The sequence below is a fragment of the Podarcis filfolensis genome, assembly GCF_964270895.1.
Source record: "Podarcis filfolensis genome assembly, chromosome: 2".
Taxonomy (NCBI): domain Eukaryota; kingdom Metazoa; phylum Chordata; class Lepidosauria; order Squamata; family Lacertidae; genus Podarcis; species Podarcis filfolensis.
This window is the reverse complement of record NC_139605.1, coordinates 78,937,333-79,081,511: the sequence shown is the minus strand read 5'-3', so window position 1 is coordinate 79,081,511 and position 144,179 is coordinate 78,937,333. Positions and strand designations below refer to the sequence as shown.

Genomic DNA, 144,179 nt, shown 5'->3' with positions numbered 1-144,179 from the left:
AATCATTCTTGTGGGAGTTTCAATTTAAATACTTTTCATTTTTTTAAACCTGACTTCCTTCACATTCTTTTCTGGTACATCTTAGCCCTGGAATTACATGTAGAAATAATTTTGCAGCTCTCTGAAATGCTTAGTATAAATTTGCTGAAACGCACAATCTTTAATGAGCATTATATTAAATAGGGGGAAAGGCAACATAAATCATGTATCAACAGCTCCCCCCGTTGGAAAGCAAAAATTATACCTACAGTTTCATGCCGCATTTTGCAGTATTCACTTCAATATTGCATATTAAATAGCTTACAGGATATACCTGTGTTGCAGTTATGTCTTACTCTTGTAGGTTGCTGAGTATACTGTGGTAACATTAATATTACCAGTAAAAACTAAGTTATACATTCCAATAGCAAAACATAGAATTGAAAAAAGCAAGACAATATTTGTCAGGCTGCTTCCCTACCTCCTTCACATGACTATTGAATGTAAGATGCTTAGCTGCTCTACATTAGCAGATAAGTTTTCAAATGTGAAATCTACCTGTATTCCTCTGGCTTTCTGAAGGTGCAGAATTGTATATTTTCCACCCTCCACACCTTCTAAAAACATGGATGGATTTAAGGCTTTTTCAAAGCTAAAAATACAATAATGGAACGACCCATATCAGGAATTAATCCTTCTGCAAAACAAAGCATTTTCCTGACTATGAAACTCAGAACTCTTTCTGATAATTCAACATAGGCTTTTACAAAACACCCAATTGCTTGAAAATTCTACAGGGCATTTTCCTTCAAATTTCTGAGATCTCAGTTCAACTCCTAATCCTTTCTAGCTCTCTGAACCTGGGACGTTTTAAGCAGTTTAATACAGATGTTCCCTTAGATTTTGCCTTCCTGAAGGTTCCCACAAGACCAGCAAAAAAACTGTCTCTCTCTGACCTTTGCAGCTCTGCTGAGCAGGGGCTGACAGCTTTGGCCAGTTGCACTTATGCATTAGCAAGTTGTAGGGTATCTTCGATACCATGTAATTAACAAGTGCTTCTGCAGTTATTTATACCTAAATAAAGCGATAGCAAAGAGGCTGATGACAAGAAAACTCCCAAAATGCACAATACTGTAATTTTAGGAAATTGTGCCAAAAATAAAAGGGAAACATACATATGGCTGAAGAAAGGGAGATTTTTCTTTTTTAAAAAGATATATATATATACTTCTGCTTGCAGATTGAAACAGGTGATGTTACTTTCCCCTCTAAAATAAATGAAACCCAGGATTCAGGTATCATTCCTCTTCAACATCTCAACCGTAATTACGGAGCACACATACAGACTACGTGACAAGGCTGCAGGACTGCATAGTCGCCTAGGTTCCAACTGCCTGACCTTTTCTATTCTCACACCAAGCAATGACTATTTCTGGACTACAAAATGCTTGCTGAAGGACAGATAGATTATATGCTGTGCATTCTAAAGTGGAAGGTTGCTATGGTTTCCCACTGCTAGCACAAGACTATCTTTGCCATGGATCCAGGGACTGGTCTGCTTTGGTCAGCTTGCCTTTCAGACCCTTATCACACATGATCAAAGGCTAACCAGCTTTAGCACCAACACCTCAATCAGAGACTAGTAGCTGCAGTTCCCTGCCCCCACCCCATCTCCAGAGAAGAAGGAAAAGTACCTGTCTGGCACAAATAGGAGCTGAAGTGATATAGACTCTGTACATACATTTCTTGTTTAATCTATGAGCTTTCCACTTTCTTAAGCAATGCTATCAAATAGCATAGGTTAGATCAGGCATAGGCAAACTCAGCTCTCCAGATGTTTTGAGACTACAATTACCATCATCCCTGACCACTAGTCCTGTTAGCTAGGGATGATGGGAGTTGTAGTCCCAAAACATCTGGAGGGCCGAGTTTGCCTATGCCTGGGTTAGATCCTATCAGGCTGAGATATATATGAGTCAAGGCAAGAGCATCTGAGTTCCCAAGGCAAAACTTGTGAATATTCTTAAACAAGCGAAAGGGTTACTGATGAAAGTCTCATTCATACACACACACACACACACACACACACACACACACACATATTGGTTTTCTAACTTAGCTATGTGCTATTTCAGGTTTAGAGATAGAAAATGCCAGATTTCCAGGTTTTACTTAATTCAAATGTTACTTAATGTTGCAGGAAGTTGGATTATTACCAACAAGTTTCAAGTTCCCTATGAATTAAAATATTTCAAGAGCTCTTTTTAATTATGCAGACATATACTCCATGTCAAAAGTCATTGTCACTCAGCTATGCAAAACTGAAGATAAAAAAAGTAGCCAGAGGTTTGCCTCGTCAGGAAATGTGGCCTGTGAGATTTGAGAGTCCTAACATGGTTTACAGAGCAATCCTATACCCACATTATGCCAGATCTGCACCAGTGGAGCAGTCATCACATTTGACATATGCTCAGCCCTAGGAGAGGAAAATCATGTAGCCAGAAATGCTTAATATAGCCAGGGGATCTTCAGAATAGGGTTGTACCCTTTGAATCATTTTTTAAAAATGCACACACATTTTGGTTTCTATTCCAAAATAGGTAAAGACTTATGGATGAGACATTTTGAGGGAAGAAGGTCAATTGTCCAACACCAGGATGATTAACACTTAGCAGGGATCATCTGAATGAAATGTCTGCCGAAAAGAGGAAGCGAATAAATGCAGAATCAATACAGCACATACATAGACAGCCAGGTCTGACAGAATGAAAGCTTAACCTTTGCCTCTTGCAAACCTGACTTGACCAAAAAAGGGTGGGGGAGCTTGGGCTCTGATAAGGGGGAACATGAACAGAGAGACAGAGTGAGTGAGTGTGCATATATCCAGAACCAGGATATCAGTTTTCTTGCTCAAAAGGCTGTATTTTAATTTTACTTGTATCTAGTAACAAACACATCCTATAGGAAGCAATGTTTTCCCTATCAGAACAGAAATTCGAAATAGATCAAGATACAGCTCAGTAGGAGCTGGTTAGTTAATGGACTGAGACATTTTCAATACTTTCATGTCACATTGTATACCTCTGCCTGGTTTCCTCTGACGGTTATGAAAGTAACTGCTTTACAGACCACAGTTCTCAAAGCACGGTGCTCAAAAGTGGCTTCTTGTTTTGTGAGAGAACACGGGTCACACACAACCTCATACTACTCTCATAAAAAAAGGAAAAAATACCACTTTTCTGCACTTCTTCAAGCAAAAAATAAAAAAATGAAACATTTCAGCATTATCTAACATTTCCTAACATGAAACTGTACAGACCAATATGAACTAGTACCTGGAAACACAATAGCAACACAGATCCAAGCAACAATTTCAGAGATGGTAACTATGCAATCTGCAAATGTTAGAGTGAAACGAGGTTTTTTCCCCAGATGTATAGCATGCAGCTACACATCTGCTTTTTTTTCTTACTTGATTGCAGGTGGGGACGGCAGCATAAAAGGCAGGGAGTTTTGTCTCCATCAAGTTTAATAAAAATCTGGAAGGTCAAAGCCTCTTCCCCACCACCCCAGCTGACTTATGAGATGATCCACAGGAAAACACTTCCAGCAGATAGAACCACACTGGTGACACCCTGCTATCTCAAGCACTTTTGCTTTTTTTATGATGCCTTTGAACTTTGTTTCTACCTAAACCAATTCCTTGCTGGTCTTTGTTCCCAGATTGATTTTGTTCAGTCTGGGCCCCATTTCTGCCAACATTTTCACTTCCTAAGTCAAGGCTAGCCCTAGACCCAGTGGCACCGCCAGCAAATGTCACTGGTGCCCCCTCCATGTGGTCATGTTTTGAATATGCTGTTTTTTTTATTAAAAAAAACTTGCATTTGTATCCTATTTGTGAGCATTATCTTTCCCTGTCATATAAGAGGACACGTCTTAGGAGCTGTAAATCACAATTTATTCACATCCAGTGAGTGAACTGCTTACCATTTGTTCCAGGTGGATAGTCAATGAGATAGCTGGGGAGAGGTATCTAGGTGGCCAGTTCCTACTAAATTCAGCCCTGACCTGACTTCTCCAAATCTCAGTCTATTCACCACAATACAAAGTGTTTGCAGGAAGGTATCAGCTGGTCTGAGCTCTGGCAAGTCACCTTGTGATGGTGTGATTACATGCATGCTCTCAGGTACTAAGCTCACAGTCTGAAGCATAGCTATTGCACAAAGGATGTGAAACTATGGGCCACGAGAGGACTGCTACTTAATTTAAAAAATTAAAGACTCCTGTGGGACAGAAATACTCATACCTGCTGCAACTGCAACTCTGCATGATTCATGAATTTAGGTTGACCTGGTCTCCTTGCAATCAGCCTCCTCTGTCAGAGTGGTGCTGTTACGTAGTTTTGGGGCACATCCAGAAGGGGGTTTAATCTGCAGATGGGTCATTTCAAACAATGCAAATAAATTGATGGGAAATGTTGTGAGGGGGAGGTTTGCTTAAAAAAAAACACAACTTTGGAGCTTTTCCCAAATTCAGTGGGGTGGGGACAGGTTGACAATGTTTATTCCAACGACATTGTATAGACACTGAAAAAGAAACTGGCATGCATGAGGAACCCTGATACCACAATAAATGTCCATCTGGAAACATTCAAGACTCTGGACTTACTGTTTTAAGTCCTGCCCAATCCACTTTAGATGGTAATGTATATTGCTTCAATTCAGATGACCTTGCAAGGAAAGGCCAGCTTTATAGGGCAATATGTATTATTTACTTACTTCAAAATGTAGTGATTCAGCTGCATTTGTTACACACACACACACACAAGTTCTTGGTAAATTATCTGAATTCCCTTCACTTTGGGCATGTTCCTTAAGTGCATCTGGTTCTATAGAGTGCCAGAAAGCTCCAAACCCCCAAATCAATCACTGTTCTCTTTAAACTGTTACAAAAGTTTTGGGCTGAAATGTAATTGAATTCTAAGGGAAGTGGGGTGGGGGGAAGAATGTTAATGTAGTACTTTAAATTAAGTAGGGCTGGGAGGAACTGTCATGCCAATCAGCAACAGTAAGAGCTTACCACTGATAACTTCATTTTTAAAAAAATGTAGTGTAAATGTAATAAAAAGCTTCGGTCTTGTCCTAGCTTGGTGAGTGCTGACAGACTGCAAGTCATCAGAAGGCAAGGAGGGAGAAATGAGAATCTTAAGTGCAAGCTCCTGGCACTGAGGAAGACAGAGAGGGGAAAGGGGTCAAGTGGAGCAGCCTTGAAATAGAGCTATTTGGCAACAATCAGGGGAATCTCTGACAATTTCACTGTCATCTTGCTTCCACCATAATTGGTACCATTAGAATTTTCATCAGCTTTGTTTGTTACTTGCTAAGTCTGGCCTAACATCACACTGCATCACCCTGCTCCTTTGTAATATAAACCCAGCATATCTTGGCTTTATTTTAACTGATTCTTCTTTAAATATATTCTGATAACCAACAGTCTTCAATGCAGGTCAAGTCCCATAACTATTCTACTTGGGTTCACTCACTTCTCCTCCCAGCTGCAACCACCAGCAAGTGGGGATCTGATGTTGTCATGTGTGACCTGTGCTTGCCCAGCAATTTTGTCTGACCACGCTTAAAGGCAAGGAGCCCCTACACACCCAAAATATAAATATATATGCCAGCTTACTGACAGCCCTCAAAAAGGTTTCCTGGCAGCCCAATTGAGTAACACCATTTTCTGCCATTTCATACAAACCTCTCAAAAAGGATTCCACTGACTGCCTATGCCTCTGAGCTCTCTAACTGAAACAGGCCTTCCCATAAGCTACACTGTGCTTGGTAGTAAAATGCCCATCAAATCTGTCCAGGATTCTTCTGTAGTCATCCATATGATTCCCCCAGTTTGTTAAAAGTTAGTTCTGAAAAGTGTGGTCCCAGACAATACAGTAAAAAACAGGCACAGCCTACTGTTGATCATCACCACTTCTCTTCAGCACTATGTATTGGTGTGTCATATAAAGGCTGCAGACAGTCAACTGCCTGTAGTTACATGTCACAGACCTTCCCACCCACTGAATGATCTCTGCAGACTTCCAGACATATCCCCAATCCTACTTCAGCTCTCCCACTAACTGGCTTCCCTCTGGCAATCTTGGCCTCCTTTGAACTCATCTGCTATTCATTTCCCAACATACCTGCAACTCCTCATCCACTCACTGCTGTTCTTAAGCTACCGTTTCCCCTTTCAACTGCCTCCTCTAGTGGGGTAGGAGAGCTGAAAATAATGCCAATATATTTCACACTTGGCAACCAAGGCGTGCCTTTTGTTTCAGATAGTACATGGGTTTGTTGTTGTTGTTTAGTCATGTCCAACTCTTCGTGACCCCATGGACCAGAGCACGCCAGGCACTCCTGTCTTCCACTGCCTCCCGCAGTTTGGTCAAACTCATGTTGGTAGCTTTGAGAACACTGTCCAACCATCTCATCCTCTGTCGTCCCCTTCTCCTTGTGCCCTCCATCTTTCCCAACATCAGGGTCTTTTCCAGGGAGTCTTCTCTTCTCACGAGGTGGCCAAAGTATTGGAGCCTCAGCTTCACGATCTGTCCTTCCAGTGAGCACTCAGCACTCAGGGCTGATTTCCTTAAGCATGGATAGGTTTGATCTTCTTGTAGTCCATGGGACTCTCAAGAGTCTCCTCCAGCACCACAATTCAAAAGCATCAATTCTTCGGCGACCAGCCTTCTTTATGGTCCAGCTCTCACTTCCATACATCACTACTGGGAAAACCATAGCTTTAACTATACGGACCTTTGTTGGCAAGGTGATGTCTCTGCTTTTTAAGATGCTGTCAAGGTTTGTCATTGCTTTTCTCCCAAGAAGCAGGCGTCTTTTAATTTCGTGACTGCTGTACATGGTAGTACATGGGTAGATGAGTCTAAAAAGCCTGGGACACAAATGTTGACAGCCCTCTGGCAGTTATAGAATCATAGAATCATAGAGTTGGAAGAGACCACAAGGGCCATCGAGTCCAACCCCCTGCCAAGCAGGAAACACCATCAGAGCACTCCTGACATATGGTTGTCAAGCCTCTGCTTAAAGACCTCCAAAGAAGGAGACTCCACCACACTCCTTGGCAGCAAATTCCACTGTCGAACAGCTCTTACTGTCAGAAAGTTCTTCCTAATGTTTAGGTGGAATCTTCTTTCTTGTAGTTTGGAACCATTGCTCCGTGTCCGCTTCTCTGGAGCAGCAGAAAACAACCTTTCTCCCTCCTCTATGTGACATCCTTTTATATATTTGAACATGGCTATCATATCACCCCTTAACCTCCTCTTCTCCAGGCTAAACATGCCCAGCTCCCTTAGCCGTTCCTCATAAGGCATTGTTTCCAGGCCTTTGACCATTTTGGTTGCCCTCCTCTGGACACGTTCCAGTTTGTCAGTGTCCTTCTTGAACTGTGGTGCCCAGAACTGGACACAGTACTCCAGGTGAGGTCTGACCAGAGCAGAATACAGTGGCACTATTACTTCCCTTGATCTAGATGCTATACTCCTATTGATGCCGCCCAGAATTGCATTGGCTTTTTTAGCTGCTCATTATGGTGGCTCATTTACCAGAAGTAATGTATTTAATGTTAACTCTGGAAGTATATGCTTGCCTCTGACCAAACTAAGCCTCCTGATGTATATTTTGCTCTAGGATACATGGTGGTGGGGATTAAATGGCTTGGGAGTTTGTGGTATGGAAGACCAACATTCACTCCAGGTTTCAGGAGTGACACAGGAGCGTGTGGCACATCTGAGCAGAAAGAGCCATAACTTGGCTATGATACAGTGTCTGGGGGTAGATTATTTTAAGAAGGAGCATAGCTCAGAGATAGACCACATCTGTTGTATGCAGCAGTGCTCAGGGTCAGTCCTCAGGTGCTGCAAATTTGATGGAAGGATCTTATCAAGGAGCAAGTTGCAAGGGAATTAAGAAATAACAGCAGCCACCCCAGAGCAATTGAGGTGTCAGAGAGAGTAGCAATGTGTTAGTGCTGCATAGTACAACAAAACAAATCCAATTTACCTCATTTTCCCTCACATAGTTACCCATCACTCAATTATTTCACATTCCAATCTAATTAGTGTTCCGATTAATTATACCTCTTCATGTTGAGAAGCAATGTTCGTGTCACTTGATTGCAAGATATTTCCCCTTTCCTGGTGTGGGAGGGAGAAGAAATATTAAGGGAATCCAAGGACATGGTTTAATGAGATAAAATTAGTCAGGTAAAGAGATTATCTGAAGTACCAGGAGAAAATGGGTCTAAGTAAAATGGTTGCTGAATATCAAAATATGAAATTGCTAATAATTGCTGGCCCATTGTTACGAGACTGGAGCAGGGCTGCCTTTAAAAGGTTTCAGAATTCCAGTATCATTAGGCATCCAGCACAATTGAAAGCCTTGTTGCTGACTGAAGTGTGCAGGTTGTCAAAATTATTTAATTCCACTTGAAACAATTTTTGACCTCTAACGTCGATAGACTACTTATAGCTGTTCCACATAGGGTTTTTCAGCAATACCAGAGGAAAGGGAGGAAAGACCTTTGCACCATTCCCATCAAGGGAATGGAATCAGAACATGGTGTTGAAGTCACATGGCAATGAGCTGGTGCACTGGCCCATGGGGGGGGGGAGACTGAAGAGAATGCTGATAATCTTTCCATCCCCCCCCCCATGCCTTGCCGAATGTTCATGATGTAAAGTGATCTTATGAAAGTGCTGCCACTTGGCAAAAATTGCAAATCACCGTTACCTGAGAGACACTTTAAAAAATTGTGTTTCTCAAGCATGCTAACTTCTGGCCACAGGACCATTTTACCATGTGAATATTGAGCGGAGTCAATTTGTGGTGACTCTTCCAACCAAAAACTTAACACGAGAATTATTTATTTACTTTTATATTTCAGAACATATAAACCGCTCCACATTCAGTGAATAACCAAGCAGTGTACAGAAAGAGAACAGAAAACATAATACAGGTGATAAAGAGATATTAAAGCACAAAGCCCAATAACAATTTAAAACTGGAGAAATAAAATAGACTAACTCAGGAATGCCTGGGAGAAAAACAAAGTTTTCAGCAAATGTCAAACACTTAACAATGCTGGGACTTGCTTCAGTTCTAAGGGAACAGAATTAGCACATAGCCTTAGGGGGCTACATCCTTCAATTTCTGTGGGCTGTTGGTAGAACACACCAGGAACCATGTGTCTAAGGAAAGATGCCTGGGAATAAGAGGTTAAAGCTGTCACTCCTTCCACACTTACCTGGGAATAAGCTTCACTGAACTCAATGGATTGGGCTATCACCAATGGGAACAGGTGACAATCTGTGCTTCCTGGGATTCCTAGTTGCTTTGGCCAAGTTGACTAATAGCTATTGAGGGGATATTTTTTATTTTAATAGTGAGGGGATTTCTGGCATTTCAAATACAGTAAAATGCTGAGGTTAAAACACTCTATCTTCCTTCATTATCATGTGGTAAGTATATGCTGATGTTATCCACAGAAGCTATGCTCTGATCTCAGTCACCGTGGCCTAACAATGATAGTGTTATGTGATAAGGTGATTTGAAGTAAACTGAAGAAGCTATAACTAACATTCAACCTGGTGAATTTCATGTGGGCTGTATCCATGTACATATACTGCCACTCCTTGAGATATTCAAGAAGACTCTCCTAAACAAAAGGCAGGACGTGCAAGTGTGACAGAATTGTGAAGGAGTAGGATGGGGATAATTCCATGCACAGTAAAAGGATAACATTGTGCTTCCTGGGAAGCTTAGATCTTTAAGGCTTGGAGGGACTTTTTCATATTCAACAGCCTGACAAAGTGACCTTTGTAAGGACTGATTTAAAGCAAGGAATGCAGATCACATTGTTTTAATGCTGGCCTGTAGCTAGAAAGAGCTCTCTTGCTTTTACAAGCTGAAGGACGTAATGCGGAAGGAAAGTCACGGAGGAACCCAGTGATGGATTCTTAAGCCCTGCTTCAGTCAGTAAACCACTCAATTAGTAAGAACCAGGATTGAGGTTGCTCATTTCTGGTTGAACTTGAAACTGCAGAGGGTGGGAAGAGCACTAGTCACTCTGAATGCTATTATGAATGTCAAGTTAAACCTGCAATTCTATACTCCAGTGATAGGGAACCCATGACCTTCCAACTCCTGTCTTCGCTAGACAGCCAGCATTCCCTGGGAAGAGGGACTGACTGTTAAACCACTCTGGGAACTGTAGCTCTGAGAGGGGAGTAGGGGTCTCCTAACAACTCTCAGAGGAGAGTTAACAAACTACAGCTCCTGGAATTCTTTGGGGGAAGCCATGACTATTTAAAGTTGTGTCATCGTGCTTCATATGCATGGTGTGATGGCCTGGGAATCCGATTCAGAGGCTGAACCAGAGGAACCCCAGCCTGCACAGGAGTCCCCACCTCCAGGGCCGGCTGAGCTGGGGCAGGGCCTTGGATTTGAAGTGCCTGCACCTGTGCCGGATCCTCAGGAGCAGGCACCAGGTGATTCCACTCTGGCTCCGGAGGTGATTGAGGACACAGTGCCTACAGGTGCGCCTCTCCCAGCCCTGTCAGGGGAAGGTGAGTCTCCCCCTGGGTCCAGTAACCCTCCAGCCTCTCCTGAACTGCAGAGGCTCAGGGCAGAGAGGCGAAGGGAACTGGTTTCTCCCAGGAGGAGTGCTCGCCTTAAGGCCAGGAGAGGTGGGTCTCCTGGGGGGCAGGGCTGCCCCTGGCCTCAGAGAAGATAAAGGCCAGTCAGCCCGGTCCCAGGTTGCGGGAGCAACGTCGTTGAATACCTGCTTCTGCCCGGACCCAGACCTGTCCTTCCAGAGTTCCCGTCCCCGCCCGGCTTCCTGCTTCGGACCCCGCCTCGCTCTTTGTGAACTGTTTCCAGACTCGTGACCCAGGACCGGACTTTGACCACGCCAACGGTAACCTTCCCCCCGGGACCAGCACACATGGTATAAATGTAGCCTAGGCATAGAATGGCCCAGGCCCAGACCCAGGAGGACACTAGCAAGGCTCGGGGCTTCAATTGCTCCTGTGTGCTGGATCAGGGAAGATGTACAGTGGTGCCTCGCAAGACGAAATTAATTCATTCCATGAATTTTTCGTCTTGCGAATTTTTCGTCTTGCGAAGCACGAAATCCCATAGGAATGCATTGAAAATCAATTAATGTGTTCCTATGGTCAAAAAAAGTCCAAACAAAGCCAAATTTGGTACAACAAGAGTTTATTAAGTGCTCTTTAAAGTCACACATACTGTAAAGAGCATTTCAAAATTCAAACCCAGAATTTTTTTAAAAAAACAGCAGAGTGGCCCAATGGTCACAGAAAATCATAAAAATGCAGAAAAAAACAAGCTTCCAGATTCTTGCAAACCCCTCCCCAACACCAAGTCCTTGAATTCCAAACACCCCAACCCAAAATCCAAAACCCCCCAAAAAAGTTTTAAAAGCTTAACTTACCAAATGGCTGCAAAAGAAGTTTTGGAAAAGCTTCAAAAATCACCAAAGTCTTTAAAAACCTCAAAAAAGGCTACTATGTACACTGCGTTCTATGAGTTGCTCCTCGAAGTCAAATCGCAACTGTATTAACTGAATTCCCATAGGGAAATTCGTCTTGCGAAGCAGCTCAAAAAACGGAAAACCCTTTTGTCTAGCGAGTTTTCCATCTTGCAAGGCATTCGTCTTGTGGGGCACCACTGTACGTGGTTGTTCCTACAGTTCCTGATGTGTTTCAGCCTGTGTGTAAAGACATACACCATGCCTGTTCACTTGCACTTTGCAAAGGCTGTGTCACTGTCACTGTAATCCCCAAGGACCATTGTGTGATAGAATAGAGTGTGAGATGGTGTGAAGAACCAACCATAAACCTGTCACAGCATGTACATGTACATGTCAAAGGAAAGCTGTATAAATGCTGATATCTCCATACCTGGAACAGTGTTTATACGAATGCTGGTTCTTTCCCTTTACTCAGTATCCAAGGGCAGATAGCAGCCCATCTAAGGGAAGGAAAACTCTGTATTCTATACTCATTTGTCTATACTGTGTCTATACTGCATCTATACTCATTTGTGATCAATGCTTCAAGAGTAAATTCTAAGGGAAAATCCGTACCTGCTGCCTTACGTTGACATCTTTGGGAGAAGAAAAGGCTAAGGAGGAAGCCCTACACAAATCTGGAGTGGAGTCTTTAAGATGGTTGGATGGCATCTTGTACACATCTTTCTGGCAACTCCTGTGGCCACACTAGTGCGAAATGTATTGCTCTGCTTTCCTTTGGACCACACTAGCAAGTCGGGTGGGGGCCTTCTGGGCAAACTTGGACCTCCATACTGCCCAGGCTTGTGCCCCCGGAAGGCCACTTCAGTGCTGCTCATGCATAAAAAAACAGTGCAGGAGGCAGGAGTTATGAGTTGCCAGTCTTCAGCCATAGCAGGCATTCTGATTCTCCAGCATTTTGACTGAGGCACACTCCACCATCTCTTGAGACAGAAGGGTGCCGACAACTCAATATCCCAGAAAGAAAGCAAAAAACAGACAAACAATATGTGGATCTATGTATATACAGCAGGAGCTTGGTTGATCCTGGTCAACCTTCAGGGACCCAATCTCCTTGCCACTTGAGGCAGTTGTCTGAATGGTATAGATTTTTAAGCAACCATTATTGGGTGCTAGTGAACTGTGCGTTTAAAGCAGCTCTTACCCATGACAACATAGCGAGTTTTCCTGACACCTTGTTGTATAACACAACACATTTAGTTGCATCAGTCATGTTTCATTATATCCACTACCCATCCGCTGCTAGGAGGAAATTGCTTATCCTTGTTGTGTTCTCACACTAAAGAGCAGCACATTGGGGTCCACTTCCAATTATAAGCTGAAGCTCAGGCTAAATATAGACAGATAGACAGATAGTGAGATACAGATGTAGCTATATCTGTCAGCTGTTTTTTCTTTCCTTGGGTATCAAGAAAAGAGAAGCGTATGATTGCAATTGTTGTTCCAGATTTTGGAAATAGCAGCATTTATGCAAGACCGTCGTCTGAAATAGTATTTCAGACAAAGGCCCTGCTTTTTTGTATTGGAAAAAAAGTTAAAGCAAAGGCTTTTAAGCAGCTTTAAAACATTTTAATACAATATGAATATATATTATTGTATTAACTTTTTAAGATGCAATCCACCCTGGGATCTTATGGTGAAAGGCAAGTAATAATTTCTTAATTAATTAAAAGGGTGTTAATTTGATCTTCAGTCTTCATTTACAGTAACAGCTAATGCCTACATTTTCATGAAAATATTGTCAGTAATACAGTGGTACCTTGGGTTACAGACACTTCAGGTTACAGACTCCGCTAACCCAGAAATAGTACCTCGGGTTAAGAACTTTGCTTCAGGATGAGAACAGAAATTGCGCAGTGGCGGCGCAGCGGCAGCGAGAGGCCCCCATTAGCTAAAGTGGTACCTCAGGTTAAAATCAATTTCAGGTTAAGAACGGACCTCCAGAACGAATTAAGTTCTTAACCAGAGGTACCACTGTACATCTAACTTATGCTGATTTTAATAAACAAGAGAATTAAATACCAGAAATATATAAGATAGAACGTAAATATAATATAATGGCAAAATACCACTGAATACTGATTTATTATTATTATTATTATTATTATTATTATTATTATTATTATTTACAGAAACTGAAAGAAATTAGTAACAGTAATAAAGCTAAACATCCTGGGACAATATCCCTACAAGGCTCCACTCACCCCAGGCATGTGGCCCCTGGGAGGTTACTCTGAATGGAATGTGGCCCTCAAGTTGATAAAAGTCCCATACCCCTGATGTTTTATTATTATCTATTCAATTTATATACCAGTCTTTATCAAAAATCCCAGGGCAGCATACAACATTAAGAACACATTTTATGGATCACAATAATAAAAACATAATAAAAAGCATAATAATAGACAGCATAATAATAAAATAATAAAACACACACATCCCCACTTCAACAGGCCATAGATTATTTAATGGCCAAAGGCCTGGGTAAGGAGGAATGTTTTTGCCTGGTGCCTAAACACATGTAATGAGAGTGCCAGGTGAGCCTCTCTAGGGAGAGCATTGCACAAATGGGGAGCCACCACTGAAAAGGCCCTTTCTCATGTTGCTATTCTCCAAACCTTTCTGGGAAGGGGGCATAAGAAAGGGCCTCTGATGACAAGTGCAGAATGCCTGTAGAGAACACCTGAACAGGGCTGATAAAGCATCTATCATTTGCCTGCTCATTGCTGCTCTGTGACATTCAGAAAGTAATTTGGAACTGCAATTCCAGTTTACTACACCTAAGTTCAAGCATCCTCCTCATAAGAGACCAGAGGGAATATTTGTTTAATTATCAGTGCTTTAAAATCTTTCTCTTGGAATGATGGAAGTTAAAGTATATTTTACTGCAAGGTGGAGGAGGGAGTATTATGAGTCAAATCTGCGGATGACAACTTCATTTTTGTTTTGCTATGTTATACCTAGGGCTGGGTCCATTGCAGAGAGAAAGGATGGGATCTATTTTTTAACAGCGAGTTAATCTGAAAGCTATTTAAGACACACTGAAAAAAGAGCAAGTCCTTTTTGATCCAGAGGCTGATTATACGCACAGTAATTTCAGGAAGACTGTCACAAAGGATGTTCTCTTTTTAAAAATAAAATAGAAGAACACTTCCTTCATGATATGTAATTTGGTACTTTAATTTAGATAACTCAGATTATTTACTGGCAAGTGTTCTAACCAGAAATATACTGCATATTCATGAAGCCTGATTTACTGTAATCATTTTTTGTTAATGTTCTGCATCTGCAAATACTTTAAGTACTTGAGTTCTGATTCATGGGTAATTATGTGGGCATATCTTATAAGGAACCATGAGGTTGACATTGTGCAGAAAGCTTTTCCAATATGCAGGATTTCTCTAGGGGATAACTTCAGATTTGGGTGGCTTGACATTCAGCAAGGTCAAAAGACCTTCTGCATGCAAAGATACATTATGGAGAAACTGTAACTTTTAAGAGCATTTGCCATAGATCGAAAAGCATGATATCATTGGGTATTGGCTTTCCCCCTTTGCTATACAAACATGTTATTTGACTAAAGGAGGGGGAAATCAAAGATTTAATGCTGCTTCATTAACCTGTTAAGTGAAATAATAATATTTGTAGTTAGCGGATGTGCAAACCTAGAAAAGAGGCCATCGTAGGAGGGAAAAAAAGAAATCTACATGATAGATCGTAAGGAAAGATTGTAAGAGAAGAAGTTTTGTTATAGGGAAATCAAGAGGGCACCCACATAATATTTATTTCTTAAAACATTTGCACTGCAGCCTTTTTGTGGGTTTGGTCAACCTGTTTATTGAGCACTCACCCTGATTTGTTTGCACAAAGTTAGACACCATCAGCTGCTCATTGAGCATTTATGATTATTTGTTTGCAGGGAGGGTATATGTTGTTGCATTAGGCCATTGTTATTCCACAGTTCGCACTGCATTTCCCCCATCACTTTTCTTATCACCAAAAGTTTGATTTTGCAGGTCAGCAGGTTGGTTGCCCCAAACCTCCCACTGAGCTTTAATTACCCAAGCTGCATTTTCTGGTATATGATTGAATCCCACTGGAAAATAGTGACAATCTGGTAGTGTCCTTTCCCTCTTAAACTGCATCTGAGCTTTTAGGTGAGTAAAATTGGTGCAGACTCTCAGGAGAGATTAATGTGCCAGGGAGTTGGGTGGCTTCTTGGCAATGATTTTATTAGACAGGCTCCTAGAGGGTAGGTTGTTAAAAAGTCTTGCTCCACTATTCAGACATACATCTTGCAGCACTGCTTAGGCACAATCTCTCTCTCCCTCATTGCACCACCTGAAGTTGGTCACTTCATTGTGCTGTATGGCAGGACCAGCTCTGATGTGAGTTAGAGCAGTTGTGCATGTAGCTGCACCTCCCCTTACTTCTCCCCACTTTCCCTCTTTCCTTTCCCTGTTTATTCCTTTCTCTTTTCCACTCTCTGTCTTTCCCTGGAGATATTATGCACACAAACATTAAGAGAAAAGGTGAAGGGATCTAACTCAGTGGGTTAGAGCTTCGTACCTGATAGATTCTAGGTTCAATTCCTGACTGAGCTGCGAAAGACACCTGCCCTAAGCCCTAGAGGGCTGTTCCCAGCCAGTGTAGATCAGGGTTGAGGAACATCTGCTCCCTGGGACTAACTAGACCTGGCAAGCCTTCACATTTGGGCTATGAAGCCATTTTGGCCAAGCCACACCTAGCTGCTGCAAGGCAGCTTAAGAGCACAGCAGGGCTGAAAGGTTCTTTATTTTCAGGCTAATCACTGGGCCTTGCTTGCACATTGCACAGGACATTGCAAGTCCTGACAAGCAGCTGGTCTTTAGGGCTTGCAAAGTGCAGTGCCTTTGCCTGCACAGCTGTGGGGGCAATAATGAGTTGCCTGATGTCATTGCAAGTGATGTCTCATCACCACTGTCAGAGACAGCTCGCCCTGGGAATGAGAGGTAGGCAGAGTGTTTTTGCATTCAGGGCCTCTTGCGTGCTTCCTACAGACATCTGGTTAGCCACTGTGAGAGCAGAATGCAGGCCTAGGTGGGCCATTGTCCTGATCCAGTTGGGTCATCCTATATTAAAAGGGTGGATGGGTCTATCAGACTTGGCCCACAGGCAATATGTAAAGATGAGCCAGTGTTATGACTCATTATAAGGTAGTTTCCTATGTTCCAATGTTCTGGCTAAAAATGGTTTGGTGCCTGGCCCTCCAAAACTGTGCCATTTTACACAGGAATTTTATTTTATTTTTTATTTTTTTTGTCCTGCTGTTGCCTCTGGTTAAACAAGTTCTGTAGGTTTTTGAAACAATACAGATTACAGATTATTTGCTAAACCTGTTCACTGGAAATGGAAGTAATGTTACTGCAAGCAACAACCACTCTTTCAAAGTGCCCAGAACTTTCCAAAAAGAAGGCCATTGTAACTGATGATATGACTAACTTAAGTCCATTATTTTCAATGGGTTTGCTTTGAGTAGGCATATAGAATTAGTCCACACAATGCAGGTTTCTCAACCCTGCTTTAAGAGGAGGGGTGTTGAGTGAGTTGTCCCAATGATCGCTGCATTCAGATAGCACTTTATTCCACCTTACTGATATTTTCTTACTTGATAATTTTCATGTTTCATATTGTTATGTACTGAAGTTCTCACCCTGGGCCAGCAGGGGGATACTGTAGATAGTTCAGGTCCACATATACAAATAAGGGATCAAAAGTGACGTTCAGTGATTGGATAGTTACAGAAAGTTGTTACAGTTACGTTGTACTGGAGCTCTATATAAGCAGGCTGGCTGAACCCTTCAGTTCAGTTCTGTTCTGACCTGTGAATAAACAAGATCTGTTTGGAGAATCGCTGTGTCGTCTGATATGTTCATCCACAACTTAACACATATGATCTTTCACATGATCCACTTCCAGAAATTTAGTAGACTCTAGTGTAAGTTTACTCCTCATTTCCATGTTAATTGTTTCTGGTGTGTGAATGTGTGTGGTATCACTTCCCTGGAAAGCCATAATATTGCAGGAATTTTGCTCACGTAACAAAAATTTTGGACAGTATTTTGACATATGTCACAGTGAATCACAGGGGAACCAAAGCATGCATGCCCACAAAGTGTGGGAGAGTAGCAACATGTTCAGTAAGATTTGAAAACACCCCCCCCCCAAGATGAACAACCCTATCTGGAAACTGGATTCCCCCTTTACCCAGGGATGCTATTTTTATATGTGATCCACCAAGACATCGCCACCTAAGTTGCAGCTCATTTCTTGTGCAGTGTCTTCATTACAAAGAAATAGCAGGTTGATTTCATATCATTATTACTTAAGACAGCTTCCCCCAAGCTCTCATTTTGATAACAAATGGAGAAGCAAGGCTGACAACCCCATTACGGCAGTTCAATATCGACTGAAGAAAAACTGCTTCATGCTAGTTTAATAGTGTCCAAGGAACAAATGAATTCTGCTGTTTTGTATTTTTTTATTATTATTATTATCTCTGCTCACCATCTAAAGGTCTGTTAACCGTGCATCGTTAGACTGGCACTCGTTTGCTAGAGTCTTGGGAAATCAGGGTAAATGGGGTGAAGGCAAGGAGCCAAGTAAAAACCTGGAAAACTTTTTCTAGGTTTGTGGCCAGGCTTGAAACTGAGACATCTGTGGAGCAATCTAGTGGACTACTGCTTGTGCTGGAAAAGCAGCAACTGATAGTCCCCTCTCGCACCAGAAATTTGCCTTTCTTCTTCAACACTGCCCCACCCCACCCAAAAAAGTTGTTATTTGCCCTGTGTGGGAAATCTGACATGTAGGTTTTCTCCAGCTTACAGAGTTCAAGTTCATACAACATATTAGTGCACTGTGGGCAAGATTTTGGTCTAAAGTTTCTACTCACATGAACGTGATCCTACAAACTTCCAAATGGGCAAGGACCCTGGACCAGATGGTATTCACTTCTGAACAATTAAAATGTAATCTAGGCTGGTGAGCCCCTTTATGGTCCACCCATTTCTCTTCAATAAACAAACACGCTATAATACCCACAGTTTAGTTCAAAACTTTTATTATTCCAGTTTTTCAGCAAGGTACTCAATATTCTCCAAAGAATTACTGACCCATATGTTTACTATCTGTAACAGGGAAAGTCTATCATAGTTATTTGTGTCTGAAGCTGAAAGCTTGGATTAGTGAGCATAACATCATTGAACAGTATCCTGGCTTGGATATATTGATATTCCTTTTACTTTTGGCTGCATAATGATATTTTGCTTACTTCCATCTCCTTTCTGTTCCAGATAATGATGGGTTTTCTAAGTCTGCTGGGATGAAACAATTGTTCTAAAAAGTTGTTTCAGCTAGGCTATCTTTTCTTCATCTGTTATCTACAAACTGTGAGCAAGTCAATATATTATTAAACAGAGACTAATAGATACTGACCCATAATAGCTGTGTGGGGCTCCCATGTCTTAATAGTAAGAATGGGGTATCTTATTTAAACTGGCTATATATTGTGAAATACAGGAATGTTTGTTGTTGGTTTTTTTGAAATTTTCCAATGCCCTATCCTCTCAGCTTTCGGATTACAGATACAATAAAGTTCCTATAAATAACAGATACTGTCCTTGTAATAATGAAGAGGTGGTATCAGTTTTACACATTAAGAGGTGTTAGAGAAACTCCGATATACCCTATAACACACTCCTTCCCATCTCAATCTTCAAAGTCTCTTTTAATTGTTTTTTTTTTGAAAGGCTCGGTTTTTTAAAATAATAGAACAAGTTGAAAAATCCCTATACAGTGGTACCTCGGGTTACATACGCTTCAGATTACACACTCCACTAAGCCAGAAATAGTGCTTCAGGTTAAGAACTTTGCTTCAGGATAAGAACAGAAATCGGGCTCCGGCGGTGCGGCAGCAGCAGGAGGCCCCATTAGCTAAAGTGGTGCTTCAGGTTAAGAACAGCTTCAGGTTAAGTACAGACCTCCGGAACAAATTAAGTACTTAACCTGAGGTACCACTGTATGTGGCAATTTCACTCGGACAATCTATGATGGCTTTCTGAACCTGCCTCCCCCAATATGGTATTTTATGTTCCATAACTTTTTTATTTATACTCAATCTCTCAGACCAGTGCAGCGATGAAAATCTCTGACTAGGACCTGGGAGACCAGAGTTCAGATCCCCACTTGACTATGAAGCTCACTAGTAACCTTGGGTCAGGCACTCAGTCTGACTGGTGTCACAGGAATATAAATCCATGGATCAATAAAAATAAATGAGAGTGGACATTCTTTTTTTAAAAAAATGAAAAAACAAAAGTAAAATGAATGTGAAGAACAAATGTGGGTACATTTACTCGCATTTTCACATTTTTTTCTCAGTCTGTCTGTAATTTTTCAGGTACTGAAATGCTTGGAAATTTCATTCCACTTCTATGGAAGACATCAAAGGTACATGTATCACAAGACAGGGTGGGTCTCTATTGAAAGTAATAAGATGCTTATAGGATGGCCTTTTTAAAAAAAAAATTAAAAAGCCTTTAAAATTTGTCCAATATGCCTACATTTCGGCAGGTAGCATACATGCACATTTCATGTCCTTTGGATATGAAAGACAAAGTCACAGGCATCAGAGCAAATCTCCACTGACATCACTGGAAAACCAAACATAAATGCCATTCAAATGAAGATAAAATGCATTTGAAAGGAATTAACAAAATGCTAGAGGAGGGGGGAAATGTTTCCCAAAAAATGAAAATGAAAGGTGTTTTATTTTGTTTATTTAACATTGCATATGCTTAATCCTGAATCTATATTTTAGCTGTGGTGTGTTGGGAAACCTTTTGCCCTCCAGGTGTTGCTGAACTGCAACTGTTGTAGCAACTGTAATGCACTGTGCAGGGTGCTAGATTATTTTAACCAGGTTTTTTTATTGCTTCTCTTATTTCTTATATTGTATTCTATTGTATTACAATAAGTTAGAACATAAGACATAAAGGACAGCAATAAAAATGCAATTGAAAACCAATGTGGATATTTAATGAGGACATGCCACAGCCCACATGGATGAAGCTTGAGGACCAATGGCGATCCACAGACCACCTTTAGGAAACCCCTGCTCTGTGACACAGATGCTCATGCATGCTGCATCTAAAACCTTCGCACACTCGCCCACCAAATGCATGGAAAGTGTGAGGAGTCCCACAAAGTTAAGATGTTGGGCCCGAACTGAAGAACTTTGAGAAACAGTTTACTCAAATCAGTTTTAGGGAAGTGCTACCTGTTTTTTATTTGAACAATTAATAACTTAATGAGTTAATCAGATACAGTGGCGTAGCGTGGGGGGTGCAGGGGGGGCCGGCTGCACCGGGCGCAACATTTGGGGTTAGGGCAAATCCACGGGTTAGGGGGCGCAAATCCACGGGTTAGGGGGCGCAAATCCACGGGTTAGGGGGCGCAAATTACTTGCCTTGCCCCGGGTGCTGACAACCCACGCTACGCCACTGATCAGATACACAAATTCCTGCAGCAACAAACCTTTGCCAGCTCTTTGTCTCATCCACAGTGATGATGCACCAGCCATGCAAGGCCCTCTTGGTGGTGTTATCCTAAAAGACATCATTTAAAGAAATTGCATCTTTTTTATCTTCAGCACAAATATTGATTGACCTGCTTCTTGCTTGGTACTGCAGGCCTCAGGGCTTTCACAGAAAATGAAGCTCTCCAAGAAGATGATGGAGAAGCGAAAGCAGTGTGATAAGTCTGGGGATACAGGGAGGAAGTTGGCTGTATGTGAGATCCTTCTAACCCCTGGATCCAGCAGGTGTTAAAATATAAGACAGACTAGCTCCCTGTGTTGAGGTGATCACCTGGGTGATGGGCCATTAGGAGAACAAAGGAGAGGGGGCTCTGTGGAAGATGACAAATGGGTAGGGACCCTCGGGACCCTCCCTCAACTCGGAGATAGATCGAAGGACAAAGCCTGAGCTTAGAGGGGGGAGTTTGCGGTAATGTGAAAGGAAACCAGCAAGCAGGAGAGAGAGTCAGAGCAACATTTGATTTCTGTTTGAATCCAAGGCTAAAGCTATGGGAGAAACAAGACCCCTTTGGGGTGTGGTTGCTGTGAACCCCTCTACCATAGGCTCACCCTACTTTACAGGGTGGTTGTGATGACAAAGGGGTCATTAGTCTATTGAAGAAAGTGGGAGATACAAACGTTTCTGGGGTTTTTTATTTAAAAAAATACTATTCCCCCATGATGTTTTACAGTGCATTACACTGGGCACAAACCGAATGCACACAAAAATAAATCTTGTGGTTAACTGTTAGCTCATATTCTACACCCCCTGTCTTATTTCTTTCATCTTTCTCCCTCAGTGTCAAGAAAACCTGTTCCTGAGGTTCAGGCTGTGGGAACTATAATTCTTTGAAATAGAGAGCCTTCACAATGGCCATTTTCTGCTCTTCTGGATAACTGCAATGGATGTAAGAGACACCATTGGGGTTCTCTTTATTTCCAGTTGTTAGTAGCCTCTTTTTTTTCTTTTTTCTTTTTGTAAGAGCCACTGTTCTCCTTCCTTGCCCTGCTTCCTAACCAAAACGCTTGCGGGGCCCTCTCGAATTGTTCCTACTGTCACAACAATCCATTAATAATAATGGAAACACCTTTCAGATCCATGTACTCCCAGAGCTGAACGTGAGATGTCAGTGAGCTTAATTAAAGCTCGTGCCTTTCGTGTGCCTTTCAGAGCCTGTTTTGAAAGCATCGGGGACATTTATTGTCACGATTTATGGGAAGACTCCAAAGAGGTGGATGTCAAGACTGTGTGGGATAGAGAAGAACAAGAGTGCAATGTTTATTGAACTCTTCTGGAGAGTGCTTTTTTCCACCTAAATTTAGATTGATCGTTCCCAGCGCTAGGGGAAAAAATTCCGATGCTAGAACGACACTGCCATCTGCAGGGAAGAGCGAGGAAAGGCAAGGACTCGAGAAATGAGTCAGGCCAAAAGCAAATGCTGTCGCAATGCAATATATTGTTTTGTAACCAGGGACAAAAAGAGGGCAAGAAGCTTGTACCCTTGATACGGTTGCATGGGAACATCCCCAAATGCATCATGGCAGGCATGGGTGAGGAAAAGGTCCACACTCTGAAACTTATTCCTTGAGACAGCTGTCCAGGCTGCAAACTTAGATACACTTATCTAGAAGCGTGTCCCACTGAACTCAATGAGACTGCCTTCTGAATAGGCATGTCTAGGATTCTCTAAACCCACCTCCTTGTATGGGTCACCCTATCGCCATATGTCAAAGGTGGGGAATTGCCAGTCTCTGATCCAGATCCACTTCTTCCTCCCAAAGCCAATGCACAGCTATAACTTCCATAAATACCTATGTGCTGTGCTGCAGTCCTTGCAGGCTGCAATCTGAAGCACATTTTCTGACTGAATATTTTGTGGGAGGTGGGTGAGGAACAATCATATAGAGAAAGAGCTGATATTGTAATTGGCAACTCTAAAGTTAAATGTTGTCTCCAGTTATTAGGGGCTGGAGGTAAGGCTCCACCCATTAGCTTGTTCTTGTGGTTACTTTCATTTTTCTATTTAGCTGTGTGTGAGCCTCTTCCTCAATAAATAGCCTCTTGTTCTGAGCCTACAAAACAAGGAATGTTGCTTTGCATTAAATAAATAAGAACTTTAAAGACAGTGTTTGTTTGTTTGTGTGTGAATGATTGAATTTAAAACATAACCAAACACCATCCCAAATATATTTTATGTTATGTGTAAGTGGTTTCATTGCCATGTCCTCAAGCATATCTAGCCTCCTACAGTCCCTTCCAACTTCCGTTCCTCAACAAATCTAAAAATGTAGTGGTGGTTCAGATATTCAGTTTTGCCTGTTGTACGGTCCTGCGTTGCACTGAACTGCATCAGAAAGCAAATGGGGAAGAGCCATTTCCATCCTTTGGCAGCTCCAGCCAGCGGCTGCTGGAATTTTGTCGTTGGCCCACTGTGCGATCACATCTCCTCAAATCTGCCCCTTTGCAGTTGAAAAGCAAAAGCGAGTGTCAGCCTGGTGTCAGCGTCCAGATGACCAACTCTTGCCCATGGCAGCAGGGCAGGAAGACAGCATGGGCTGTCTAAATGACACAACTGCGGAGGCTTGAAGTGGCGGTCCAACATCTTGAGTCCCTCTCCTCATCTCTCTGTTAACGTTGCACATGCAGTCCAGCAAATGCAATGTTAACACTAGCTTAGCCAGTTGAGAAAAGCCTGATAAAGCTTTGTTTTTCTTCAAGAGAATCGGCAGAAGCTTTTGTGGAGGCAGCTGCCATTCTAGAAAGACTCAGGACCAATTACATGTTGGTTAGTTCATTTATACACTGTCAATTAATTGAAGTTCTCAAGCAGGCTAATGATATAATACAGACGCTCACACAACAAACACACACACACACACACACTATATGTTTCCCCACTCTCCAAAAGATGCTCCTGACCTGTTCCTGAGGTTCAGACTGTGAGAACTATAATTCTTTGAAATAGAGAGCAGACAGATATTAGTTCCTTACAGGCCAGGCCTTCTTCACTGGACTATGGCTGCTTATATCTCTCACGGCTTCTGTCTTGGGTAGCAGATGCAGGGACTGCTAGGGGAACAAGGGTATGAGAAGTTGGAAGTGATTGACTTTAGAATCATGTTGGGCTGTACTGCCAGGAACCCGTTTCTCACGACACCCCTGTTGGGAGGTGCTTGTGACCATGCAACACAGCCAAACCCTGAGTGCCTGAATCCATTGGACCAGCTGGCTCAATTTTGTCTACAAAGAGTGGCAGTAGCCCTCCAGGGTTTTCAGACAGGAAGTCTTTCCAGTCTTACCTAGCAATGCCAGGAACCCTTCTGCACGCAAATCAGATTCTCCACCATTGAACTACAGCCATGGTGAGGCAGTTTTAACAGCCGCCAGCAGGGGTGGCCCACGGCATTTCCGCACCTGACGTGAAGCACCCCTACATACCCATGATGGGGGACAGAGAGTCCCCCACTGGGTAGGAGGGGGAGATCCTTTCCAGATCCTCTCTCTCACTGACTCAGCAAGAAGAGCTGGTCTCTCTTCTCCTTGAGGCTGGGAAGACTGGCGTCAAAGCTGGGTGGCAGAACAGAGGAGCTGCCCATTAGGGGGCGCTGCTTGAGGCAGCTGCTTCATCCCACCTTATGGGCTGGCTGGCTCTGGCTACTGTCAGGCCAATAGAAAAAAAATTAAAAGCACTTATTAGGGTGGCAAACACACCACATTTGCAGCATGGCATCTGCTTGTAAACAGACCATATGCAACTACGTGCAGCCTTGTGCGTGTGATGTCGCATGTCTGTGTTGCAGTGATAGGTGCCCACAACCCTGAGGGTGAGTTGGCACCCGTGAAAGACTGTACTCTGTACCCACTAATCCGAGATTAAGCCCCATTGAACTTGGTGGGATTTACTTTTGAGTAGACATGTCCAGGGTTGCACTGGGTGTGAAGCAAAGAGTTTTGGCGTTTGGACACAAGGCCATACTGTTTGTTTGTTTTTAAAGTGTATTCTTTACAAAATGTAAGATCTATTTCCAGCAGTGGCCAGACACAACCCCATAGGAAACTCACAAGCAGGGCATGACTGTTAGAAGTCAGCCACCCAAGATACACTGCATCTAATCATGGATGTTTCTTTTGACTTGCCACAGCTAAAAATCTCATGACATGGGAATCTATTTTTTTGCCCCTCTGGTGTTCTACAATAGAAGCTATTTTTAAATATGCCATCTGGAAACCTTTCCTGAGGTTCCAGAATTAACTGCAGTTTTATTCCATGATAAATATTCATAAGTAAATGACGGTGAAGAGAAACGCTAAAAATAACCTTTTCTTATGAGGTGGCCTATGCCATTGAGCATTAGCCTATGAAGAAAACCTTTATTAGCAACATACGCTGGAAATAGAACCTGTTATGCTTGCTAACGGAGGCTATGTGATTTGTGGCTTCAAGAGGCCCTCTGAAAAATTTACTCAAAGAAGCCAGTGCCTTTTCTCCTAATCCCCACATGGAGGTTGATTATGCATATGACTCTCCTTTGCTGGCAAGATGAGTCATGAGAAAGCAGCCCTGCAATACAGTCAGAGTTGAAGGCTGATTCCTAGTTTTTTCACATACACATTCCTCTCTCGCTCTCGCTTGCTTGCTCACTCGCTCTCCCTCTCTCTGAAACAACGGAGGCTCCTGTCATATGCAGCTTATGAAACAGCAGAAGTATGCATTGTCCATTAGAACAGGCTCTTCTCTTGACAGGAATAAGAAAGAAAGAACATGCTGCAAAAGATTTCCTTTCCAAAGAGCAGGTTGGGGGGTCAGGTAGAGGAGCATAGCTGGTTTTAGACATCCTATGCCCTTTTCAGGAGACAGGATGTGCACTCCTGACAGGAAGACAGGAGTGCCTGGCGTGCTCTGGTCCATGGGGTCACGAAGCGTTGGACATGACTAAACGACTAAACAACAACAACAACAAATGCCCTTTTCAAATGTGGGGTGTTTTGGGGGGGTTATTGGGTTGTTGTTTTTTATTTTGATTATATATTTTGTGGTTTTATATTTTGATTTTGTTCTGTGAACCACCCTGAGACCTCTGGGTATAGTGTGGTATATAAATTAATTAAATAAATAGATAAATAGAAGAAGGAGACCATTTCAGATTCCAGACCAGGCATAGGCAACCTCAGCCCTCCAGATGTTTTGGGACTACAACTCTCATGATCCCTAGCTAACAGGACCAGTGGTCAGGGATGATGGGAATTGTAGTCCCAAAACATCTGGAGGGCCGAGGTTTCCTGTGCCTGTTCCAGACCTTCTGATCCCCTCAAAACCCCAAACAGACACTTGCTTACAAATATTGGGGGGGCGGTAAAGGTAAAGGGGACCCCTGACCGTTAGGTCCAGTCACAGATGACTCTGAGGTTGCGGCGCTCATCTCACTTTACTGGCCGAGGGAGCCGGCATAGAGCTTCCAGGTCATGTGGCCAGCATGACTAAGTAGCTTCTGGCAAACCACAGCAGCGCACGGAAATGCCGTTTACCTTCCTGCCAGAGCGGTACCTATTTATCTACAGTGGTACCATGGACTAAGTACTTAATTCATTCCGGAGGTCCGTTCTTAATCTGAAACTGTTCTTAACCTGAAGCACCACTTTAACTAATGGGGCCTCCTGATGCTGCCACGCTGCCGGAGCACGATTTCTGTTCTCATCCTGAAGCAAAGTTCTTAACCCGAGGTACTATTTCTGGGTTAGCGGAGTCCGTAACCTGAAGCGTATATAACCTGCAGCATATGTAACCCGAGGTACCACTGTACTTGCACTCTGACGTATTTTCGAACTGCTAGGTGGGCAGTAGCTGGGACAGAGCAACGGGAGCTCACCCTGTCGCGGGGATTCGAACTGCCAATCTTCTGACTGGCAAGCCTTAGGCTTTGTGGTTTAACCCACAGTGCCAAGGAAGCATGCTAAGAGCACATTTTTATTGTAAAAAATGTAAGCAATATTTGGGCTGCGTACACAGCAGGGTGTTAATGTGCACATAGATGTAACAGGTCTGATTTTTCCATGTGCACTTTTGTGCATGTTCATCCACACATGAGCACTTTCAGTTGAACTCTATCTGAGAGTTTCCCATGCCATGGGCAGTGCTTGGTGGGATATATTCAAGCTGTGTGTTGTTGTCCCCTCTCCTGAGTTAGTGCTTCCCCACCTTCCCTCAGTTCCAGAAATCTGAGAACCATTATAGGCATGCACAGAGAAGATTGCTTACCTGCACCCCCCTTTTAAATTATTTTTGAGATACAGGATTTGCAATGTACCAGATTTCACAAAATAGTGGGTTAAAAATAATTTTTAAACATATGTGCTTGAATGTGCATGGGCATTTGATGAAATCTGAGGCCAGAGGAGTTGCTGGATAAGATTTCAAGTGTCCATCACAACTCCTCCTGCCTTTCCAGAAGCAGACTATTTAAAAAAGAATAAGTTACACAAATATGTGAAATTGTACCAATTAGCTTAATTTACATTACTTGCACAGATTGTGGAATTGTTGCATAAGCTGTTGGAGGTTTTTTGTTTGTTTGTTCTTTTAGGTACAGAGTACACAGCACCCTTACAGCAGCGTTGGGTCCCCCACCCTCCTTCCTAGTGTTCACTTGACCTTTTGTAGGAAATGTCCCCCATGCAGAGTCATTGACTGATATTTATAGGCAAGCATGGAAGAGAAGAAACATATGATCCTGACCTCATTACCTGCAACTGACCTGGAAGGAAAGAGAATCACATCTTCCTCAGTTTTCACTCACAGTGTATATCTGGCAATATAGTTCATCAGTTTCCTGCTAAACATCAGTTTAGGAGACATTAGGAGATGAATAGCAAAGAGCAAGAATTTGCATGGATTTGGTTATTAGGATATAATACCCATTGGTTTATCAAGAAGGCAGATTATTACTGAGAAACTCAGTCTTGATACCATTTTAAGTACACCCCTATGCACTTTGATGGGACGCGGGTGGCGCTGTGGGTTAAACCACAGAGCCTAGGACTTGCCGATCAGAAGGTTGGCGGTTCACATCCCCACGACAGGGTGAGCTCCCGTTGCTCGGTCCCTGCTCCTGCCCACCTAGCAGTTCGAAAGCACGTCAAAGTGCAAGTAGATAAATAGGTACCGCTCCGGCAGGAAGGTAAACAGTGTTTCTGTGCGCTGCTCTGGTTCACCAGAAGTGTCTTAGTCATGCTGGCCACATGACCCGGAACAACTGTCTGTGGACAAACGTCGGCTCCCTCGGCCAATAAAGTGAGATGAGCGCCGCAATCCCAGAGTCGGCCATGACTGGACCTAATGGTCAGGGGTCCCTTTACCTTTAATGCACTTTGACTCTAAGAAGCATTGTTCAATAAGGGCTTTTTCTAGAGGAAGTAGTACCCTTAAACAGGAAGTGTGTTTGCTTACCCTCAATGCTATATGTCAACCCCAGTCCACATCTGATTATGATAGCTGTAACCCCCATTCCGACCTACTGTATTGGTATAGTTAACACTGCCCATCTGAAGCACATGTTCTGCACATGCAACAATCCTGCCCTAAGTCTTTACCTGGTGTAACACTGAAAGCCTCTGTTCTCTCATCATTACCCTCCAAGCCTGTCTCTCTGGAGGGACCCAGAAAAAGGCCTTGGATGGACACCCAAGTGTCCAGGAAGGTTCATATTAGAAGAAGCATTCCAGAAGATATTGGGATCCCCAAGCCATAAAGAGCTCTTTAAGTCAAGACCAGTACCTTGAACTGGAAGCATCCAGGCAGGCAGCAGCCATTAATTAGGTGAATTGCTATCCTGTAGCGTTTTTAATAGACACACACAGAGGCACACACATTCAGTTCAGGAAGCGGAACAGATAATGTATGCATAACTTTTAACTTAATTGTGCTCGATTCTAAACTTCTTCGGTGCAAATAGCACTCTCTCCAACGTAAGAAAAGAAAGCCATAAATGGTGGTTAACAGCTGAAAGACAAAATTATATGCAATCAACAGCTGCTCGTTACAGAATTGCTACTTTAGGAGTGCAGCTGTTTCATTGTGTCTACTTTCAGCATTAGTCGACTCTTCTTCCCTGAGGCCTTCTAAGATACTGTCGTTCTCCTACAAAGAAGAGAATGAGGGCTTAACCCTACACAACTGTAGCCTGTAAAAGACTATGCACTGTCAGCAATCTTTGCAGTCTCAGTCAGATCGTATCATTTTCCACTGCAGGGCCAAATGCCTTCACAGGATACCAGTGATAACCAGAAAAAGAAGTGCTATTTGTAGTTACCGTATTTTTCGCTCTATAAGACACACTTTTCCCCTCCTAAAAAGTAAGGGGAAATGTGTGTGCGTCTTATGGAGCGAATGCAGGCTGCGCAGCTTTCACTGAAGCCAGGAGAGCAAGAGGGATCGGTATGCACCGATCCATCTCTCTCTCCTGGCTTCAGTGAAAGCAACACGAAGCCTGTTGCTCTCCTGGCTTCGCTTCGCTTCGCTAGAGAGGCGCTGCGCAGCTTTCCCTCTATGTGCAGCACCCCTTCAGCGAAGCGGGAGGAGAAATGGAAGGGGCTCAGCTTCTCCTGCCACTTCGCTGAAGGGGCACTGCACAAAGAGGGAGAGCTGTGCAGAGCCCCTTCAGCAAAGCAGGAGGAGAAACAGAGCCCCTTCTGTTTCTCTTCCCGCTTTGCTGGAGAGGCACTGAGCAGAGAGGGAGAGATTTTTTTTCCTCTTGTTCTCCTCCTCTAAAACTAGGTGCGTCTTATGGTCGGGTGCATCTTATAGAGCGAAAAATACGGTATTTCCATCCTTAACATGTTTTGTTCTGCATCAAGGGGACGTTATCTAACCTCTCTACAAACTTTGTGAAAATGAATCAGGATGAATGTTCAATGAACTTTTGCTTTTAAAATCAGTGCCAGAGTCAGAGAGAATGCTTTAACAGTTTTATTATTCTGGTCCTTTATTCCCCACATAATAAACAGAATAAATAATAATACACTTTCCCCTTTGTACTGGGGAGACTGTGGGAGCAGATATTCCCCCCCCCCCCGTGTGGTGGTCATGTGAGGGAATTGTAACATTTTGGAATACTGTATAATATTTCAAGAAATTAATAAAAATAATAAATTGTTACAATCAGACCCACAACTGGATTTGCTACTTATTTTTTATTATCATACCAAAACTACAATACATAAAGACTTGAGATAAACTTTTTTTATTAATTGCTGTGATATTTAATATTGCCAAAATTTAGACGGTCCCAAAACCTAAACTGCTATGGTATCAAGCCTTGATGGTAAAAATGTACACATAAGCATAAAGTATTATGAAAAGGAACAGAGACAGACAACTTTCAAATGATTTGATTTTGTTTTATTATATATGCAGGCAGGATGGAAAACACATGCAGACCACCATTGACCAATAGTTAACTCCAGTTGGGAAACTTGGGTTGTGCCCTCAGAAATACAGATATAAAACATGGGCATAGCCAGGATTTATGGGGGGGGGGGAGAGGACATCCCCATGTTATCATCATCTTTCTGTCTCACAGATTCGGAATGAAATGTCTCAACAACAGTTGTTTAAATTACAGTGGTACCTCGGGTTACATATGCTTCAGGTTACAGACTCCGCTAACCCAGAAATAGTACCTCGGGTTAAGAACTTTGCTTCAGGATGAGAACAGAAATCGTGCTTTGGCGGTGCGGCGGCAGCAGGAGGCCCCATTAGCTAAAGTCGTGCTTCAGGTTAAGAACAGTTTCAGGTTAAGAACAGACCTCCGGAACGAATTAAGTACTTAACCCGAGGAACCACTTTACTTTCTTTTGACCCCAAGTGCTCAGAACAATCTGTCAAAAGCTTCAGTTATTTGAAAACTAGAAAGTTAAATTTTTTAAAAAAAATTAACATGCCTTTTTCATATTATTTTTACAAAAACTAAACTAAAACAAGTTTTAAAACAATCTAAACTAAAACTTTTTCAGCACTTCCTTCTCAAATTCCTCCTTTTTCCAATGCAATTTTCCATGCACACTCTGTAAATATAGCCCATTGAGATCCCCCCCCTCACTGTGGACCTTAGCCAAGTCTTTACTCTCTGCAAGGTACTGAATAACCACTCTTCTGTACAAGTGGTGCGTGGCTGAGCAAGAGAGATAGCCAGCCAGAAACCACTGCTGTAGTATTCTAAATTCTGATGTTCTGCAGAGAATAGCTCACAAAGTGCAAGGAAGGATGAAATGATATGTTACATGCATAAGCGTAACAAAAGCAGACCCTAACTCTTTTCCTAGGAAAATGCTCGCTAGGGAGGGAGGTCGTGGTATCTCAGTGAGCATTTCAATTTCAAATATTCTGACGATTTCTACTTTTAGTTATGTATTTTTATTTATTTACTTGATATAATGGGGAGCAGCTGCCCCTCTCCAACCCCCTGGCAACACGCATGCTGCCAGGAAAGAAGGGGGAAGTGAATATCTACATCAGGAACAAGGGGTTGGGCGATAAAGATCTACATTGGGATCTGTTGTCCTTATGGATCCTACCAGTAGAGGTGGTTGTCTCACCTGTGCCGGTCTTGTCTATTAGCCTAAAGGCTGAAACACCCAGCCTTTCCTTGCTGCATTTGCTAGAGACAAACCTCTCTTGCCTAATACGAACTCCCCTACTTTGCAAACCCAAACCGTTTTTCAAACTTCAGTGCGTGCAAACATTACATTACATATTTAACAATCGTCATATGAGATAGCGACTAGGCTTACAGCCTCTTACAAGTTTCTTCCAGAGGTTTTGATCCTCTGTCCTTAATGCAGAAATCCATTTAGTAGTCAGATTTATTGAAGGAATGATTGTGCAGTGGGGTTTTTTTTTGCCTCACTCTCTGTGGCCTGTCTGCAGTCCTGGTTAACCTACGCAAAGTCAGGCGAGCCAACTAAGTTTCGACCAGCGGTAACCGAGATGGTGAAACGGGATACCGGAGCTCGTGCACGACTCTACACCTTTCTCTCTATGGGCTTTCTCTCGCTCTGCCAGGGGGCGGGGCTGAACGAGAAGCTTTGATTCGCCCATCAGGTCAAAGTAGCGACCAATCGAAAGAGAGCGACCCTTTTATACATATGCGGAGGGGCGGAGCTTCGTGGAAGGTATTTGCAACAGCAGGAGGAAAAGGCTGAGCTGGAAAAGAAATGGAAGAACTTATTTAAGCCTGTTCTTTGATTTTTTTAATATAATGCTATTTAAAATAAACGGCTGCTTTTAGAAAGAGTAAGTTCTGTAGAATGTTTACAAGTTTATTTGTTTTTAGTGCAAATCTTTTATTTCCGCGTACTTCGCCTGGAGTTAGGAGGACGGGTAAGAGCAGCAGCAGCAGCCGCCGCGCTTCCCAATCGTCTGGTTTTCATTTCTCCTGGGGCACAAGGTAGGTGACAGGCGAGGGGTTTCAATGGGTAGGTGGGTTTCTGATGCATAAGCTCAGCATTTGAGGGGAGGAAAGAGATTGAGAGGAAAAGGGCAAGCCCGGGCATGCAAAGCCCAGAGCAGGAAGGTGCTGCCGCAGGCGCAAGAGGCGGGCGGACCTCAGGCTTTTGCAAGGTTTTCTTTGCTTTTTCACTATGAAGATCCGTAAGGGCCGCAAATAGAACCGAAACGAAAATAAGGGCGGGGGGGGTGGAAGGGGGGAAGACCCAGATTTAGATTTCCATATAAAAGTGCAGATTTCATTTTTCATTTCATGGGTCCCCTACTCAGTTCTGAAATTAGGGAGTATAATCGCAGAAGGAGCAGGTCCCAGGCGGCCCATTGATGGTCATGTTTTACACGCAGGGAGCCCAAAGTCTCAGCATAAGGCCAGCCCTTGCAACTTCACTTAAATGTTGTTTGCTTATTTTAAACTTTGCATACCGCTCTTCACCATGTAGGTTTCAAAGCGGCATACAACAATAGGACAGAAATATATGCAACATTTAAAACTTTTAAAAATCTCATAAAAGGGATGTGCAAGCTTATGTCTAAATTCAGTGGGTATGACAAAAGCCATTAGATGTACTGCTGGATAACGGTTTTAGTTCTTGTTTTTGTATTTGCCATTGTTTAAAAACCAATCAAAAAATACTGTTAAAAAAGAAAAATAAGGAAAATATCTGGGAAGCATTCAGAGTGCAAAGTCCCCCAGAAATGAAACAGTTTTGGCCAAGCGTCTGACACTCAGTAAGGGCCAGTTCCTGCCCCAACTTCTTATGGGACAGAGTTCCCCAGAGTTGGCCTATAACACTTGAAGGTACTCCTGACTTGATTGATGCTTCTGGCCTTACTAGTACTCACCCAAGGAGCACTACAGGGCAAGGTGGTCCTTAAAGCATCTAGGGCTTAAATGATTAAGGGCTTTGCACACTAGTACAGGGACCTTAAACTTGGCTTGGTAGCATTTTGGAAGCCAGAGCAGGTCTTTCAACACCTACCTGTGCCATGATCCTGTCAACAGTCTAGTTGAGCATTCAGCACTAGCTGAAGCTTCCCAGACCAGATCCAAGGGCAGCTTCACATGGAGCATGTTGCAATAATCTAATATCGCTAACTCATTGGGGGTTGGCAACACATGCCCATGCATTAAGAGGTCCACCAGTAAATCCTTAAGTCTTCGCTAGAAAGGATGCCCTTCATTCAGTTAGCTGTTAGCAACTCCTCCTTGCTGATCTTCAGTCCAGATGTGGCCCCTGCTGCCTGTTTAAAAGGGAGTGATGTGGCCTAAACGTCATGTCTGCACAGTGTAGCTGGGAGCATTAGTCTGCCAATTGTCTTGCTTTTGTTTATATCAAGCAACAATCCCTTGGGCTTTGAGACTCACACAGTACCCTCTAATTGCTGTGGCTCCAATGTGGAGTTGAGTCTGTGGACTTGACAAAGATTGTCTTAACCCTGGGGATTTGATCTTTTTAGGCCTGTTTTGAGAGAGCGCCCACACATTCTCATGTGAATATGCATAGTGTTCGCGTATAATGTCTGTAACCTTTTAAACTTCAGCCCATTTTTAGCAGAATGCAACACCTGCCACTGTGACTGTTCCCTTCTGACTATGTCCACATGGGTTGTTGGCACTACTGTCCACCTGTTCCCTCTCTACCCCTGTATTTTGCAGTATCTCATCAAAGGTGGCTGTGGGAGCTTTCATTTAAGATGAGGCAATGCATCATGCCACTATAGCATCCAATGATCTACCTTGGCAGTTTTAAATGTGCTCCTTTTGTGAATTTGCAGACAAATGCTATGCTGTAAGCAGTTGCTCTGACCCAAGTCTTGTATTTCAGATGATTGAAATGTTGGCAGCAAGTGAGACTCTGGAATTGCTGCGGCAGCTGAGTGTGTTACTGGATCAAGAGTTAAGATGTCAGCCAAAGTTATCTGGCCTGAGAATAATTGAATCTGCTCACGATAATGGGCTCCGGATGACGGCAAGGTTGCGAGACTTTGAAGTGAAGGACCTGCTTAGTTTAATTCAGTTCTTTGGCTTTGGTACAGAGACGTTTTCTCTCACAGTGAATTACTTAGACAGGTTTCTGTCAAAAATGAAGGTAAGTCTTGGAACAACAAAGCTGTAGGCTCATTCATCTCTTCGTAACCATATGGACTTTAAAGTCTTTGACTGCAAAAGAGTGTTGCATTCAATTCAACATGCATGCATGCAGTTATGCTATGTAAATCCTCGACTGGAATTCAGATTTTGAGGTCTCAGTGGTTCAGAGCATCAGAAACTTCTCCTTGTCTCGTTGATTCAAGCAATTCTGAATGCATCCAAAGACTAAACACTATCAAAGCACATGTCTGAGAGGCTTCATTTGCTCCTGCCTCTTGAGCCAGGAGTAGAGATTGGGTTTCAACATGAAATGCATAACTGTATCTTGAACATGCATGCCAAGTTTAATGTCACCTCTCTTTCACCAGTTGTATAGTCTCTTTTGTATATTTGCTAGCTGCCTTGAAAAGAGATGTGAGGCTGTGACTGTGCTTGCCCTTAAAATGTAGAATGCATATAATTCTGAGGTCTCAGTATTCGAGGCTGATGCTGTGTATCACAAGTAGACAACTTACACAATACCTTGTTTTTGAGTGGTTTGAACAATGTTGTGGGTGAAAGTGTATCCCACACAGGACCTTCTGTTTCTGGTGTGTTTGTTGGCTTGTTGGAGCTATGTGGGATTGTCCCAAACTGCTGGTAGTGGTTGCTCCATCCACCGCAAAAAGAAAATGTGTTCATCTAGCACAGGGGTTTTCTACCGTTTTTGGGCCAAGCACCAAATTGATCATGACCAACTCATCCAAGCTGCATTCTCTATCCTATTTTAAATCATGTCTATCATGTCAGTATTCATTATTAAATTCCGGTTTGTGGTTTGTTGAAAACTATTTTTAAAGGACATTTCCAGGTGGGGTGGAGGATGTTACAAACCTTGTAGAATTGCAGCAGGGGACATTTAGGAGCAGTCAGTCAGTCAGTCAAACAAACAAACAAATAGTACCTTTTTGAAAGAAATAAAAAGTATTTAAGCAACTAACTGCTGTGTGCCAGGCATACACAGTCTTTCTCGACTGCCCTTTCTGCAAGAGGGCAGGGGTTATCTGTACTGAACTTGAATAGCCTTAAAACATTTGAGACACGTATATGACAGTGGGTGCTTGGAGGCGAGAAATAGTTGCTTTGCTTCCCCAAGCCTAGAGCTAACTGAGCATGCATTTCTATTTAAGGGATGACTGTAGGCTTATGCAAGGATATTTGGAATGAACTTTCCACTCAAGGAAGTTAAGATGATTAATTGCGGGTGGTGGGAAGAGAACTTTTGGAAGTTCTACAGGGAAGCACAGCTTAATGGCAGAACATCTGCCTTTCATGTGTAAGGTTCCAGCTCAATTCCCAGCTAGATCCTGAAACGGTTCCCATCTGGAACCCCTGGTGGTTGTTACCGGTCAATCCTGAAGCTTGATAGATCTGACCCAGGAGTGCAGAAGGCTGTCCTAAACCACCTAGCTGCCTATTAATCTTACACATATAAAAATATACTGTTGGACTTGTATCTCATTAATCCTGTGATGTGGAGTCTTAACTCCCATTAAGTACAGTGGTATTTACTTCCTGATTAGCTGTTTGTTAGCAGCCTAAAACAAATGAAATTGCATATTAGAAAGAAAAACCCTGAATCTCTGACTTTCTTTCCTCTTCTAGGTGCAGCCAAAACACTTGGGCTGTGTTGGGCTAAGCTGCTTCTACCTAGCAGTGAAAGCGACGGAAGAAGAGAGGAATGTTCCATTAGCCACCGACTTAATTAGAATAAGCCAGTACCGATTCACAGTTTCCGACTTGATGAGAATGGAGGAGATTATTCTAGAGAAGCTGTGTGGTAAAGTGAAAGCAACGACGGCCTTCCAGTTTCTGCAACTTTATCACTCGGTCTTACATGGCAGCCTAACCTATGAGAGGTAGAGAGTTTTCCTTTCAGAACATGTTTGGAATGGGCAGTTCCATTTAGGCAGAGTGGAAGTCTTTGCTTGGATGGAATTTGAGAACAGTGGAGAGTGAAATCTGAGGCACCTGCATTTTGATATTTTGTCACCTGCTGAAAATGATTCTGGTTTGAAAACTGGTTTTAGATAATTTGATTCGGTGTTGTTCATTTCTTCTGTATTTTATGGTTTCATAGTTTTATAATGTGTTAAATATATATATATTTAATGAGTTGGTGGTTTAGAAATAATAAAAAATGAATATTACTAAACTGATGTAAAATTTCTGTAGCTGTTCAAAGCTTAGTAAGGTTAGCTTTGCCATGTAAACTTTGTGCGCAAAGACGAGACTCTACTAAACTAGGTCTCACTTTCTTACAGGAAGAAACATCTTAATTTTGAGAGACTTGAAGCCCAGCTGAAGGCATGTCACTGCAGGATTGTTCTTTCGAAAGCAAAGGTAAGGATCTTGATTGATCGGTGCTTGCAGATATTCTGCAGGACCTGGAGAAGATTGATTGTCATCTTAATTGCTTTGTCTGTTCCTCAGCCATCTGTCTTGGCTCTCTCAATATTGGTCCTGGAAGCTGAAGAAGAAAAACTGCCAGAATTGGAAGGCACCATAGAACACCTTCAAATACATTCCAAGGTAGGCAGTAGATAAATGCTTAGTCCAGAAGATTGGATCTCTTTGTTTCCAGCAGCCTTGAGTTAATGTATAGAGCCTCTTGCCTAATAAGAGACTATGTACAATGAAGGATTTTGTCTACGTCGGTTTTCAGCGTGATTAGATCTTATAGAATCCTAGATGTTTTCAACCTTTTGGGGACCACAGCTCCGTTGACCAACTAAATTCTTTCTGCGGCTGCCCTGTGGGGTCAGGAGCCCAGTTATGTCACCCCTTGCCTGCAGAGCTGGCAGCCCCTCACCCTTTTTCAAACACCTTCCCTTGTGGAGTGTTCCCTCAGCCTCCTCTCCTTGGTAGTCCTCCAGGCAGCTGCTGCTGTCCCTGGTCTCTGAGCTGTCCCCCCTCTGCCCCAAGGAGAGGTGCCTCCTCCCACTGCCCCACAGGGGCCTGGAAAGCACCCCCTGGCCAACCCCAGAGGCACCATTCATCTGGGGAGCTTGTAGTCAGATCTGCTGCAAGAAACAGCTGTGCAATCCTTTGGGAGGCAGAGACGCAAGAAGGCATCAGAGGAGGGAGAGAAGGAAAGAAGGACAGAGGCCGGTGTTGCCCATGGCACCCCTGGCCACCATTCAAGGCACCCCAGGGTGCCACGGCACACTGGTTGAAAACCACTGGGTTAGAGGGGATCTCAAAGATCTGCTAGCCCAACCCCCTATTGATATACAAAGTGGAATTTTTGAGACAGATCTTTCCCTGGGGAAGCAGGATATAGTACTAGCTGGTTTGGACAGTTGTCAGGTGGCAGAGTGTAGACTTAAGTGAATAAGAATGTCAAAACTTGTCGGGGCTTGATACACAGGGTGGTGTTGAAACCTTGCTTAAGGGTATTATTAGTAGTAGTACAGGCGGTGACCATTTTGCACGCGTCCAGTTGATGTGCAACTGCTGATGAATGGATCCTTTTGGACCCAGAAGAGGCTAGAATGGGTGTGCTGGCAAGTGTAACAGGGCAGAGTAGCTTCCACGGACTCTGCCTGTGTGGGGGGGGGGGTCAGGAACGGAAACCCCGCTCAGAATGGTCACCACCTGCAGTAGTGTTGTTTGTTAGCTGCTTTATACAAAAAAACACCCTCAATTCAATTTAGCGAGTTAGACTACAGATAAAATCGATTTAAAGCCTGAAATTTAACAATTTATTATACATAATTCCTAAAATGAACCTCCCAGCAACACAGAAAGAATAAGTCCTACCCTACCCTACTAAAATATGAGCATCACAGTAAAATCTAACTTAACTACCAAAGGCCTGGGTAAATAAAAAATCTCTTAGCCTGGCACCTAAAAACCGACAGTGATGGTGTCAGACATCTTGTCCCTATGGAGAGCGTTCATCAGGTGGCAGATCAAATTGTATGTTATTGTCTGGCAATCGCAACAGCTTACTTGGTTCCTAGTGTTTATCCTGAAAGCCAAGTGCACACCTGACTTTCAAACAAAGCTTTGCTATTTTCTCAGTGGCACTGATTAGTTTTTATTTTCCAACTTGCTTCTGGCAGATCAATGACAGAGAGCTGTCTTTTTGGAAAGAGCTTGTGTCCAAGTGCCTTTTGGAATACTCCTCAGGCAAGTGCTCCAAACCAAATGTTCAGAAGCTGAAATGGATTGTGTCCGGCCGTACGGCACGGCAGCTAAAGCACAGTTACTACAGAATCTCCCATCTTCCCACGATCCCGGAAAGTGGTTTCCTGAAAGGTGAGTAAATTTGAAATAAGATTCTGTAAAACTGTAACGTAATCACTTTTAAATAAGTTGTCTATATGGCATGTGGGTTTTTTTCTTTTGATTTGTTTAGAAGAATTTTAAAAATACTTTCTGACCCTCCCCCACTCTGTCAGTGTGTGGCTAGGTGAGCAGTGCTAGTTAAACATCAAAGCTTCATATCTACTCTACTCCTGATCTTTTCAAGGAGGAAGAGAAGAAGGTTCTTTATATTGACAGCACTCACGAGCGGCACTAAAAGTGGGCGAATGAGTAGCCAGTAGGAAAGCAGTCTGCCTCTGAAGTACTAACCAGTGTAACATTAGGATGGTAACCTGTGGCCTTCCAGAGGTTGTACTCCCAACTCCCATGAGCCTCAGCCAGCACTGTCAATGGTCAGGAATGACCACAGATTCCTATTCCCCAGTGGTGAAAGTACTGACCTAGGTTTTCAAAATGATCATGGTTGTGCACAGTGCTATTTTTCTCGAAAAAGAAGTGCCAGAACTGCCAATGAATGCCTCCCTTGTTCTTTTAGAATGGCAATGGTGCCCACCTCAGAGGTGCCAGAGTTCTGGTGGGGGGAAAAGCAGTGCTTGTGCACATTAATGTACTTCTGCCATCTTTCCATTAGTAATGTCTTTATGGTAGGCTAAGTTGTGGTTTTGAAATAGATCAAAACTCGCTCCTCCTGAAAGCAGAAAGATGAAAGGGTGGGGAAATTCTTGTAAATCTTCCCGCTGCATAACTTGCTTATTTACTGAGAACTGAATGTTGTAGGGACCTTGTTTAGTGGACTGGCAGAACTATTGGACTATGCAGAGATGGTGAGAATGACTGGGAAAATCAGAAACCAGGAGGATCAAAACTTCAAGAAAGAATGGGAGAAATTTATATTATATTTGACAGACCACTGTAAACATTTGAACTCTTTGGCAGGTCTTAAATAAGTCTTACTATGTTACATAAACTTTGGATACAATGGAGGACTAAAAAATTAGGATTTATAATATGCAGTTGAAAACGTTAACCAAAGAACCCATGGAGAGGAGAAGTCTAGAGATTCAGAAGAATCTTGTTTATTTTTTATTTCTGATATTGAGTGATATTTTTTAAAAAAAAACATACCAGAACTGAATGTTGTACAGTACTGATTAAATCAATTTATACTATTTTACTTTCACCTTGCAATAACATTTTTTTATTATTCATTTAACTAGAGAATCCATGAGAAGATGGGAGTGCAGATCTCCTTTTGTATTGGAGCAGAGAATCAGCTGGATATATCTTGAACCCTACTGAAAACCAATATCCATCCTCATTTTAAAATGTTGCTACTCGTTATATCAATAGTGTTTGTTTTTAACCCCTCATGATGAAGAATGAGGATACTCTTACAGAATGATCCCTGGGCCTAAAGCATACACAAATGGCAGCTATTCGAGTGTTTCATTCTGACTTCTGGAGGAAAATGAAATTCATACTACCATTAGTGTTTGGTCCTAAACATTTCTACACAAACCTTTTAACATGTTCAGACCACGTTTAAGGAAGTGAAACTTTAATGTCCCAACTGAATCCAGGATTCTGAAACTTCTTGAAATAATGATGCACTTTACAAGTATGGAACTGGATTATATGTCTGTGCCTAGACTGAATCAGATGGGTATTGCAAGTGTTTGAGTTAAGCTATGATGTTTTTAATGTGTTTTAAACACCAGGGTATTAGAAGTACAGCATTTAAACATATAATGTGACTAGCACCACTTCACTGCACATTCTAGCAAAGTGTAAATGCTGCTTAATGTCTGCTTTTTTAAAAACACTGTTTGAAACTTCACAATGTTCACTGACACTTAAGCTGAGGTAAGAATGTAGGTCAAGCATTGGGACATTAGCACTACCTAAAAATAGAAAGGCTGTCTGAGACGCTTCGTCCAAAGTCTGTACTGAGTTAAACAGTTTTAAAATGTGCGGAAGTAGAAAGTGTGAAAGGTAGTCCTGGAGTACATCTTGGGGAACACAATAGTGACTGGTCAAAGCGTGTGAGGGGTGGATTGCTGTAGAACATTGTGTTAGGTTGGTTTTATAAACCTCATACACAGGCTTGTTTTATTTTAAGCTGGAAAGTGTTTCTAGAGGAAGATGTGGCAATGATTGGGTTTTACCACAAAAGGTCCCCTTGATGCCAGTGTGAGCCAGTTAGGACTAGCTACCATTGATGAGTATTGGAAGGTTGAAATGGACAGCTGAGGTGGGGAAGAAAACATGAGCTAACTTTTTAGCATCATGACCACTTGAATGTGGACATAGCAGCCTTTGGGAGTGAGGACTTGGGAGCACAATGCCTCTTGAAGTACGCAGCCAAGTAATGCTTAGGGCAGTTTTGCCATGTGGCTGTGAATGATGTACTGAAGCCCTGTGCCACTGTACATCAGAAGTGGCTTTCCTAGCTTGGCTGAATCAGCACCTCTCCATTACTTACTCTGAATGGCATCCACTTCTAGTCTAGGTGTCTTCCAGCTGTTAACTGGGTTAGTAACTTATTCTGTAATGAATGTAGCTCCTCGTCTAAATGCATATATGGTCATTTCTACCTGTGTTAAAGCTGCTGGCTGAAACTCTGTGTGAGGAAGTATTCTAGAACTTCAGTACCAACTTCTACCTCAATACAAGCTACTCAAAATGAAGTGATAGACTGTTTCCTTAAGCCATTGGTTTCCAAGTGACCATACTGTGATACTTACTGATGCATTGATATCTCCTAACATGTGCCTTTTGCCATCTGGATGTAGAGAGAATTTATAAATCTATTCCGTGTGAGTCAGGGAATGCTGCAGCTAGTTAACAAGTGCCGTTATGCCTTGTAAGAAATGGTGTACCTTTCAATAAAGCATACTGAAACAGGAGTTGTGTAAGTGAATTTCTTTGCCTTACATCCTGCAGGTAATTAGCTTTAAGCAAACGAACAAAACGCCTCTAATACTACGGAACCATGTGCACAATTTGAAGCCGAAGAGTAGAGACTAGGTGAAGAGCTCCCTGTCCTTTTTTTCTGCACCAGGGCATATAGAAGTCCTGCAGAGGGCAATGTGTAAATGAGAAATTGCATAAGCCAAAAGCTCTAAGCCTCTTCCCCATATTGTGTTTCAAATCGCAAATGGATTGTGTAAAACAGTAATAATGGAATTACACAATGTGTACTGAGAAGTTAAGCTCTGAAATGTTTTTTTCCCCTGGGGGGAGGGGAATGAAAGCATTGATTTAAAAATGCTTTAAAAACTATAGGGAGTTAAAATCAAAACTAGTCATTGAGTGGTTAGCATCTGTCTAGGTTACATGTGCACCAGACAAAAAGTGGTCTATTTGTGTGGAGTGCCACTGCATAAATAGAAGGTATTTCCTTTGTGGAAATAAACTTTGCAGGGGGACCGCTCTTCAGTCATTCCTACACATCCTAAAAGTGCTAGTTTTCACTTTTTGCAGATGCGTCTGGCACAGTTTCTGCTGCCCTAGGCAAATTAAAATTCTCAGTTTGCTATACAGCAACATCATAGCTCAATGAATGATCAAGACACGGGCTGCATAAAACCAAGTTGTCTCATTGGTACAAGGACTTCTGCTCCCCATGTAACATCTGTCCTGGTACTTTACTCCAACCCCCCGAGCAGAAAGGGTGCACAAGCAAAGAGGAAGTCCTGTTGCACAGACAAGCTCTTTTGCTTACAAGACAACTTTGTTCAACACTGTACTGTAACCCTTTTAGCAAAGGCTTCCCACCCACCCCAGCCACACGGAAGCTAAGTGTATGTTTAGACACAATATAAACAAAATAAAGCTGCTCTGAGGTTTGATGAATTTGTTCACAAATACAGTTCATGTGGCAACTGAATAGCTAAAACAATAGCTTTGAGTGTTTGGAGTAGGCTTCAGCAAAGAGATTTTAACTTGGAAATTATAAACAAATCCCAGTTTCTGCATATTGTATAAACTAATTCATGGAAAGGTTTGACTTTCTCAAACATGAAAATTACTACCCCCGCAGGGAACTTAAAGATGCAGGGCCTACACTATTAAGGAGGTAACCAGACAACTACAATTAAGTGTACAGTCATACCTCCGGTTGCGAACATGATCCGAGCGGGAGGCATGTTCGCAACCCGCAGCGTTCGCAGCCTGAAGCACTGAGTCTGCACACGCGCGTGACAAGATTTAGCACTTCTGTGCATGATGTCATTTTGTGCTTCTGCGCATGAGCTGAAACTCGGAAGTAACCCGTTCCAGTACTTCCAGGTTCGGCATGGTCCACAACCCGAAAATGCGTAACCCACAGCGTTCATAACCCAAGGTATGACTGTATTCATTTCACTGTGTATATACAGTTGTAACTTGGTTCTCAAACAATGCGTTCCTGCAATCAATTGAAAACCAAGCCACGGCTTCAGATTGGCTGCAGGAGCGTACTGCAGCCAATCGGAAGCCGCGCTGGACATTTGGCTTCCGAAAATCGTTCAAAACCTGGAACACTCACTTCCAGGTTTTGATCATTTGGGAGCCGATTTGTTCGGGAACCAAGGCATTTGAGACCAAGGTATGACTACAGGAAACGAAAGGACATTGCACTTACTGTCTATTAGGGTGGGGGACCTATGACTCTCCAGTTGATGGTGGACCAGTTCCCATAATCTTTGACAATTAGCAATATTGGCTGATAGGAGCTAGAGTCCAGCAGTATCTATCTGAAGAACCACAGGTTCTTCACGGCTGTTCTAGAATGGGGTGCAACTTTATAACATACCATTTCTTGACTGCATAAGAAGTACATTTTATGTTCTTATTAAAAAAGATGTTTACAAACATTTAAAGCTTTATGTGCAGTACTGTACAGACAAGAGCTGAAGAGCAACAGAATATTGCAATGACATCTGCATGCCCAATGACATTTTGGGCCGGAGTTTCTCAAATGGCAAGAGGGGAAGCTGCAGGGCAAACCCTGTTGAAACTCTTCCTGTGTTCTAAAGCAGTTACAGCACCAGACCCTCATCAAATACCAAAAGTCAAAAACCCAACTGGGAATGCCACAATTCTTGATTGTATGTGAGGCAGTCATTTGATTCAAAGTCAGAACCACCACCAACCTTGTGGAGAGACCATTGGAATGATGACTGGCTTGGTCTGAGTAGAGGCCCAGGAAGAATATTACTGCGAGGTTGCTCTGCCCAAGATTGCAGCTGACTGGCTGGTTCAAGGTTTATCTTACAAATGAACTTGGCACAAAAGTATGGGAGACTCTAATTACAGGTAACTCACATCTTACGCTTATTTCACTTACGCAATTGCAGCTTTGTGTGGGTGGGGTGGAGAATAAAGACCAGAGGAAACCCGCTCACCATTTATTTATTTCCCCACAACCACCCACACAAAGTTGCAATCATGGGCTGACTTGGCTTTGGGAAGGCGATGCAAGAGCCCTTGCAGCATCCCAGAGCCCTTGCGCTGCCTTCTCAAAGTCAGGTAAGCAGTGCTCCACCTTGCACGGGGGTCGGTTCTGGGGTTTCCTGGCTTTATGCATGTTTGCGCCTACGCATGAAGCCCTGGAACTGAACCCTCACGTAAGATATGAGCTACCTGTACACCACAATTTAGCATACACAGCTGGGTCTACAGGCACTTCCATATAATCCAAATTGTGCTTGGGTCAACTGAGTGGATGCCACACAGAATTGCAACAGCATGCCACATCTGCTTTTAATTACCCAGCCTTCAAAAGAACGTGCTTTTATATATCACAACATAGAACATCACTTCAAAATTCATTTTACTAACTTGCCATGTTGGCAGTTTTCTGTCAAAATTAAAGCCAGGAGCACATGGGGAGTGGTATTCTTATTCTAAAGAATGATGCACCCTATAGTTTTTCAACATAACTTTCAGCTGGCAGGGTTTTTAAAATAATAATGATAATGATAATAATAATAATAGCATTATTATAGGTTTTTTATTGCTGATATACATATAGTACTGACTTGTGAACTATGTATATGCCATAGCATTACCGTGTTAGCACAATTTAAATAAAAGCCTATTGTCGTTAAGTGATCTAAAAGCTATCGAGAAAAAGCAGTGAACTATTTTTAAGCCTAGTTCTCACAGGTGAGTTCTTTGGCCAATTTATATTTCACAACATTTTTGCTTGAGTTCAAGGGAATACATTTGAAAAAAAAAAAAAAAGACAGCTATCTTCCAAGACTAGAGAAATCTGGCCCTCCTTTGCTGTAGTTTCCAGAAATTTCTGCTCCACTGAAGTCAAATCCAGGGTTCTGGGAAGGAAAATAAAAACACACATGGAAAAAAGCATTATTTCATTTATACCCATTCATCAGATTAACTTGCAGCATTTGCTAACTGCTTTGCAAATTAAAAGAAGCATTTAGTCTAAAGGCCTAACCCAGGGGTGGCCAACCTGCAGTTGTTGATGAATTGCAGTTTCCATTATCCCTGAGGACCATAGACCATACTGGCTGTGGATTCATGGGAGTCACACCATCCAAAGGGCCATCTCTTCCCTAAACTGTGTAGGAAGCACACCCCACCCCAACATCCCTATGCGCACTGCCTCTCTGCCACCCGCTCTCCCCCAGTCCAGACCACTGCACACTCAGCTCCTATGTCAGGAGTAGAGAGGATAGAACTGGCACAACTTAGGGACACTGGGAATATGGTCCGTGGGATCACTACCGCTAGTTTGTTTATTTAGATAATTGATATACCACTGCGGCTATATTCAGGATACGTCTCAATACCCTGCTTCCGTAATGTACAAATCTTGGTTCAAATACATAGCCACAAACATTAACTGATGTCCCCGGACTTGCCTCTCTTTGGAACCTTTCTAGCGTCAGCTTCCTCTGCATCTGGTCCTGGACCCAAGGATCAGCAGCATACTCGTTCTCAAGCAAAGAACTCCAGCAATTTCCGGCATCACGGTTGGTTTTCGTCAAGACGATTCGTATCAGTTTCTGGTCCTCTGTTTTTTAAAGAAGTGTGCTTTTCAAGAGAGGAAGATGACACACAACAGCTGGAAACTTGCGTGCATTTAGACCAGCTCCTTTTTTTTGACCAGCAAGCAAAGGCACGTGCTCTCTCTAAACTATTACACACAGTGTTTGTGGAGCCAACACCAAATGAATGAGCTTTCCTTTTGTGACTAAGTTTTTTTTTGTCTTCATATATTCATCCTCAGACTGCTGCAGGGGTCAGCAACCTTCAGATATCAATGGACATCCTGCTTGGGAGGGGCAGTGGTTCTCCAACCCCTGTGTAGTGCACTTAGATCGATGGAAGGTGACCAATTATTAACAGCAGCAATCATATGACAGACAGCTTGGCTGTGCAAAATTGCTGTCAGAGATTCTGAGATTTATTATCACATTAACACATTCCCAGGTGACTGAAGCTTGTAAGGTGGTACGCAAATCGTTTAATAAGAACAAACATCATGCCTCTGCAGGAGTATTGTGGACTGACAAACATTTACTGAACTGGGAGAGGAAGAAGAAAGATAGTTCTTTTTCTCTAGCTTCACTACACCTGCCATTCCTCTAAGCATAATTCTTTAGGCATACATAGAAGGAGGTAAGAGTTCTTTCTGTTTTCGTGCTTGTACCAGAGCAAAATAAAAATAAAATGTTCTCCCCAGCAACAAGCTGTTGAGTGCCTTTATGGACCTCTGCATAAAAGACAAACGTCACAGAAACAAACCCTCCACATGCAGATGCAGTAACAGCCCCACATGCTCCGCTTTAGCCCCAATGCATGAGTGATGAGCACAACAGGCCTTAATGAGGAATTGGAGGTCTGTGCCCGCCTATCATGACCTCATCCAACTATCTCTATGCTCAGCCAAATGAGGCAGTAACTGGAACTCACATAACATAATAGGGAGGCTGTATGGGTGTATGGGAGGCATGCACAGTCTTTATTTATTTGTCGAATTTATATCCCACTCTTCCTCCTGAAGGGCAGCAAACACAACCACAATTTATAACAAGCATGCTAAAACAGTGGAACGATTCTGGAAACAGTTTCGGTATGAAACTTCATTTCATCCATTACTTCCACTCCCCAGGCAGTTCAGGAGAAGGGAGGGAGAAACAGGGCTCTGCCAATCCACGTGTGAATCTTTCTGTGCCCTTGCAAGGAAGGATGAAAACCCCATGCAAATTCCACGAATAAAACATTAACTTTACCGGGGAAGAAAACTCAACAAAGAAGCTAAATTGCTTCCCAAAAGTTCACTTAAACAAAGGTTTTACCTAGTGTCCATGTTGCTTCATCCGCTATTGTAGAATCAAAGAGTTTACCCTGAAAGAAATATTAACTGTTTTAAAAAGTGTGTTGTATCATGCATTTGTAAACAAACAAGATTTGCTTAAATCTTCAAACTTCTTAAGGTGGTTCCAGAAATATCATTTGTTTTGTGTTGCATGTAAGTAAATGATAATTGTTGGATTCGGTCTATTTTTTGAAAAAAACTACTTGTTAACTAGTTTAGTAAATTTGTTTAATTACAGGGACTCAATCTCCTTGTCTGGTATTGCCATTTTAATTATACAGTTTGGATTCTATTATGTGTGCAACATCCCAATAGTGCAATATAAGCTGAATATAAACTCCTTTATTTCTCATGAATTTGTATTCCATTAATCTACAAAGGCAGAATCATACAACTTTCCACATGTGATGAAGCAGGCAAATGCTTGCTCACACAAAAGGAATGCAGAAATCTAATGATGTGCACAGATCTGCAAGTACAAGGCTCAGACCACATTAATGGCTGACCCCATTTACCTAGGAGAAAGGCCTATTGAATTCAACAGCATTTAGTTCTGAGTACGTATGGTGAGACCTGCGCTTTTAAGAGAGTGTAGGGGGCAGCAAGGAAAGAGATCAAGGATACTACCAAACTCCCACACTCACTTTCCTCTTGGATAGACAGCTCTTTTTTCAAAGACTCAGGTCTTTAGAGACAGTTTATGTTTGTTTGTTTTGAGGGTGCATTCTGCAACATGTCATCGATGCAATAACAGTGTATTGTGGTGGATTTAAAACTGGACCCTCCACAGATCATTCCAGTTTATGAGGTGTTGTGCAATGTTGTCCCAATGTTATCACATTATTGCTGTCAGCATGTACACTCATGAACGAGACTATAGCGCAACAAGAGCAGGACTAAAGTCTACTTGGGGCACCAGTAGTATGAAAAGTTACAGGATTTCAGAAGGAAGTGGCAGACATGCACTGATTGGAAACAAAGAAGTATCTCTGCCCCAAACCATTTTGCAGGTGCAAACAGTACTGAGAGTGGGATCACATATAACCACTCCGATACCACTGGGAGCACAAATAATCACGAATGCCCAATAAAATGGGCAGAGGCCCCGTTTGACACATGCATATTCATCACCTGAAGACTCTTATCATCAAGTGAGACCCCCGGGTATAGGGCGGCATATAAATTCAATAAATAATAATAAAATAATAAGTGATGGCTCACATGTACAACAATGTCACGGAATAGTTTGTTTGTTTGTTTGTTTGATTTCATTTATATACCACCCTTCATCACAAAATCTCAGGGCGGTTCACAATATAACACCATTGCCAGAAACTCTTCTTCCCAGCATATCAACTGATCACTTTTCCACTGAGTCAAGACAGATGGACCTTTTGCCTTGATGCAGAATGTCTCCTCTTACACCAGAGGAACTGAGGCAGTTACAGGTTTAGTATGCAGCCAGACTAGCTTTGGGAGGTAGGCTATGGAGCTAGAGAAAGAAGAATCATAGAACTGTAGAGTTGGAAAGTACCACAAGGATCATCTAGTCCCGTGCTTCCCAACGTGGGGCACACGCCCCATAGGGTGGCAATTTGATTTTTAAGGGGGGCAATCCGAGAATGAGTTATTAACAGTTAATGGCCTTTCAGGCTTCCTCCACGTGAATAGGAGTTCACATTTTGAATAATAATCATAATATGTCGGGGGGGGGGGTGGCACTAGGATTTTAGAGATGCTTAAGTGGGGCATGGCCAAAAAAAGGTTGGGAACCAATGATCTAGTCAGAGCCACATTTAGATTTGATGAGACCCTAAGCTACTGAAGGTTATGGGGCTCATTTATTTGTCCAGCTGTCTTTGTCAACAACAAATTGTTGCAGTTTTTTGTGTTGAATATATGCTATATGGTAATTTATGGACCTAATAGGTATCTAATGCCATTTACACATAAAATGTGTATTTTATCAAAGTAATTGATATAGAAATGAGCAAACCAGTGATATTTTAGGGAGCAGGCAAGCAGGTGGGGCCCATTACTTACAACATAGGAGCCTACACAACACAAAACACTGTTGCTGTATGTAGGTTTTATATTATTTGCTTTTTATCTTCTATTTTGGAAATGTACATCCAGTTTTTTCCTTTATTTTTTTGGGGGGGGGGCAAGAGAGTGGGACCCTAAGCTATGGCTTGTTTAGCTTATATGTAAACCCTGCACCAGATCTAGTCCAAGGCATGGTTATGACTCAGCAGGCCTAACTACAAGAGACTAAGAAAGGAAATATGTGCAACCATGCACTTTAAAAAAGCACTCCCAACGCGCATGGCTTCCTCCCAAGAACCCGCAGAGCCACAGGACTGAAGAGTTGGAAGGGGCGGCGCGGGCCATCTAGCCCAACCCACTTGCAGTCATAGAGGGCGCTGGGAACTCAAGCTCTGCAGTTGCCAGATTCCTTTGGGGGAAGCCGTGCGCTTGGGCGCGGAGTCGCCGCCCCTGGTTCCTGCCTCCTCCTCCTCCCCGCACCTTGAGAACTTCCTCGCCGGCCACGGAGAGAGACAGGTGGCGGCTCTTGAGGCTGCACTCGACGCTCTTGGCGCGGGTCCCCTGCGGCACGTCCACCTCGATGAACACCTCTTCCATGGTCTGGTACCAGCGGCCCCAGGGTGTGGCGCACGGCACCAGCCCGCTGCGCTCTTCGAACGGCGCCGACATCCACTCAGCGGGCGCGTAGCCTCATTCCCCCCACCACGACCCCAGCGCCGGGGAAAGGGCGCATGCGCCCTCGTCCCTCCGCCTCGCAACCCGTCCCCGGAAGTGGTCCTCGAAGTGCCCCACTTCCGCCAGCTTTTCACTGCCCATAGAGCTAGAAAAAACAAGAGCAGTCTCCGTTTAAAAAAATGTTCTACAAATAAGGAAAGGCGGACATCTTGGAGAATATAAAGTTGTACCTAACCCCACCCAGTCAAACTCATGTTTGGAAAGGCTTCTTGTTGATTTGAAATGCAAACTGTGTTTGCTTGTGGAATGCGCTCGCTACTCAGGATGCGTCCCCGGACTATGCGCAGATGCATTCTGCTGGAGGCGCGCAGAAGGAAAGGCGCTTTGTATACCCGCAACTGGATCAGTAAACTACACCTGTCGCCTAAGAGGAGCACCCGCGTTAAAATCAGACTATTACAACGAAAACGGGTGGAATATAGGAAGAGTTTTCGCCGTGCATGGAGAAACAATGCAATGAATTCGTTTGCTGACGCCTCCCAGACCGTTTATTGATTTCCACGTCAGAGCCCTCCCTATACATTTAGGCAGAGCGGGGCCGTTAAACGAGACTACGTCGCTCTTGGCCCGCCTTCCTGGGAGGAAGCCCAGGGGACTGGCTTCTGAGCCGTCCCGCCGCAGGACTGCTCTGAGGCTTCTCTTCCCCTTTCTATCTCTGCGTTGCCCCCTCTCCTGCCCCGCCTCCCTCCCGCTAACACCTCCCAGTGGAAGCCTCTTGGCCGGCGGCGCGCGTTCCTGATTGGCTGCGTTGAGTTCATATGACGCGAGAGGCGGGGCGCCGCGGTTTTTTGAATTCGTTCTGCTCGCTGCAGGCTGGGCAGACGCTGCTTTTCGCCATGTCGTTCCCGAAGGCTCCTCTCAGGCGCTTCAATGAGGCACCAAGTGAGTAAAGGGCCGGGAGGTGGGGAAGGGGCGCTCGGTTGCATCTCCAAAGGGCGCAGGGGGTGAATAAGCAGCGGGGAGTATCTACCCAGGGCTTTGCTGAGAGCCCGTCTAGTCCACCACCCAGTCCTCCCCCCCCACACCTATTTTTGTCCCCGTTTCTCTAAGGCACACATGGAAGCTCCACTTAATTCTGTGCCCCTTCCCCACTGAAGGCGATGTTTGGCCTTCTCTTGTCCAAAGTCCAATCTCACTTGGGTACCAGCCTGTTTGTAGTCTAGTATGACTGGCTCAAGATGGTTTGCTGCCCGAGGTAAAGGGCAAGACACTTCTGCCTCCCATTCCATGTATAAATGTTCTTAATCTTAAACATTGGTGATGGTAAGTAGGAGAACAGAAGCATAACCACCCGACGACACCCCACTTACCATTCCCCTCCCCCTCTTTTCTTCCTAGTTATTTAAATTCAGGTAGGTAGCCGTGTTGGTCTGATGCAGTCGAAATATATATATATAATTGTCCAGTAGCACCTTAGAGACCAACTAAGTTTGTTCTTGGTATAAGCTTTCGTGCGCATACACACGAAAGATAACAAGAACAAACTTAGTTGGTCTCTAAGGTGCTACTGGAATTTTTTTATTTTATTTTTTTAGTTATTTAAAGCAATTCATGAACCAAGAACTCATACACTGACCACTAATAATGAACCATATGTTGTAGATATCACTCCACATTTATTATGCCATTTTTGTGATATACTGTACAAATGAGATGAGAAAACTTGGTATACTTATTTGTACATTATTTTCGTTTTTAAACCCTAATAATAATAATAATAATAATAATAATAATAAAACATTGGTGATGGTACAGGGTCATTCACTGCACCTGAAGGCACCGGCTGGCTTACGTGGTGCCAGACAGGCCTTGTGCACATAGAGTTTAGTCCTCCAACACATCGCTACTGCTCCCTTCCTTTGTTTTTCTTTAGCTGATAGTAGGACTGGCCCTAAGTTTTGCCCCCTTCATTTTAAAATTGACTTTTAAAGCAATTCTTAAGGCACCAGGAAATGGCTGGAGCTTTTTTTTCTTTTCAAGTTATAAAAATATTGCAAATGATTACATTGTATAATATTTGTATTATTTCTCAATGGGCCCTGATAATGCATTCACGATCATTGTCATTGATTTAGTTGGTGCAGACTAAAGTTTGTAGTGTCCCTTGAATTGGGTCATTTCTACCCTTTCATCTTGTGACTATTTTATCAGGAATTCAGAGATTATCAAAATATATTCCCTTCCTCAACAGAAATATGAAAAGGAGGTGAAAGAACCCCAGTGCACAATGTAATGAATGCAAACACTGCAGTAAGGATTAATTCAGCTTTTTCTGCAACAGTTGGCTATCCAAAATGTATATATTTTTTTAAATAGGTTTTTTTTAATCAGGGCTTTGATTTTTGCTGAATGTTCATCCTTCTTCCTACCTTATCTAGCTTGTGCCCCATCACCAGGTGCTTATGATGTCAAAGCTTCAGATCCATCAAAAGGACCTGTGTCTTTTGACAAGTCCCAACGATTCAAAGAGCATATGGGTAATGAAATCGTGAAAAAGCTGGATTGGCAAATGCTTGCTTGATGCTTCTTTAACAAGCTTCAGATCTGCGCTTCATGCATGAAGAGTCTGTTCTCATCTTCCATTCTTAACCATGTTCCATGTTTGTCAATGACATCCAGTAGTGTTATGTGTGTGTACCTGGACTCACATGTGCGCAGTCAGCAGTTTTTATGGAGCAGTCAAGTAATTTCGTTGTCCCTGAGAGGGGGCAATGACAATAAAGATATTATTATTATTATTATTATTATATACACATTACTGAGAGGTTTAGGAGCTTTTGCTGGAGTTATGACTTGCGCTTGTTATGGATGTGCATTAACACTTACTGTCCTTCTGCTTTAGAGCTCCTGTTTGTTGGATTCCTACTTGTTTAGTTATAAATTTGTTCATTTTGCTGTCTTGTCTAAACACACAAAGAATAATGGAAGGTAAAATAATGCTAAGAGGTCGACTTGTGCTTGTGTGCATGTTAGCTTACTTACAGGTAGTCATTCCAACTTTCTCCTTTCTCTCATGCTGTGGCACTTATCCATGCCCCAAAGTAGATTTGCTTATAGTCGGTGTTTGTTTTGTGATGTCTAGACAATGTGGGAATGGTGGTATAAAGTTTTCTGTGAGACACCCGGGAAACAGAAGTACATCTGCTTAGTCCTTTTTTTAAAAATGGCTGAAACATAAACCTTTTTCAGATGGTTCTGCAAGATGGAAATTCTACATGTGGGAACACAGACAAATGCAATAGTGCAAAACTTTTCCACCCTCTTCTAATTCAAGGGGGATAGGCTTATACTTGTGCAAGTGGAACCTTGATCTGCCAGGGTTCTATGTTGCATTGAATGCATAATGCACTTGGTTCTCCATTTCATTTTGTCCACCAGCATCATTTCATGGATTGTTCTTGTGTTTCCTATCTATGGATGCCAAACATCTAAGGATGTTGAACAAATAATTTGGAAATGGAATCTGGTGAAAATTCTCTTATTTTTTTTCTTTTCGTAGAGGATGCAGGAATTCAGCAGAATGTTACCAGTATGAAATCTTCATCAACTGCTGCAAGAAAACTTGACTCGAAAGTAGGATTCATATTCTATTTTGCGTCTCCCTTGGCATTTTTCTAGTGCTGTGTCAAAATCTGCCCTTTAACTTTTCATGATTATTTTTTCTCCCCGGGGAATGGCTTCCATGTTTCTGCTTTGTTCTTGGAACTCAATAGAACTTCTCTATACTTTTTATGGATGTAGGTTTTGAGCTTACCTTATTGTTGCAAGATGGCATAGGGTGGAGCGTTATATATGCACACTTTATAGCAAACATTTTCCAGTCCTTTGCAGCCTCCCTGGCTGTCTGAGCTTCCTGGCTTGAGAAAGTCCTGTGGGAAGAGTTGCCTCCTCATGACTTCCTCCCCTGGACTTTAATTGAAATATGGGCACCCATGAAGGCTGTAGAGGGCAGACAATTGGTGAGATAATTTCTAGAATGAAAGGAAAAGCACGCACCCATTACTTATCATAAAAGTAAGGTAAGCACCACAAAACTCTGCACCCCACCCAGGATAATTTTGCTAAAGTTTTCTCTTTTCTTTATAACTGTCAAACTGAGATAGACCGAAAGATCACTTGTCTTTAGGAGTTTCTTCATGCACAGAAATCTGGGGAAATGTTTTTTTCCAGCAACTGGGAACGTGCATGTGTATATTTCTCAACTGCCTGCTGGATAAGTTGCATTTGTACTTCTGAAAAGCTGTGCTCATAAAGTGTGGGTGAAAGCAAAAGGAAATTGATTTTTTGGGTTTCAGCCCTTTTATGAAACAAACTGTTTTTCTTGGCCTCTAGAATTTAAAGCCAAACAGCTCGGGAATGAAAGCAGGAAAGGATTTGGCCAGCAAAAAAGACCTGAAAACATGCAAGGAGTTGGAAAAAGAGGTATAAACACCTACATCTCTTTTAGTAGCTTATTTAAATAAATCTATTGCATTTCTGGTGTGAACATCTATGGTTCTTTTAGAATAGGTTTGCAGAACCTGAAAGTTTTTAATGTTTGATGTTTTACTGTGCTTAATGCATTTAATTTGTTGGAAGCTGCCCAGAGTGGCTGGGGAAACCCAGTCAGATGGGCAGCATATAAATAATATCTTCTTCTTCTTCTTTGTCTCAATTAATTCTTAAACCTATTCAGGTTTGTTGGAGAGCCAAAGATTTGTTACTATATAATTTGACCGAAGACACTGGATATATTGGAGTGCAGCATTTTCCCTCAGTGTCACTACTGTCCCCCCAAATTCCCCAGTGATGATTAAATAAGTGGGTGGCCAAATCAATTTGTGTATTAGTCAGCACAATAGGAAACTCCCCTTGGAAGTACCCAAGGCCCTTTAAGTCGCCTGGCTATCATCAAACTCAACATCATAAACCATTTTGACATTGATGTTACAGGTGTCTGGAGTGTTTCAGTGATAGTTCTTTGTTTATATGCAATGTTGGATTTATGGTTGGCTTACTTGTAAACTACTTTGAAATCATTTATAAAAGCTGACATGTGAATTACTGCTCTGGTGGGTGACTTGGGGTTCCATTCAGACAGCTTGCTTTACTGAGCATTCATTCGTATGTATTTGTAGGGAGCTTTGATGACATTGCATCAGTTCCACTGCATTTCCCCACCACTTCCTTATATCACAAAAATTCTGATCATTCAGGGAAGTGGGTTTGTGACACAAACCTTCCCAAACAGCTGTAATTGTGGCAAACTGAATTTGCTGGCATTGCAACTGAATCACTGTTCGAAACTCCCATTGTTCAAGGGGCATTTTGTGACCGGGAATTTCATTAGCAATTTCTGAGCTCTGGGCGCAGTACTGTGCCTAAGATTTCAGATTAAAACTGCAGAGTGGAAGGAAAGGATGACCTTTTTCTGCCTCCTCACTTCTACCTACTCTCTGAAGACTGGAGAAGAGACCCTCTTAAGAATATTAGGGGGGTGGGCAGGGGAAGGACTAGACCAAGTGAAAAATGAACATAATATTTTAGCTGCAGTTCATTCATTTTCAGCTTTGTATTCTTGTTATAAAAAAGCGTGCCCAGACATTCTGTTGTTGTGCCCACAACCTAGTTTTAAGTTTCCATTTAGGTCCTAGCTTTCATTTCTCAGTTTCTAACACTAGACTGAAACCCACCCCAAAATAATGACAGTCTGCAAGTGCCCTGGGACAATTAATTCAATTGTGTTACTTATAACGAGAACATTTCGGAATTTCAACTAGTAATGAAACAATATTGTGGGGGAGGGGGGACTTGCTTCCTGGAACTATTTCTCATCTAATTTCATGCGTATTACTGTAGATTCGGGTGCTAATTGGAGAACGTGGCCAGCAGGATAAAAGGCTGCAAGCTCTGGAGGAAGATCTTGCAAAGTCTGAGTCAAAGCTGTCTGCTGCAATTAGGGAGAAAACCTCACTTTTGGCGAATATTGCTTCTCTGGAAAAGCAGCAGCTGGAGTTGATCAGGACCAATGAATTACTGAAATCAAAGGTACATATCATTATGGTTTATGTAGCTGCTGTGGTGTTTGGCCGCTCTTTAAGAGGCAGGATGAGCACCTATCTTCTGGTGGCAGTTTCCTCCTGCAAAGCTTTGTGCTTGAATGGGTCTGTCCTTAAGGCACAATGGGTGAACAGTAATTTCACAAACATGTTATAATCTGTGTAGTTAAAAAAAATAGAGATGGTGTCCATCCTTTCTCCACCTTTCTTGGTGGCCCTGCTAAGTTGTTACAATTATGCCTTTATTTTACCAAGTAAATACTAATTTGGGGGTTTATACAGTTAAACCTCTGCTCCCGAATGCCTCCGTTTTGGAACGTTTCGGCTCCCGAATGCCGAAAACCTGGAAATAAATGCTCCGGTTTTCGGAAGCTGAATGTCCACCGTGGCATCTGCTCGAGTGCAGGAGGCTCTTGCAGCCAACCGGAAGCTGCGCCTCGATTGCCGAACATTTCAGAAGCTGGACAGGCTTCCAGAACAGATTATGTTCAACAACTGAGGTTTGACTATTGTCTCGCTATCTACTTAATGTGACTTTGGACAGTAACAAACTTAAGCATGGGACATTCTTCCCTTTAACCACTTTAAAATGTGAGGGTTTTGTGCAGCAAGTTCCCTTTCATCAGGACACCCTACACTGGCATTGAAAATATGAACACAGAAGTAACTATGTATTGTGTGCACTTCCAAGCACTGATTTCCAATGGACGGGTTTATGCACGTGCTGGAGGCAGTAATGCCCTGCAATAGTCTTCTGCAATTTGATGCTCTCCAGATGTGTTGGACTGCAGTCTCCATCGGCCCCAGGCAGCCCAGCCAATGATCATGGATGCTGGGAGTGTGGAGGGCATCAGGTTGGGCAGGGCTGCTGAACACACAAGGCATGGGAATAAGTTTCATTGACTGCAAGGGGACTTCTCTTTATTTAAATTAACCTTTTGAGGCATTCTACATTAGATGATCCTGCTAGATCAGACCAAAGACCCATCTCACAGTGGCCAACCAGATGCCTGTGGGAAGCCTGCAAGCAGGACATGAGCGCAACTGCACTCTGCCCACCTGCAGTTCTCAGCACCTGGTATTCAGAGACAGTGGCAGAGCCACTGTGGCTAGTAGCCATTGATAGCCTTGTCCTCCATGAATTCTTCTAATCCTCTTTTAAAGCCAACTTGGTGGCCTTTTCCCACAGCTGCCACACACTGGGTCAACATCTTCTGCAAACTATCCACTATGACCCCAAGGTCTCATTCCTGGCCAGCCACTGCCATTTCAGAACCCAAGAGTAAACATGTGAAATTGAGGATATTTTTGTCCTGGTATGCATCACTTTTTACATGTTTACATTGAATTTCATTTGCTGTTTTACCACCGATTCAGCTTGGAGAGGTCCTTTTGGAGCTCTTCACACACTCCTTTTGTTTTAACAACCTTGAACAGTTCTGTAGGCTCACACTCCAATTTGTTCCCACTGGAATCTAGAATGGCAGAGGGTAATTTTGGCCAGATAGGATTTGTTCTAGCTAGGTTGCTCCTGAAGATTCCTAAAGATCAGAACTAAAATTGAGAAGAAAACTTTCCTTCTCTCCTGCTTTCTCCCCTTAAGTTCCTTGAAGATGGAACACGGAAGAATACAAGGCTATGGATAGAGGTAATGAAGCTGCGGAATCTTAGGAATGCAAAGAAGGTGAGTTACAGTACTCAGACTGGGATTAAAACCATATCTATCACAGTATAACTAAGACTTTAAACTTCTTGGCTTATGGGGAGAGGGAGGGTGAAATCTAATGTAATGCTAAGTCTCATTCCATTAGTGCAAAGATTTCTCCTTGCACAAAAGGACGTTCTTCCCTTCACCACCACCACATCCCAGAAAAATTGTTCTGGTGTTCCCTCAACACAAGCAAATTTGGCGGGGGGCAGTATTCTTATTGTGCAAGCAGAAGCCCTGATGGGATGCAGTAGTTGAAAACCACCCTCAATGTTGATCTGCTAGGACTACAGATTTTCTTTATGAATCCATCAGTGAGGGAGAGTTCAAAATTGCTAATGTAGACATTGAACAGTGGGAGAGTTCACATTGCTCAGGTTAGGTTCCTTTTATTGGTTGACTTATTGCTGCTAAACTTGAAAAAAATTGAATAAGGGAAGGTTTGATTATATTTTAAGGTTTTAATCTTTTGTGTAATGCCTATGTGTGTGGTTTTTAGACAGGCCCCGTTAAAAAGGAAGACACAGAAACGAAACTGCACAAAGTTCAAAAAGACTTGGTGCAGTCACAGGAAAAAGTAGCACAGCTGGAAGAGCAACTGTAAGTTACTGCATGAAATGTCAAACAGTAGCCCTTTTTGTTAACTTTGTGGTACTTGAGTAGGCTAACCTTTTAAGTGTAATGGGTCTTGAAAGGTAAGAGGTAAGAGTCTGTAACCATCTTCTATGGCAAACTGCTTTTTGAAACACCAAAATGTTACTTTTTAAGGCTTTTTTAAAAAAAGAAAAAAGAGGCATTACTTAACATAAATATTTCAGACTTGGTGCAGGTGAGTGGCCAGTGAAATACATTTGCAAGCTAAAGTATGTTTCCTTCAGTTAGTCCATTCAACTTCAGTTACTTTGCTCCTTAGTTAGCAATAATGCTCTGTTGGAATCTTTTAGAGCGGCCAAGCAATTTGAGCCATAACATGTTTTTTTGACTAGCGTGTCCTAGTTGGACATCTTAAGTGACAGGAAGCAGTACCATCTGCTCACTGGAGAGCCATTTAATCAATAGTAATTGAAATCAGATGTTGGACAGTAAACTTCCCCACTTTTCTATCCAAATGGATTTCTGTTCAAAATCAGCACCTCTGTTTATAACAATGGCTTAGCTGGGAGTGGAGAGAAAGAGGGGTGTTGTCCTTGTATTTAGCGTTGCTTTCTCCTGTGACTCCTGAACTCTTAAGTGCCTTTGCCTTTAAGAGAAATAGCTAAGAAAAGAGCTGGAACATGATGACTGTAGGGATATCAATGGTCCAGAAGTATCCAACACAGAGTGATTGTTTTCAGGTCTTAACCTGTAGTGGTTGAGGATGGAGTCTCTACTGAGTGGCCTCTATTGCTTGTTGTAAACATTATGTGATAACATGAGCAGCACCACGCTGCTGCTTTCCACAGTTCAGTTGGTCTGTAGGTTTTATTTGCTATGGCTTTGCGTACCCTTGGATACTGATAAAATAATGCTTAGATAGAAATAGAGATTGTATGTCCAAATTGTCAGTGAACATTTGACAACGTAGGCCATGATTTTGAACATATATCCATAGAATTTTTTTAATGGAAAAGCACATTTCAGAAAGGTGACATTGATGCCTTTATGCACCTAGTTAAACAAAAACTGCCAAGCAAGCTTGACTTCTGGGACATTAAGATAAGAGGGGATTGTAGTTATTCTTGGTCATATTTGATGCTAGTCCTACTCAGAGTAGACCCATTAAAGTTAATGGACATGACTAAATTAGGTTCATTAATTCCAGTGGGGGTCCTTTCAGCAGGAGTTAGTTGAATATGGTCCTCTGTATCTTTTCCCAATGGTTTTCAACTTTGTAAAGCTCAGCTGCTACCTGGGCTGTGGTAAGGATTCTAAGTAACTGATCTTCTGTATACCCTAGGAAAGAAACTGCTTCTTTCCATTTCTTGGTTATTTTGTACTTTCCAGTTGAAAACTTAACTACATATTTTAGGCCCCTACATGGCTGGAACGTTCCTTTTGGAAAACTTAACACTCACTTTTTTCTGATCGAGTTTTTAAAGACCCTATTCCATGCTCCCCTACATTTTCATTCTGTTTTAGGACAGCAAGTGAAAAGCAAGCTGAAGAGACATGTGACTTAGAGAATCTCCTGGAATACATTGCAGAACTTGCGTAAGTCAAGTATACTTAGTCTTAATTTCACATCTTTGACACAAGCACTGTCTGGTAAAGGAACCTTGGGACTTGGCCTTGTACATTTTATTTCTACAAAAAGCCTAAGATTTGAATTTGCCTAATTGTGCATTTGTCTGCACTTGTTAAACTGAAGTGTGAAGCTAGTGGTTCCGAAAGCCATAACTGCCACAAGCTACATTTTTAGAGGTGACGAGTCCATTGCTAGTTCTCAGAGCGGGTGTCACAAATGTTTACTGAGATAAAAGCTGGGTTTTTGCCTAGGCTGCTGCTGTTCTATGGAAGTGAAGGCAGGGTGTGGAGAAGTTGGCATTTGTGGATGGGATGGACCACAAGTGTCCATGTTGGCTTACTGATGACTCTTGAGTTAGCATTGATGGTAATGTTGAGAAAAGAAGAGACTACCAGCAGGCAGCTGTTCTGAGCCAAGATGCTGGTGCATCCATCATTTATAAGGGTAGAGATTATGGTTAATTAGGATTGTCTTCTCCAGCCAGGTGTCATCAAGATGTTGCTATACTACAGCATCTGTTTATCTCAGACCAGTGGCATTGCTAGCTAAATTGGATGGGATTTGGATTCTATCTGGAGGGTACCAGTTTGAAAAGGCTAGACTAGAAAATGCAGTTTGCTAATATTCCTATATCTTTGGCTAACATACCAGCTTATGTTTATTTGGGAAGGCATTTAGACACTGGAGTGTTTAGGTTGTGGATATCTGCTACTCTTATTCCCCTTGAAGGAATAATATACATTGATGAGTCATCAGCCAGAAGCTTCTAAAACTGCAAGAGAACCAGTACCTCTCCTAAATGCATCTTTGGGCATTTTAGGAACAGCAACGAAATCATAAGGGCCTGTTGGGGTAACTTTTTGGCATATTTCAGTCCCAGCAATTGTTTCAAGCATTGTGATTTCTAAAGGACTTTGGGTGACCTCTGTTTCTGGTCTGGAGAGTTTGAGGATGTTAATGGGATCCAAGTCCTTACCTGAAGATGAAATGAAGATCCGATCAAGGAGCAGCATGCTAAATATAACCTTTAAATGAACAAAACAAAAGTAACTAGGGCAGGCTTACCAAGATATTCTTGTGATCTCTTCTTCAAGCAGTAGTAAAATGTGACTACTTCAGAATATTTCTCAGAAGAGACTGCTGGCAGGACAGAGGCCTAAAATAAGACTCGCTACATTGCAAAGCTAGGGGAAGTTGCTGAGCTGAGATCTAACTTTTGCCAGAGTAAACCTACTGTAAACTAAGAACATCGTGTGTTTCTTTTTTTCTCCCCAACAGCAATGTTTCAGAACAAGTTGATAAATACAAGCTGGATGTCATCCAGTTAGAGGCAATAATAGAAGCCAAGAATAAGGACATTGACACATTGCAAAGTACTCTTGAAACGAAAGAAGCAACGCTGTCTACAGAAATTGAAGAACTGCATGAAAGATGCAAGTTGCTTGAACAGCAAAAAGGTGACCATAAAGTTACGGTGTGTTTTTGGCAAATATGCCTACGTTACTTTCAAAACAGACCTCATTTTCTCAACGACAGCTCCAAGTTTAATCTTGACTGATGTGCACAGTATTATGAGGCAATTTATTTTTATTGGTGGTGGAAATCATTGTGCCAAGCAAACCTCTTCCTGTATGTTACTTTTACTTTGGGAGACACAAATGCAGGAATCTAGGAATGAACTGGGAATGGCAGAAAAGTTAGAATTTTAAAAGTTCTATCTATATCCAAGCAGTTTTTTTGTGTAACTTTTTATTTTTTTTTTTATTTTTTTTTAGAGAAATGCTTAATTGAATATGGAGAAAAGGAGAAAACGGCAAATGCGGAAATAGATCTTCTGAAAGAAAAACTGATTCAAGAAGAACAGGAGCGCCAAAAGCAGAAGGAAGCCTATAATGTAAATAAAGCTGAGCAGGAGTCTAGAAAGCTGAAGAGTTTTATCCTGCTAGTCACCATTTGCAGACAAAGAACAACTACTGTTGGAGATTTTGTGCTGCTATTTCACATTATCTGAAGCTTCCTAACCTATTTCACTCTTAGCAGTATTGGAGAATAATGGGCATAGTTTTGGGTTATGTCTCAGATTATTGAATCAGCCACCCCAATTTGCCATGGAGAGATTGGGCTGCGTTATATCTACCCAGAAATTTAATATGTGGTGGGGTACTGTCTCAAAATTCCATCAAAATAGTTTCAAAAAACAACATCTGTGTCTAGAATACTTTCTCAAATTAGGAAGCAGTGGCAGAGAATGTTGGGTTGAAGCAGAACATGATCAGAAGGAAGGTTAACTTGGCAGATTGTTCTAATTAATGGGTTCACTCGAGCGACATGCTATTTGTTGAATCTACTTCAGGTGGCTTCTGCTAATTTGCGTCAGGGATTGGAAAGAGAATTGAGAGAAACCATGGCTGAGTTGGAGAGACTGCACGCTAAAGAAGACCAAGTTGAGATGGTGGTGAAACACTTGGAAAATGTGAAGGAATCCCAAGCTGAGAAGCTAGCAGCACTGGAAGCAGAACTGAGAGGGTGTGTAGAGAAACAGTGATTTGCATACTTACATTTAGACACAGTTCTCACAAATGGCAGGTGATGTGAGCAAACCTGTACCTGAGCTGTAGTCTTTCAAGCTGCAGGTGAAAAAGATCAGATGACATATATTGACAAAACTCTCTCTAACTCTCTCTCTCTCTCTCTCTCTCTCTCTCTCTCTGTGTGTGTGTGTGTGTGTGTGTGTGTGTGTGAGAGAGAGAGAGAGAGAGAGAGAGAGAGAGCACTAAGCCATTTTGTGCACATTGCTTTTAACTCAAAAGGACTAGGGTACTTTAAAGGAAAGGTTGCATTGGACTCAGAAACATGCACTTGGAGGCACTGGCTCATAAAATTTTGGCTAGCTTTGGGGGGCTGTTCTTAAAAAATACTGCTGTTCACTTTTTGACTCACCACTCCCCACCCCAGGAAAACTGAAGAGTTGGAGAAATTAGGTTCATTGCGCAGAAGTACCGTTGTGAAGATGCAAGAAGAGCATAGCAATACTCTGTGTAGGCTTGGGGAGACTGTTGCTGAATTTGAAACGTACGTAAGTCTTTGGGTAGTAAGCGGATGCTTTCATTTCTTCTCTGCTCTTGTGTAAATGGGGTGTCCCCCTCTGTCTCCTTCTTTCCCCCTTTCACAGTTGACTTATTTTGGTTGATGCTGGTCTTAAGAACTGTAGAACACTGGCCTTTCCCCTTTTCCTTTGGCCCATGAAAACATCCAAATCAGGACATGGTGATGGGATGGGCAAAGCAAATTGTGGGCATTGGATAGCTCTCTGTGTCCGCCCCCCCCCCCCAATGATTCTTATTTATTTCAGCTTTCATCTCCCATTAACACAAATCTGAACACTTGCAGAGGGTTTCAGGTCCCTCACTCCAGTTCCAGAGTTTTATCAAGGCAAACTGCTGCAGACACATTCATCTTGCATGTGCATTGACTTGCTTCTGCAACAAAGGATTTTGTGTTGTTAAACAGTAGTAGACACACTCTCTCTTTGGGATCCTTCCCAAAAGGCAGGTGGTGCTGGGGAGGAAGGAAAGCATCTAGGAGTAGCAGAAGCAGGGCAGTCCCTTTCCCCTGCCCTCATCTACCCCCTGGTATTGCTGCTTCTTATATGCCATAAAATGAGTATGGACTACCTTGTTGCCGTGTTACAAGGTTCAATATATTTAACTAACTTTGCTGAAATGAGGGTGGGTGGGTAATTTAATAGCTGTCTATGACACCAACCTTGCTAGTCTCCCTTTTGGAAGGAGGCAGGAGTGGATAAATGGTTGCTCACTCCAGATGCTGTTGGGACTCCAATGCCCATCATCATATCCCAGTAGCATGCCCAGTGATTGGGTATGATGGGAGTTGGAGTCTGACAACATCTGGAAGGCTATAGGCTTCCCATCCCTGATGCAGGAGGGATAGAAAAATGGAAGGCATTATTTGACTAGCAGCATGATGGGGTTTTGCGTGGCACATGAGGAAATTGGCATTAAGCCCTTGATAAAATCTTAATTCCCACGAGTGACTTGAATTCTGCTGTGCAGAGCTCTGAAGCAGCGTGACCCTTGTCCAGATAGTTTGCACCGGTGAAGGAAGTTTATCCTCCCCCCCCAACTCGATCTAAGCTGTTGGCATGTAGGCAAGGAGGAATGGGAAGAGTGAGTTGACCAATGCCAGAGGTGGGGGTGGGGCAAAGCATGGAGTGTAAGGCATGGCAAAGGAGAGCTTGAGCGCAGTGTTCAAGTCAAGCAGGAATGTAAATATTGTAACCCTTCTTAGTTACAAAGCTTTTGTGGTCCAAGAAATCACATCCCTCAAACAAGAGAAAACAGCCCTGCAGGACAGATTACTTGAGATGAGCAAAACTGTGCAGCACGTGACCCAAAAGATGGAAGATGCGCAGCTTGCAAAAGACATGGCGCAGGAAGAAAATGCAAGGTAAGGGTGATGATAAGAAATTTCACCCGATAGACCTGATGGTGAAGTGGGATGATATTTACATGTGTTTGCTCAGCCAGATTTCTACCTGTCTAGGCTAAAGAGTTGTCCGTCACTAGCACAGATCATAAATTATAACATCTCCCCCCCCATCAAAAGGTTTAGACAGAATAAGCTACATATTCATCTCCAAAGGCCCAAATAACAGCTGAGGGGAGCAGTCTTGTCTCTTGGTCCTATCAAAGAAAAGCATGCATACAGGATAGGATTTCTATAATAATAATTGCAAATCCTTCGCATTGTACCAGTGTGTAAATTGCGTAACAGATTTGATCCTACAAAGTGAGGATCTAGTCAAATGATCCTCTGACTTTTAGTACTTGACTCTCATGGCAATTTGTGCCATTTATCTATATGTTCATTCTATTTTTTTGCCAACCATCCATCAGGCGGAGAATTTAAAAAGCTCTCCTCCCTCCCTTTACCCACTCCCCACTTAGGATGATTCTGGATGCCCAGACAAAAGTAGCATTAAAAGATGCAGAAATAAAAAGAATCAAAGAATCGAATATTGTGGAAATTGCTAATCTGCAAGCAAAACTTGAAGAACAAAGTGAATATTTTAAAAAGCAACTTGAAATAGAAAGGTAAGTTTCACAAGTTTGAGTTTATTTCTGTGCTGTGTTCTGGCCAAAAAGGTGGCTCACAAAGGTTAAGAAGTATATGAAATTCGAGCAATAACCTTGGTTTACAAAAATTATGACAAAATCCCCACACACACAAACCAACAAGTGTGTGTGTGTGTGTGTGTGTGTGTGTGTGTGTGTGTATGTGTATGAAAAATATACATGTCCCCCCACCTACCTAGAGACAAGAATGTCCAGAATGCCAGAGAGCAGAAATAAAGTTTTGGGCAGCCACCTTCCCACCACAGCTCCTCTTTTATAAGGATCCCAGGAAGGAGACTAGGGTGAAGCAGGTGTAAAAGCATGCTCCTTGATGCCCCAAATGCAGGCTCCCCTGGGTCTTGCATCAGGTAATTGGATCTCTGAAATGAGGAATGAATTGCACGGCTTCTGTTTCCTTAGGAGAACTGTTGCTGAGAAAGTAGAAGCTGATTGCAGAGAGAGCCTGGAAACATGGCGTACCCAGTACGAAGACCTGCTTAATAAAGTCAAACCCTTTCAGGTTAGTCTGATTAAAGCCATTAAGAGTCTAGATACTGCAAAAAATACCAAAATAAACTCTGGAATTTTCACTACTCTCCAGGTGCTCCCGCTGCCTTAAACCAGGGGTAGTCAACCTTTTTATACCTACCGCCCACTAATGCATCTTTCTTGATGGTAAAAGTTCCTTACCGCCCACCAGAGCTCAATGAAAGGAGGATTCAGCTTGTGCCATAGAACCCCCTACCGCCCACCTAGAATCCTGAAACGCCCACTAGTGGGTGGTAGGGACCAGGTTGACTACCCCTGCCTTAAACACTATTAGCTGTGGGTAAAATTCAGTGATGACCATACATGTGCAGTTCCCTTTCCCCTCTACAACCCTCTATGCCTTCCAGAAACTTCTCTGGAGGGTTGGGGACCCTCAAGCACATGAGGGGTTGATGTTGGATTTGATCCGGGGTGTGTGTGGGGGGGGTAATGGGCAGTTTCTTTATTGAATTGGTTATACAGTAAGGACACAGCATCTGAAAGCAACTCGAGTTTTGCTGATCGTTTGCAGTTCAGCCTATATTAAATGTTACATTTCAGAAACAACTTGATGCATACGAGGCGGAGAAGAATGCCCTTTTGAATGAGAATGGAGCAGCCCAAGAAGAGCTGAACAAACTTAGCGACGCATATGCCAAGCTGTTGGGCCATCAGAATCAGAAGCAGAAAATCAAACATGTAGTGAAACTGAAAGAAGAGAATGCACAACTGAAACAGGTTTGTGATATGCAGCATTGCTATGGCTTGGAGCAAAACAAACTCAGGAGGCTGAGTACCCATCAGTTTGGATGCAAAATGGGGGCCATGAAAAAATCCAGCAATAGCCTGACACTGTGAGGGGTAGGGGAGATGGCATGAGGTACAAAGAAATGCATATGTTTTCAGCACCAGCCGGGCTTTTTAAGGTAGATTGTTGACATATTGAGCCACTGAGAATACATAAGGAGTAGCTGTTATACTGATTCTTTTAAGGTTTTTAGTGGAATTGCCTGTTTTTCAGATTAATGTACCCTACCATAGGTTTGCTTGTTTGAAGGGGGTGGGTTAAGAATTAGATGAAATAAACATGTGAATTAAAAGAAAATAGCATTTGAGGGAGGGAGGGGACTACTTCACAAGTTCCTGTCAACTTGCAGGATGCAGATGACTATTTTTGCACCTGGCTGGGGGCAGCAGGGAGTGTTGCAGAAAAGGATGTAAAGAAACCACAAGCCAGCCAAACTCTGAGTCAACTATTTCAAGGTCTGTGCTGAAAAAGGTTTGAGGTATATGCCTGTCGGAACAAAGACAATGTGATGTATAGAGATGGAGTTTCTTTTGCTATTCCTCATTTTTTGGCAATTAGACCCATTGAGTTTAGTCCTTTAAAAGCTGAACATATGCTTTCTGATAGTCATAGCCACAGAAGATTCTGAATGTGTCCTAGAGCTTTGTTTGATGTAGATATCTTTAAAAGCTGATAAAGCCTAATGGATTTTTACAATTGCCCGGTTCACATGTCACGTTAAACCATAGTTAAACACGATGATTTAATGTGAATAGGTGCTGAAAAGTTCTCATTCAGCTCCCGTTGTTCTTTTTATGCCTCAAACCCAGGTCATGGTTTGTTTGCAGAGATGGAAACCAATACTGTAGTAGTAAACAAGGTTTGTTCTTGGCTTCCTGCTCATAGCTTATTTGAAGAGAAACAATTCACAAGGCCAGGCAGCATGACAAACTTAAGCCTGTATCAGCATGCTACCAAAGTTGTGTTTTTAATATGGCTTACTGTGATGTGGAAACAGAGCCAACGATAGTGTAAAGTGAGACGAGCCAGGAGCTATTTGCAGGTAAAAGTAAGGGAGAATTTCCTGTTGTACTACCTAATGAAAGGGGGAATTTCAATTTTGGGAGTGCGGGGGAGTCGAAGAGCATTCTTCAAGGACTAATCTTTTCCCAATGATCCCATTATATTAAAACTAGATTTTTTATGATCAAAATTTTTGTACATACACAATCCATGAGTTAATTTTTAAGCTGTTGTGCATTTTAGGCCTTCAGATTGAGTGGAATTAAGTTGGATCAAGTTTAACTGAACCGGTTTTGAGTCACATCTTTTCATGTTGTCACCGAATTTGTTGTGTAACTTACATTGAAGTATTCTGTTCTTTAGGAGGTATTAAAACTACGATCTCAAGTAGCAAAGGAAAAGAAAGTTCGGGGAGAGCTTGAGGACCAAATAAATGCGATTCAAGGCATCAAGCGATTCGATCCTTCTAAAGCTTTTCAGCATTCTGCCAAGGAAAATGTCAGTCCAAAAACACCTTTTAAAGAAAGTGAGTCTGCATAAATATACCACAGTTCAAATTTCTCAAGTGTTTTTAAGCATGTTGATAATACTCAATGACCTTATTTCTTTAATTTGTATTATCTTTTCAATTTATAATTAAGTAATGAACAGTAAAACAAAAATGGAACTGAGGTGCAAGTAATTGCTTACCCAAATAACAAAAACCTGCCCCACACCTGATTATATGTAGGTCAGGCAGAGATATGGTTGCCAGTGCACAATCAGAAGCCTAGAAGGGCATTCCTGATAGTGTGTTGGTAAAACAAAGCAGGTTTAATCTCTACCACCTCGCAGGGAACTCCTTCATGCATCTGTTGCCTAGGTGGTAAGTGTGCTTTTGAAGTCCTGTGAGGCTGGATCCTGAAATTTCTGGCTTGCAGATCCATAAAAGTTACCCACCCCGGCTTAGATTAGCAGTAGTCCTGTGATTTTTCTTCATCTGTATTTCCATCCTAATATTTCCTGCATTATTTCTGAACTGTTCATGTCTGCCATGCACAGGCAGACAGTCACTAAGAAGGCTTTTTCAAGTATCTAACAATGTCTTTTCTGTACAACAGGTAACAAACAAAATCCAGCCTTATTTCTATTGAACAGACCATGAAACAAACCCACGTTGCTGCTTCATATGTGAACATAATACAAGTCTTGACCTTTAAATTCAACTGAATGGTGTCTTTAAACATGTACTTTTAAAATCTCTTGAAATTAAAGCAACTATTAAAGATCTCCTTTCACAGTGTCCTTTTTTTTCTTTTGCCTAGAGAGAAACTTGCCATAGCACTGACATACTTGAGGTAGCAGCAGGACCCAATTACACATTTTCTATGTGCCATTGCATCTAATATTTGCAGGTGTTTAAATTCTAAAAACACATGTCATGCTTGCTGTGTAAAAATCAATGCCACAAGGCTATGTATCCCAAGTGCCACTTGTTTACTGTAGCAGAGGGTATGCAAGTATTGTATCTTTCTGCAATTTAGAAATTGAAACAGTAGTTTCGGTTTTATCATTCTATGTTAGAATAGCTCAGTTATGAATGTGCTTCTTTCTAGACACTGGAAATTTAAATTTGTTTTTTGAAAAAATAAAGTGGTTTGTAATACTTTAAGATGTTGGGATTTTTTTCTTGAGGTTGAAAGCGTGGAAATCAAATGCTGCTTAATAGAATATTTTCTTCTGCTTTTGCAGGAGAATTTGTACCAACTTCGTTACCCATTAAGCTGCTTCTGTTGAGTTCAATATTCAATTCAGCACTATTCCACAATTGAGCTAGAGTTTCTGTGTAGAAAAAAGGTAATAGGTGGGTCACTAAAGGAAGGCTCTTCCATAAGCACTTGAAACTCATCTGATACATTCCAGAGACCAAATGGGCCCAATGCCTGAAAGGCTTCACTCTTGTAGTGCAGGTTGTGTTTGGAAATAGACTTTGTTACCAGTAATTTGACTTGAATGGTCTTTCTGAAGGTCCTAGTGATTCTGAAGCTGCATCCAGACTGCATTCTACAAGCAGAAGGGCTACTTTTATTCACAAGACTGAGATCTAGCAGGTGTTCCCATTGGAAAGATGAAAGGGAAGCCATTTTTGCTGAGGCCCCTTTACATACGCAACCCTCTACCTTACCTTAACGCTGTTCCAGAAGATTTCCCAACTTTCCGAGGCTGCAGAGAAGAGGATTTAGCAATCCCCTCTTCTTTTTCTCCCTTCCTCCATTCTTTCTAGTTCTCTAATTCTACTCGTGGACCCTCAGTCTTGCAAATTTTGTAGGATTGGTGCTCCTTACTTCACACCCATCCTGGAACAAAATAAAAATGAACAAACATGCTATTTTCCAAATAAGAAAGGGCTATGGACAGAGGTCTTGCCCATTGGTTAACTTGTTCAGGTCTGTAGAGTATGTTACATTTCTCACCCTTGGTTCTCTAACTTGCCATGTGAGGGCAATCTGGCGGTGACATCTGTCACCCCACTGATCGCCAGGGTTGATTCGACTGATCTGGCTGGCTAGGCGGGTGTCTCCTTCCTCCCTCACCACTCCGTGTGTGTCATTCCCGAAGCTGCGTGCTCGGTGGATGAGGACAACTATCCCAGATAGAAGGAGTGTACTGTTCTTCAGTCAAGAGTATATAATAGCTGTGCTCCCCTGCAAGAACGTCCAAACAAGCAGATGAACTAAAAATTATAGACAAAGTTCTAACATTTATCTTTTCAAAAGTCAAGTTACTATACTGGCTCCCCCCTCCCCCCCCGATCACTTCAGAAATGGGCGATTTGTAATAATGAAAAACCCACGCTCATTCCACAAAGAGGCTTTTGTTGTGCACTGGCTGCTTTTATTCACTGCCATTTGCAGAGCACCCCATTCTTACATTGTTTTAAAATCAGGAACAAACTTTCTTTAAACAGACACTGTCATAGTATGCCACGCCACAAATTTTTAAAGTCCATTTCCCCGTTTTGATGCAGAGCACAGTTATTGGCTGGATGCCTCACCCATTTGCCCTACTTTGGTTCCACGACTGCTTCCTGCATTAGCACATCACTGCAGCGCTTGCTCTAGCTGTACAAGAAAACAGTCTCCAGCATCAGGAGAAAAACATGCATTTTCATTTTGGCAATGGGTAGGTTTGGCAGCCTGAGCCAAGGGCGACCCTGTGCTTAAATTGACAATGTGAGGCTGCTGCATGATGCCCAACACTTTGCAGTGCTGCGTATTGCAAGCAGATTTTTTTATTAAGAAATAAAATAAACGGCATTCCAAACAGGGCCCCTGACTGAAGGATAGGCCGAAATACGTGGGCGGTAAATGGAAGCGACAAGACTTGAGTGTTTCCAACTATACGGCCAAAGAGCTTGAGCGCTTAGACATTGCGAACGGGCATTAACGGGGGGGGGGAGGAGGGGAAGTGAGTGAGCTCGACGTGTTCCGTCGCGCAAGACTCTCGAGGGGCTCGCGCACCGCCCCCTTCTAGAGGGACGGGCCAATAAGCGGGCTGGCCTTGAACGTGTCCCAACGGCAGCCGCGCGCGCGTCCGCCCGCCCCTCTGAGGCCCCACCTTCCCAAGGCGAGGGAGCCAATGGGCTGCGGGGCTGCCGAGTGGGCGTGCCCTGTGAATGGCTGCCGCTGCCGCCGCCACCGCGAAAGTGGAGCTGAGCGCGAGCGGCGGGCGCGGACTGAGGCAGGCGGAGGGATGGTCGGGTGGGAGAAAGGGCTCCGGATCCGCTTCGAGCCCGGCAGGTGCTGGCTGGAGGAGGTGAGGCAGAGCTGGCGGCCTTCTTCCCCTCCCTCCCTTCTCTCCGAGGGAGGTAAACAGATACTAGCCGCGCCCCCTGAGCGGGGTGGGGCGAACCGAGGTGGGGCCGCCGCCGCTGCTCGGGGGTCTGGGCAAAGCTTTGTAATGGCCAGGCCAGCCTTGCAGGGTAGGCCTCCGCTTGGGTGTTAAGAAAAAGCCACCCCCGGGTTGAGTGGCACTAACTTACTCCTCACGATCCCAAACACAACTTACCTGAGAGCAGCCTGCGTCGGGTTAAGATGGGGGAAGCCTCAGGGCAATGGTGATAATTCAATAATCCGATTTTAGGTGCCCCACTGTGCGCAACGGGATTTACTTTCAGGCAGTGCTTTTTATCTCTTTTTTTTTAAAAAAAAATTGTTTAGGGGTACTCTCATTTTGACTCCAGAAAATCACCATTTGACAGTTCAAATCGGGAAAAATAAATACAGTAAAAGGACAAAAGTACAAAGATTCACAAAATGTTTAGGGGTATGCGTACCCCCCCAAAAAAGCACTGCTTTCTGGTGTAATCCCCACCCCCAAGGCCTTATTGCTGGGCTAGGGAAGGGAGGGCGAAATGCATGCTTCAGATATTTCCTGCCTGAGGAAGCCCCACACATCATAGTAGGATTCTGCTCCGAGATCAGGATCAGCTTGCTAAAATGTTTTCCCTGCCCTCTGTCTTAAGTAAAATAAAATAAAATAAAAATTCGTGGGATTTCTGACCATTAAGAAGTGTGGGTTGCAACAGCAGTGGGATCCTACAGCAATTAGAAGCAAATAAAACAATACAAAACCAATACTGGAATAACAGCTTGTCACTCGTCTCTCTCTGTAACTAATAGCCCCTTCCCTGTGCTTGTAACTTGGGTTGGGGGATGTGTTTATATAGATAATGGTGGAATGGGGAACTAGTCATTCATCCCCCCCCTTTTAAGTATTTGATTCTGAACCACGCCTGTGATGTACTTCCTCACATAGCTGGAAATTCCACTTCAACCCACATATTTGAAAGAATATTTAATTTGATCATTCCAGTGACCATTTTTGCTATGCAAAGAAGCTTACTAAATTAGCTGCCTGGGAATTAGCCTTTTGGTGGAACAATTGTAAACATTATCTTTATTTATACGATATATTTAAACAGTCCCTTTTGATGGAAGTCAGTTTCAGTAAACAATAGTAAGATATGTCCTTCTTCTGATGCTAGAAATGTAAAGCTTGAAGCTATAAGCAATCTAAGGTTGTTGTCTTCAGTATACTGTGGGCTGTTTGTGCAGTCCTGTGCATGCTTCCTTGGCATAAGTCCCATTGAACTCAGTGGGGCTTGCATTGGAGTAGACTTGCACAGAATGTCCCCTAAAGCCTACTAAAACACATATTTAACTGGATTAAGTTTTGTTAAGAATATAGAAGATAACAATTTTCTTTTTTTACAGGAGGATGTTGATACGCCAAACAGACGTGTTCTGATTACTGGTGCTACTGGGTTGCTTGGCAGATCTGTGTATAAGGAATTTAAAGGAAATAATTGGAATGCTGTCGGTTGTGGGTACAGTAGGGCTCGACCAATGTTTGAGCAAGTTAATCTTCTAGATACTACTGCTGTTCACAATGTCATCCAGGATTTTCAGGTGAGAATGGTGGAAAGAAGGATAAAGCGGCTAACCACCATGTTTATCTGAAGGTTTCTTCAGCAAATTCATGTTAGTTGGTCACATAAAGTTTTACTGATTATTGATGTCCACTATCTATCACAGCAATATTTAGCTTTGTTTATGTATTTTTTTTTCTCTGTAATCTCTGATGCAACCCTTGGTGAACCTTCTGTATATGAGGTGCATGATATGAGGAAAACTAGTGTGCAGGAAAGTAGCCGTATACTAGTAGTCTAGTAGAACCTGGAAAGCCTGCTTTAGAATAACACTGCAGAATAATTTGGGCTTCTCACTTAGAGAGTGATTAGGGTATTCCTTTCTTTTGGTTATGCAAATAAAAATGGGGGAAAGAGCACCTCCAATGAGTAAAGCAAACAAAGGAGACGGAATACAGGAGTATTCACTGATATAATAACTATTTTATTTTTGCTCACTGTGTTTCAGAGTATAAGGACTCCTCCTTCTAGAGCTTGAGAAATGTTAAAGTTTGCCAAAAAATAAAAAAAATAATTCTTCATATCTAAACCGCTGCAGAAACAGCTTGAAGAAATGTCTGAGCAAAAAAGATGATTTTCTTTCTCTGCATCTATGTTGAGCCTTACAACTTAGTCAGAGATGATCTAGAGTAAATTTGCACTTTAGATGTGGTTTACTCCATGGGACAATTTTCTGCTAGCTTTCCATGAACAGTGTGGATTTGGTACAACTACTTGCTTGTTCTTTGCTCATTAAAATGGGTGTTTAATTTCCAGCCTCATGTGATAGTACATTGTGCGGCTGAGAGAAGGCCAGATGTTGTAGACAGTCAACCAGATGCTGCTTCTCAGCTCAATGTGGCTGCTTCAGGGAACATAGCAAAAGAAGCAGGTAAAAAAGGTTTGGTCTGCATTTCTTCTCAGGATGCATAATTATCTTTTATGTGTCATCATAAGTATGGGTTATACACCTGAACTTAAAGAATTCTTACCACAAGAAATGTATCATTAGCTGTTTGAGTAACATGCATTGATGGAGGAGACGGATAGTGGGAACTAGCTGCCAGCTGTTGGAAACAAATTCTGGGTTAGAAATACTTAGGTCTTTCACAATCACGTAAATATTTGCTGTTTGTGTGTTTTAAATTCTTGGAGAGAATAAAGATAAAGAGAGTAACTGCTTTGTATTTACATCTTTTCATATTGTTTTAATTTATTCTTTTTATAGCTCAAGTAGGAGCATTTTTGATCTACATTAGTACGGACTATGTATTTGATGGAACAAATCCTCCCTACAAAGAGAATGATGCACCAAATCCCCTAAATCTCTATGGGAAAACTAAACTAGAGGGCGAAAAGGCAGTTTTAGCAAACAATGAAGGTAAGTGTCAATTTGCAGCTGGTAAGTTTTTCTTTAACGTTAAGGCTTGAAATCTTTTACTGGAATTCCATAAATAGGAGCAAATGGATTTGGAAGTTCAATTTTATTTTATTTTCAAAATAAGAAACATATTTTAAAATGGGGAGTGGGTTTAAAAAGAAGCTGCAGAGAATAAATAGAATCAAGTCTCTTTATAAAGTTTTGAGATTATGTAAAACCAATATAACAGAAGGTCAGATAAAATGTATACCACTGACTTGAAATGGTGAGAGAGAATGGTAGCATTGTTAATTCATTGTTGAGGTTGAGGTTAGGGGTAAGGAGCAGAGGAAGCTATAAAAGTCTTCCTTTTTTTTAAAAAAAAATTGAAAACCTTGTTGAGAGGGGAAAAAGTAGGCACAAACTCTAGCAAGACAAATGAAATTTGAGAATAAAAAGCGGTTGGAATTCAGGACACCTGTCCTTTCCAAACAACTAGAGGTAGTTCTTTAGTTATTTTTTTCTTACCCCTTTCATTTGCACCTCAGATCAATCCATCAAAGATGATACAGTCGTACCTCCGTTTACGTATTCCTCCAGTTACGTAAACTTTGGGATTCTTAAGCGGCAAACCCAGAAGTATATTTCCGGGTTTTTGCTGTGTGTGCATGCACAGAAGCGCTCTGCTACCATGCATGTGTGCACAGAAGTGATCTCTCTGGTTGCAAAAACCTCGGGATCTGGCCGGACCTCCGAAATGGATCCCTTCCGCAACCAGAGGTACCACTGTGCTGAGATTTGAACTTCTGCAAGACTTGCTAAAATAGAGTAGATAATGACAAAAGCAATATTGTTAGTGTGCCAAAGGGAATGATGATGCATGTTCTCGAGTTTCTCTCTGGCAACTTCTATTGGGTGTCAGAATGGCCACAGCAGCTTTCACCAACCGAGTATCCTTCAGATGTTATTGGACTTGAACTTCCAGCTGTGCTGGTCGGAGCTGGTAGGAACTGTAGTCCAACAATATGTGAAGAGCAAGGCTATATGTTTTGTAGTGGCAAACTAGATGATCACTTCAGTTTCCTAAGTGATTTATATTGGTATTGGTGGCCTACAAGCTGAGGATTCTATTTATTTATTTATTTATTTATTTATTTATTTATTTATTTATTTAACCAAATGTACTGGACACCCAATAGCTATTGTTCTGTGAGTGTTGTACAAAAAGTGAAAAAAAATTAAAACAACATACAGAAACAATCATTACCTACTGTACATTAATGAATATCAGGAAGTCATGCTTGACAAAACTACATAAGAAAGAAAGGAGCCATAAAGTTTGGGGCCATATGAGAATACATCACTGGGAGGTCTAACTAAGGGTTTGTTCCATTTCTTATTTATCCTAACTGCTCCTTTTCAGTGTTTAATGTCAAGGCCAAGGAAATTCCCAATCACTGCCACCTGCTGGCAACTCTATGCTATTTATCTTGCTTTTTATTTTGCCTCATTTTATAATTTTAGAGCTTGGTACTGAAAGGGAGATTAAAGGCCTGTGTGCTATAGGGAAGGAGTAAACTGGGTATGGGGAAATTGTTGGGGAGAAAAGAAAATAGGATTTTTGGAGGGGCATTGAAGAAAAGAAAGAGCTTGAAAATCATACATCCAGAGTATTATGCACTTTTCTGCTTACTCCATCTCAGAAGTCAAAATGTAGTGCTGTAAAAGGAGCAGTAAAAATGTCCAGGGGGTTAGCACACCCTCCCTATACAGAAAGCTAAACTATTTGGTGGGATTTAGTTTAGCAAAAATGACTACTGTGGTCAGGATGGAGGAACATGGCACAGGCTTATTAATTACAAATGATGAGAGAACTTATACAGAGAGATTTTTTTCCTCCTCCCCAAAATCTGTGATCTCTAGATTATCTAGTGAAACTGATTAATAACAGATTCAGGACTAAAACTATTTCCATGCACAGGGAGAAATTCAACATAGCACTGAGCAGCTGCTGGGCAGTAGAGCCAAAGCCTGCTGAATTTCCTGTATGTGGCATTTTGAAGTCCCAATTTTGGGGCTTCAAAGTGCTCAATCACCTGATAGCATTGTCATGTCAGGTGACTGATGGATGGGTAACCCCACTCATCTGTCAAATTTGGCCTGCGAGGCTAAGATTCCTGATAAAAGTTCTCACCTGGAGAGCTGAAAAGATTCCTAACCCTTTTTAAGGATTGTACAGAGCAATGGAGTTCATTGGCTGGGTAATCATTAGAAACAAGCAGATCCCTGTCATCTGTATTGTATAGTGATACTATTAGCTGAATCCAAAGCCTCTGTTTAGACAAGTTGACTCGTCCCAATTGGATCCAACTTCTGTTTTAAAAATGTGGATGCCAGATTTCTCAGTTAGGAATGGTAGGTGGAGGGATACATGATAGCGAGAACTCACTGAATGGCTACCAGATTTAGCTCACCAGTTTGCGTGCATTCATGTAATGCAGGGCTGACTGAGAACAGGTAACTCGCAACTTACACACATTTTACTTGCACACATTCAGCTTTATGCGCTTGGCAAACAAAGGGCGCAAGCATCCAGGGAAAAAAGACACTGGCAATCCCACCCGCCATTGACCCCAGGTGTTTTGAAAATATGCGAATTAGGCTTTATGTGATATCCCCAGAATATAATCCCTACGTAACTTGAAAATCACCTGTAATGAGTGTTTGCAGTCATTTTGTTGCTTACTTTGGGTTGGTAGTTAACTGCAGGTTTGTTGTAGAACATTCTCATATACTGGTGACACAGGATTTCAAGGAGAAAAAAATGAGTTATGATGGGGTAACAGTAGATGTTGACTTATACCATTATTTCTTTCCTACTTATCATGTGGATCCTGGGCATCTTTTCTATTGCATGGTAAGGTGTTTTTGATGTAATTTAGCACTTCTTCCTTGCATAAGTGTACATAATCTGAAGTTTTCATCTGAAATCTTCACACCCACCGAGATTTATTCTCTTTTCCACATAAGTAGACTTGCCTTTTCAAGGGAGTGAAGTGTCTTGTAAATAGTTCAAAGGTGGTTTAATTTTCTTTTCAGAGATGAGCTGAGGAATTTTCATTGTACCTGTTCATAAATACAGCTTTGTATTCATAGCTTTTCTCATCTTCTAGGTGCTGCTGTGCTTAGAATTCCTATTTTATATGGAGAGGTTGAAAGGTTGGAAGAGAGCGCTGTGACAGTTATGTTTGATAAAGTGCAATTCAATAATAAATCAGCCAATATGGACCACTGGCAGCAGAGGTTTCCCACCTATGTCAAGGATGTAGCCAGTGTTTGTCGACAGCTAGCGGAGAAGAAAATGTTGGTGAGATATTCTTAAAATAAATTTCAGCCAGGATTTTTCGGACTACTTCACATATTATCATATGTGTAAGATTGTAGTAGTACTAGCAGTGATTCTGTGTTTTTATGATGTATTCAAGATTTCAAAAATACTGTGGGCTGTATCCAGTGGTGCCTTCACACTAATGGATGATTTCTGTTGCAAGGACATGGTTCCTATTTTCACCAATGCGTCCCGTCCCCCGTCCATCCCCCTGTTGCAGTCCTCTATGCCATTCCATCTGGACCAGATGATGGTGTGCAAGTGACTGGACACAGTGATGGGCTGGATGATAGCCAGTAATAAACAATTATGATAAGATGGGGGCTTTGTGGGTAGGTGGTTCCTAGGTTTGGGAATTAAGTAGATAGCCTGTTCTGGTCAGGGTAGTACTCCTCTTAAAGAACAGATGGGTAGTCGGGGTTTTTTCCTGGTTTGCAAACTGTCACTAGAGGTTAGATATCATAGAATTGGAAGGGATCCTGAGGATCATCTAGTCCACCCCCCTGCAATGCAGAAATATGCAGCTGCCCCATACAGGGATCAAACCTGCAACCTTGGTGTTATCAGCACCATGCTCTAACCAACTGGTTTGTGTGGCCTCAGTGGTAAGGAATGCTTGTGCCCACCTTTGGCTGGTTTGCCAGCTATAACTGTTCTTGAATTGGGATAATCCAGCTACAGTAGCTCCTGCTATAATAACCTCCTGATCTGAGCATTGCAATGTGTTCTACAGAGGCCTTCCTTTGAAGATGGTCTGGAAGTTGCACAAGATGCAGAATGCCTCATACTGTTTCTTTACGGTGGTGAGATGGGGTCATGTTACACTGATCCTGGAAACACTTCTGGTTGCCCGTGAATTGCCTGGCTTAATTCATGGTACTGGTGTACAGAGCACTGAATGGCTGAGGACCCAAGTACTTGAATGAATGCCTTCCTCAGTACCAGTAAACCAGGCTTTGTGATTTGCAGGGGAAGGTTGCTTGCCATGCCTCTGGTAAATATGGCCTGGGGGAGGGCACAGTACATGAAGAAGGGTCCTCTCAGTGGCAGCAGCCCACCTGTGCAACTCCATTCCTGTTGAAAGCAGATTGTTCCCCAGGTGCCAGTTTAAGACCTACTTTTTCCAGCAAGCTGTAGTAATCTATTGCTTACCAGCATATTGTATTCTGTATTTTATTTTGCATTGAGGTTTCAACTTTTAATGTTGCATTTTGTTGTTGTTGTCATGAGAGGAAGGGAAAGCTACAAGAACTAATAATATTTCCTACTGTTTTTGAGCGTCCAGAACCCTAAGGGGAAGCTTTTGGGAGGCATGGGGGTGCACTGGGTATATGCCCCGCTTTGCACAAGGGGAAGTGTTTGTGCTATCACAAAGCTACCATTGGGTACAACCCTATGTTAACTGTTACAACTAGTCTTGAATACTGTAAGAGTGGGCAGGGTGGTGGTGCTCCACTGACCTCCCATTGCCCATGTTGCTGTTGCTTACCTGGAAGTAAAGGAGAAGGGGGCAGCTAGGACAGCCCAGTGGAGATGCATAAGCTTCACCTTCCCCATCCATTTTGCAGGCAAGCAAAAGCAATTCAGGCAACAGGAAGTCAGATGAGCAGCCTCACCCTACCAACCAGTACTTTTTGTAACATTCCCTCTGAATGCAGTAACATAAGAAGCACCATTCTGTTCAGAAGAAGGCTAGATTGTGATGTAGTAGGCATTATAGAAACAATAGATGGGTTGATATTTTGACTGGAATTTTTACCAGGGACTAGAAGAATGGTGGCGGTGGCAAAGGGGGATTATTTTTTGGGTCAGTAAATGTGCTGGCGGCAAGAAAGTATGATCTAAGGTGGACCTCTGAGGTTAGAGTGCAGGCATTCTCTGAGGACACAGCTACATGCTGTTTGGGTGGGGTTCAGTTTTGCTCTGGCAGCACATTCACTGTGGAAAACATGCTGTCAAAGCATCTGCTCATCAGCTGGTAAGTCGAGAGTTCAATCTTGCTAGGTGCTGGTTTACCCAGAACAGTATGTTCACGGTGGGAGGAGATGGTTCCTTCAGGTAAACAAAACTGTTCACACTGACAGAGCAATCTTCTTAGTGCAGTATTGAATTCCTCTGTAGGAGGAATGTATAAGCTGCTGATTTAATGCTGACTATACTAGGAAGTTGCATTCAGGTGCATGTAACCTTCAGAACACTTGCCAGGGTTTTTAAACTAAAGGTAGTTCTCCTCCCCCCCCCTTCTGTTGACCTTGCATCATGATAGCTTTATCTTGGAATGAGAGGTGATATTGCAGTAGAAATGCTTGGCAAGCAAGTTCTAGTCATTGCTTATACACAAGAGATTATAATAGCTCTAGATTGTGGCAGTCTTTTCATATAAACATAGAAGAGTAAGATGTGTGAAGTTTTGCTTTCTAAAGGAAGTAAACTGCCGCCCAGATTTTTATTTTATTTTATTTATTTTTTTACAATACTTGGTTGAACTGATGTAGTTCTAGGGGGAAAAAACCCTCAGTAGTTGAGTGAAATAGAGTGCAATAGAGAAGTGGAGAGAGATCTGGTGGATTACTGTTTTTAAAAGAATAATTGGCCTTGGCTTGATCCAGCAACGTAATGATTTTGTTCTTATGTGGACAGAGATTTGCTTGAAATGGAACTCAAATCCTTTTTCGTAGCAAAGCTACTACTCAAAGAACTGTGGAATATAGAAAAGAGCCAGGGATATTGAGCTTCTTGTTTAGTATAATATTCCAATAACATGGTTATGAACAAGGTGGTTCGCTGCTGTTGTGTTTTCTACACATTTTCTGAAATAACCGCATGGCTAAACAAATAGTTCTAGAGGGGGGACAAAATATAAGAAGGCATATAGAAAGAAAAAAAAGATTGCTCTTTGAACAAATCTAAGAGTGAGCTAAAACTGAATGTTTTTACTCTGCAGAAAAACACAAGGCTGGGAATTGCAATTAGGCAGAATATTTATTATGGAAAAATAAGTTCTCTTTGAGTTAGGGTGGCAGAATTGTCATGATCAGCTTTAGAATGATCATATGTGAAATTCTCTGTTTTGCAAAAACTTATCTGGGTGATCCAGATATGTTAGATTGACTTAAAACTTGCTTTTCAAGTTAGCCTTAAAGGGAATGTTCTCTAGCTTTGTTTATGGTGTTTTCTCTGTATTTATTTAACACTGTAAAATAAACAAGAACATAAACTTTGTATACTTCTCTTTTTCCTTAGGATCCATCAATAAGAGGAACGTTCCACTGGTCTGGTAATGAGCGGATGACTAAATTTGAAATGGCATGTGCTATGGCGGATGCTTTCAATCTTCCCAGTAGCCACTTGAGACCAGTAAGTCATAGTGTATAACCCGTGACACAGAAAGAAAAAGGAATGTGCAAGAAAAACTCTCACAAAGTTTTATCAAAGGCAGAACTTTCTCAGGAGTAATATTGCACAATACAATATAAAATAATTGCAAAATGTTCACCAGCTGTGGTTTGGCTATTCTCTTACACCGAGGGTCCCAACTGAGGCTCCTTAGAGTCCCACTGTCTCTCATTTCATCAGAGACAGATGGTGAGCTTGTCACCTTGGTAAGCTCAGGGCTCCTTCCATCATCAAACATGCTTTGTGAACAGTTTGTTCAGATTCAGGGTTCCTGTTGTTCTGTCCTTAGAGTGCAGCCAATACTACTTCAGTTTCTTATTTAGGTGGCGGAACAAGCTTCATAATTTTCTGCTTCCTCCCCTAATTGTTCTAGGTAGAGCCTTCTAAGCTCTCACACAAGCAGCCCCTTCACTGGTTACAGGTCTCTCACCATACCCTCAGAAGCTTCTTCCATTTCCTTCTCCTCCTCCCTGCTTCTGCTCCTCTGCATCAGCACTGTCCACTAAGTTCTGTGGGCCTGTCCCATTCCTCTCCTTCATTCACTCGCACACCTTCCCACAGCCACTCTGCGGTTTCATCTTCCACACTCTCACCCTGGTTCCCTTTCAGTCTCCCCTTCTTGTGTTGCCTTGTCTGCCCATTTTCCTCTCGTTGCCTCTCCTTTCTTTTCCTGTCTGGGACTCTCCCGTGCTGCTGGCTGCGGCTTTATGTCTCAGCCAATAGGGTGTTGATGCCTCCTTGGTGGTTGCATTTGTCAGGCTGCCAGGCTCCACCTCCTGGGGCTCCCTTAATCCGCCCACCCCCCAATGGGCTGCATCTCCTATCTTCCACCCTTTGAAATAATGCAGATTGATAAACCATATCCGCAGAGCTACTTTCTACCAGTTTGGAACTCTCTTGTATTTTCGCCTCTGCAGTTTCAAAGGTAACCACATAACTCTGCAAGCTTGAAACTTGAGCTGAGATTCAGGGAACCCAGCACATGCAGCTAAGGGAGATTATTCCCACCTGACTACAAATTTTGACTCTTCATTATATAATAACTAAAATAATTTATTTCTTGTACCCTCCTATCTGACTGGGTTGCCCCAGGCACTCTGGGCAACTTTCAACAGAATTTAAAAGAACACAACAAAACATCAGACATTAAAATATGAGTCTCAGCAGTTCTTTCTACCTTAGCCTTGGAACTGACCACTCCTTTGGTAGCTGTAGGCGACAGGGAAATGCATGCAGGCAAGCCCATGGAATTACAGGCTGGCAGACGATGGGCAGAATGCGCTATTCCTCCCTCTTCCCAGCCAGGCTACCAGGGGAGAGAAGTAGTGTAGAAATGCAGCAAGCTCATGGTTCCTCCTCTGCCATCAGCTAGTAAAACTTCGCAGACTTTTTGGTTTGGGTGAGGAAGGTGTATGCTTATTTGCAAGACTGCTGTGCCTTCTGCAGCATCTTTCCAGTGAGCGGAAGAGGCTGCAGTGGAAAGTCCCAATGTGTATGATGGGCTCTCTGGATTCCTAGGACAATGATTTGTCAAAGAAGACTTCTGTATCCCCTTTTCCATACTAGTAAAAACTAGTGTTCAATGCAGAGTAAGGTTACGGGAAAGCATTTAGGCTATCCTACATTGCAGAATTGTGAGTGTTTTCCTGAGAAGAGATTTCTTCATTTTTATTTTTTGTTCTAGACAGAGTGCATATTTCTCTTTTACTGCCTATTTTTATTTTTAAAGATTACAGACAGCCCAGTTGTGGGAGCTCTTCGTCCCAAGAATGCTCAGCTTGACTGTTCTAGACTACAGATGTTGGGCATTGGACAGCACACTCCATTTCGTGTTGGGATCAAAGAATCACTCTGGCCATTCCTTACCGACAAGAAGTGGAGACAGACGGTCTTCCATTAGTTGGAAATATTTTAGAGCATGTATGGTATGAGGCACTTTTTAAAAGGGGGGGGGGAGAATGGTTTTGTATTGAGTGTTCTATGTTACAAGTTTAATTCAATCAGGTAAAAATATGGTCTTGCACTAGTGAACTTATAAGAGGTGTTGGCAAAAAAGAACCTTGTTCGAAGTGATTGCTATTTCTTTCTGTTCTGTCACTGGTTTCTTTAAATATTTAGCAACCTCTGAGTACTACAACCATCAGTAATGGTTGAGATGAGATCCGGTTTCCTGAAATACACTGTTGTTTTATGTGTCTTCGATTTCAAAAGAGTATCTCTCTTAACATTATTTCCCTATTTGCCAAAATAATTAAAATAAAGCTTTGGATTTTGGCATTTCATTTTTTTAAAAAGCTATTCTGATTTGATTGAAATGGAAGTGAGAAGTTTGGGGTTTGCTTTAACTGTGATCAAAATATTCTAAAGTAATGCTTTATTTTTGCAATTAATGTGCAGCTTTAATGCTTGAAAGATGTTCTGTATTTTGAAATCCAACTGCTTTCTTACATTTGTACAAAATAGTTCATATATCTTTCTGTCACATGCGCGCTGTTAATGAGCACACTGGTTCATAGTGGGTGTCGGAGGCACAAAATACAAACATTGCTGTCTTTTCTTTATTGGTGTTTCTGAGAACCCCATAGAACCCAGAAAATTATTAGATGTTCTCATTAAACAACCAGTTTACACATTGTATCAGAATTGTCATTGTTTCAGTTGGACCAAAAGAGCTATACCAATAGAACTATCCCTAATTGTTCATTCCTCATTGCATACATGCAGATAAGATGGCCGCATTAGGTATTTGTACTAGCCTATTTCTGAAGAGAAAATTCTATGCTTACAGTGAGACAGTTCAAAACTATTAATGCTGTTCAGCATGAATGTTTAGCTTAAATGGCAAAGTGACTTTTGTGTAAATTTTGTGTTCTTACTTCAATAGAGTGTTAGGGTGTACGTATTGAAACCAGGCTTTTTACTTAAAGCAAGAAAACCTAAGGCAGCTTGTGGCAGGCGTATCTTTTCTCTCCTCTGCTCTCTCCTCTGTCTCCTGACCAAGGTAAAGCATCCAACAAAAAACCTTCTAAAGGTGGTGAAACAGCATCAGTCAGATTCATAAAATATCTCTAAGCCATTCATATTGTCATTCCCTTTCCATAAGGACATATCCTGACTTGTTTGTCTTAGTCTGACAGTCTAACATCTTGATATGCACTTGGTAAGTTATAAATGCAAAACGACATTAAATATATATAACTGGCATGGTATCTTGTGTCTTCATCATTTCTTGTGGAAATTTCTGGCTGTGTTAGGTTTTTCGGAAGGCTGTTGTTACTTAAGTGTGTGAACATTTACACTTTTTATAAATTTCATCCTCCAAATTAACAAGTCATCAGTTCATTCTCTCTATTCCAACCAATTTTCCAGTAGGCTAGTTGAGAACATGATCACAGAATATACTAATCTAGTGCTGATGCTGGAATTTTGATGGCTTTTGGCATGGCACTCTCAGTGCTCACGCATTCACCTGAAAAAGGTCATGAAAACTGAGCGATTTGTTTCAGGAGATTTGATCATGTTTATACTGCTAACTACAAATGATATTGCTATTTGACTGGTGGCCCCATCACAGTCAAATGACTAGGAATATCATTTAGCCTTCTTAAGAGCATTTGGAGAGCCACTAAAAATTGGGTGCTAAAATTTGGTCATGGTTGTGTTACATGCTTCACCTGTGGCCTAGAATGTACCTCCCATCCTTGATCATTGGCCACTGCTTTTCAAAGCTATGGATTAAAAACATAGAAGTCATAGCTATACAATGCATGTATACCCTCTGCAATATTTATACATTTGAAATCGTCACACATAGCTTGCATGCTAATCCTTATGTGGAAGTGTTTCCATCTAAGGATTTTGTAATGTGCTGTGCCCTTAGGTATTTTCAGTCTTGGAGGACATGTTGCCCCCACTGCTTATACCCTCCTATATTCCTGTGTCTTTTGAAGCCTCCATTTGCTGCTTCTGCCTGTTATAAAGTGCTCCTACTTTTACAGCCACTGTAGTACAAATTAGTTTGTAACTTGTTATCGTGAGTTTCAGACGAGGAAATGGAAAAGAAAATGTGTTGGCCGAGTAGTGCCGCGTGATATTAATATGAGATTTTTGTTACGAACTTTTTTGACACTTGTGTTCCCTGCAAGTGATAAATGTTGGGTTTGAACAGAAACAAGGAATCGGGGTGTCACATGCCAGCAACTCCGAATTGTATACACCAAGCATGATGCGAGAAAATAAATGGGCACACAGATTCTGATATTTCGAAAACTAGTGGAGGAACATTCTGGTCCCGCAGTGTCTTCTCTGGGAAGAATTCAGTGTTGCACTTCTCTTATTGTTCATCACCGCCATCATTTCTGCTCACCAGAGAGAACAATCCCCCACCTTTCCTCTCCCCACGCTGTTCTGGGGCTCCTCTGACCCCCCCCGGAGTGGATTTGGGGGTGGAGGGCACATAGTGAGTTTCTGCTAGCATGCTGCATTAGTTGAATCCAGCCCTCTGACCTTAAGTTAACCATATGAAAACAAGCTACAGAAGAATACAGACTCCTGAAGTTGCCGTGCTCAAGTTCATAAGGAAAACTCAACGCTTTTAAAACAAAGACTGAATGGCTTTCTTGCTACAGCAGGTACTATATTTTCTGGGGTATAAGACTACTTTTTAACCCAGGAAAATCTTCTCAAAAGTCGGGGGTTGTCTTATACGCCGGCTACAGCAGCAGCTCCTGCAGCAACTCCCCACCAAAGGACAAAACAACAGCAAATTAAATCAGAGGACACCAAGCTCTCTAGAGGAAGCAGAAATAAACTTGAAAATTGGCCCCAGAAGCCCCCCAATCACCAGCAACAGAACGACCCTAACCGCTCCCGGTAGTAGACCACGTGGTCCAAAATGGCGGCCTCACGTTGCCCCAGCAGCTAGACACGTGGCCACTGCCTCAGCCCAAGCAGCCCCCACAGTAAAAGAAAAGGAAAGGCTCACAACAGGCAGGGAACCAACAACAGCATTAAGCGCAGCAAAGCGCGGCACAGCCGAAGGGGCAAGCAAAGGTAGAAAACAGCTGGGGGAGGGGGAGCCTATTATCAAGCTGCGAGGGCAATGACGAAGGGAGCAGTTCGGGCAGGGGAAGCTGAGAGGGGGAGTTGGCCAGGAACGGAGAAACCTGGAAGCTTTTTCGCCACGAGGGCGGCAAAGTTGTAAAGCGAGAGCGGCAATCGAGGCAGCACTCCCCTCAAATGCCCTGCTCCCCACGCACAGCGCTGGACTCGCCCACTGCCAATTGATCGGGGCCTCCTGTAAAGGCTTTTTTCCAGCCACCCTGGGTTGAAACAACCGTTCCACATCCCAAGCAAATTCCACGAGAGCGGCTCAACAAAAGCAGTAAAACATCCCCCCAAAATGTTTCAGCAGGTCTGGCAAAAGCAATAACTGAGCGAAGTTCAGTGACGTCCTAGTGATTGAGGAAGCGAGCCAAAGAGGAAGCCCTCTGGCTCGCTCCTCTGTTTAAACGGACCCGGCCACGCCCCTGGCCACTGGGAAGTGGAGCGGATTTCTGAGCCGGACTGGAGACTGGTTTTTTTAAAATTTTATTTGATGTGCGTTGTAAGAGGGGTAGTCTTATACGGCGAGTATATCCCAAACTATATTTTAACTGGAAAAGCTGGGGGTCGTCTTATACGCCCATTCGTCTTATATGCCGGAAAATACGGCAATTGTATCCTATAGGTGGTAAAACCTTTCAATGCAAGTTTTTGTGTCAGTTGTAAAATTCATCAGTTATTTTTATTCCATTGAAACTGGGGGTACTTTTAGGTCTGATTGTATGATGCACTGTAACTCTACATTTTCTCTTATGCTGTAAAACAGTCTTCCCTCCACTATTCACATTTTTTTTTTTACCCTTCAGCTATCTTTCTTTAAAAACAGCCTTCATGCCTTTCACAAAATAGTAAAGCTCTCCTTGCTAATTTTGTTCACCTTCAAAACGTCACAGAACAGCGTGTGTGTTACAAGCCTGCTTAGGTTTTCATAATAAATTCTTTGTTGCTAATCTCTTCCTTTGACATTAGTAGTAACGCAAGTGATATTTGAAGCCTTTTAAAAAGAAATTTTATTATCCCAGTGAGTTGTACAGATCCGTATATTCCCCTCCCCCTCCCTTAGGCTTCTGCTGTGAATATTTTAAAAGCAGCATGATTTATACATCTTGGTCTCAAAACAAATGCTGAAATAGCTTTCACCTTGAATCTGTTCTCTTTCCTGACACATTTGCTTATGAAAATGAAAGCTTCAGTAATTGCATGTTAACTCCTCTTCAGTCAGCACTGTTTGCAATAGCTTGGCATTATTGTTTTACATTTATATGCCACCTTTCCTCCAAGGAATGCAAGCTGGTGTGCATTGTTCTTTTCACCATTTGATCATCAGGCTAAGAGGCAGTGACTGGCTCAAGGTCATCCAATGAGCTTCATGGCTGAGCAGATTTGAACTCTGGTTTCTCATGTCCTGAGGGACGCGGGTGGCGCTGTGGGTCAAAGCACAGAGCCTAGGACTTGCTGATCAGAAGGTCAGCGGTTCGAATCCCCGCAACGGGGTGAGCTCCCGTTGTTTGGTCCCTGCTCCTGCCAACCTAGCAGTTTGAAAGCATGTCAAAGTGCAAGTAGATAAATAGGTACTGCTCTGGCAGGAAGGTAAACGGCGTTTCCGTGTGCTGCTCTGGTTCGTCAGAAGCGGCTTAGTCATGCTGGCCACATGACCCAGAAGCTGTACGCCGGCTCCCTCGGCCAATAAAACGAGATGAGCGCCACAACTCCAGAGTCGGTCACGACTGGACCTAATGTTCAGGGATCCCTTTACCTTTACCTTTTCTCATGTCCTAGTCCAATGCTAATCAGTACATCACATGTTATCTACTTTACGTATCCTCTGCTTTTACACAATTTGTGCTCAAACAGTTCATGAAAACATACAAGGATCAGGAAATTAATAGTTCGGTAACAATTTTTTTAAAAAATGAAATACTATATGGCGAGAGTTTAAACATTTTCCCCTTAATCAGCCAAAGTCACAGCATTTGAACAGAGGCTCAGAAATGCTCGTGTGGGTGCCAATCAGACATTCTCAAGGGAATGTTCTACTACTGGAGTGGTAGATTAACCTAGTGGCATTTGTAATATCCTGAATTTAAAATTCCTTCAAAGTAGCACTTTTCATACTAATAGCCATAGAGCACAGGTGGCCTTGGGTTTTGCCCTTCAAAGTTCATTGCATGCTGTCTCTGCTTTATTGCTTAGCTCGAATAAGTACTCGGAATGAGCCACACTGCAGTGAACATTTTGGCTTAAGCCAAGTAATATGGATCTGTTCCAAGAACTTCACAACTGAGAGTTGATAAACTGCAGAAAGAAAGAAAATGTGCACACATGCACAAGAAAAGGACCGAAGCTGCTTGAACTTTCAAGCTCCAAGCCATGAAGGAATAACTCCTACCAATTTCCCAGAAAGTTGGATTCCTGCGAGTTCAATAAGAAAAAACCACTTTTCAGAAGCAAATCACTTGAGGAAATTTCTTGGCCGTTTTAGAAAGCACTGAAGCATAAAAGCACTTTACCATCCAGTAGGAGTTTTGCAGGGTTGCTGTGCTAGTGATAGAATCTCTACTTGAAGGTTTAGTTCGAATCTCGGGCATGAGATAGCATGTCGTTGAAACTTCAAATTTAAACCTCCAAATTTAATGAATACTAATATCGTTCATAGGTCCCTGCTAGGTCCAGGAGTTCAGAGCACAAGAAATATTTAGCACCGCATGGCAAATGCTGTAACTTACTTCATGGGGGACTACTTTTGAAGGTTGGTCGAAAGCTTCAGTTGTTGCAGAATATGATCGCCAGAACCGAGAGTGGGTTTAAAATATTGCACTGGTTCCCTGTGTGCTACCAGACACAACTCAAAGAGGTGAAAGCCCCAAACGACTTGGGACCCAAATACCTGAAGGAGGACCTCTACCCGTATCAGCTTATCTGAGTTTTAAGAGCAGTAGGACAGTCCTCTTTGTGGTTCCACTGATGTGGCAAGCTTACAGTGTGGTGGCCCAGTATATGAGCATCCCGGTGGTGGTCCCTTGGCTGTGCAATCCCCTCTCCCCTGAAATGCAGCTAGCATTGTCATTGTTGACCTTTTGGCACTGGCTGAAAACTTTCCTATTCACCCAGGCCTTTGTAGGGTCCTCATAAGATAACATGACTTATATATACTTAGATGAGGATTGCTGCTACCTGTTTAATGTGTCATTGCTATATTTTACTTTTAGTTTTTATTGGAGGCTATTTCTATGTGAAGCTGAGGCTCCAATACTTTGGCCACCTAATGAGTAGAGAAGACTCCCTGGAAAAGGCCCTGATGTTTATTCATTAGTATGACTGAAGGAGGTCACATTCTGGAAACAAGAAGAAGTGAGATGTTAAAAGGCTTTGTCATTATACTAAAGTCAACAGGCAATTAAAACTATTAAAGGCTGACAAGGCAAAAGGTCAAGATGGATTATCTCCTCACCCCAGCTCTCTTAATTGTCTCAGGTAATATTGCCTAACAAATAGCCAATGCAAAGCTTTGGTGGAGGAAAAATTATGATTTTTTTAAAAAGGTCTTTCTATGTGAAGCTGAGGCTCCAAAACTTTGGCCACCTAATGAGTAGAGAAGACTCCCTGGAAAAGGCCCTGATGTTGGGAAAGATTGAGGGCACAAGGAGAAGGGGACAACAGAGGTTGAGATGGTTGGACAGTGTTCTCGAAGCCACAAACATAAGTCTGACCAAACTGCGGGAGGCAGTGGAAGACAGGAGTGCCTGGCGTGCTCTGGTCCATGGGGTCACGAAGAGTCGGACACGACTAAACGACTAAACAACATTTCTATGTGCAACCCACCCCAGGATCAAGAAATGAAGGGTTAGGAGAGGGATGACTATAATAAATAAAGTTACAGATAGGTGGCCGTGTTGGTCTGCCATAGTCAAAACAAAAAAAAAATTTTTCTTTCCAGTAGCACCTTAAAGACCAACTAAGTTAGTTCTTGGTGTGAGCTTTCGTGTGCATGCACACTTCTTCAGATACACACTTCTTCAGATACACACTTCTTCAGATGTGTATCTGAAGAAGTGTGCATGCACACGAAAGCTCACACCAAGAACTAACTTAGTTGGTCTTTAAGGTGCTACTGGAAAGAAAATTTTTTTTTTTGTTTTATAATAAATAATATTTTAGAAGAGATGTTAACAGCTGTCCCTGGAGATTCTTGAGAAGCAGAATTCATTATGAATTTCATACTGCTGCCGCTGCTTTCTCCCTGCTTGCAGAGAAGCCTGTGACTAAGAGACCTTCGTGACCAACATGGGGCTTGGGTGGGGAATGAGAGAAGATGGATGATAAGCCCAAGGGATAAGTGTATTTATTCATGTAAACATCTAAGCTGCGAAAAGACAGTGGGAAGTCAGTGGAGAAAGATGAAGATGAATGGTGCTGATCTGGCTAAAACCCTGAACAGTAGCATATTATTCATTAGTATGACTGAAGGAGGTCACATTCTGGAAACAAGAAGAAGTGAGATGTTAAAAGGCTTTGTCATTATACTAAAGTCAACAGGCAATTAAAACTATTAAAGGCTGACAAGGCAAAAGGTCAAGATGGATTATCTCCTCACCCCAGCTCTCTTAATTGTCTCAGGTAACATTGCCTAACAAATAGCCAATGCAAAGCTTTGGTGGAGGAAAAATTATGATTTTTTTAAAAAGGTCTTTAGTTAACTACTGTAACTGTGTCCAGGAAACACCCCAAGTGACTGACTTGTTTGCTCCCTTCCCGAATCCTTAAAGCCTAGTGGAACTCCTAGGAGAGTCATTTAAACAATGCATTGACTATCTTCACAATGCAACATTCAACTAGTGTTTAACATGTTTCAGAATAGTGGACAGTCAGCATGTTCATGGAGTGGTCTGCAATTGCTGAGCTGTATTTTTGTCATTTTTTAAATGGAGCTGAATAAAGGACTTGAAAGCCACTCTGTCTTATAATTTCCAGAACCAGAGCTACCTTAGTCAGCTGTGGAAAACAACAACAATGTGATACCTTAAAGACAAATAAACTTCTTCTTGCAGTTTGTAAGGTGCTATAAGTTTTCTTGTTGATCCTCTTTGGGTATTTGTTGAATCAAGGAAACAGATGGCTAGAAGGTCCTAGGAGACTATCAAGAGAAACCCTCTTGCCCTTAAATGTTATAGAAGTTTGTGGAAATAGTTTGGTTTCTTATTTTAGCATGATTAAATATATTCATTGGGGGTGGATCTATACCCGAGATTTATAATGTTTCTAATGCTTTATTAAAATGTGACACCAGAAGGTGCTGCAGAACAACCAGCCACTGCAATACCTTTAACTGCATGTTAAAGGTAAGGAAACCCCTCTGATGTTTTAAAGATCAGTGCTTTAAAGATCAATGTAGATCCAGTCTGGCTGGGTTTTGTTTAAAATGTCCTTGCTAGGTCTGCTAGTACACACTTACCTGGGGGAGGGGGCACTGCTACATAAATACACCAAGCATCTAGACTATTGATTTCTCAAAGTTACATGGCTTTACAGACAATTTTTACTGTCTCCTATTTTTTTCTACAATGAGCTCCCCAGCCTTAACCCTCCATACTTATTGATTCATAAAGCTTAACTACTGTGTACGCCGGTGTACATAATATACACTCACTGAATGTAATATGTGAATATCGTTTCTGTTATCAACTTACATTGTTATACCACAACTCCCATCAGCTCAGATCACTGGCTGGGACTGAAGGAAGTCCAGGAATATGGGGGTGGGGGCACAGTTTCCACAGGTGTGACTAAGGCAGCATTTTGTTTCTTGAAATTGTCCCTCCTATGATTCGAGCTCTTCATCTGTATTCCCATGCCTCTTGCTGTTCAACTCATTGAACTACAGACAAACGATGACAAGAAGATCAATTAGCTGAACTGGCTGCACCAGAGCCTGAAAAATAAGTCAGTGCAGGGCGAATAAATAAAACACTCAATTTTAAAACACTTTCTAAATCATGGATGGAGAACCTATGGGGCTCCAGATGTTGCTGGACTACAGCTCCCATCATTCCTAACCATTCACTATGTTGGCAGGGGCTGATGGGAGTTGGAGTCCAACAATACCTCGAGGGCCAAAGGTTCCTGCCCCCAAATAGAAGAAGCCAATGGCTGCACAGGGAGGCAAGATGCAGCAGGGAAGGGGTGAAGTCAATCAAGACCTAGAGCAGGCTAGAAAGATTTGCTATTGATCTGGGACAGAGGTCAGCAAATTTTTTAGCCATGGGCCAGTCTTCAGTCCCTCAGACCTTGTGGTGGGCTGGAGAAGTGGCACCAGGGGGTGGGGGGTAGAAGAAGAGGGGAGGGGGGCAAGTGGTCCTCCCCATCCCCCCAGGCCCAGCCACTGTGCTTACCTTCCCAGGGCCTGCTGCCACCACCACCGCTGCTTCTTGTGGGTGGGCAGAGGGAGCTCGTCTGCTCCACTCTCTGGCCCACAGGAGCACCAGGGCGGCAGCAACGGAGGGAAGATAAGTGGCACAAAAGGGCTGACTCCGGAGAGGGACTGCTTAAAATGGCGGTCAGCCAGCTCAGCCTAGCCCCCTTCCTCCTCTAGGCAGGGCAGGGAGAAGCCAGGAGGAGGGAGGGGGGAGGTGCTGCAGCAGTGTGTGTGAGGGAGGGAGGAATGGAGCAGGAGGGGAAATGGCGCAGTCTGAACGAACAGAATCCCCACGCCAATCCACGTACAGTCCGCAGGTCGGATCCTGAAGGCAATTGGGCCTGATCCAACCCCCGGACCTAAGTTTGCCGACCCCTGCTCTGTGACATTGCTGAAAGTCTGTAGCCTCAGCTACAGAACCACGATCTGTTGTCCTGAAATTTCTGTTTATGTCCCTCTCCAAGGTACTGATCCTGTTTTGGCTGTTTCTTTGCTTCCGAAATGCAGTTCAGTGCTGGGGTGGGGGAAGGGAAAAACTGTTTGCTGATCTAGGCTAAGTTTGCTGCATTTAAGTCCCAGTGAAATTAACAGGGCAACTTAGTTATGATTTAAATCCCCTTTGATTTTAGTTCGACTAAATTAGAGTCCAACCCATTATCCATTTTCCTGATGTGCTTCAAATTAAGCCCTTGTTCATGGGAAATTGCCTTTACAAGTGTAATGCGAGTAATTGCTGTCAATATTAATGGCCTGGGAAAATATTTTATTGACAGCCTCAGTCTGTTCCAATAAGTCATTGTTGTTGAAGTCGGTCTGAGCAGGTCTACAGCTTTTAACTTAGACATAATATTTAGACATTTGTCAGTTGTTGGAATTGAGAGGCCAAGGAGACCCAGCTGCCTTATTTGTAAAGACGGTTGTCCCTGAAAAAAGTATTTTGCTTAAAATACAAGATGAATAAAGGATGCTATATTGACCTTCAGATGTGAACCTGTTGCCAAGGGATGTGTTTCTTTTTAAGCATCTGAATGCATTTACATTAGGTGAACATGTGAGCTTATCTCTGCTAGGGACATGGCATCTGTAGGAATGCAGAAAATGTCTGGGTAAATAGTCATCCACTTCGCATGAAGAGTTGTTGTTGGGTTTCTTGGTATTGCTATGATCACTCCTCTGACTGATGAGAAGTTTCAAAAGTACAGAGCTTACCCAGATCTGACTTCCTTTGGAAGGAAGGCACTAAAATCTTATACAGTGGTACCTCGGGTTACATACGCTTTAGGTTACATATGCTTCAGGTTACAGACTCCGCTAACCCAGAAATAGTGCCTCGGGTTAAGAACTTTGCTTCAGGACGAGAACAGAAATCGGGCTCCGGTGGCGCGGCAGCAACAGGAGGCCCCATTAGCTAAAGTGGTGCTTCAGGTTAAGAACAGTTTCAGGTTAAGAATGGATCTCCGGAATGAATTAAGTACTTAACCTGAGGTACCACTGTAATCATTTTACCATATTTGAATTTTTTACTACTACTACTACTACTACTACTACTACTACTACTACTGTTACCCGGACCATCTGACTGGGTTGCCCCAGCCACTCTGCATGGCTTGCAACAAATATAAAAGCATAATAAAATACACACCTTAGACAAAGGTGGAGGAAGGAGCAGCTGGCCTGGTGGGATGGTACTATGGAGCTATTCCCTTGACACCAGTGCCACTGTCGGTGTGAGGGCAGAGCAGAGCACCAGGGAGTTCAGGGCTGTGTGTATTCACTAGTGGAGCTAATCTGCATCCAAGGAAGTAGCTGCAATAATGGTGTCAGCAGGGAGCAGCTCTGGCCCCATGGCACCTGCTTCTGTGTACAGGCACACTTTAAGCACAGACAGCCAAAGCTCCTGGCCACCATATCAGATCTTTGAGGGGGGTGTTAGCTTACAGAGCTCTCTGTGCTTCTGTGTCTCACACAAACTGCGGTCTTTTGTTCTGTTCATGCACACCACCTCCAGATTATGACATCCTTTGCTAAAGGGGTAGGAGAGATCTGCTTTTGACCCCATTCATGTCTTCCTTCCTCATTCAAAAGACGTAAGGAAAATTGTGTGGCAATTAGCTGCCATGGAAACACATCTTGCTTTTCATATCGTTTTGTCAAGTCCGAGGCTCTGGCCAGGTATTGCCTCAAGGCAACCTATAAAGAGAGTCCAGTTCACAGAAGTTGGAGAGGAAACCTGCAGTGTTATGTTTTCATGAACAGTAAAGGCATAGTTCCAGATTCAGACATTTGCAGGTTTTAAAGTAATGGAAACTCCAGGATAGTGGCACTTTGGAAATAAAAGAATGGAGCAGTTGAGGGATTTTGTGAGACACCCCCCCCCCCAGAGAAGACTGTGCTAAGGGTTCAGAATCTAGACATGATACAATATTACTGCTAACATCCTTAGGGTGGTATTCCACTCAGTTTCACTCAGAGCAGACACAAATAAATATATGAAATTAAGTTTTCAACATGTCTACTCTGAGTAAATCTTACTTCACTACCACCCTTAGTTTTTCCAGACGTTATAAGTTCATTGTTCCTCAACAAAGATGTTATCATACTGTTTTAGAAGACCAGGAATCTCTCAGTTAGTTTGCACTTTGTCACACAATTCCTGGGGAAGTTGTTCAGACTTGAATAAGACTGATTGCTGATGGACATCTGCACACCGGAAAACAGTATTGTTTGCTTGTTTGATTATTATTTACCAAAACAATTTATACTACTCAAAGGTCAAAAGGTCAATTTATACTAATCAAAGGTCAAAAATCATCTCCGCAGTAAAATAAAATAAAATAAAATAAAATAAAATAAAATAAAATAAAATAAAATAAAATAAAATAAAATAAATAATACATATTTGCCAAATCAGATACAAAAAGAGTATCAGTACAGCTACTAAAGAAATCCCCTTGGGCTGTGCTTTTACTTTTTTTTTTTTCATCCCTTAGCTATATGGTATATACATACAGTATTGGAAAGTAAATGTTAATGAATGCTGGTCCTGGAAACAAAGAGTTGCAACTATCAGAAAACCTTTAGCTGTGAATTTCAGTGTTGCTACTTCTCTTTGCCACAAGGTGTCAGCCTTGCCCCACCAAAGTATTCCTTTCTTGGCTGGCACACGGCAGAAGAGACCAGTTGTTTGATTTTGCTTGGCTGTGTAGAGTGTGCATCTTATTTGAAACACAAGATAATTTCATATTTTCAGGTAGAATGAGACAGGTAGTTAAATTTATACCGTGCATTATTTGTGGGGTTTATATTACTGGAAGTAGCACCACGAACGATTCGTCTTCGTTTGCCAGCTTGATTGACGCATGCTAACAATCTGAATAGGTGGTTCAGTTCTGCTCTGATAGAGCAATTACAGAAGAGGGGGTAGAAAGCTCGAAATGTCACTGGGATAATACGTGTGCAGAAATGAACGGAAGCAATGCTGGACAATGTTTAGCAGGCCCTGTCATTCATTTCTCAGGGACTTGCACATATATTGTGTAATTCAATCGACAGCAGGAAACATCGAAGGCTTTGGGGTGATCTATTTATTTCTTATTTAAAAACATCGGCGTTTGCCCTCTGCGGCTCGTGCACTCTAGCAAGCAAGTGTCAGGAAATAGGAATCGGTGATCTTTAGAGCACCAGTTTCCCAAACAATTTATTAAGGGGCAGGCCCACACCAGAACTTTGTGCTCTGTTATTGCAGGCCATTAGTTGACTCCTGCCCTGCTCTGGAATTGAGGTCACATGAGATGTGATGTTCAACGTGTCTCTGAATCCTATGTTTGGGATGATACCCCTCCCTTTGAAACAAAAATAAACATCTGGTCCAGATTGTGTCCATGGTGTGGCAAAGGGGCTTTATCCTTTTCCCTCTGCTCCAGCTCTTGATGCTGTAAAACATGCATACTTTCCCAACTCATTGTTTATGCAAGTTATGTTGGTAGAATCTGTATTAGGCTATATTGAAATCTAATTTAAAAATATTTTGGGGTGGGAGGAATTGCCTCCCCAGCTGCCGTTTGCTTGAACACACTGATAATAACAGCTTTGCAGTAGGTGAGTGTTGAATTTTCACCAGGAAGGTGAAAAGGAATGTGGTCCTAAGGCTGGAAAAGTTTCCGTTCCCATTTCTTTTTGACATCAGATTTGCTTGTTACATGGACCTAACAAACAATGAAGGAATATAGAAAGTAGAACCTCATCACAACAAATTGAAAATATCCATTGCTCTGCTCCTGCGTTTCTTCAAATATTACCCCCCACCCCCACCCAGGACTATGTGTTAGGATTTTAGGCACCATGCCATGGCACGGGGCTAGAAAAAAATTGTAGAAAAATATTTTGAAGTGCCACCAGCATGTTCTTCTGATTTCATAAATTGGACACACCCCACAGTCATTCATGTGAATACTGACAGCTTCTTCTGTCTTATATTTTCTATTGTATTCTACCAATTGTTCCTCGAGTTGAAAATCTCACCTAAACTATAATGGCGGAGGGGTATATGTGTGTGAAGAAAGCATTGTCGGAAGGGCTTTTTGCTCAGTGACGAATCGCTGCTTTGTCTTACAAATCCTCTTGATGGCACTGGAACCTTACAGATATTCTCAAGTCCCATCTTTTGGGTACCAAATCCTATTATCTAGGTTAGCTCATCTGTATTCAAAAGATCAATGTTGCATTATTACAAAGATCCTTTCAAGTGTAAAAAGGATGGCACTTCATTACAGAAAGTAAAAGAAACTAATCAAACTTTCTTGGGGAAATCATTGACTTTTTTCAGTAAAGGGCAAATTTAAGAATTTGAAAGTCCGAGATGTGAGCGAGCCACACTGGGTGCTTCTTGCTTTGACTCAAATCTTGTGTAACACATTTCTTGGATTTTCATGTAACCTGAAGAAGAAAGTGGCACAGTACTGCGCTCTAAATGGATTCCAATTACATAAATGTTGCCACTCACTCTCCCTGAATGCTCAGCACTCTGTCTCTGGCAGCTTGCCCGGTTTGTAAGAGGTTTCTGAGAACGGAGAAAAGAGCAAGCTGCCATGAGCAAGAAGTGTGTGTATGTATATATCAGAGAAGGGGAGAAGGATTTCTTAAATCTGAAATCACATGTGCTTAACTTTAAAATTCAGGGCAGGTACTGGCAAGGGATTAGCAAATATCTCGCAAGCAATAATTTATTCATGGGATTGCTTTCTTTCTCCTGCTCCTGCGTTTGTGTTTGTGTGTTACCCTCAAACAAATTGCGAGGAAATCAGGTCCATTCATTGCTTCCAGTCCAAAGGTCTGCAGATATGAACAATTTACATTCCTACTTGATTTCTCTTCTCTATCTGTGTGGTTTTGGTAGCACAGAAATTCAAGCACTGTTGTTGTTTGTAAGGGCTTTTTTTCTATAAAAAAAGGAAAACTTTTTTCTGGAGTTGTTGGGCAGGAGGGAAGCATGTGAACTCAAACGTATACAGAAACTGAGTAAAGGAAAGGCTGTGTATATTACTTTGTTCATATCAGGGTGATCTTCCATGCTTTGAAAGAAAATGCAGCTTGGCAATGAAGGTTAAATGGTTGGTTGGATGATTGACGGACTGACTGGGACATTTATTGACCACCCAATCAACAAGATCCTCTGGGCAGTTCACGGAGTTCAAATAGTCAATACAAAAGTTAAAACATTAAAATCAATTCAATTTCTCACATAAAAGTCAGCAAAAACATTATGTTCCAAGGACTAAAACGTAGTTCTAAAAGGCCTGGCAAATTACAAAGCCTGACACCTTAAATATCTTTATGACATATCTTTATTGGCATGACTTTTAATTTCATGCCCAGCAACATGGGAAGGTTATATCAGGATCTGCTGCCTCCATCTCACCCCTAGTCCTCTCCTCTTAAGTTAAGAGGATAAGACACACCACTGACTTCTACCAAGACATTTTAGCTTTGAATTTGAGAAAGCTGGCCTTGAAGTCCAAGCAGAGAGATGTCAGGTGTTCTCTCCTTCCCCACGACATGTAGAACCCATTCAGGTTCTGGCACAGTGACATATGAAAGAGAAACAGGATGGTTGGCAAGCCCTGGGCACCTTTCTCTATGTCCGGAATGCACCTATTTAATAGATATGGATTATTTATTTATTTATTCTGTATTAATTTCAGTAGACAAAGCCCAGGCACCGAGAAATGGCATTTTGTAAGAACGCACGCTTAACCAAGGAAAGGTAAAGAGAAAGCAGTAGCTGACATTTTGGATGAGAAGCAAAAGATCAAATGGTTGGTGGCATCAGCAATTGTAGATGGGTTTATTGGAGAACTGCCCAGATAACTTAGGTTATCAGGTGGCAGATAAATATGGTCAGATAACAGCCTCATACCTGGCATCCCTTGGGAATGCTAAGAGAGAGAGAGGGAGAGAGAGAGAGAGGAAACCAAGCGCAGTTTTGAATTCAGTGGTTAAAATCATGCAGTTTTGAAATGTTCAGTCTGCCATCCTGAGTCAAGAGAAGATGCCACACAAATCCCCTGCCACATTTTATTTGATGCATTTCCGACTCAATCTCTGTGCCAGAAAATAAGTAGTAGCATGATGATTATGATGATGTGTGATTCCTTGCAAAAACACCGACACTCATCTCAGAATGGAAAATGTAACATGTGAAATGGTTTCCGTGACACAAACAGCACCAGTCTTTAGGCAAACGTAACGTTTGCATAGTAAGAAACTGAAGTGAAAATGTCCACCTTCTTATTCAGAAATAGTACATAACAATCTATGGAACATGGTTTTAAAAGAGAAGAGGCCATCAGACTTCCATAACATTCTTTTGAGCTAAGAAAAGCGATCTGACTAAGCGGAGGACCAAGCCTGCTCTGACCACCAGACAAATTGTGCAGCCTGGGATCAATGCTCTGGGTGCAACTTAGTGCCATTCAGCTCAGTGGCACTTAGTTTTATTATCTGAGTCCATCGAGACCAAATTTGTGTGAGGTTACTAGTTGATCCCAATGAGAACAACCGGACGCCTCTGTCGGGAGTCTCTCCCCAATATGTCAAGAAGGTGACCATCTCCTAAACAATCTGTGGACTCTTGAGTGCACAAACAGACAATCAGCCCTGGTGTTGCTATAGTTACGATTGTTTTATCTTCTCTGTTCACCTGCCAATGGGCAGAGCTGGACTGTGTAGCTCCACAGCGAGTGGAAGATGGAGCAGGCAGTAGCAGCATGGGATGGCGAGGAGTGGAAGCGGCAGTTTTCAATTTAAAGGTCTGGCCTGTCTGTAGCCTGGCAGGATTGAGTTTACCTTTGCAATCTTGGGATAAGTCAGCAACGACCGTGACATTTCTCTACAGTGCCCAGATCTCACATTCATTTTGCCTGTTTTTCCTTCTGTCACCAATTAGTTATCGGCTAATGGTGCTGTGTGCTGCAAAGTGCTCTCTTACAGGAACGAAAGGGCAGCGATGAGGATAAATGCAACAGTTATCATTCTCTGCCTAAGGTTCTCGTTGTACGCATTTCTCATTTGTATTGCTCAAGGATAAGACTTGTGTTGCCTGATATCAGGACCAGGCTGCCTAGATCTGTTGCGCTTTATTGTATTTGTATTCATTAAGACAGATTAAACACCTACAAAACAACCAATGCTTGATACTACTTGCTCAGTGACATTGCGAGACATGTTAGAAGCACTCTAAATGAGATGAATTAAGCTTCCGTTGTGTTAAAGGAACAAGGTCATCAGGCTGAAATTAATCATTTTTTCTTTCAAATCAGTGAAAAGCCTTATTTTATAGTCTTGGTTTGCAAATTGAAGCTTTCAGGAACACCTCTGAAATTTATTCAGCCTTTTCTTTCTGAAATGCACCCATATTTTACAACCTGCACACTTCACCCTAGTTGTTTATAGTGTTATGGTAATTGCATCCATAAATTACCAATCTGACACCAAATGTATTTGTACAGAATATCGGAGCTGAGCACTGCCGATATTTTTTAAATGTCATCAGCCTTGAAAAGGGCTAAAAAAGATGATGCTGTTTGACTTTTCCAGCACTAAATATCTGAATTATGTCTGTACTGACCAATTCTTACATGATTTGTTCTAATATTTGCTCCTTCATTTCTCCTTCCATGATTTCTCCAGTTGCTTGCACAGCCCAACCCAATTTTTTAAAATAATCTTTCAAATTAATTACTGCTCTTTTTCCACAACATAATGAATGTGAAAGCTGGAATCTGACAAAACAGTATTTTATTTATTTCATAAGAAAGATGCACCACATAACTGTTAAAAACAACAACCCTCAAAAACTAAAACAATGAAATTATCAGAAAAATAAACAAACAGACAACAGCTCAGTCCCTAGTGAACCTCAGGGGTGAGGCAAACCACCAGAAGTGTCCCATCAGAGGATTTTAGTAATTGAGATGGAACATAATGAGGTACTTTGGCACCAAGTTGTTTAGGGCTTTGTGAATTAACACAAGTATCTTGAACCTGGCTTGGTAGCAAATCAGCAACCACTGCAGCACCCTCAGCAGCAGAGTAACATGTTGTCAATAATGTGACAGGCAGAGATTGAGAGACACATAGTCAGATGCAAGCAACCTGTCCATAGCATAACCAAAATTGATGCCACAAAGTCAGAAAAGAGGGAGCACTGGACACCTCAGCTGAGACCATAAGCAGAGGCAGATTTAGGGTAGCCCGACCGGTTTCCCCTGAGCTGAGGGGGTTGCTGCAGGGTGTCACAACTATGACACAGTGCATGTGCAGAATGAAAGGCAAGAGTTGGGGAGGGGTACCAAATTTTGGCCTTGCACGGGATGCTGCTGCAATTTTTAAAAACCAAAGTCTGCCCCAGCGGTAACTGAAACAGTGCCATCTAAATTGCTGTAGAGTTGAGCAACGCTGTCCTAAAAATGATAGGCAAATGGTCTCAGCAGGGCTCCATAGCTTGCAGAGACCTGTGCCCACCAGTAGGTGAGACCAGATTCCAGACAACTTGGAAGAGCTCTGCTAGACAGTTACTAGAGGATGCAGCAGAAGCTGTGAAGTAAGACATCTTGGCTGCCCTAACTGCCTCGTGGTGGGAGCAACAGACCCTTCTCGAACATCTGTCACTTATTTTGCATATTCAGAACCCAGAAAAGATGGCGCTTCATTTTATGGGCACTATTTTGCTTTGCTAAGACTGTCAGAATTGTCAGACACAAACAAAGATTATCACGTACTAAATAAATAAAAAATGCATTAAAAATGGTCATTGCCACTCCCAGTTGTTTTTCCAGAAGATGCTGCTGTCCACAGATTCCCTCCTCTCTGTGAAGGACTATTGACACATCAGTCTGATTTCCCTTGTTCCTTATAATCGCTCTCTCGCAATTCCTCATGCCATTTCTAGCCCACGGCAGAAAAAAAGTACTTTGGAAAGAAGTGGAAGCAGCCAGGCTTTAACACGTTTTTTGTCACTGGGATATCACAGCTTAAGTGACACAGGGCTGAAATCCTCTGCCATTTCGTTGTGATTTATGGAAGCTAAGAGTGGAGCACACTAAGATATCAAGCAAGATTGCCAGTCGCTTTCAAGGGCTGTTGTCTTTACATTTTTGACATTTGTTTGCTCAAGAAATATTTGAGCTGCCTCCATTTCTCCTTCTACTAAGTGTCGCTTTGATGATTCTCTTGGCAAAGAGATGGATACAACTGAAGACAGACCTTCGCCAAAAGCTTGATTTCCTTTTAAACCTGAAGTGTTTTTACAGAATCCCCAAAGAACAGATATTGTAACAACTGGAAAGACTATCACTGCTTTCCGTTATAATGCAGAACATGTTTCATAGAGACTGTAGAATGCATAAGACGTGTCAGGGGATCTATTTATTCAACATTTGTACATCGTCTCTTCCCCACAAGCAAGTGGTACTATATCTGGGTACCCCATTTCATTGTCACTATGACTATGAGGCAGGTGAGGCTGACAGCTCTGCTGCTTGCTACTAAGAGAGCTGCAAGAGTAAGCAAAGGTTTGAGCTCTGGTCACCTTGTGCCAAGCAGTGTGGTTAACCTTTGACCCTTCAGGTGTTGCTGGCTGATGGGAGCTGGAGTTGAACAATATATGGAGGGCCCTATATTTATATTCCACTGTCCAGCTGAGATGGTCCACTCACACCAAGGACAACACCATTACACAGCATAAGACAGCAGGTGGCATGGAAGACTGTTTGTGACCCTAAGAGCTCTGCCAGCCAGAGTAGAGGACAATACTGGGCTAGATGAACAAAAATATCTCAGGCATATGCTCAGGCATAACTCTTGTCTTGTTTTATGTGTGTCCACTTTGCTATGACATGTGAAACCACTGTCATGTGTGACTACAGCATGGACGGATGACATAGAAAATGGTTCTTTCTGCCTCTCTCTCTCTCTCTCTCTGTGTGTGTGTGTATGTGTGTGTGTATATATATATATAAACTCTGTTTTCTTTACTAGCTGTGGAATGTGAAAGACAGGCATTACATATCTTTAGTTCTGCCAAAGAAGATTTAGAAAGAGCTTATTTATTTATTTAAGAAGTCTACAGCTTATTTCTTCCTCTTTATTTTCTTTCCTGCCTTCCATATGCGGCTCAATTTCTTGCTTGCTTTCGCCTTCTTTTCCAAGTGCTTTATGGAGGTTTAGATAGATAGATAGATAGATAGATAGATTCTTTATTGTCATTACACACGTGCAACATTGCACAAGTGCAACGAAATTGGATGCCATCCCTTAAAAACAACAAAAGCAAAACAACAACAACAACCCACAAACCACATTCCAGCCACACCCACACCCACACCCATCAAGCACTTCTTTTCCAAGTGCTTTATGGAGGTTTAGCCTGTGATTGAGCCACAATAATTCTATTAAGTCTGTCTTCCCACTATTTTATCTCATTAATTGCTTGATCACTTGGAATAAAAATAATCTGCCATTAGCTCACAACTTCAAAGGGCTCAGTCTGAAGATCAAGCAGCTCTTCAACAGCTCTTTAAACAACTCTTGATATCCAATAGGTTAACTTCAAAGTGCACCTGGTGGGTGTTCTGATGTCAGCTGACAGGTAAACAGTAATTTATGGCCAACAATAGGGAGGTAATGAAGTGCTTGCTTAACCATAGATGTTGTCCTCTCCCTTCCTTAAAAAGAAAAAGAAAGGGTTTCAAAGCTATCAAGAGGCTCAGTTTTGACAAGACTGGGAACAAATGACTCCCGCAGACTGTGGTATGGCAACAGTTGTTCATCAAGCTAAGCTTTCAGCCCTTGCCATTTCCCCTCTCCCCATGCAATAAATCTACACCTCTGGTGGTGTTCTCACACGTGAAGTTTAAAGCAATTCTCCCTTCAATGGTTTGGTAATGTGATTTAAAACAAAAAGCATACATTGGCCGGAATGATAATTTGCACCACCACTGCCCCCCTTTCCACTTTCTCTTTGACAACCAAATGTTTACATGGATTGCAAGAGAGAGATGAGTGATTTACGCCTCACAGCCTTGGTGTTTATTGTGATTGTGAATGCTTCGAAGCATGTGGTTGTGGATGTAATGATTGCAGAGAGCAAACACCCCAGTTCTCATGGATCTTCCCTCCAATTTGGTGTGCGTTGGCTGTGCTTGGAGGTGCTCTTGAAAGCTCATGTCCAGGTCAGAAACTGGCAGCTTACTTAGTGTAGCCCTGCTTCGGATCCCATCTCTGCTCAGCTCTATAACTTTGCCTATGTAGCTCATCCTGTCCTGTGTTTTCCCCAGCCCAGCTAACCTTTCGCTTTGCTCACAGAACCTGACCTGTTTGCCAACAGGATGTCGACATTTTTATTCCCCCCAGCAGTTAAAATGTTGATGAATGTTCACATGAGCAGCTCATTCTACAGCTGGCATCCCAATACAGGCTGATTCAGTCATCTGACAATGACTTTTAGTCATAATAGATGCAGAGAACTTCCATGTTCAAAGGCCATGTGTGTCGGAACCTGCGTTCAACCGAGCGACTCCTCTGGTCGAGTCCTTCGGAATTGCCTCCGACGATGATTAACAACCTGAGCCTTTGATGAGGCTCCAGGCACATCACATCCGTCTCCTGTCTTCCGTGAGACTTCCAACAGCCTGGAATCTCTGGAATGCAAAACAGAGTCTTGTGACTCAAAGCACTGCACAGTGGCATAAACAGAAACCAACAATGTGCTACTGAATACCAGCAGGGGCAACTGCCTTTCTGGTAGATTTCCTGGAAGCATCTGGTTGGCCTCTCTGGACTAGTTTGGCTTTTGTTTTCTTCACCCTTTGAACTAAAAGCTTCCTTTGCCCCCAAAGCAACTGGTGAGGGAGAGGGGGACAGGAAGGAAAGCCCTTGAAAGGTCAGCATTGTGTCCCATAATTTATCCACCCAGCAGTTCAAGAGATTCAGTGAGTGAGAACTTTTGACATGGGGGATGCATCCCATTGTGGCCCAGGGCATCTTAGTATGGATCAATGGCATCTCCAGAGGTGTCTTACCTGGCAGGTCCCAGCACAATTCACCCTTCCATTGTGGGCCCAATGCTAGTGCCTCTGACCTTAGAGATCTATTTGAATGGTACAGGGGTGTTGTTCAAGTGTAAGCCTTTTACACACACACACATTGTTTCAACATTCCATTTTTTCTCAAGGCTGGGGGTCTCTGTGGTTCACATACCATCTTCTGCCCAGCGCTCCTCCACATTTAGACACCTTGGTTAGTTGCCCATAGACACCCCACTTCACAAATACATAGATTCATCTTCTCAGTACATTTTATAGGGGGGGTTTTGGGGTGGGGGTGGGGGATGGGATATTGACCTTCATAACAACTCTGGGAAATGAAATGTCCTTAACAAGTGCAATGAAGTTTAATATTAATCTCTCCCTCTGTCTTTCTCTTAATCCTAACTGTGGGTTTCTTGATGTTTGGCATGAGAAGAAATACTATAATTATGATCTGGATTGTGGCTACAAAACCCTTTAAATAGAAGTAAACAGTCTAATTATATATCACCAAAGTAACATAGATACCATATTTTATACGAACCATTTAAGAATCATAATATATCTTTTGTAAATAATACTTACTCAACATGCTTTCTGATTAAATACCTCTGCTGACATTTTCAAATACAGGCCTCTAGCATTAGACACATTACTAAGTGCTGATTATTAGTGGATATCCCACTGACTTGAGATGATTCATTTGGCCTGGATTTGAACTGGTGACCTAGCGATTAAAACCTCCTCTCTCATTAGCCATCCTCTGAGCCATTGAATATTCCATTCTCTTAGTGTTTTAATTATATTTCTAGCAATACTGCCTCAGGGTTGGTGCATCTCAGAAGATGACATTTCAGTAGTAGCAAATCAGAATCTTGGTATTTTAAATGTCAGACTTGGACAGTGCAGCTTCTGAAGAGTTTTTGCTGGAAATGAAAATGGCTCTGGGTGCAACCAGACTGTTCAGTACTGCTAGTCTTATTAGAATATGGTGGCAGGAGAGAATCATTCTGCAAGATGATATGATCATGGCAGGTAAAGGAATGGAAATGGCAACACAGAGTCAAGCTATGTCACCTTCACCATCACATTTGTTTATGTTGCAAGAGGCTAACATGGCTGCCACACTGAGATGTGCAAGGATTGCTGTCAGATGATTCAAAACTTGAGCAAAGGCATCCATTTAACTTGTAAACGCCATAGATGCAAATGAGCATTTAGAGCAAGAGTAGGTAATTGTTTCCCATCAAGATGGCTGAGAGAGACACAATGTGTGGTGGCGATGGTCATAAGAGAGAGAAAAAACATGGCTGAAATTAGGTTGAGAGCCTAATTCTGGGACTGCAGGTTGTCTACTCCTGATGCAGAGGAATTAGCAGGTCTTATTTAGCGGCTCAGTAAAACCAATTTCTGCTAGAGGCCAGCAACCCAAATTTGATTGGTCTTCTTGAATATTCAGCTGTTCCCCTATATTAGGGGAAATTTGCACTAAAATGAGGTGAACTTTCATGAGGACTTTTCTAATCTTGTTTCCAACCATCTAAAGCATGGTTTTATAATCATCTGAACTTGGCCATCATGGGTTGTATCCAATGTTAGTCATACACAGAGTAGACCCATTGAAATTAATGAACCTGAGTAACTAAGGCTGGAGTGGCTCATTCAGTGGAACTGAGCTGCAGTTACAGTCTCTTGGCAGCAGAGCTGCTCCCACTTATCAGGAGGGGGCAGGGAGGTGAGGTAGCAGTGGGGCTAGGGCTACACAGGTGTACTGATGGTAGTAGTGCCAGCTTGACTCCATGTCTGTTAATCAGGTCTGTTAATTTCAGTGGGTCTACTATAACATACATAGGGCTATATCCTGCCAAGTTTTAGGTGCAGGCACATGTCTCTTTGTTTTTGTCCTTTGTGGCCAGCACTGTGCCAAAGGTGAAGTTCACTTCCCAAGAAAAGTTGAAACCTTTTGAACCAAGGTTGAAAGAACGACTCATAATGGCAGAGGGTAGTGCTCCCTTTGCTGCATTTGGCTTGCTCCTTTTAAAGGGTTTGCCCGACTGTGGACAGTGAAACTTGTCCACGTGCTTACTGAAGTGTGTCAAATTGTGCTAGGATTTCCCCGTCTCCCAATAAAATTTGCATAAGAGTTTTGTGATTGGAAAACACATTGAAAATAAAAGGCATTAATTTACACTCGGGCGTTAGGTCACGCTACCGGTGAAGCACCTGTTTTCAGCCTCATAATACTCAAGCTAACCGAATTAGACAAACTGATGTGAACTATAATTACCAATTCTCTTTAGTACTTTCAGCTGTCTTTGGGAGAAAAGATTCAAACCCTTAATACTGGAAATGTTTCATGCATATTACGATTCCCTTTTAACTATATAGTCCAGACTTTGAAAAGTCTGGCATATATTGATGAGAATCTTTCCAATTTACTTTCTTCCCTTTGCTTGTCTATCACCTGCCAGCCCTTTTACTTGCTCAGGTTAATTAGCAGGGATTTCTGCCCCCGTCGCTTGATTGCTGTGGCCCTGCTTTGTGCTGCCTTTCATTTCTGACTCTTGAGCTTTCCCCATCAGGACTCACTGCTCGTGCAAAGTGTTGAACTGAACTGGTGGCTGTTTGTTATCCCAGTCACTATACAGTCATACCTCGGGTTACAGATGCTTCACGTTGCGTTTTTTTGGGTTACGGACCCGCTGAAACCTGGAAGTACTGGAATGGGTTACTTCTGGGTTTTGGGGGTCACACATGGGCAGAAGCGCTAAATTGTGCTTTGCGCATGAGTGCCGAATCGCAACCCGCGTGTGCGCAGATGCGCCCCTGCGGGTTGCGAATGCTGCGGGTTGCGAACGTGCATCCCACACGGATCATGTTCGCAACCCAAGCGTCCACTGTAGTATTGTTTGCTTGGGCTTGGAGACGTGAGGAGTTCTCAGGTCAGCTGCAGTCATCCTTGTGGTTACAACACAACCCACAGATGCTCATCTGGCAACATGGCCCATCCCATTTTGCCACCTGAGGCAAAACAGGAATTGATGCCTCCTGCCCTCCACTTTGACTGCTTCCGCCACCAGTATACCCTGGGTCTTATAGAACTTGGTGGGAGCCAGGGCACTCCGTAAAGTACTGCCTTTTAGCTTCTCTGCTTGGAGGAGGGAAGATGAGTGGCAACATTGCACCCAGGAATGCCCTGGCTCTTGCTGAATTTGGCTGGGGCATTCTGCATGGTGTTGCCACTCATTTTCTCTGCCCCAGAGTTGTGTGGCAATGCCTTGTGCTGAAATGCCTCCCTCTTCAGCAAGAAGGGGGTGTTGTGGTGACAGTGAAAGTGGTAAGGTGGGCAGAATGCCACCTCTTGGGCTTCCGCTGCCTGAGGCAGACACTTCACCCTGCCTCATGGGTGGGCCGGCTCTCTCTGGCAACAACCAGGAAAAAGGGCCTTTTCTGTGGTGGCACTCAAGTTCTGGAATAGCCTTGCCCTACAAATAAACCATGCTCTAACTGTTGCAGTGCTATTGTTCTAACGGCTTTCACTATGAGAAGTTATCAGTAGTGGACAGTTTGGTTGGGGCGCCACTATTCACCTGAACTTGGGTCTGTTGTGTTAATACTGCCTATAAGGAAACGGAAGGGGAGGAGGCAAGGCAGATTGAGGTCAGTGTCATGCAAACACAACAGCAGGAGCCAATCTGGCCCTTCTGGTGGTGCATTTGCACAACGCCAACTTCCCTGTCACCTTTTCCCTGCCCCTTCTATCTCCCAGTAAGCAGAAGCAACATGACCCACCATAGGTCAGGTGAGCAGGTAGCACTCCATTGTCCGCTGCTGGAAGTTATATTAAGAAGGTCAAATGGTAGAAAGCACATCAGACTGTGGAAGTTCCATACACTTAAAGGGGACATGTTAAAGTGGATGGACAGCTTGTATATTTTAAACCTCTGCACACTGTGATTTGACACGTCTCATGTTACATCATCATAGTTTCCTGAAACTCCTAAACTGGGAAGTTATGGTGAGCAGGATTGGAACATGCCAGGATTGCAAACCACAGTTTAATGTTTGTTTATGATCCTGGCTCTTTTTCAATCCTCATGATGGTTCAGACATAAAAAGAAAGTATAGCTATTTAATTCAGGAAGTACTGAATAGAGGCACACAAAGGGGGAAAAAGGATGGCACAAGGATCGAGCACCTGGAAATGATGCTCCTTTTTATCTCAGCTTCATAAACCAAAATATGCATGCCCAATCTGGGCTATTGTTTGCAGACGTGTCTCTCTGCTTAGGCGCTGAAAACATATTTTTGCGTGTTTTTGTGGCATGACTTTTTCTCTACCAAAATAATGGCTATGTATGGTAACTAATCATAATTTTGAATTGACTCCTTCCTTTCCTGTTGGCTTCACATAACTTTGGGTCAAATAAAGGGCACATGCAGAAATCCCTCTAAAGTTGGTAGGACACAGGCTTATTTAACTAGTTGCTAGATTGTGTTCCTGGACTTTTCTCCATCAGAAAAAAATGTCTATGAGAAATCTTATAAATCACAGGCAGAATTCTCCTTGAGCATCAAAAATAGGATAGGAAAAGTGACAGGGGAAAAAATCATTTCCTCTATAATGTCTTGACAGTTGTTCCAGACAATTTCTGCATCTGTCATCCAAATATAATTGCATTTAGCCCGCAATAATTCATTTTCTTATTATTTTCTCCTTCATCATCCGGAAATTGTCCACCCAGCTTTATTTTTGCCTTAATTATTTTTTGTGGGGTATGAATATTACAATATTGCTAATCATGGCATAGGACTGCTGCATGTATAATACAGCTGGGAGATATATTAAGCGATGTTTGTTCCTGGTGAATTAGATTCACTGTTATGGTTTCTAAATATATGGCAGGATCAAAAATAGCTGACCTTTTGAAAATCACTAGTGCATTTTTATCTGTCCATTCCAGGTGGCCATTTCAAAACCAGTAACAGAATATATCATAGGAGCAAAACCTTTCATAAGATTTATATATTTTGAAAAAGAAAACTTCTCTTTGTAGATGTTGATTTTAAAAGGACTGCTCTTCAACCATAGAAAGGAAATTAAAACCATACAGACTCAATCATAACAAAGTCCAAGAATCTGAACCTGTTATTCCCACGCATGAAATTTAACTTTAGACACGATATTAGATGCTTCATAGGCTTTCTATGGTCATAGAAAAAGGGACTGTAAAGTTGTAGATTATAATTACAAAAGATTTTCAATGTGTTGCTAAAAATAATCCTTCCTTTTTGAAGGGGGAAAATATTAAACAAAAGCAAATGAAAAATCTGGAGATAAAACAAAATAGAAACATGGTGATCTATTTTCCCAAAGAACAGGCAAGTGGTAAACATGTAGCAGAAAATGTAGTATTAGAAATATATATCCATTTGTTTTTGTTTAAAAAATGCTTGGGAGATTTAAATGAATGTATACAACTATAGCATATTCATGGTGAGTTCCAGCATCTCTCTTTCTACAAAAATAGCACTGATGGCAAGCAATGTGAATGCTGATTTGGTGGGGTTGCCTCATCTTTTTGCTCTAAGGCACGCAGTTCACCTTTGGGTTTTTAAAAACACTGGGTGGAATCTAATTAAGCACACAGCCAGCTTTCTTGAGGTCCATAGACCCAAAATACACAGTACAACAATACTATATATCAACAGTTATTAAGATGTACGATCGGTCTTGCTAGCCAACAGAGGAGCTATAGCTTGTACATACTGACTCCTGGTTTTTTTTACTAAGTAAGCCATACTTGGAGTAGACCCAATGACATTAACGGGTGTGACTAACAAGTGCGTTGGTTCCAGTGGATCCACAATTACTTAGCTGGTTGCAGTCCATGTTTGTGAATTTATATAATTAAGAAATATTCTTTAAAAAAAATATGAAACTCTGTTCTGTGATGAAAAATGAGCAAGTTGGGCTTGAAATATGACTGGCTCCATCTAATCAGCACTTGCAGAAGTGGTTTCCCCCAAGCTCCATCCTGCAGAGAAGGGTGGAGATAGGAACAAAACACAGAAGAGCCCCTGGGTTTCCTCAGCCGCTTCACTGCTCTCATTCTCTCCTCTCGTATGCATCTGATGAAGGTACATCAGTAGCCTGTCATTTCCTTGGTTCAGCATGAGGTGGGAAATCTGTGAGTCAGTCAGTGACATTATGTCATGTAAATGATAAAGCTTTTAAGGTGGAAGGTGAAAGAGACAGACGCAGTGTCTGATGTTATTAATTAGAACCGGAGATAATACTAATTGCATGTGACATCAGGCTCTCTTGCGCGCTGTCCCTTGCGACGGAAACAAACAAAAACATAATAGCTAACGGAACGGATGTGCGAAGCAGACATGCTTCTCCACCGTGACATGTCCCCTGCTTCTCCTTCATTGTGTGGAGCTCCCTTCGCTTCACTAGTGCTTCATTAATGCACAAAGAGAGGAAAAATGAAACCATCGGGAAGCGAAAGGGATGCTGACTGTTGTTTGAGTTGCACCCACAAGCATACACTGAAAGGACAAGGCTCCTCCTGAAGAAACAGTCTTGGGAACCATTGTTTCTTAAAGGTGCTAGGAATTGTAGCTCTGTGGGGGATAAACTATACTTCCTAGGATTCTGTGGGGGCAAATCATGCTTGAAATGTGTGGTGTGGATGAGCTCTCTTATCCGCACTAAGCCACTGGCTCTCTTTCATCTTTTGCCAGTACAGCAGTACCTCAGGTTAAGTACTTAATTCATTCCGGAGGTCCGTTCTTAACCTGAAACTGTTCTTAAGCTGAAGCACCACTTTAGCTAATGGGGCCTCCTGCTGCTGCTGCGCCGTCGGAGCCCGATTTCTGTTCTTATCCTGAAGCAAAGTTCTTAACCTGAAGCATTATTTCTGGGTTAGCAGAGTGTGTAACATGAAGCGTATGTAACCCAAGGTACCACTGTACTTTACCTGGCATCAACTTGCCACCTTCAGCTCTCTGAGTTCTGAGTCTGGCTGTGACAATGAATCTCCAACTATGTCATTACTGGCAAGACTGGCTTGCATATATTCCCCCCTGGCCCCACTCAACCAGTTCATTTCTTGATGTTTTCCACTGCTTATCATTTCTTCCAACCACACAGGAGGCAGGTTGGGAAGGGGAAATCATCAAACCTTGAGCGGGGGGTAGTTGGTTTTGACAAGACACCTATGTTCATTTTTTAATTTGCATAAGTGACGCTCTCCATTAGCCTTTCTGCCCCTCATACTCTGCTCAAGTTCCCCAAAGCTCTGCTTTGAAACTACCTCTCTCTCTTTCCCAGTACACAGGTATTTGGGGCAGAACAAGAAATGGGGGAAAGGGTGAAATGGTGAAATGGCTTAAAATAGCTTTAAAAAATTACTTCATGCTTCAGGATACAGACTGTAAATCTGCTTTCTAGGCACAAGCCAAAAATAGACAATAAAACCACAAATAAAGTTAGATTGTACAGGAAACCTGAGGTGGCAGATCATCCACAGGAGATGATATAATTCATTACAAACAGCCGTTTTAAGCAGAGCCTATTCTTTCCAAGTCTAACATGAAAAAGCAAACTTGCAGCAACATGCAAAAACATGCAAGCAAGCAAGCAAACAAACAAACAAACCAACCGGTAAACTCACTGAAAGAGACTGAAAAGCCAAAGAAACACCATACTATTACATAATTAGTGTATTCCCACCCTGTGTTCAAGCCCCAAAGAGAACAAGCCAATCTTTTCAAAAAGCTAGCGCTGCATGTATTAAAACAAGAAACGTCTTTTGAGTTAACTCAGGCTATAAAACCCCACCCAGCCCAAACCCCCAATGATATCTGTCTTAGACCCATGCAGGCAAAAATATGTCGCTTGCTGATTGCCTCCCCACTCTATAATCAAGTGCTTCATGGTTGCGAGCACACTTCTCCGGCATGTTGTAATTGCCCTTTGTTTCAGTCAAGAGACTGGTAATTACAGCTATGGGCCACATTTTTCATTTGAGCAGCATTTGATTGCGACTAACCATTTATTGTGGTGAAAATCTAAAGCCTTGCTGCAGTGTTTATAGATAAACCTTCTGCACGACAGACATTTAGCCTAATCATCCATCCTTGGAGTCAAAATGCTGCTCCCTCATTGACTGCGGAAGGCAATTCAAGGGTTTCCTTAGTCTGTGTATGGTTTTCACAAACATTAGAACAATGGGGTTTTGTTTCTGTTAGAACCTGGTTGGCACCCAACCCCTTAGGACTAGCTGTGGCTTCAGAAATCCAATTCCCTTGTCTGTTAACAGCAAACCCAAGCAAACCAGGAAGTGAAGGAAATATCTCTTTCGATGCTTCCTGTGAACAACAGTATTTGGAATAACTGTGTCATAACTGTGGCACTACCTTTGCTGATCCTACTAGTTAGCACTGGGCACAGGGGTCATCCACTGATAGACTGTGAGCATGAGGCGCACTGGTTAAGTATTGTTGTGAGTTTGGGGGCAGAGAGAGTGTCCCTGGATCCAGCAAAGGCTAAAGTCTAATGGAGGATTCAATTGTGGAAATAGACAGGCCAGCTTCTTAGTAGTGGCCCTAAGTACGTGTCAGTAGTATAAGAAAGGAAACTGCTCTGTGCCAGAGGGCAAATGGGGGTGCTCCCTTCTTCACCTGGTTGGTAGTGAGAAGGACAAAGGCCAGGGCATGTGTGTGTGTGAGTTGGGCTAGAAGTAGGCAGAAGCCTGAGAGTGAGAGATATGCTTGATTTCTGTTTGAATCTAAGGCTGCTGCTATGGTAGAAGCATGACTTTCTGAGTGATTAATGCCGTACACTCCTGGAACCCTTGGGATCTTGCACTGCTTTGGGTGGGGTGCAAGAGTATGTGTGCCCCTCACAAAGAACTGGAAAAAGATGAATGTTGGTTGAACTGGGTTCTGAAGACATGGTTCCTGGAGCCCAATTCCCTTTTCCCAAGATGCTAGCAGTTCGAAAGCACGTCAAAGTGTAAGTAGATAAATAGGTACCGCTCCAGCGGGAAGGTAAACGGTGTTTCTGTGCACTGCTCTGGTTTGCCAGAAGCAGCTTAGTCATGCTGGCCAAATGACCCGGAAGCTGTACGCCAGCTCCCTCGACCAATAAATCGAGATGAGCGCCGCAACCCCAGAGTTGGTCACGACTGGACCTAATGGTCGGGGTACCTTTACCTTTACCTTATTGTGGGTGGGCGGAGGAATTGGGTTGTGAAGGGAAATGTCCTCCGGTGCACTTCTTCAAAGCCCCTCACCCCCAAATCATGAAATATCTACCTACCTACTACAGTGGTACCTCTAGTTACAAACTTAATTCGTTCCAGAGGTCCATTCATAACCTGAAACTAGAGGTGTGCTTTTGCTAATGGGGCCTCTTGCTGCCACAGCGCCGCCGGCACACAATTTCCATTCTCATCCTGGGGCAAAGTTCTCAACTTGAGGTAACTCTTCCAGGTTAGCGGAGTTTGTAACCTGAGGTGTTTATAACTCAAGGTACCACTGTATTGCTAAGCAGCTTTTATCAGTGAAAGAAAATAACTCAAGGAAATCTGTGTTGCATCTTAGAAGCTCTCAATCTACAGAGATGGGTCTTCCCAGAGTCGTTCTATCAAGAAGGTCCTTTGAAGCAAGATCCACAGTCTTTCCTTCAGCCAAGTAATTTCACTTCCTATTTCAGGACTAGGCAATGTCGTTTCCCCACCAGATATCGTGGACTACAACTGCCATCAGACCCAGCTAGCATGGTCAGTGGTTAGGCATGACTGAAACCCAATATAGGATGGCACAATAGCTCATAATGTTACTGCTGCTTACCAGGATGGGTAAGGGGGTGGTGAAATTGGCTCAGTGCAACTGCCCTGGTGGATCCAACCCAGTGCTCCTGCTGGTGCATTTGCACCACACTGATCTTACTGAACTTGTCCTTCCCCCTCTACTTCCCAGGAAGCAGCAACAACTACAATTCAGCTGACTAGAGGTTAGGTGAGCACCACTGCCCCACCATGCTATCCGCTGCTGTGGGAGTTGTAGCTGATGTTTGTAGGGCACTGCATTGTCTATCCCTGCCCTATAATACCACAGCCAGAATTCCCAATGCAAAACCTCCATTAGGAACAATTTGTGGGGAGGTGTGTATCATTCTCCGTTACAGCCCTGTAAGGTTCAATAGGGGTCATCGCCAACCCTGCAGCCTCCCTGCCTGCCCCACCCCATGTTCTGCCTTCAGTGTCTACATGCAAAGAGAGTCGGACTGAATATACATCTTTATGGGCAGCACAGTAAAGTTCATTGTACAACACCATGAAGGAACAGCATATTGTACATGCAGAAGTGTGTGCCACAATGCAATAAACCGTATATATGACAGGAACGGCCAAGCATGTTCCTCAAGCCTCTCAACTGCTGCAAGCAGTCTTCCCCAACCAAGACAAATTCAATTAATGCTCCAGAAATGACAAAAAGGGCTTCTTAATGAAAGCTCAGTAGAGGCATTCCAGTGTTAGTTGTCTTAGTGTGATGCTGTTCCCTGCTCCATCTCAAATTCTCCATCCATGACCCTTCTCTTTCCTGCTTGCTGCTTTTTATAGCAACCGAATGTGTGGTATTTGAAAGTTATGCATATCTGGAAGTTATATATAGACTTCAGCGCAGTAAAAGTGAAGTGTAGGTGGGTTCCCACGAAGCAAGACACAGTGATAACAGCAAAAGCCTTTACCAAACTAACAGAACTGGACAACAGGGGCAAAGCAACTGCTTATATACATTTCTGAAGGCCTGGGCCACTCCCACTCTCAAAGTGATTGGCTGTCCAAACTCTCAAGCTGCAAATCATAACTCAGAGTTTAAGGACCAATGGCAGAGTCCCAAATCCTGAAATGTTCTGTGATTGAATATCATGTATTGAATCAGAACACAGGGTCTCAGAATCCTTAGTCCATACACAAACACAGGCCACTGAATATATAAGAAAAACAATTCAGGACACAACATCTCTCCCCCCCCCCAAACAGGGCTTAGACACTTATTTGCTACTTTGTCATCAGCTCCACTGCAATACACTTTGACTGAATAAGCATTAAAATCCCTATGGATTTTACTGAATTGACTGAATAAATAATCAGAAGTAGGTCAGGCTGAATTTCACCTTTCAGTCTTTTTCTTTTCTTTTTTCTTCCTTCATGCTTTGGTTTGCCTGTGTCCAGTTAATGATTTGTTTTTTAAAAAATATATATGGGGAGAACAATTGCTGAAATTTTAAATAAGTAATTTAGGACATTTTTTAAAGGGAAGTAATAAGTACTTAATTGATGGGGTCATAACTAGTAATTTGATGGAGAAATCTTAATAAGTACTTCAGTGGAGGGTGTGTTATTCAAATGTTAGTACTTTATACCTAGTAGATACTATATGGCAACATGACAAGTTTATCTTCATGCTTTGCAATGGTAGCAAACTTTTTTAAAAAGTAAAGCTTGCTTATTTGGGCGATGCTCACTTGTCTAGCAGCAACGATTACACTATATGTAGCTCACCAGCCAACACCATTAAGTCAATCAGAATGCAGCCAATGGAGGTTGCCCTTACTAGGATTCTGTTAGGATTCTGAAACAGGGTGGGGCGTGGGGGAAGGCTGGCTCATGGAATGATTCAGGAAAACTTTCCCTCCTCTTCTCGGGAGCTCTTGAATTCTCACAAGAAAAGTTCACTAAGCAACTTCTGTCTCAGCCTTATTTTTTTTGAAATCCTCTGCCAGCAGACCAACAGGAGACATACCGAAGCCCTGCTAGCTATACATGGCTATGTTGAATTGGTGGCTCACAAACTGTGTTGGCTTGCCCTTCCATCTCATGTCAGCACTGGAATCATAGCCACAGTTGCTTCACTGTCACATATCTTACCATACTTTCCCATGTATAAGACTAGGTTTTTCCCTTTAAAAATTATGCTAAAACGTGGGTGTCGTCTTATACATGGATATTGCATAGGGGGGGACATTTGATTGGTTGCTGCCTTGGCTGTCAGTGGCTATTGGGCATGTTATTGGTGGCTGCATCAAGGGCTGGTGTTGATTGGCTATCGCTGCAGAAATTGGGTGGGCGATTGGCAGCTTCGGCTGGGGAGGGGACAGACGAGAGGCGGATTATGCGACGCATGTGGGTGAGCGATTTTTGGCATTCCCCCTCTAAAAAAAGCTTAACAACCCTGGGCAACAACCCCCCCTCCAAAAAAGCTCAACAGCTCTGGGCAATCCTCTCCCAGGAAAGCTCAAGAACCATCTTCCCTCATTTTCTTAAATTTCAAAATAGGGTTTGTCTTATACATGGGGGCATGTTATACATGGAAAAATACGGTAAGTTGTTTCTCTCTTCCCTTTTTTAAAGCTGTGTGCGTATTTCACTCAGGGATGAAAATTAACTTCAAAGAATAAATCACGACAGCATGGGCCACCTGGGCCCATCTATTGACTGGACCAAATTAGTAGCCAAAAACAAGTGTACAGGGATGCATTGGTGCCCAGACATGATGAGGTCAAGCAAACATAATTATGCTTGTGGGTCGATACGAAAGGTGTTACACAGACAGTAGTTCATGTATAAGGAAGTGTTTCCCTCCCCTCCCCCCCCCACAGCCTAGAGCAGTGTATCCAGCTTTCAATTCAAACTGTGCTCACTTTCCTACTCTGACTTAGGGATGAAGGAATAACCTGCCTGCCACTCTCTTTGAGTCTTTTCGCCACTGCTCTTCTCATGCAAGTGCACCGCTGCCATGATCGCCTATTGACTATGCATTGAAATGACTGCGGTGTCAGACCTCATGCTTTGAGCAGCACAGCAGGTGCTTTCGGGCTTGATATATAGAGGCAGTGCGATAGAGAGGCTTTTTCATGCAGAATCCCCACAGGAGGAAATGCAGGCTTGGTGAATACTCAGTAGAAAGAAGTAGTTAACTGTGAATATCCTTCCTTTTTTTATGATGCATGATGCAAGGAAAAGTTTTTGACGCCTGGTAATTTAGCTAAGAAGCATATCTGCAAATGAAAACTGTAGCTGTTTTCATAACCTAGGCAGAGTTGGCTGCAGGGACAAGCATTTGGGATATTTTTTTATACAAAACTTTTTTTTGATTTTGTATTAATATAAAGCAATATAAAAGCCACAACTTTAAGAATCTAGCCTTTATTCAAACACAGAGCTGGGATTATATGCACATCTTCCAAGGCTGGTTGGACAGTATGCATATGGACTAGGAAATGTGCACAATTCCCCCTTCATGGAAGGATTATGTGCACATTCCTTATGGATTCCATGAATGTACACAATAGCTAAGCTGTTACACGTATTAACCAAGCCAATCAGTTGGCATTTCCCTTAACATCTATAGACATTTTGCTTAACCTAGACAAACATACATGTCAGTTGTGTGGAAACTGTCCCCCCGCCCCAGGAGCCCCAACCAAAATAGTGAATGTTCAGGCATGATGGAATTGCCATCAAGAAATCTCTTGAGGTGCATCTAGGTAGACTACAGTGGTACCTCAGGTTACATACGCTTCAGGTTACATACGCTTCAGGTTACAGACTCTGCTAACCCAGAAATAGTGCTTCAGGTTAAGAACTTTGCTTCAGGATGAGAACAGAAATTGTGTTCCGGCAGCACGGCGGCAGTGGGAGGCCCCATTAGCTAAAGTGGTGCTTTAGGTTAAGAACAGTTTCAGATTAAGAACGGACCTCCAGAACGAATTAAGTACTTAACCCGAGGTACCACTGTACTGTGAGAAGAGTACATTTCATCTTTTAAAAAGTTTTGCATAACACACTTATTTATAAAAACCTATACAAAATTTTAAAAACCCAGCAATCCGGACATCTCTAAATGGGGTATCTCCTTCCTGACCTTAAAGCTAAAAGAATTCTTTGAGAATAGTTTAGAGAAAGACATAGGGATACAAACGGTTTGGGATGCAAGTAAAGCTACTCCAACTGACCATAAAGGACAGGATGTTTCAGTTTAAGATAGAGAAGTGCTTCCTAAGGTTTTATGGGCCTGTATTAGCCCTGGAAATTGACACCCAGTGAGTACAGGTACCAAAAGAACCAGGGAGAAATGGTCTCTAGCGCTGCTGCCACCCATCAGGACGGCTGTCGTTTTTATTTCAAACTTTAGAGGAATACAAATTGCCTTTTCCCAAGAGGTAACTTATTATAACTGCCGTACAACAATGCAGGGAACTAGTTATGTGTTTCCCCATGTGCTGATTTTCTTCTTCTTCTTCTTCTAACCAGATAGTTGTACTTCATCTAAAATACAGAAAAGCAGGTGTGTTTGTTTATCATGCATGTGTTTATTTTGGGAATAAAGTTGATAATACAGCCAATGAAAAGAAACAACACAGAGAACAATAGAAGATCGTCAGTTAAAGGGAAATGACAACTCATTGAAACATTACAAAATGTTGCGACATGGGAGATGATTTTCTCCATTTTCACATTTTGAATGTTCAGGATTGAGGAGAGGGGATTGCTACACACCAACAAGTGTGGTTGTAAGGTATTTCTATCCACTTTCATGCATGCCCATTTATGTGTGACATTTTTAAATAAGAAGAGAGCCACAAGCAGTTACAGCATCAACACTAGGAAGGTATCAGGGCAGGAGGGGCAGGTGGGATCAACTCTGGTTTTGAGAGAGTAGGCTTAGAGTTTTGCATCAGTGCTTTAGATACCATCCAGGACTCAAAACTGGCATGCACAGCCCTGCTTGGTAAGGTTTTCCTATGTTGTGATGCTGGCGAGGTGATCCTGGCTCATCAGAGAAGTTTCTCTTTAAAATCGCAGGTCAAAAGAGACTAAAAAGTGACGGGAACATCTTTGGGCTCATTTCATGGCACACAACTTAAAACGCCTCTCATTCTGTTTTAAATATCACACTGCATTGAAAATTAGAGAGCATTGTTTAGATTCAATAGTTCTGGAGTTGTATTGGCAATAAAACTATAGAGACAAGGAACTGGGAAAATACATCACTTAGAGTAGACAATTTCAAACAATCTGTTGGCCCTTTCTTGCAGCAAAGATAAAGCTAAGTGTTTAATAGAAACAAAGGATAATATGATCAGCATATGAAAGCTGCTTTTATGCAAAGGATATTCAACATGCTCTCCAGTCCAATCTGCCTAAGTAGAAAAACCTAAGTAACATAGATGAATCTCATGCATTTGACTCTTACACATGAAACAAAAGGAATAATAACATTTAACCTTAGTAGGAGCGAACAGTCCTCTTGTAGCTGAATGGTATTATTTATTTTTCTTTCTAAAAACCATGCAGCCTTTTTTTGGTAACTGTGTTATTCTGTAGTTGACATAATGATCAGAACATGATTGTATCCAACCAAACTGTTCTTTCAAATTGTAGCTGCTTTGCTTTAGTAAAACTTTGTGTCACCTTATTTTGCATTAAATAATAAAGAGAGATAGATGGCAGCACGTATTTCAGTTCTGAAAAGATGGGAAACCACTGCTCATGTGAACAATCGTCCTGCTACTTCATTCTGCTAATGATAAGGAGCTTGAAACACTACCTATTTTTCATGGCAGCTGTATTAGCAGGAGCCTCTTGGAAAATCAATGGGATTTGTGCCAAAAACATGGTTTGAGGACTGAACCTACCATTTTCTAGAGTACCAACAACATATAATCAAGTTTCAGCATTAATGAAAGTCATGCAGGCAGAGCCATCCTAGCAACAGACAGCCAGAGATGACTTTCTGCTGACTGACGTGGCCTAGCACACAATGGAGCCGCAGTTGAGTTCAAGAGAAACACAGTAGTGACACAGTAGAAACACAAGCCATTGTGTGCTACTTTCATGAAACCTATTCCCTTTGGGGATTTGTGTGTGTATAGGAAAAAAAAACACGAAACTGGAGTTAGCTCCACTGAATGTAATTGGCCACATACCATTGATTTACATACCTTGTTATGCTTTATCTGTCTATGTCCAAGGTAATAATTTACAGTTTTATTATGCCTCCAGTTGCTATCTCAGGTTTCTTTTTAAAAACCCAGAGTTCCTCAATGTATAGCAGGGGTGGGAACCTTTGGCCTCCAGGCCACTCTTAGCCCAGTCTAATTTGGCCCATGAGGAGGAAAAACTAGCCAAAGGAAATGCATGTGGAATATATGTAGCTAAGGGGACAGCTGCAGGTGCCTTCGGTGGCAAAAAAGTGATGCTACAGGAAAGCATGATTGCATTTTGAGAGGTTGGGTTTAAAATGGCTCAACGCAGATAAGAAAGGAGATGTTCATTCCAACACTGTGAGCGAGTGTACTCACAAACTGCAGCTTAGTTGTGCTACTTTGAGCAGTTCGACTCTTAACGCAGCCAGATTCTCTGCACTCTCTTTTTGCCACAGCTTACATGTGGATAATGGTGCTTTTTTTTTGTATTTTCCAGGAGAACAAATGCATTACAGGCAGACTTTTATACATCCATCTAAGCTCTGTTTGCATTTACGACATTATCCCCCTCCCCACCTAAGTGCTTCGGTTTACTTTGTATAATGGCATTATATTTTCTATGGGCTTGCCAATGGTCCCATATAAGCCAAGGACAGATGGTTTATCCATTCAGAAGATGGTTGGTGGAAGGAACTGAAGGGAACTAATCCCTCCTCCTATTCAAGCTTGGGCACAGGAAGAATCCACCCCCCCTCCAAGGCAATTGCCCTAACAATTTCATGAAGGCATATGTAGCCTCGATACAATTAGAAAAGAAGAAGAAGAGAGAAGCCTAACATTGTGTGCTGAAATTAAGGGGCTTTGGAATGAGCAGCATCTGGTTGTGTTGAGAAGAGATTGAATAAAACAAATTGGAGTTGACATGATTCTTAAATGATTTCAGCTTCTCCAGTGGTAGTTCACTGTGATTGCTTTCCTTTCAGCCACTGAGAAGCTTCAAATTGAGGAACTAATGCAGTGACTACTTTTCGAAACCTGAGGGCAATTTCTGCTTGCTCTGTTCCCTGAAAAGTCTCATTGGACTTGATTTTCGCTGCCTTTGGCCTTCAGCAGCCAATTTACTCATGCAGAGCAGGTGTCACATGTTTCCATTCTCTTCTGTCTTTCAGCGATATAGCCTAAGTGTTCCCCCCCCCTCCACAAAGAAAGCAATGTTTGCAGATGTCGAAGGCAGCTTTCAACTACAAAAATCACCTTAGCGTTGGGTATGTGTCCCAAATGTTCTAATCAGAGGGAAAAAGGCAACAATGCCTTGATTTTCTACACTGGAGTTCGATACGTCACACAGAGATAATTGACAGGCTCTGTTTAATGCATTGCATGTGTTGACTATGAATTCAGAAAACTCATAGGTTATGCTTGCGGAGAGGCTGGGGGAAGGCAGGGGGTCAAAGAGGCTTTTTCTATTTTCATTTTTTAAAAAACCTCCTACTACACCAGCTCCTGCAGTTCATTCCGTTAATATAGTCAAAAATAGTCACAAAATGGTAGTTATGAGCGGCCACCCTTGCAAATGGACCTTAATAAGCAATCCTTAATAATTAATATGCCTCTTTTCCCCTTCAAGCCATTAAGGGGGGGTGCCTCATATAAAGACCCCAAAACGCAATTGATTGTCAATAGCACAAAGACAACAAGGCCTTTGAGCGTGGGTAGGCGTAGGGGGTTGAAAGCCGCAGGTGTAGCAATACAATGAACTAGGAGAAAATGGGCTTATTTTTCAGGAAATCAGAACACACAAGACAGTCAAGAAAGCATTTCAATATCGAAAAGCACCTAGGCTTTCTTTGTCCCTTGGTGGTAACATAGGCAAGATCCATACAGATTTGCAGTTACGCACTTGTTTCAGAACTAAGTTCCAAGGTCTGACAGGTCAGACCAGCTCCGAGAGACCTGAGACACGTTGCTCAGCACACAGAAGCAATAACAAACATGTACCCCACAGCAGGGAAACGCCAACAAAAAACTGGACCTTCAAATCTGAAGTGCTGGAGGCCTGGCTTTTGGAAGGGAGTAGTTCTCAGGCCTGGGAGGGAAGGGTGATCATTTTCCCGGTGCCACAGAACAATCAGCTTTGTACATGAAGGTGAGAGGCAAAGCTTGTGAAAAGCCACTCAGGGCAGGGTAATGCAATAGGATTTTTATTGTCAATACAAATCATATACCCTCCAAAATTTTTGGCACCTAAATCAGGTGCCATTTTTGGTCCTAAGCACTCACGCATGCATGAGAGTGTGAGACTAAAATACACTCTTTTTAATCTCGCAAGACCAAAAACTGAGCAGCTTTCGTTCTGGCACTCGGGTGCACCCTGCTGATTTGTGCCAGAGAGCTGGGTCAAAATATGGAACATTCCAGCATCCAAACAGAAGCCGGGATTGGTTTCCATGATTCCAGGTTGTCCCACTTAAAACGGGACCATTGAGGGGCATGGAATCAAGAGCCATTTTGAACTAAATACTCAGTGTTGAGTGATTAGGTAGAACTAGCAATGATATGGATGCTACTTGGCAACCCACTGGGTAGTCTGAGGGGAATTAGGAAAACATGTCTCAAGCATTCACAGCACACTCAAGGTTGATTGATCTTCCTTATCGGGTCTTGCAAACCACTGTTATGAACAATGCTTTTTATAGGGTAGGGTAGGGTAGGGTAGGGGGCACTGGGACTGAGTTTTTGGAACCAAGGAGTGTACACAATACTGAACTAGGTGGACTGATGTTCTGACCTTTCTAAATTCTGTTTCATAATTATGCCATTGATAGACCTAATCTCCATGAAGTTTAACCTTGTGTTAGTTTCCTAATTTTATCTATATCTATCTATCTATCTATCTATCTATCTATCTATCTATCTACCTATCTAAACGATAGAAATTTTCCCCCTGCCTATCTTGGCAGACATTGTAGAAAACAATCAGTGAAATTGAAACCACATGATCGTCTCTTTCTTTGCAAACATAAAAATTGCACTGCTGGAAGAATGATGCCATGAACCTCTGTGAATACTGAGTTCTGCCTGATATGTACCATATTTTTCGCCCTATAGGACACACTTTCCCCCCTCCAAAAATGAAGGGGAAATGTGTGTGCGTCCTATGGGGCGAATGCAGGCTTTTGCTGAAGCCTGGAGAGCGGGAGGGGTCGGTGCGCACCGACCCCTCTCCCTCCAGGCTTCGCGCAGCTCTCCACAAGGTCGGGAGCCCGGCGCTGGGCTCCCATGGCTTGCAGAGAGTTGCCTGTTCTGGGGGCTGGGGTCGGGGGAAGCTTGGCCTTCCCCTGCCCCAGCCCCGCACCTGGGGGAAAAAATAATTCCCCCCCTTTATTTCCCCCCCAAAAAACTAGGTGCGCCTTATGGGAGGGTGCGTCCTATAGGGCAAAAAATACGGTATTTCAAGCATGGGAAAATAAAACTGGAATGAGCAGGCAGACATGGTATTGGTTGAGGTGTTGAGATATCTAGAAGAAGAAGAGGAGGAGGAGTTTGGACTTGATATCCCACCTTTCACTCCCCTTAAGGAGTCTCAAAGCGGCTAACATTCTCCTTTCCCTTCCTCCCCCACAACAAACACTCTGTGAGGTGAGTGAGGCTGAGAGACTTCAAAGAAGTGTGACTGGCCCAAGGTCACCCAGCAGCTGCATGTGGAGGAGCGAGGAAGCGAACTATATCTAGAACTATATCAAACATTACAAACGTCCAAAACAAAATTTAGCATTTTAAGTCTCGCATATTGAGGTCTGGATGTTTTGTTGGCAACTGATTTCCCCTCTGTTTTGCTTATGTTATTTCCTTTGTTGCTGTTCGGTCTTTTCTAATAGACAGTTTATGGGTGAGTTGAAATGAAACAGCATTTGTGGTTTTGAATTTCATCTGTAGCAGCTTTTGAAAGACCTGGGAAAATAGAATGATATGCTTTGCACTTGCAAGATTTACTTGGTGAATTCTGTTTGTTTTGCTGCAGCTGTTTAATAAAATTGGTTTGAGTTTAAATGATTTGGCCTCTGCCAATTTGCTTTCACTGTGGCTCTTGGAAAAATAATCCACGTGAAAAGCTAATAAAACAAAATGCTTCCATAATATGTGAGCAGCAAGGTATTCTTTGTTACGTGCAAATGTGTTCTAGTGGGTCAGCTGAAATATCACTTTGTTTCCTTCTTCCTGTATTTAAAAGTGAGTCAGTTTCAGAATTTATCATCTATCCTCACCATCAGCACAAATTGATCACTTTTTCTACTCCCGCTTTCTGTCGTAAAAGGATGAGTGCTTGTGCTTCTTTCAACCATCAAAAGAATATATGCCATGTTTCAAGAGCATAAAAAAGCATTCTGGTTTCCACAGTGGCCAAATAGAGTGGCCAAACTGATGCCTATGGGAAGCCCCTCAACATGAATAGTGCCGGGGGTAGTAGGGGGCAAATGCCCCCACCATGAGCTGCCCTTCCACTTGACCCCCATTGCTAGACTCCTGTCATTAACATATAATATTACTTTTCTTCCAGAGATCCTAACAAGTGGGACACACCCACCTAGAAATATGTTCCTTCTGTGGCCCCACTTTTTTTCTGGTGCTGCCATTGGCCCACAAACAGGATATGATAAAAATAAATAGCCCTCACCTGCTTTTGTGCCTCTGGGGAGGTAACATATAGCCACCGTGACTACTACCCATTGATATCATGACCCTTCATACTTTAAACAGGGCAGAAGCCCTGGTTTTTACCATATTTTTTCTTCTATTTCCCCACCTCCCATACTACCACAACTACACTGGGTCTTGCAAACCACTATTATGAGCAATGCTTCTTGTAGGCTAGGCTAGAGGGTACTGGGACATTGAGCAGTAGGTTTGAAGCATAAGTAAACATGTGGTAATGAGGGAAAAGAAGGAGACACTCCATCCCAACACACAGCACAGAACAGGATTGAAACTTCCACCCACCAGTGAGTGAAGGGTTTGATCCTGCAGGGATCTGCTCGGCCACTATGTTGTCTGTGGGGTATGGACTGGTGAAGCAGACTCCTGCAGCGAGCAGGATTGAGTCCTCCCTTCACCAGCCGGCAAACTGGAGTTCAGTCCTGCTCAGTTTGGTTTCACACACATGTCCCTCCTCCTGGGATCAGGTATACGCAGCTGAATTGCAGTGTGGATGGGCTATTTAATAGCCCTCTTGCAAACAATCTTCTACTGTTCTTTGAGGAGTATGCCTGTCTCTTCTTCTCTGCTCCTGCTTCTACTCTTTTGCCTGACAACCCTGGATGTTTCTAAGTGGACCAATCTGACCTGAGGCAATCTGGGGCTGTCTCAAGTCCAGTTCTGCTGAAACCTGTATCAACCTCAGTTTCTTCTAGATCTTGTGTTTCTGTTTTGTATGATCTGGTTTTCAGTGTAGGGTAATGCCTTCATATTCTTATCTGCCTGTTACATTATTGTGTTGAAATCATTAGGGAAAGCAGCAATAATTTACTGTATTATTTTAAATGACTTAAAACTGTGCCTAATCACTGAATAGAAATACGGTTTGTGGTCACAGCAAATAATAAAGAAACCCATAATAACTCCCACTGTTGCCCAGGAGTAGAATGAGCAAAAAGACTTTCATAATCACGCAAACTGGTGTATATCAAACTTGTTGATTTAAACTGTGCAGTTTATTTATTTATTTAAAAACCCGCTTTATCAATTCTTCCAGGATATTGTTCTTTTCATTGATTCCCCCACCCCACCCCAATAGTCAACGTAATTGGTAGTTAATCAATAGGTGTTATTCCGATTAGATCATTCTGTATCTTCAGCCCCTGAGACTGAAAAGTAGAAAAGGTTAGCAAAGTGCTTCACTGATGCTCCAATCCATCTTAACTGAATGCAGACTTGCTAATAAATATTTAATGGGTACTTGTTTGCAGTTTAATAGAATTAGATAATTCTATTAGAGTCCTGTTTGGAGATTTACATGTACCATACATCACTGCTGAGGACATGGTAAATAATTTAGGCTAAGTGACTTGTAATTAGAGACACAGTCAGATTAAGCTGAAGCTTTCTTATTTTAGGCTACCTTGGAATATAAATGGTTTAATTGCAGTTTTAAGTTTTGGCCGTGCCCAGAGCAGCTAATGTAGAGTCTGGGAAATGCCTTAAATGTGATAACAAAGCATGAAGCCCCCAGGGTTTATTTGATATCCCATCCTCTGAGTTAATGAGATGGAAAATAGTTTGCTGTTTATCTACACTAGATTGAGCAGATGTCGCCAATTCAGTTTTATGGAAAGTAATCTTGGAGAAATTGTCTCCTGCCTATTACACTTTCATGGGTTGAATCTCTATTGTCCTCTCCTAAGCTCCAACAGAACATTTCCCATGTCAACCATGGCGTTGATAAAAGATCAGCCCAGCAGAACATGTTAGCGAGAATGATCAGGTCGCAGTGAGAACAAAGATTGTGGCTGTTTTCCAGGCTGGCTGAAAGAGAGAGTTGTGATCAACTCTTCTGAAGCGTTGAGGTTAGACAACTACTTTTAAAAGGACAGTGTGCAATGCTTTAATTTTGATAATAAATGTTCCCATTGCATTCCCTACAAATGCTATTGCACAACTGACACTGAGATTTGACATGAGATTATGTCTGCCATAAAAATTTAAATTTCATATCAAAATTAAAAAGTGCAATAGCTTAGCTAAATGACCAAAGTTAAATTTATTTATCGGTTAAAATGCATCTAAACCACCACCCTTCCATCTGCAGAGATACAACAGCAGTATACAAAGGCAAAGAAAAAAAAATCTTTGCAGATGAAAAGGTAGGGGTCTATATACATTTTCATAAATAAGTTACGCTGGTACACTAGTTGGATCCTCTTCTCCACCCCTGGCCTACAGGCATTTCATTCCCCGAGACTACAGAGAAGGTTTTCTTCTTCATTGACACAGCACAGAATTGGGACATGAAGAAGGGCCTCTCTCTCTCCCTCTCATACACAAATCATCTACACCTCTCTCTCTCAACACACATACACTACTTGAGCACAATCAGAAAAAGCTCATCCCTGGGGCAAAGGAAACACCTGCCAGCAGCTCCACCTCACTGATGGACAGCAGTGGTTTGAATATGTGGGGATACCCCTGCTGCCAGGCTTTCCCTTCCCAACCATCTGACAAAGGAGGTGTTTGCCACTGTGGGTGGGCAACAGAAACCTCAATTTGTGGGGATCTCCCTACTGCTTCTCCCCACCCACTTCCCATATCCTCCAGCTATCTCCAACACAGAATGAAGGAGATTCCCACCATGCAGCTGCCTGAATGTGCAGAAATAACCCCACTGCTACTTCCTTCCCATCATGTTTTTAAAAAAGTAACCCCCAGCAAGGGATGAAGGAGATGCCTGCCTTGGCTAGTGGGCAGCAATGATGAACTTTGCAAAAGGGGCATTACTCTATTCTGGAGCTTTCTAAGTTCTCCCCCACCCACCACACTTTTAGGGGTCATGGCCAGACCTCCTCTGCCTCTCCAACCCCTCCCTACTACCAAAAATGTGCCACCACCCAAAAATTAATTAATGTTACCCAGCAACAATCTTCTACTATTGGCTGCATCAAAATCCATTGAGCATAGCTGTCAAGCGTCCCTTATTTGGCGGGACAGTCCCTTATCCCAGGGCCATGTCCCGCTGCTGTCCCTTATTGATGATGTCCCTTAAATAAGCTACTGAAGGTAATGGGGCCCTTTCTATGTCCAGCTGTGCTTTGTCAACAACAAATTGTTGCTGTTTTTTGTGTGTTGAATATATGCTATATGGTAATTTATGGACCTAATGGGTATCTAAAGCCATTTGCATGCAACAAAATATGTATTTTATCAAAGTAATTGTTGATCCCTTATTTTGGCTGCTGATCCCTTATTTTCGAGGCTGCTGGTCCCTTATTTTCAAATCTGTAAGTTGACAGCTATGCCGTTGAGGTGTTTTATCTGCAGTGTCTTTAAAAGGTGTGTGTTGGTGTGCTGAGGGTTGGGTGGGGAAACTGATACTTAATATTATGAAGCTGAGTCATCTTATTATTATTTTTAGAAAAAATGTTTGGGCAAATCAATTACAGCTCGAGTGACAGGAAATGGTAGTAGGAATGGAGACATGCTTCATTAGCCAGTCTTTCCTCTTTTTCAAAGATTTTTGGCTGGGTCACTAGAATAGCTCTGAATGTGGGTCAAGGGCCTGAGCCACCTCATTTATCATCTGTAAAGGTTGAGACAACAGTAATCAGTTTGTTTTGACTCCAGCTGGGAAGTGAACAGCTTATTTTGGTTTAGTGATGATTTGAGAGGCTCATCAATAAAATCACCAATACTCTATTCAGTGCAGTAATCCATCTGTGTCTTCATGCCCTCTCTGATTCCTGGCTGCAGAAGCAGAAAGGGAGGGAATGAGGATCCTTCCCCGTTTGCTAATATCACTGGCAAATCGCAAAGACTGCTGGCTGCTGTAACAAATTCACCTACATTTGATTCTCTTGTCCTCATTGACAGCTTCATTTTACTGAACAGGGGCAGCTTCTGAAAAATATTCTGTGGTAGAAAAAGGGAAAAGACAATACAAAGGAGACAGGTCAGCAATATGGGGGAAAGACATACGGTATTGTTCTATTTGGGAGGGTAGTCAGGGAAAGGGAAACTTATTGTTTGCTTTTCCATAGGGACACTTCAGTTTTGCCATTTTGGGCCACATATTTATTTTCAGTATTTATATATGCCCAATAACAACACTTCTCTGGCTGGTTAATAATAATAATAATAATAATAATAATAATAATAATAATAATAGCCATACAATTCCAAAAAAAGAAACCAGAATAAATTCAACAACAGAATGAAGCTAGAACAGACAGCAAAGCATGCCATTAGTTCAACAGATCTAAAACACAGTAAACATATTGAAGATTGAAAAGCCTGGGAAAATAAAAAGTTCTTCATCTGGCACCAAAAAGGGTCATAGCATGGGCATCAGGCAAGCCTTTCAGAAGAGGGCATTTCTTAGCCAAGTGCCAACACTAAAAAGGCTCTTTCTCTAAAAAAAGACCTACTCTGGCAGGATTTTGAGTTCAATCTGGGAATGGACTGGAAGCCAGTGTAAGTAACAAAGCATTGGCATAATATGACCGTATCAGCCAGTTCCTCTTAGCAATCTCGCTGCTCTCTTTCGGTCCAGCTGAAGTTTTCAACTGCTTTCCAAGACAAGAATGCATTGCAGTAATTCAAATGAGCAACTATTCCTTTTGCAGCATCCTAATTTCCCCATTACCACAAAGCAGGGTCATAGTAACAGGGTATAATCCTAGCATGGCTCAGATGGCTGAGACCCTTGGCAGTGAAACAACTCCTTCCATGTAATGTCATTTTTTAAAAAAATCACACTAATTTCAAGATTAAGGCTGGAATCCTAATTGCACTTAGAAATGGCCAATCTTTTTGGCTCACATTTGAGATTTTGAGGAAGGGCCGTGGGTTCTTGTCACAAAACGGGAGCTGTGAGCATGTGAAATAACACAAAATGGCTGATGTGGACAAGGTGTGGGTCAGGTTATGAACACGCCCCAGAAATATGTATTGTTGTGAGTGAGTGACTACAAGTGGATCGAAATTTTCACCTTACTTACATCTTTACCAATATTTGGGGTTGTTTTTGGCATTGAAGTCACTAGTATTACTCTCTCACAGCTACCACCATCCTTGTCAAACCAGGAATTAACTTTTTTTTCTTTTTAAACCAGGAAGTTAGACTCAAATTTGCTTTCCCCTTGACTCTACAAACTTGAAAACATTCTTTTTTTAAAAGAAGAAGAAAAAAAGACTGATTTCATCTGAACATGGAAAGAGCTTCGTCTGAGCATTCAGTGTTATCTGGTAGCAACACGGCCTCCTTTTGTAGATAAGGATGGCCAGGGGGATTTCGTAAATGGAGATAACTGAGGTTTACTGGTGCAAACCAAAGCCTGACCTCTAAAATTAGGGAACAGCACTGGTCCAGATATCCATACAGGCCACTCTACCACAGCCATGGCCAAGTACAGAAAAACTCCTCCATGAAAAGTGCAGGTATGTCCCCTGACCAGCCAAGGGCAAAGATATACTTCATTCAGACAACATTTTTTTTTTGAATGTCGCAATTCTTCAGAGTATAGGGGAACTTTCTTGATTTTCCCTGGGGAGGATTTCACATTTAAGAATCCCCCACTCATATTTCCTTTGTTTGCATTTTAATCTCCTATTTACTGCTGCATGGTTATTATATATTTCAATAACTGGCTCTTGTTTGCTAAACTCTCAAATGAATAATGGAAATAAATTACTCACAAATATTACTTAGGGTACACCAAGATTCTCATGTAGAAGGCAATAAAGAAGAGCAAACAATGAATTAAGGCTTCCAAGCCCTCAAAAGGTAGGTAAATAATGTTATTCATATTTAACAAATGGAGAAACTGAAGCAAGAGTTTTGTTAAAGGATGGTGCTGGAACAGAAAACAGAACCAGGAAGTGAGGGACCAGATTCCACAAGACAAAAGCTGCCATGAGACATTAATATTGTGTATAAACACAAGAGGGAAATATGTGCACTGGCTCTGTGCCCCCCCTGATGTTTTCATTGCCCTCCAGGGGTTGGAGGGTGATCTTCTGTAGTGGGCAACCTCCTGCAATTGTGGAAGCGCCCCTTTTGTTTCAGAACCCTGGAGAGTATAATATTCTAAATACTAAAATGTGCAGGGAGTCTATGTGCGTACAGAGAAAGGCATAGACTGGTGTAAGATAGTTAGGACTAGGGCAAGAGAGACCCAGGCTGAAATGTCCATTTATTCATGATGCTTGCTGGGTAAATCATGGACCAGTCACTCTCACTGCTCACAGGGTTGATATGAGGATAGAATGGTGGATGAAAAAATCACTTTGTCTGCAATTTGCATATAATCTCCTCCCTCTTGCACGCAGACACAAACGCCCTACCTGCCATTTTTCAGGCCTCTTATCTCAGTCCTTAAAAGCAAAGGGGGCAATTAGTATAGACAGCTGAAAATGAGGACATGCTTTTTTCCCTTTAATAGTTGTGTAGCTAGGGCACCTTTTTTCACTGCTGCATTGCAACTTGCACCTGTCACACATTCCCTCCTCTGTGAAAAGTATAGGAGCCCGTTCCTCCTTTTGATTTGGTCTCCATAGGCATTCAGACAGCTCTTTGGAACATCTGCCAAAGCTGATCATGGGCTCTTCTTGGTTTAATCCCAGTTGATACTGGAGTTCCTGAATATAATTTTGGATACAGCATTGTGCCTTTGATGGGATGTGGGTGGCGCTGTGGTCTATACCACTTAGCCTCTTGGGCTTGCTGATGAGAAGGTAGGCAGTTCGAATCTGGGTAGTGGTGAGCTCCCCATTGCCCTGTCCCAGCTTCTGCCAACCTAGCAGTTCAAAAGCATGCCAGTGCAAGTAGATATATAGGTATCACTGTGGCAGGAAGGCAAACTGTCTTTCTGTGTGCTCTGGCACTTGTCACGGTGTCCTGTTGTGCCAGAAGCGGTTTAGTCATTCTGGCCACATGACCCGGAAAGCTGTTTGCAGACAAACGCCAGCTCCATCCACCTGAAAGCAGAGATGAGCGCCATGCTTCATCGTCACCTTTGACTGGACTTCACCATCCAGGGGTCCTTTACCTTTACCTGTATACTGATGCATACTGATTAATTTCCTAAGAGAGTTGTTGAGAGTTTTTCACATTTGCATACACATTTTAGTTTTAGCTTTTTGTTTTTGTTTTTGTATTAAAAACACGGTTCCTGTACCTGCTTTTGTTGGGACTTCCAGTGTGTCTTTTCCAATAGACAGTCACAGCCTCAATACCTGAAGAAAAAAAATGTAGGCAACTGAATAAGGTACTACTATGCTGCGAGTTAACAGGTTTGCTGCCTTGCTGTGTATCACAAGGGAAGATGCTTCATCATTCATTTTTTGAAAGCTCTGGAAATGAATAGTGCTAGATGTGCTTGGCACACAAATCGATCATTTAAAGGAACTTGGTTCACATACTCAGAAAGAGAGAAAAAAGAAGAGAATGGAATTAATAGCTAAATTAATACTCTTCTTGCCATTGGTTCCACCTCTTTCCTTCTTTCTGGATCTGCTGTTGACTTTTTTTCCTGCACTAAACTTTGGACTTTGCCTTTACTTTTTCATATAATCAAGCTGATACATTTCTTTTTCCTTTTCTTATTCTTTTTGCCAAAGCAGAGCTGGCTGTGCTGAATCCAGATTGCATGAAAGGAAATTTGCATTTCAAGGCAGCTCTTTCTTATATCCCAATCTTGTCTCAAAGATGGGAGCCCTTGGTGCCAAGCGTGAATGAAGAGAGAGGGAATGGGAAACAATTATGCGGAGAGACGGCAGGTAAGTGCTTTAATTTGGGAGCTTCTGGGCAGCCATTTTTCACTGCACATGGTGCTTCTTGTCAGCCTCTCTCTTCTTGATGCCAAACCGCATGGTACTCTATAGGAATTAAGTCTTGTCATTTCAAGGCTGAAGATAGGCTTGTGTGTTGGGCCATGGTTCTGCACAAAATATTGCAGAGAGTTTCAGACTTGGGAGGCACTTGACTCAGATTAGGAGAACAATGATCAAGTCAAGAATGACCATATAGGGGTGTATTCCTGTCAATCAACCTCACTGTTGCTGAGGAATGTATGAGAATAACCCAGCTACACAGGCAAGGCTGCCAATGTGAATATTTCCCACTTCACTCATTGTGCCAAGAGGAAGACCTCCCACCCTACCATGCCCATTCTGATTTTATTTATTTTGTTTCATTTATTGGATTTCTTAAAAAAAAATTGCTTTTCTATTATATCTCATAGTCAACACATACTGTGTTACAGTCAAACATAAAATAATAAGAAAAAGATAGCATAGATATAAAACATGAACGAATGATAATAATAATAACAAATCAATATATCCTATATATCTTAACTTATACCTCCCTTCAACTCTTTCCATGGTTTCCTATCTACTATCCTTTTATATGCATTTTCTTAATCTACTAAATTATTTTCATGACCTCACATAATCTCACGTTATAACATCTACTGCTGAGTATTTTTTCAACCTGTTATGATTATTTTCTTGTTATAATATTTTTCCATATAATCTGTATATAATAGCCAATCCTCTTTCAGGTTCTTATCATCTTTATTTCTTAATCTATTTGTCATACTGGCTACTTCTAAATATTCTAATATTTTGAGATGTCATTCTTCTCTTGATGGTACTGTATCTGTTCTCCATTTTTGTGCAATTAGAATTCAAGTGGCTGTAGTAACATACATCCATAAGACAATTTGTGGTTTTTTTTTTTGGGGGGGGGTTCTGTCGTTATTATTCCCAGAAGACAAGCTTCTGGATTTTTGGGGAACGTTCTTTTAAACACTTTCATATACACTATATCCAGGAATTCTTTTGTTATCCTGCACGACTACCATAAATGATAGAATGTACCAACTGTTTCTTTCCATTCCCAACATTTGTCACTTTTAGATCTAAACATCTTGGCTAGTCTGCTTGGTGTCAAATACTACCTGTGGATCATTTTTAAATAGGCCTCTTTTAGTGAATAACTAGCAATAAAATTTAGATTTGTTTTCCACAGTTGCTCCCATAGATTTTAATCAATATTGTGACGCACATCTTATGCCCAATTGATCATGGATGATTTCACTAATTCTTCTTTTGTTTCCCACAAGTAATATTTTATACATTTCAGATAGGTTTTTAACCTTAGATCTTAATATTTCTTTTTCAAATTGTGATGCTTGTTCTGTGAATCCCAGATTTTTGTCTGCCTTAAATTTTGAGTTAATTTGGTAATAATTTAGCCAATCTGACACATATTCTTTAATCTATCCCCCCCCAATTTTGGTTCTCCTGTAGGTACCCCAATTATCCCCAATGTTATTTTTTCTTCTTTTCTCTGCTTCTGTCAGGGATAACCACCTTGGTAGTTTGTTTTCCAGTAAATTTCTATATTTTTCCATTTCTTGTATTTCTATACTGCCCTTCATCTGAGGACCACAGGGTAGTTTACAATATAAAAACACAAAAATGCATAGTGTTATGAGTGGAAGGTGTTAGGCTTCTAATCCCTAGATCCAGCAAGTGTTGAAATTTAATCAAGGCTTCTGATTCTTGTAATAATCAGGTGATAGCCTGGGTAATGGGCCATTCAGGAAAACAAAGAAAGGGGCTCTGGAAGAGATTGAAAATGGGTGGGGAATCCTACCCCAACTGTGGGTAGTTAGAAGGACAAAGAGAGTGCTGAGAGCAGATGGTTTGGAGTGATGTGAGCTAGAAGCAAAGCAGCCAACAGGGAACAGAAAGAGACAGAGCAATGCTTGGTTTCTGTTTAAATCCAAGGCTGTGGCTATGGGGGGAAGCAAGGCCCTTTTGGGGTGTTAAAGCTGTGAACCTCCCCATCGTAGGCTCAGGTTGTATATATGTCATTCCAAAGGAAACACAGACTCTGGCTAAGTGCCTGGAACTTCATGCTTGTAGCCAATCTTACCTCATATAGAGGCACAGATGGTGAGCAATGCTCTCTCTCTCTCTCTCTCTCTCTCTCTCTCTCGTGTGTGTGTGTGTGTTTGTCTAACTATAAATGCAGCCATCCCAATTTTGTGCGCTCGTAGTAGACCTTTTCCAGGCCACTTCAGTTAAGCAGAGTTGAGATGTTCTACAGAGAGGCACACTGAATCTCACAAACCGTGCTTCTGTGTGATTGAAGCACACATCAAGTCTGGGAGGCCCCGTAAGCACCCAAAAGTACTTGCATGTGTGCTTCAATATTGGCTCCCTGTATGTGCACAATTGCATATCTGCAAGTACACAACACCAGTGCACTTCTTTTCTTAATCTGTGGTGCTACCCTATGACATTCACAGGCCTGTAATGTCCTCTGAACAGAAGTTCTGAAACTTCTAAGCTTTGATGTAATCCTCCCTTAATATAAGTTCCCTGGAGGGTATAATTCTTGCAGAAAACAGGGAGCCGCCTAATTTTTTCTTTTCTTTTCAATTAAACTTCAACTCCAACCCAGTGCTTAGTATTATACTATGCGGAGAGGGATAATTTGCCTGAAAGAAGGGAAGATACATTATTATTAAGTGTTTATAAATTAAAAACAAAGCAATACAGAGAAATATTTTCCATTTGATCTTCTTAAGTATTTCCAGCTAATCTGTTTCTGAAAGTCTGCTAAGGTAGCATCAGTGTGTTGCCACAGGACTCTAACTCAGCATGGAACTCGTCTAATCTGGTTGGAGTACTGTCTCACATATCACTGTACCAAGTCAATATTCTATTATTGTGAGTTAAGTGGTTTGCTACAGTATTCTGGCGCAGGCTATTAGAAGGCATGTTACCTAATTTCCTAAGCAATAATGAGATAAACAGTATGCGTTTTTTATATTATAAAAATACTAACAATTGCCTTCTCAAAAGTTAATGAATTTTTATATGCAATTGGCACTTTGGAGACTGAGTCATAAATCAGAGCAAAATTAAATGCAAACCCTGTGAAGTTTTTTGAAAATGACAATTTATTACAGGATCAACTTATTTTAGTTCTGCTTGGACTCGCCTTGAACTTCAGTTTTGTTGGAATTATACTTATTTCATTGTAATATGTTCGTCTGCTGTCCACCACTGAGTTAGTGGAATGGATGAGCACAAATAGTCAGAGTCAGAGGACCCTTCTACTCATAACATTTCTAGCACTATAGATGCTGTTTTTCCTACATGCTTCTAAGTTACTTGGTTACCATTCCTCAGGCAGCAGGCTGAGGTCAGCTGGGAGGTATGGCAAATCCACTGCCCCAAGGAGTGCACTGCTTTCTGCTTCCTTTGTTGCCTCTTTCTTCTCCTCCACCATAACACCTGCTCCCATTGCTCCTATCCGGCCTCCTTTTTTCTCCCATGCTTCCTTCAGCATGTTGAGGCTTCCCCAGCTCGCCTTAAACAGCAGCAGTGGTAACAGTGGTGGGTCGGTGTTAGCAGGACAGCGCTGTGGAGGAGGAAGAGGCAGAGGTGGTGTGTATGTGTGTGACATTTTCTGTTTTGCCTCAAGTGGCAAAATGTCCTGGGCTGCCCTGCAGTCATCAAATCACTTTTTCTTCTATTGCAAAAACAATCCTACATCTGTGAAAGATCCAGAGTGGTTCTTGAATGTGCTCAAAATCACCATATTCAGTATTCTTATTCAAACTGAATGTTGATAATGGGAGCAGTAGTCCAAAATATCTGAAGGTGAGGAATGCTGGTTTAAATGATGATGATCTGTGATGAATGAAAAGGTGGGAACTGGAATAAGACGACTTAGTGACATAGGCCTAGCCCTAGGCATCTCTCTTCTGTTTGCCTGCCTGTTATGATGGGTTCATTGTATACAATGACCAGTTGTGAGATCTGGCTTTAGACCCAGTTTGTATTGTTTATGCAGTTACACTCTTGATATGGAGCCTTGATACGTTTTTCCATTTCTCTGACCTCTTTTATATAGGGCAGGTTTTTGTGACCTTCTTTGGGAAATAGTTATAAACTGTCCCAGTAGCTTCAACCTCTGAATGGTCTGAAGCCAGGGTGTGAAACCAAGTAAAGCTAGACTATTGGGTTGCAGTTTCAGTTGTAAACTTGCTAACAGAATCACTTCAGTTGTAAACTTGCTAAGAGAATCAATTTCTGAAAGTGGATGGTCAGAAAGCTAGTCATGTAAATACACTGCATCTCACTTTCCTCTGCAATATGTTAACTGTGTCTGGATTGGGCATAGTCATTCCAGACATGTGAGCTGACAGGAGGGTGAAGAGGCTGATGTTCTAAATTAACACATTTTATCGGAGACAAACAAATGGCCATTGTAGCCCAGATTATGGGTCCGATGTCTAGGACAAGCTAGGTTTTGACGAAGTAAGAATCATTATACTTACTTTAACTGACTCTTTCTCCATCTTTCTGTCAAAGTCTTTAGCTACCCCTTTTCTTTTATGAGAAATGCCAGCCAGACAAGGTGAAGTCATGGTTTCAGTGGAAGGAAAGAGGGCTGTCCATTTTATATATATATTTATAGCAAGCTCTTGGAAGGCACCATGCTGAAAAACTAATATCCCAGTGAATCCACAAGGACCTGAAGTGACTGGAAGTGTCAGTGAAACATGTCAAGATGCCATCAAAATGGTATATCTCTATGGGATTCATATCACTGTTCTTCTACCTCAGCATGGAAGCCTTCTAGAGTTAGCAACATGAAGGAATGGAGAGTACTGATAAACACACACACACACACACACACACACACACACACCTCTAAAAATACAGCGCTAAAGATTTACAGCCTTCATGAAGGTTTCTCTGAAGCATTTTTTTTCTTCAAATGTAGTTTTGCCTGAAAAATCGGCATTCAATTTGAATAAAATTGAATATGTTTCAGGGCTCAAGCAGTGTGTCTTCCATCTGAAGTAAAACGGAGATGAATTTCAATTAGATGCTCCCATTATAATCTGTCTCCACCTGTAGTTTTCATCAAAATTGCTAGGAAGTGTGATATAATGTATGATCAGGATTCGCCCACTGTTAGAAACTTGGTCCATTATCTTAGCCATATAGACAGCAACGTTTTCTAGTGAAGAACTATAATTGTAGTCCGTACAACTGTAATCTGTATGGCATTCAGAAGCTTTATATGTATATCCCCTTGCCAACCCCAGATGACAGCAATTACTTATTCTGTTGATGAAATAACAATGTTTCTTGAACAGAACCTAGTAGTCAAATAATCCCTGTAAAATGCCAATTTTACGGTCTTATTTTTGAATGAACTTAATTTATGGAAATTCTTTTGCAAAACCTCAGCACCCCCTTCTCTTTCTGTTCTAGAGTTAGCTCAGTGGACTAATTTTTGTAAGCCGCTGCTAGTGAGGCAACTCAAATTCATTTAATAGGCTTACCATTGAGTAGTACTTTGAATTTCTCATTGTCTGGCCATTGGTGACGCATTGTTTGAAGGCCTTATGAAAGGTTCCATTTCCCTCATTTCCAGAGTTGTTGTTGGGAGTATCTGTTCTGTTACTCCCTTCCTGATAATAAAATAAATTAATTTCACGCCTACTTGGCTCTAAAACCTGGGAAGAGACTATAAAGATTTACACTCCATGTATGTTGGTGGGTACAGTTTATTATCTGGGTGTCATCGCGTTTTTATATTCTGGAGGTTAGTATGACTTGGTTTCTTGGTTATGCTTAAAAGGTTTACGAAATGACAGTTTGATAATATCTATCACAGCTGCTGTTATTAATTTGTTTCTTGCTTGTACTGCGATGATTTCGAAATGCCTTAATTAATGGCAAGAACCCTAACTCTTGACATGCCAGAGGCTTCATTATTATAATGTAGCTGTGTGCCTTTCCTTACCTGCCTGGTTAGTTTAGGCCCTTTAAAACACAGCATAGCATTAAGATGAAATATGAGCTGCTGCATAATTTTATTTGGGGTGTTTGATTTTGATCTGTTTTATTAATGGCACTATGCGTGCTCATCACTCATTGATGGCAGAGTTAAATTGGAGACTTCCTCAACTGTCATCCTGAGGCTCTGAAGTACTGTCAAAATCTCCTGTAATGATAAAGATAAAAATCTAAAACAAAACAACAACAAACAACCGCTATACAACTCTTCATTTCCAGTTTGATACTGGCATTGATACATAGACTGAGCCATTCTCCTTGCATATAGCCTTTGTTGCACACAGAACAGGACACAGAAAACAGACACAATAAAACCAATCGTCTACTTGAACTAGACCAACAATTGAACCCTGTTAACATGGAAGTCGCTTAGTCACTGAATGAGCCTAGGGAAGAGGGTAGGATTGTGATGCCTTGAGCTTTAGTGGTAGGTGTGAATAGCGCCTCCATGTGTAGAAGCCTACCTGCTTGGAAAGATCAGCAACCATGAAGAAACAGGGGTTCCCATTCTGTAGCAAGAGCCCTTTATTTGCACTGTTGGACATGCATATCTCTGTTGAATGGAGATTGGGAATGGGGAGAGTAGGCATGCTGCTGTTGCTCCTCTTGTGCAGTCAGTGAACATGTGAAGAGGGTTAAGCTCTCCAAGACCAAACAAGAAAGTGCCAGTTAATATGTGGCTATGGCTCAATTCATGCTTAATTTGGTGGTGTAGACGCCCCTGATACTTCACGGGTGGCGCTGATAGGGACGCGGGTGGCGCTGTGGGTTAAACCACAGAACCTAGGACCTGCCGATCAAAAGGTCAGCGGTTCGAATCCCCGCAGCGGGGTGAGCTCCCGTCGTTCGGTCCCAGCTCCTGCCCACCTAGCAGTTCGAAAGCACCCCTAAGTGCAAGTAGATAAATAGGGACCGCTTTCTAGCGGGAAGGCAAACGGCATTTCCGTGTGCTGCGCTGGTGCTGGCTCGCCAGATCCAGCTTAGTCACGCTGGCCATGTGACCCGGAAGTGTCTTCGGACAGCGCTGGCTCCCGGCCTCTTGAGCGAGATGAGTGCGCAACCCTAGAGTCGGTCACGACTGGCCCTGATGGGCAGGGGTACCTTTACCTTTTTATGGCTCAATTCATGCTTAATTTGGTGGTGTAGACGCCCTTCCCCCTGATACTTCCTCAAGCTCTTCTGGTAATGAAGATATCTCAGAACAATGTGGACAGAGTCAATTCCATGGTCTCTTCCCACCCAGTAGTGGCTGTGCTTTCCAGCCATGTGTGCAATTGACAAGAAACAAAGCAACATGATTAGCTCAGCCTGTAGCCCAGGGATGAAGCCTGTATCTTGGGACTCCTGCACCCAAAAGGAGACAGAGAGAAGGGTAAGTGTGAATGAAGCCTATCAGGAATTTGAGAATGGGGTAGAGGAGGCTAGGAGAAGAGGTATCTGGGGTTGGAGCAACCTGGCATGGACTGCCCCATGGAGGTCAGGCAGTGGCTGATGCAAGCTGATCAGTGTGGAACACTGGTGGGAGAAGAACTAAAAGGGTTGGCTTGCTGATAGAAGGGACTACAAATAACAAAAGGTGATCAAGGTTGAAACCATAGCCAGAAAATATTGAGGAAGCACAAGAGTAGGAGGATGTGTTGGCAAGTGTGTGTGTGTGTGTGTGTGTGTCCATTCCCAGTTCTGCTTTTACACATGACGCGTGTGTGTGTGTGTGTGTGTGTGTGTGTGTGTGTCAGTCACCATCTTGAAAGCAAACAGTAATCCCAAATAACCATAAAAGACAAAAGTTGGCCAATCCTTGAAATTGAAGCATAACAACAAAAAGAAAGCAGCAGCTGTGTTGTGTTCAATGTAGCAGCTGCATTATTCCTAGGAATGTAACAGCAAAACAACTATTATTATAGCAGGGTTGTCCTGAGAAAACAGGCTGACTTTGGCAAAAGACAAGATGCTCCCGTTCACATATAGAATCCCACCAGTCTGGCAGCTGTTCTTACTTCAATGATTGTGATTGGGCAGCTTTCTCCACCATACCTGAGGACAGCAGACTAGTTTAGGGACTAGAGAACAACAGCATGTGAGCTTTTCTGATTTGCAAGCATGGAACTGGCCAGGGTGCTTAGGGGGTACAACCAGAGTGAGCTTGGGTGGGATGACCAGGGGACTGCCACTACCCCCAACAGCTACCACCTGAGGTTACCTGCCTCACTTTGCCTAAAGCTAGAACTGGTCCTGCTTAATGGTGTCTACATTGACATAGACTATTCTTGTTCAAAGGACTACTGTTTTAAGTGTTGCCAGAGAATATCCTGAGCTTGTGTTGGCATTTAAAGAGATGGACAAAAGTACAAGAACTCTTTCAAATAGTGACACTGCTCTAAGCGTCTGAATTTGCTTGAAGCAACGTGGTGTGCATCAGAGTTCCTATAACAGGTAGCCTATTTTTGTGGATATTGACAATTATATATATTATCCTCCAATAGGTTGACCAGCTCTAGACTCAGGGTGATATTTCAATTCTCTGTTCTACCCTTCTACAAAAACAAAGTAAAATAAAAACCTGCACTGAAGATTTAGGGGAGGATGGTTGGACTGTGAATATAATTAGAAGCTATAAAAAATAGGATTTCTATTACATTTTCTGAATAAAGTTGAGTTCCAAAGTGGATGATGGATGGTGGCAACCTAAATCAGCATTAAAGACAGCTGTAGTTGGAGCAGATATTTCTTAAAACCTAATTGACATGAACATTAGCATTTTATGCTGTTAAAAGTAGAAAAGGGTACTAATGGGTCTGCATTGTGATGCAGTTTGATATCCAAGTTTTTTAAACTAGAGGTGGGATGTGAATTTGCAAGCTCCACCTCAGCAAGTCTGCCAAAATCACAGTGCAGCTTGGATTTTTTTTATATATCTTATATTTTGCAGCTATCTCTCACCTTAGCTCTTCAGTAGATTGATTCCCACCCCCACCTCCCTTTCAGCAAAACCAGTCTTTCCACTGTAGGAAGAAGGGAGGAGGTAAGTGATGCAAATGTAACTGTCAGTGCAATAATGCTCACTAGTAGTCAGTGCTGCTGCAACAAGGTAGAGAAATAATAGCATGGGAAGGGATCTCAAAGGTCATCTTCTCCAATCCCCTGCCAATATAGGAAACCCACTCGAACAGCATTTCTGATACATTGTCATCGAGTTGCTGCTTGAATGCTTCTAACAAATGAAAGTCTCCACTTTCTGATACAGTCTTTTCCACTGTCAAACAGTTCATACTGACAGAAAGTGCTTCTTAATGTTCAGCTGAAGTCCCTTTTGATAATGTCGGGATGCTAGTATCTGAACCAATAACAAGCTTGTTTTCAAATACTGTATCTGAAGATGGTGATGTAGTTGTGCCTTAATCATCTCTTCTCCAGACAAAACATAACCAGCTCCTTCAACCTCTCCTCATTGGATTTGGTCTCTAGATCCTTCACCATGTTTGTTGGCCTCCTCTGGACATGTTCCTATTTGTCGATGTCTTTGTTAAGTTGTGGTGCTCAGAACTGGACAGAGAACTCCAGAGGAGGTCTGACTAAAGCAGACTAGAGTGGTAGTTTTGCTTATCATGATCTGGACACTAGGCATTTGTTGATGCAAACTAAAATTACGTTAGCCCTTTTTAGCTGCTGCATCACGTTGCTGACTCATGTTTAACTTGTGGTTTAGTAAAATCAGTGCTTTCCCCCCCTCCAGGGGGTACTCAGAGGTACCCAGAACCGGCACCTCTTTTTGTTGTTAAAAAATGTGGCACTTACTATAACGACTTCATGGTTACAGTGCTAGAAAAAAAGCACTGAGTAAAATCCATACATACTTTATACACAGACAGTTGTCAAGCCAGGTGTCACCTATTCTGGATTTGTGCATTTGATTATTTCTACCTAAAAGCAGAACTTTAGATTTATCTTGGTTAAAATACATTGGTTAGTTTCTGCCTAGTTCTCCCCCATCAAGATCATACTGAATCTAGGTTTTATTCTACCCAACCCAGTTTGGTGCCATTTGCAAATCTGATGGCACGTCCCTCCATTTCATCCTCCTGTGCAAATTTGCTCCTCCATGCAGAGGAACCTAGGAAGCTGCCTTATACAGAGTCAGACCATTGGTCCATTTAGCTCAGTATTGCCCATACTGACTGACAGTGGCTTTCCAGGACATCAGGCA

The 144,179-nt window shown here is 42.3% G+C and overlaps 4 protein-coding genes and 1 long non-coding RNA gene across 11 annotated transcripts; 3 read left to right on the top strand and 2 right to left on the bottom strand.

Moving 5' to 3' along the window:
• Nucleotides 1–31,335: 31,335 nt before the first annotated feature.
• Nucleotides 31,336–42,021, top strand: CCNG1 (cyclin G1). 4 transcript variants are annotated; one of them, XM_083597481.1, is made up of 7 exons: nt 31,336–32,499; nt 34,539–34,802; nt 36,449–36,702; nt 37,108–37,186; nt 37,277–37,375; nt 38,911–39,110; nt 40,335–42,021. In XM_083597481.1, the coding sequence occupies exons 2-7, from the start codon at nt 34,539–34,541 to the stop codon at nt 40,402–40,404; spliced, it is 966 nt and encodes a 321-aa protein (XP_083453607.1). In that variant the 5' UTR covers nt 31,336–32,499; the 3' UTR covers nt 40,405–42,021. The 4 variants fall into 4 exon arrangements, with proteins under 4 accessions (XP_083453607.1, XP_083453606.1, XP_083453609.1 ...); XM_083597480.1 differs by having other exon boundaries at nt 31,337–32,653; XM_083597483.1 differs by having other exon boundaries at nt 31,338–32,499; nt 38,911–39,106; nt 40,333–42,021.
• A 3,072-nt stretch (nt 42,022–45,093) lies between these two features.
• Nucleotides 45,094–50,162, bottom strand: NUDCD2 (NudC domain containing 2; the record flags this gene model as incomplete). The annotated part of the gene is made up of 4 exons (XM_083597513.1): nt 45,094–45,432; nt 45,988–46,139; nt 47,428–47,476; nt 49,974–50,162. The coding sequence occupies 4 exons, from the start codon at nt 50,160–50,162 to the stop codon at nt 45,349–45,351; spliced, it is 474 nt and encodes a 157-aa protein (XP_083453639.1). The 3' UTR covers nt 45,094–45,348.
• Nucleotides 50,163–50,315: 153 nt separating this feature from the next.
• HMMR (hyaluronan mediated motility receptor) lies at nt 50,316–68,938 on the top strand. Of its 4 annotated transcripts, XM_083597012.1 has the most exons (19): nt 51,024–51,110; nt 52,420–52,478; nt 52,607–52,705; nt 53,728–53,801; nt 54,561–54,650; nt 56,067–56,255; nt 57,870–57,950; nt 58,474–58,574; nt 60,093–60,164; nt 61,477–61,655; nt 61,974–62,092; nt 62,552–62,724; nt 63,154–63,270; nt 64,507–64,665; nt 65,166–65,312; nt 65,754–65,853; nt 66,423–66,599; nt 68,035–68,197; nt 68,772–68,938. In XM_083597012.1, the coding sequence occupies exons 3-19, from the start codon at nt 52,702–52,704 to the stop codon at nt 68,813–68,815; spliced, it is 1,989 nt and encodes a 662-aa protein (XP_083453138.1). In that variant the 5' UTR covers nt 51,024–51,110; nt 52,420–52,478; nt 52,607–52,701; the 3' UTR covers nt 68,816–68,938. The 4 variants fall into 4 exon arrangements, with proteins under 4 accessions (XP_083453136.1, XP_083453137.1, XP_083453135.1 ...); XM_083597010.1 differs by lacking the exon at nt 52,420–52,478 and having other exon boundaries at nt 50,316–51,110; XM_083597009.1 differs by lacking the exon at nt 52,420–52,478 and having other exon boundaries at nt 50,961–51,110; nt 62,576–62,724.
• On the bottom strand, nt 60,175–71,842 carry LOC310755165. Its single transcript, XR_014544200.1, has 4 exons — nt 71,719–71,842; nt 69,836–70,007; nt 62,757–62,825; nt 60,175–61,223 (listed from the first exon to the last, which is right to left on the bottom strand). It is a non-coding gene; the product is annotated as an uncharacterized lncRNA (long non-coding RNA).
• Nucleotides 71,141–84,468, top strand: MAT2B (methionine adenosyltransferase 2 non-catalytic beta subunit). Its single transcript, XM_083597477.1, has 7 exons — nt 71,141–71,466; nt 72,927–73,121; nt 73,898–74,012; nt 74,349–74,501; nt 77,654–77,847; nt 81,112–81,225; nt 82,994–84,468. The coding sequence occupies exons 1-7, from the start codon at nt 71,290–71,292 to the stop codon at nt 83,162–83,164; spliced, it is 1,119 nt and encodes a 372-aa protein (XP_083453603.1). The 5' UTR covers nt 71,141–71,289; the 3' UTR covers nt 83,165–84,468.
• The last annotated feature ends 59,711 nt before the right edge of the window (nt 84,469–144,179 follow it).

Coding starts and splice junctions, on each gene's coding strand:
- CCNG1 (XM_083597481.1), top strand. CDS start 34,539: ATGATTGAAATGTTGGCAGCAAGTGAGACTCTGGAATTGCTGCGGCAG. Junction 34,803..36,448: donor GGTTTCTGTCAAAAATGAAG/GTAAGTCTTGGA, acceptor TTCCTCTTCTAG/GTGCAGCCAAAACACTTGGG. Junction 36,703..37,107: donor GGCAGCCTAACCTATGAGAG/GTAGAGAGTTTT, acceptor ACTTTCTTACAG/GAAGAAACATCTTAATTTTG.
- HMMR (XM_083597010.1), top strand. CDS start 50,987: ATGACGCGAGAGGCGGGGCGCCGCGGTTTTTTGAATTCGTTCTGCTCG. Junction 54,651..56,066: donor GCAAGGAGTTGGAAAAAGAG/GTATAAACACCT, acceptor GTATTACTGTAG/ATTCGGGTGCTAATTGGAGA. Junction 65,313..65,753: donor AAGCAACTTGAAATAGAAAG/GTAAGTTTCACA, acceptor CTGTTTCCTTAG/GAGAACTGTTGCTGAGAAAG.
- MAT2B (XM_083597477.1), top strand. CDS start 71,290: ATGGGCTGCGGGGCTGCCGAGTGGGCGTGCCCTGTGAATGGCTGCCGC. Junction 74,013..74,348: donor GAACATAGCAAAAGAAGCAG/GTAAAAAAGGTT, acceptor TTCTTTTTATAG/CTCAAGTAGGAGCATTTTTG. Junction 74,502..77,653: donor AGTTTTAGCAAACAATGAAG/GTAAGTGTCAAT, acceptor CTCATCTTCTAG/GTGCTGCTGTGCTTAGAATT.